Source organism: Camellia sinensis, chromosome 6, assembly GCF_055761805.1.
Source record: "Camellia sinensis isolate YWXY chromosome 6, ASM5576180v1, whole genome shotgun sequence".
Lineage (NCBI taxonomy): Eukaryota > Viridiplantae > Streptophyta > Magnoliopsida > Ericales > Theaceae > Camellia > Camellia sinensis.
In genome coordinates, this window is record NC_138966.1 from 63521479 (window position 1) to 63665657 (window position 144179).

Here is a 144179-nt window from a genome sequence, read left to right on the forward strand (position 1 = left end):
TTTGACTATTTAAGAGATGAAAAAAGTTGTATTTGAGATAATTTGTGATTTTATTTTTTATTTATTTTTAATAGTTGAACAGATGGCTGTGAGAGAAAAAATAATTAATTGATATATAAATATGACATTTTGTCCTATTAACTATAGTAAATTTTTTTTATTATTTATCTTTATCAACTATTTTAGCTAATTTAGCTCATCCCAAACACCACCTAAAAAGTTATGCTATGGTACACACCCTTCAAAATATGTGTACAATATGCATATTGTTATGTATTTTTGTGATAAATATTACATATATTTTTTTGTAGGAATTACGATAATTTGTGGTTCAAAAATGAAGTTACACATTTTGTGGCCCAAACATTTTCTAACTGCAAAATGTGTAACAATATCACAAAATATGTAATATTATCACAAAAATACGTAACTTTATTTATAAACCGCAAATTATCATAACTTTTATTAGAAAAATATATAAAATTTTACTACAAAATTACGTAATATACATTACAAAAATACGTAAGAAAGTGCATATAGTATACACTCTTGAATATGGGTGAGCGTGGTCCGATTTGGATCGGTTTGAAATGAAATCAGGATTAATCCATTGTCTACGGTTCTAAAAAAATTGGAACTTAACCAAACCATTAAAATCATACAAACCAATTCGAACCAAACCATTTAAACACGGTTCAGTTTGATTTGCAATCACAGTTTCATATAATTTGTTCACAAGAAAAATCATATAAATTTTTTAAAAAAATTCATCCTATCATAAATTATAAAAAATAATAATAACATGACCATCAAACAAACTACTCATAATATTCACTAGTTAAACAAAAGCATAATATTAAGCAAATATTGTTCAACATTAATCTTTCATAATTTTTTGAAACATAAACATTTAGATCGTTCCACCATTAACTTAAATAAATATAATATGTAGCAAGTAAATATATATGATTTAAGTTATACAGTTTGATTCAGATCAAATCCAAACCCATGGACATAAATCCAGAATCGATCTATAGAGACCCTTTCTCCAATTTTTTAAATCAGAACCAAATCATGAATTAAAAAAGCCATCGGCTGGCGAAGGGTTGTTTAAAAGCATGGATAGAACTTTTTGTCTCAATCACCGGGGGTGGTGACACACTAGCCTTCCACACGGAAGAGCAGGGCTTGAATTTTTGGAGATATAAATTTCACAAAATAAATATATTATATTCTGATCGTGACTCTGTCTCTTGTTGCGGGGTAAGTGAAGTCCATTGTTATCTTAGTAGCGGGTCATTTCCTATGAGTTAAGTTAAATTTGATTGTCAATCAATTATTCTAGAACAAGAGCCTATGAATGTTATGATAACTCACGGAATGTCTTTTTTATAGTTAAAAAAAAATTTGTCTCCACCTAATAAAAGCCATTCCACCTAACTCATTCAACCCGAGTTTTTTTTTTTGTTTTACAAATATTCTAAAAAATCAAATTATCAAATTATTTATTAAAGTAACTTACTTTTCAAATTATTTATCAAAATAATTTACTTTTCAAACAATTTATTAAACTAGCCTATCTTTTTAAAAAATATTTTAACTATATACAAATTCAAAATGAGAGTATATCATGAAATTACACATTCTTCCTATTGCCTTTTCCCAGAATACAAACGCCAGACCAGTTGTTGCTCTCTCTCTGCCCTCGTCCATAATAGACTGAGAAAACTGTTAGCCGTTTGTTTACAAAGCTGACTTTCTTCTCCTCGGGTCAGTCTCCTTTTCCCAAACCCTCCTGATTACGTTGGCGATTCTTTCATCTAAAGTGTATGTATATACAATACAATAAGATGTTTATATAAAAGGGGTAATATACATGGTCATGTTCTTTGGAGTGTCTTGCTGATTAGATATTTGCCCCATCCGATTAATAATATAGAAGCGAATATGTTGTTCAACGTTCGAGAACGTTTTTTCAGTTTTTTCTCATATGGGTTGGCTTTAAATTTGTACTATCAAATATCTTTTGAGCTGGGTTTGGTGTACTGTTAAAGACTTGTTCGTCGTTTTTCTCTGTTATTTGAAGTTGGGTCTTATGCAAATTCATGAATTTTTTATGGAGTTATAAGCTTCGCTGTTTTGGTGGGACAATCAATTGGGTTATTGAGCTGTGATATTCTATTGAGGTTTTTATGATCTTACTCTCGGAATTCCAACATGATCTAGCAGAGAGTAATGGTAGATAAGTTATGAGCTAAAAGTCTCGTTCCCAATTTTTCCGGGTGATTGATTGATTCATGGATGGTTAATGTATGGTGAGGTTTTGAAATTTTTATTTATTTTATTTTTTTGCTATCTGGGTGGTCGGAGAAATTTGGATTTCTTGGAGAATGTATGCAGTGGGGAGGCTTGGCAACTACATCTCCCGAGGAGTTCATACTGTGTCTGGGCCCTTTCATCGATTTAGTGGTGCTGTAGATATAATTGTGGTGGAACAGCAAGATGGGACCTTCAAATCATCACCTTGGTATGTTCGGTTTGGGAAATTTCAAGGGGTTGCCAAGACAAAAAATGAAGTGGTCAACATAAGTGTCAATGGAGTCCAAGCAGATTTCCATATGTATTTGGATCACAAAGGGGAAACCTACTTTCTCAGTGAGGTGGATGTTGAAGAGGGGAATTTTGTATTTTATCCTCCATTTTCGGATGAGCAGTCCCGGAGTAGTACTAGTCCATTGAAGTCCAAAAGTTTCCACTATGATGCTAATCAGTCTGATTTGGTTACTCATATTGATGTCACTAATGTGAAGATTTTGACAAGGAAAAGTTCATGCAGGTCTCGTATTTTTGGTCTTGTTTTTGGAAGGAAGTCAATGAAAGAGGATACTAGTCAAGAGCAAGAGACTGGCCCTGGTGTTGTACGAGCAGATTCATTGGAGCGGGCTAAACTTGTAGCTGACCTCTTGGAAGTGAACTGGTCTACAAATCTTGCATGTACTAAGCGGAGGAAAACTAACGTGTCACGGCTTTCTGCTCCCGATATTCCAGGTGGCGAAGCAAACAATGATTTGCCAATTAAGGTTAGACAGGGTGAGACGGATTCTCCATTGCAGGACAACATGGTACATAGTTTAGACTATCATGTGTTGCATGAAGGAATTAGTTCATATGACAGCAAAATGGGCAATAGTTATCAGAAACTGGGGAGTTCTGATAAGGATTTTGGTGTGGAAATCTCACATTTAAACACTAAGCACATTGTTGAAACATCCTCTTTTGGTGAAAGTGGTTTGCATGAAAATTATAGTTTGAATTCTCAAACAGTAAGGAAGATTGATCAATTAGGTGGAATGAATGTAGATCATGATGAGAATGCTAGGGGTTTCATCTCTAAGACCATAAGTCCTGATCCAGATCCTGCTCAGCTCAGTGCATGTCCCAGCACGAAGCTTGATGAACAGGTTTTTAAGGAGAAGGACATTGTTTTACCAGGCGATGGGGTCTCCAAGGAGGAGAGGGGAGAAGATAGACTCGAAGCTTTTGTTTACTGTGAAACTTTAGAGAACTCAAAGGTAGGAGGATTGGAGGATTTATATGCCAAAACACTTCATCAGACAGCTGAGCTAATATCTGAGGTATCCTCTCTACAAGAAACTAGTTTATTAGTAGCAAATGGGGGACGACCTTTAGATGTTCCAGATTTGTTAGCAGATGGCATATGTGACAATGAGGCACAGATTCTTGGTAGTGAGGGAACTTCTTTGAACACAATTGCAAATAGAATTGTAAGTGAAACCTGTACTCCATTGGTGACTGTTGACCCAATATATGGTTCCGTAAAAAAAGATGAGTTATGCAGCATTTGCACTATTTCTGATTTCAACAAGTCAATTTATGAAGTACAAGATGAGCAAAATATTAGGGATGGAGATAACATAAGCAATTTCCAGTATTCTTCAAAGCCAATTAGTGAATCTCAAGCATTTAGGGGTGACAGTTTCACAACAAAGGTAATGACTGTTTCACCATCAGACATCTCAGAGGAAGAACAGCTCCTTTTTGGTGATCTTGATGATTTCAATCATGGGGAAGTTAAATGCATAGAGTCAATTTCTTCAGTTCATGTTGAGCAAGAAGATCGCCCCTCAGTTGCTCCAAATGTTAGTGAAGCAGTGATTGAGTCACTCAACCCAAATGATGAGTTACATTCATCTCCAGACAAGTTTGTTCAAGAGAATATGCCAAATGATGTTGAAGACTTCAGACAAAAGTCAAGGATAGTTTCAACTTTCATTAATATTCCACGAAGTAATAAAGTTGCTGGTGAGGATGTTGAGAGGATGGCTGAATCTTTACCTAGTAGGTGGTCTCACATGGATGTATTAGATGTAGATGACCCTCTCTGTTCTTTAGGCCATTCTCTAGATTCAAATTCTGAATCCTTGAAGTGGATGCTACTGAGGGGAGACATTTCAAGCTGTATAAAGTCAGATGAAGACAAAGATCTTGTATCCCAGGCACAACCAACAGTCAAGGATGCTCAAATTTCGCAGGAGCCTAAAGAAGTACCTGCCAGCCCTGCAGTCGGTAAGAGAACTACTTGCTTATATGCCATATATAGGTCAAAACTTACATATTTGCTGGTTGATTGGGAACTGAATTGAAAGGATGGCTATATTGCCAGGACATTTTTCTTGTGGATTGACAAAATTTTTTTTCTTTTTCAGCATCACCCCTTGTGGGAGAATACCTGTTTACCCATCCAGTTGCATCCCTCAGTCTGTCCATGCATGGAGAAGAAGGTCCCTCATCCTCACATGTTTGAACTGAAATTCATGATAGTTATTTTGATCATATTGAGAAACTTTTTCAGGCAATCCATCTAAAGCCATTGATACCTCCCAGCCAACTCATAGTTCTACAAGTTCTGATGGTGAAAATACTTTGGAGAGCTCTATTGGTTTGGATGGGGAAAGAGATGTGCTTGTCAAGAAGAAGAAAGTGAGGGCAGTCACTCCAACTTCTGAACAGCTGGCATCCTTGAATCTGAATAAAGGGAAGAACACAGTAACCTTCACATTCTCAACTGCGATGCTGGGGCCACAGCAGGTTGTTTGTTATGCATTGTTTGATTGCAATTCTCTCTCTCTCTCTCTCTCTCTCTCTCTCTCTCTCTCACTCGAAGTATTGACTTAACAGGTTGATGCTAGAATCTTTTCTTGGAAATGGGACACTCGTGTAGTCATTTCCGATATTGATGGGACGATTACCAAGTAAGATTATCCTTACTTTTTTTTTTGGGTTTTTTCCCGTCAGTTCAAGAGTTTACCAATAGTGATATATATCTTAATGTAGTTAATACTAGAAGTCACGTTTGTACAGTTGGGTTCTGTTTCTTGCATCAGACTATTAAGAATATAAGAGCTTGATATACATTGTTGGGCTCTTACAAGCTTAAGCTTTTGTGATAATTGGTCTCCTAACATGATATCTGAGATCTGATTCAAGGAGGTGTTGTGTTCAATTCTTGTTAAAACCATTCGTTCCTCCATATTAATGTGCACTATTTCATGATGGGTTTATGCACCATTTTCATTTTGTGTTATTTTGTCTCTCAACGTGCGAGAGGGGCTGCAGGTAACTAACAGTTTGATACAATTTTTGGCCAGTGTTGCTTTACAAGATAGAATGTTGGGCAATTAGAAGCAACACATTCATAAAATCAGTGTAGCAGATGATATGATCACTTTAAATGGATATGTTAGGGGAGTAGAAGACCTAAATTGACATGGGATGTCATAGTAGAAAATGATATGAATTTATTTAATTTAATTGAGCATATAGCCCTTAAATAGTACGGAATGGTGCGGAATGGTGAAAAATGATTCATGTAGTCGACCCACTTGAGTGGGACATAAGGCGTTGTTTTGTTTGGTTTGGTTTGTGAGCCTTCATAGTAATGTGCCCTAATATTTCTGATTGGTGAAGCTGCTGCTGAAGAAGATTGAAGAGAGGTGAAAATGGTTGTTCATGTTTATGACTTTGGAAGTGACTATTGTAATTTTGTGCATTCTCATCTGTTCGTTAGTTAGTTTTGGATGTTTTGTCAAAAAATTTAGGGTGTTTGAATTCATTATGTTAATTGAATGATGGGATAATATATACATATTTTTTTTGGGTAGCATTTCAAAAGTATATATTTGTTTTCATGAGCATTTTATGAGTCATTCTTTTCCTCATAAAGAAATGATTAGACATGTTACCCGAAAAGCAACCTAGGAGAGGGGGAGGGGGTGAATTGGGTTTTTACAAGTTAAAACTAACAATTATCCAAATAAAATTAAGTTCTAGTGCAGCAGCTATAACAGATGAAAATCAAGTATATCAGATGAATACCACAGTAAATATGAATATGAAGTTAAAGAGATAAGGAAAGAGAATGCAAACAGATTTATAGTGGTTTGGCTTCATCCAAGCCTATGTCCATTCCTCAAACTTCAACTTGAGATTTTCCACTATTCTTCAACCTTCTAGCTTCACAGGGGTGCTAGCAACCTCTTACACATGGAGCAATCCTCCACAGATTTTCATAGACTATTCAAGCCTTCAAACCCTTGAAGACCTTAGGTGATTTCACTATCACTCTAAAAGAATCAAGAAAAATGAGTGTTCTACACTCTTACAGGATTTGTGATGAATATTTTTGCTCTCAAAGAAAGCTACAATGAAAACCTCTCGAAGGTAGATACAAAATATGAAAGCTCAATTTTTTAGTAAAACCTCTCAAAGGCAGATGAACAAATATCTACGCTCAGTGTTTAACTTCTGAAGAAGATGAATGAATCAGAGATGAATGCTTTAGATATCTCTCAGAGTGAGTTTGAGATTGATGATTGAGTCAAAGAAATTTTTTTGGCTCAAACGTGTTTTTCTACAGCTGAAGTTGTATTTAAATGAAGTACACATCCAGTAATTTGACTGTTGCTCATTGAAGAGATGCGTGACATTTTTGGTTAAATTTACGTTGCCCAACTTGAGTAGTTTTCATTTCCCATATTTTGTTTAAATCGTGGAATGACGGGTTTAATCAAATAGCCGTTGACAATCATTACAATAAGAAGAGTCATTGCAACAAAAAGATCGTTGCAGTAAAGATTACACAAGGCGGTCGTCCACCTGGATGTCCGGACTGATGTCCTCTTGTGTTGTTCGATCATCTAGTCTTGGTTATAGCTAGCCGGTCATTAGGCCCGATTGACAAGGGTGATAGCTGTGGTTGACAAGTTCTCTGGAATTTGCAAAACTGAACAATTCTTCCAACCGGTTGTCCCACCGGTCATCTGGCCGATCGTCCAACCGGTCATCTGGCCAAGGGCGGTTGTCCGGCCTCGGGTTGGTTGTTTGGTCCTATTGGTTTGGTGGCCTGAATCTTACATGCTTTCTCAGGAAATGACCGTTGCATCAATATTACACAAGGTAGTCGTCCTGGGGGATGTCCACAATAGTGCCCACATTAAATAATTTTATAGAAATTTAAGAGATAAAAATTATTATAAAGATAAAATAAATAATTTTTGTTTAATATTTAACAACTAAAAAATAAATCAAAACAAAAACCATTAATCATAAAAATTCATTTTGTCTAATATTTAACAACTAAAAATAAATCAAACCAAAAACCGTTAATCATCAAAATTCATATTATTTTTAACAAAACATTAAAAAAAAAAAAAACTAAATTCTTGATCTAATGAGCTCCTCAAACATGCCAGATAATGATCTTGTTAATTATGTTATATAATGATCTTGGAGATTATAATCATGACTCCATTTTGGGGTGTTTTGGGAAAAATTGGTTTTTTTTGGGGCTAAAATCCACAAAAAGACAAAATAGGCTAAAATAGTCAATAAGACAAAATGTCACATCAAATCCATAATCATTTCACTTTTTCTCTCATAAATATCACATTCAACTACAAAAAAATCCAACTCTCTTCTTAAGCACAAATATTTTAGCCTATGAAGCATGGACACGCAAAAATGGAAGTTGTGGCGGTGTCGGATACGGGGATACGCCAGGGACACGGGGACACGCTAGGGACACGACATCTGGTGTGTCCCCATAATTTAATTTGTTTTTTTGCAAGGGACACGGCGGAGACAGGGTGGGAACACTCGTGTCCAAATCTGGACATGCCATCGAACACGGCGAGAAGAGTAAACGAAAGAGAAAAGGAGTACAAACCTGGTTGGTGACTTCTTAGAGCCCTTCGACTTCGACGATCCAGAGCCCCCTTCGACTTCTTAGATCTCTCTCTCTCGCCTTCCCTGTCTCCCTCGTGATCGCTCTCACTTCTGTCTCCCTCTCTCGCTTCGGTCTCTTTCTCTCTCGCTTCTATCTCCCGTCTTTATCTCTTGAATCTTGATTCATATATAATATATGTAACTATTATTATTATATAATAACTATTATTATTATATATTATATAATAGTTATATATAACATAAATATACTTATAAGATAATATATAATACATAATATAAGATAATATATACTTATACATATTAATAAATAAAAAAATAAACACATGTATGTAAAATAAAATAAAAAAAAAATTAATTGAAACACATTATTTACAAAATATAATAAACCAAACCAAACCAAGCCTTAAGTCCCATCAAATGGGGTCGGCTACATGAATCCTTCTTCTCCACGCGGCCCTATCAAAGGCCATTTCATTAGTCAAATTAAGTAGATTCATATCTCTATTTATAACGCTAGTCAACGTTAATCTAGGCCTACCCCGTCCCCTAACACTTCCATCTATCATTACAGTATCGCATCTCTTCACTACTGCCTCTGTTGGTCTCCGTTGAATATGACCAAACCATCTCAAACGATTCTCTCTCAACTTATCTTCTATCGGTGCTACTCCTACCCATTCCCGAATACACTCATTCCTAATCCTGTCCTGTCTAGTCTTACCACACATCCACCTTAGCATTCTCATCTCAGCCACACTCATCTTATCTACATGTTGTTTCTTGGTTGCCCAACACTCCGTCCCATACAACATAGCTGGTCTAATAGCCGTTCTATAGAACTTACCTTTTAGTCTAGTGGGTATTCGTTTATCGCACAATACCCCAGACGCACTTCTCCACTTACACCATCCTGCCTTAATCCTATGGGCCACATCTGCATCAATCTCTCCCGCTGTTGTGATAATCGACCCTAAATAACGAAAATGTTCACTCTTAGGCAGTTCTTGGTTCTCAATCTTCACTTCTCCTCTGCTTTCATTGTTACTGTTACTAAATTTACACTCCATGTACTCTGTCTTAGTTCTGCTTATCCGAAATCCTTTAGATTCAAGAGTTTTTCTCCAAATCTCCAACTTTGTGTTAACTCCTTCTCTAGTCTCATCCACTAACACAATATCGTCTGCAAACAGCATACACCATGGCACGTCATCCTGAATATTTATCGTCAACTCGTCCATAACTAAAGCAAAAAGATAAGGACTTAAGGTAGATCCTTGGTGTAACCCTACAGTGATAGGAAATTCATTTGTTTCTCCAGCTGGCGATCTAATAGTGGTCACCACCCCTTCATACATGTCTCTAATCACGTCAATGTAGCCTTTTGTCACCCATTTCTTCTCTAACGCCCACCATATTATATCTCGGGGCACTCTGTCATATGCTTTCTCAAGGTCGATAAACACCATATGAATGTCTCTTTTCTTTTCTTTATATTTTTCTATAACTCTCCTCAAAAGATAGATCGCTTCCATTGTTGACCTACCAGGCATAAACCCAAATTGATTCTCTGACACCTCTGTTATGTCTCGCAATCGGTGTTCCATCACCCTCTCCCACACTTTCATTATGTGACACATTAGCTTAATTCCTCTATAGTTGTTACAATTCTGGACATCACCTTTATTCTTATAAATTGGCACTAAAATACTCTTCCTCCACTCATTTGGCATGTTTCTAGTCAACAAAATTTTGCTAAACAACCTAGTCAACCAAGCAACTCCCTTTTTACCCAAACACTTCCAAGCTTCAATAGGGATATCATCAGGTCCTAAAGCCTTATTTGATTTCATCTTCTTAAGTGCAATCTCTACTTCAAAGTTCCTAATCCTGCGATAGAATCTATAGTCCTGGTTTATCGTATTACTGATTATTTCTTCCCCTATTGTCGTACTTCCATGTTCCTCATTTAACAATTTCTCAAAATACTTCTTCCATCTTTCCTTAATCTCATCATCCTTCACCAATACCTTAGAATCCTCACTCTTGATGCACTTTACTTGATTAAAATCTCTTGTTTTCCTCTCCCGTATCTTAGCAAGTTTGTATACCCTCTTCTCTCCCTCCTTACTATCTAGTCTAGTGTATAGGTCATCATACACTTTCAACTTAGTCTCTCTCACTACTTTCTTGATCTCCTTATTAGCCAATCTATAGCTCGTAAGGTTTTCCTCAGTTCTATCCTTCTGCCACTTTACAAAATATAATAAAAAAATAAAATAATTAATATGTATTAAAATAAAAATATTTATAAAAAAAAATTAAAAAAAATTTGCCGTGTCTGTGTCCCCATTTTTTAGAAATTGCCGTGTCCTGTGTCCGTGTCTGTATCCATATCCGTATGCGTGTCCGTGTCTGTGTCCGTGCTTCATAGATTTTAGCCTACTAAATAGCCAAAAGCTAAAATAGCCAGCTAAAATAGCCTACTAAAATAGCGAACTTCCCAAACGAGATGTGATCAACCTTGTTATGTTAAACACAATTTATTGATTCATTATAAGTTGTTTAAGTTGCTCCTATAATTGTCAAGAAGATAGTGTTGAGTAGTAAAATCCAGTTGCTATGTATCAATGAGGCCTAGAATTGTGGTGATAATATTGTTATATTCACTAAGACCATCTCCAACGGTTCACCAAAGTTGACATCAAATTCAAATTTTGATGAAAAAGTTACTGTTTACTACTCCAACGGTTGCACCAAATTGATATCAGATTGAGATTTTATCAAACAATTCATCAAACTGAGGACAAGATACTGATTTTACCAAAACACTGTTTGTGACCGTTGGAGGGAGGACCCGGTCGACCAACTGGTTGCCCGGCCGGTTGACCAACCGGTCGACCGAATTCCTTTCAAATAGGTAGGTTCAAACTGGTCAAAAAAGGTTCAAACAGGTAAAAAAAAAATTATATTTTGCCTTACCGGTTGACCGGCCGGTCAACCAACTGGTCAACCCACCAGCACTAATCTGAAATTGTTGAAACTTGATGAATCTGCAATTGTGAACTGAGAGCAAACATGCAAAATTCCAACCCACCAACCGATCATTATGGCAAGTCTTGTCAATTAGATGCTTAAATTCCAACAGAGGAAAATCTTCATCGATCTAGGGAGAAAACATGCAAAATTCAGTAGGCTGAGAGCAAAAATTTGGTGGGTGAGAAGGTGGAGGTTTTAGTTTACAGGGAAATGAAAAAAGGTGGAGGTTTTGGTTTTGGTGAGAAGGTAGAGGTTTTGGTTTCATTTTCTTGGAAGGAAGGGAAATGAAAAACACGGTTATTAGGGTATTCACATAGCGTTTAAAGTTGCAAAAAAAAAAAAAAAAAAATATTTACGCTTACCAGTCGACCCACCGGTCGACCAACGGGTTGACCCACGGGATTTGATACGGGATTTGATGAACCGTTGGAGCTAGTGATATCAGATTTGGTGAAACGAGTCATTTTTTATTCAGATTTGGTGAAAAAAGAAGTTCACCGTTGGAGATGCTCTAAGGATGTGTTAAATACAATATTTCAAGGCAGTGAAGACCATGGAACCTTGAGAAGGGCTTCTCTTGGTTTCAAGTTGCAAGTTGACTAAAAATATTATTTCATCTTTTATCTATACTCCTTAAAGTGATATGCATCTTTGGGGCTTATCATACCTAATTTACAATATATCATGATTCTGAAAGGCTAAAAGTATTGACTAGGACTGAGGAATGAAATCCTCTGTGGCTAGAGATTGTGGAGTAGAGAAACGTGAAATCTTTCAACACATTTCGAAATTCATGTTGCAAACATCCACTATTTAGTTTTTGGACTAAACGGTATTGATTATTTGATAGCATGTTCCTATTTCGGATCTAGATTCCAGATCGTGAATTACACACTTTAAAACAGGTGAGATCTTTGATTCATGAAGAACATAAATTTAACAAAGTAATATTCAAACAAGATAATTATTTTATTGAAATTATGGGTATTTAGAACCCTTGGATACACGTAATACAACTATTGGGTTTGGAACCCTTTACCTATAGCCTGCCATTGTATTACATGCCGGTGCGTTAAGTGTTGAGTACTGAAGTTTGTTGCTCTTGACAACAACTTTTGAATTCTCTTGGTCTCTCTTCTTCTTTTTGATTGCTTTTGTTTCTCTCATCTTTTCTTCTTGCTTCTAGTTTTCGATCTCTCGATTTTTGATCCCCCTATTTTGTGTGATGGTCCTTGTATTTATAGAGAGTCATTGTGTGATAGATAAGAGAATCTTATCTCTATTTTGAATTTCAAATTGTATGATAGCATTGTTTGAATTCAAATGTAATGTTATCATAACAAATTTGGTTGATCATGTTTATCCCTTGTAGTTTCCTTTATGTAGACTCTATAGGTGTCATCCTTTGGTTTGGTGTATTGTCTTTCGAGTCTTGTAGGTTTCAAGTGTCATTTGAAGATCTTGAGTAACATCATTTAAATATGACGTTATGGTACCTTATTGTGTACTTCAACAAATCATATTGATCATTTTTAGAGTTGGCATCCTACAACTCCTCCACTATAGGCGCTGTATGTGTTGTCGCTTGATTGATTATGTCATTATCCATGTGTCACTTGGCTTATATGGGTTCAAAGACTCTGAGTTTCAGCGGTCTCATTATCCCGTTGAATTTGAAATCTTATCATAAATTTGGTTGAAATTTATGTGCCAGCCAACAAATTCCCCCTCATGATTCATACATGTGAATTTTAATTGTATGAGTCACAACTATTTGGCACTGTGTTTAGACCCTCTTTAGATTATGGATGAGAATATTTCTTGGCCTTGGTCTGTTTAAGCTCCTTTGTTAAGACTATTTTTTGGATGACGGGTTTTTATGTTGAGCCCTTTTTGTCAGGCTTTGTATACTTTTGGATGCCACTACTAGATTCATCGCAACATGGAACATTCATTCATTCATATAAAATAAGATTTCAGAAAACATCGTTCTCAAAGCATTTCCAAAATATATTTTCAAACATAACTTTACAAAGATATTACTCATAGATGGCTCGTGCTCGATAGAACTCCTTAACGACCTTGACATACACAGTAAAATACAAACACTGTTGTAACAAGCGTTTAACAATCGAACTAACTTAGTTTTATTTTTTCTTTCTTAACTTAACTTGCAAGTTCTCAAGTCAGTTCAAGCGTTTTGCTTTAGCTTAGCATTTTCTAAAGAATCAGCTCTATCTCAAGTCTCTTATAAATGTTAATCATGTACTAAATGTGCATATACCCTACAACAATTTCATATGCTTTACATTGGGAAATATCATATTTACATATTTAAGGTTTAAGGAAATAGCAAGAAGTGGAAGGAAACTAAGTTAGGAGAGGAATCAGCATGAAACGGTTAGGAAGAAAGTGAGCAGCCTTCGCTTATTTAGGCATATCTATTTGTATACTTTGAATTTGGATGTGAGACCATCACCATTGGAAACTAGACTTCTGGGGCTTGAATTTAGACTTAAGAATCACATAAAACCAACTTCAGATGAAAGAGATATGCTTATTTGAAGTTGCAAGGTATAAGCTGAACAGGGCTGGCCGCACGTGCGTCCATGTTGGCCGCTTAAGCGGTGGGTCAGGACACGCAAAATGCATTCTGCACGCTCGTGCGCCTGATGAAGGCGGCTCGAGTGGACAGCAAGCTCAGGTTGGGGCTGGGACTGTTCTACATGTTCTTAAACCTTCCAATTTGGTTTTCTTTGCTTCTAAACCTTAAAACATGGTATATAATGACCAAAAACATGTAAATATGGAGCTAGATACATAGAAACTCCTTTATTTGCAAGGATTTGAAGATCAAACTACATGAAAAGCATACTTTAATTCATGTTTCCTAACTTTTCTTTTCTTCTTTTTATTCCTACGTTTTCAATCCTTCAAACCAAGTTCTAAGGTTTCCTAATCACAAGTAAATGGTCTAGGTTTGTAGCATATCAATTGTATAGCTCAAATCTAACTTAAAACCAATTCAAAACTTGATTTTCAATGAATTCTTCAAACCTTTTTCTTTTTTTCAAACTTTCCTATTTTCTTTTCATTTCAATCATCCAAAACTTGTTTCTAATCAATTTTTAGCTAGGTTTTGATATGAAATTATGGAAGGGGATTGAGTTTCCTACCTTGTGATGATTTTCTTGGGATTTCTAGGCTTGAATTCTTGGATTTCTTGGGTTTTCCCCCTTTTTCTCTTCTTTTTCTCTTGTTCTTCCTTCTCTGAGTTCAAGAACGCCAATTTTTCTACCTTTCTCCAACTCTCTCAATTCTTCTAAATTTGTAGGATATAATTATATTAATTTGCTAATTACTCCGTTAGGCTAATTAACTAGGCTTAGTTCTAATTAATCTCAGTTAAGTCTTAATCTTGGTTAGCCTAATTAACCTTGCTTAGGCTTTAAGCTAATCTTGATTAGTTTTTTTGCTAATCCTACTTAATTTTTGATTTGGCACTCATTAGGCTCTACTTATTAAACTAAGTTCTTTAAGCTCCTCACTTAAGGTTTTCTAAGTTATCTAGTCCTTCAAAAATTCAATTCAAGCAAGTTCCCTAACCCTACATTGTTGCCTAGTTTCCATGTTCAAGTTCTTCAAATTTCTAAGGTTTCCTACTTAAGCACTTCAAAACCCTATTCCTAACATAACAAGCATATAATATGCATTAGGCCAATGAATGAAGATATTTTCTATCATAATTAGATGAATGAATGCTGTGCATGCTTTGGTTCTCACAGTTCCACCCATGGAAGGAACAAATCCCTTGGTTTGTAAGTGCCCATTTCACGAGATCAAGAACAATTTCAATCTTTCCCTCAATTGTGCCTCGCCTTCTATGAAATCATGTTTGAACAGACGTTCCTTCATCTTCCAAAGGTTCCAACATTTCAATTTCCACTGGCCTTGGTCATAAAACCTCCTATAAAATTGATCAGACATGGTGTCCCAATTAGGGATTGAATTGGGTGGTAGGCTACATTGCCAATCTGTTGCTCATCTGTTGATAGAGAGGACAAACTGCCGTAAGAGCATTGCTTGGGTTTTCACTATGTTGTACATTGTGCAAGGAAATGAACTAAATGGCACCTTGGACAACCAACCCCATTATACAAGGGAAAATGAGGTACTGTGTATCCTTGTGGGAACTGGACCCATTTAACCCAATTGGGAAAAGGGTGTCCAAAAATTTGATTCGTTTCAATAGTCTGATTTTGATGGTCTCCAAACCCCTCCTCTTTTAAAGAAATCGTTACTTTTGCTGGATTTTTTGATTCCCTTTTGGCTTCAATCCTTGCTTTCTTGTCATCAACCGGATTGCTATTGATATGTACTTCTCCTTCTTCAAAATTCATATCCACGGTAGTGACATTGCATGGAAAATCAAAGTGGCCAGTTGACACACTTTCTCCATCATATGTTCTAGTTCTAGCTATTGATGTGTATGGTGAGCTCATAGGAGAAAAATCAAGTTCCCATTCTTCATCGATGTCTTTAATTTGAGATGACTTTGCTTGTTTGTTCGAGTGCTTCCACGCTTCATCATCTGACTTACATATGCAATTCACCTCATCATGCTCAAAATGCAACCTTTTTGTTGCCTTTCTCATAAGCTCAGTGTTAGCAATGTTAGACCCATACCCAAGACCTCTTTGTTTTGTACCCCTTACATATTCTGGAGTATTTTGATAGTACATTGGTGGTACTTGAGAATATTTTGGAGGAATCTCTTTGCTCCTTGGAGATTTACACCATAAGGAGGTCAAAGTATGCTTCAAGGCCTCTGGTGTATACCTTGGCGAAGCTGGTGTATACTCTGGCGAAGCCGGCTTATGTTCTAGAGAATCAGGTATATACAAATAGGAGATGTGATGCAATCTCCTTCCTTAACCTCTAAACAAACTCCATCTTCATCATCATCCCTTGACACAATGTTGGTTAGGCAAGGGGCCAAAGTAGCTTTCTCTTCCTTCCTCTTATCGAAGTATGCCTGCAACTCCAAAGATTGAAGTTCTGGAGGCAAGAATTCTTCAAGTTTAACTAGGTCTGGGGAATTTGTTCTAATTGTTCATCAAGAACAAATTTCTCCCCTTTTTTCTTCTTTCGACATTTCTTTTTTCCCTTCCTCTTGCTTACTTTAGCCTTTTTTTGCTTCATGGAATCTTTCGATTTCTGATGTCTTGTAGAAGCAATAGCATTTCTAGCTTTCACTGCGACATTTTTTCTTTTCTTCATGCCTTTTGATTGGTAAACGATGCATTATCCTTTTTCACCATTATCAATAGTGACTGGGTTAGCAGATGCCTTCTCTTGAGAAGGGAGTTCAATGATCTCAAAATCAAGAAGTTCTTGAATCTTATCCTTCAGAACAAGTACTCCTTTAGTGGATGGCTAGTCAAACGATGATAGGGGCAATACGTTCGATCATTTGTTTTCCCTACGTAGTGTGGTCTTTTCAATTCTGGGAGAGCAATCAACTTTTGTTCTAATAGATCTTTGAATAAGTTCTACACTAGATCATTTGCAAAAGAATACTTCTTTTGCAACCTTTATTTCATAGTCACCTTTTTTTTTTTTTTCTGTAGGCTTCTTAGCCCCAACTCTAATCTATAGGGATGGTCACGGGTCAGGTTTGGGGCGGGTTTGTAGTAACCCACCCCCACCCTGTATCATATAGGGGACGGGGAAAATCAGGGGGTGGTAGGGGCAGGGCGGGAGACAGATTGATTTTGTAAATTGAGAATGATAATATTAATAAAAATTATATATAGGGTATATTAGAAATAATGATTTATACTTATGAGAATTATAAGATATAAGATGAAAAATAAATGAGTAAAAATTAATATTAAGTATAATATTTTAGTGTTTTAATTTTGTTATATTTAATAAATATAATTAGGTAGTGGTTAGATAGAACGGGGCGCGCAAGCAATAATTTAGTGTTTCAACCAAATTTATGATAAGATTTCAAATTCAATGGGATGATGAGACCATTGAAACTCAAAGTCTTTGAACCCATACAAAATGACACGGTCGATCAGATGACAACACATACAAAGCCTATAGTGGAGGAGCTGTAGGATGCCAACTCTAAAAATGATCAATATGAGATTTGTTGAAGTACATGATAAGGTACCATAATGTCGTATTTAAATGATGTTAATCAAGATCTTCAAATGACATGTGGAGCCTACAATACTCCAAGGACAATACGCTCAATCAAAGGATGATATATGTAGAGCCTATAGCAAGGAAACTACAGGGGGATAAAGTCTAGGAGATCAACATGACCAACCAAATTTGTTATGATAACATTGCATTTGAATTCAAACAACTTTATCATAAAATTTTAGATTGAAAATGGAGATAAGATTCTCTTGTCACATAGATGGCCCTCTTTAAATATGAGGACCATCACACAAAGAAGAGAATCATAAATCGAGAGATTGAAAACTAGAAGCAAGAAGAAAAGGCAAGAGAAACAAAAGCAATCAAAAAGAAGAAAAGAGACCCACAGAATTTCAGAGGCAATAAGTGAAGAGCAACAAATTTCAATACTAAACAAACACTCAACACACAAGCACATAATACAGTGGTAGGTAAAGGGTTCCAAACCCAACAGTTATATTTCATGCATCCACCTAAATCCCCAGAATTTCAATAGGATAATTCTTCTGTTTGAATCTCCCATTGTTAAATTTTCTGTTCTTCATGAATCAGAGGTTTCGCTTGTTTATAAAGTGTGTAATTAACGATCTGGAATCCAGATTGGAAATAGGAACCTGCTATCACATAATCAACACTGTTTAGTAAATAGTGGATGTTTGTGACATGAATTTTGAAATATGTCGAACCTTTTTACGTATTGAAATTTGTCTCTACAGTGGATAAAGAGTACAATGATGTGTTGTTTTGGATTTTATAGCAGAATAGATAATTTTGTTAGACAGAACGGTTGTTAAAGATTGTGGAACTTACAAGAAATATTTAGCCATGTGCTTCTTTAGGAATGGTTGGTGATGGTTTTTTTCCGGGCATTCTTGGTTCTCAAGGACAAGTTGAAAAAGAGATGAATAATTAGAATGGAGTAGAGCATATATGGAGCCCTCATTGGTGTTTGAGTTAATTGTAGTTCAATTTTTAAATGAGAAGAATGAGGATGGCAGGAAACCTTATTTATCAATTTCTACTCTTAGTTGTGGTGGATGTAGCATACTTCTAGAGGCAGAAATCTTGGTGTGAGAATTTAGGAATTCTCAATTCTACGAAAGCATTGAATAGGGGGAACACTTTTCATGTTGATTGAAGAAGACCATCTTGTCAGTGTGGTGGAAAAATGAACACTTTTCATGTTGATTGAAGGGGACCATCTTGTCAATGTGGTGTAAAATTTTTGACAAAGTTATGTATTTGCAAAAAAGTTTGAAAGTTGTGAAGGAAACTAGAAAACTTTAAAAGATGGACTAAACTTGCTTTTGCATCCTTGGGGAAAAGAGAAAATGTTGGGGTTGAGAATTTGGGGAAGAAGACAGGTTGGGCTAAAGGCACTATAGTATGGATTAAGGGTAAGAAACAAGGGAGGAGAAACGTTATGGCGAGTGGGGCAATTGCTCCCATTGAGTTCTGGGGAAAAAAAATAATGTAGCCACTTGCAATGGCATTAAAAAATAGCTTGTGTGAGACAATATGTCCCCACTTTACATTGGATTTTGCCCCAACTATGTTATGAACCCCATTGAAGTCTCACTCTGTCACGATCCCATCCCGCCCTAAACAAGATAGTGTAGTAATCGGCTAGTAGTCGTGGACTACCAAAGGCCTAACTTTCAAAACAAGTTGGACTCCAATGATAGTTGGGGCAAAATTTTCATTTTCAATTGCAGATGCCATTGGTTTCTTATATTGAGTCCATTTAAAACAGTTATTTAGAGCAGTGCATAACTATATGAAATGAAAACATACATTCCTTTTAGAATATTATCTTGCATTATTAGAAGGTTGAGACAACAAAAGCAAAGTACATCACTTGCAACAAAACCTTGCAAAGCTAACAAGGCATAAAAAACCGACTTCTAATCAAGCTTCTCTTCATAATCAAGCTCTTCATCACCTACATGTATATAAGAGAGAGGGGCGAGTCATTGTCCAGTGAATAGTAATATAGTAAAGTGGTAAATGAATGAATATCGACATGCTTTATAAAACATATTACAAGAATCATAGCTTGAGCATAGCTTAGCATGTGCATAATTCTTCAAGACTTGAATTTCAAACATGATATATATAGATGAACATTCCAAGGATTACAAGATCATCAAGACCCACACGAAGGTGGCAAGGTGTGCTCGGCCATGAAGACGTTATTGGTATAATCCCCCCAATAACTAGGACATGATCCAAGGGTGTCATCTTTATGCATGATACAAGAGTATATGATGTTCATTCATGATAAAACATTAGCATATTTTTTATAAACATGGCATAGGTTTTGCATTTCAAATCATAGCTTAACAAACATAACTTTACTACATTACTACTCACAAATGGCTCTTGAACATGGGTTTCCCCTCCAACATGCTTGACCTACACAGAGCATAAACAAGGCATCAAAAACATATAGACTTGCAAGTTCTTAGACTAACTCAAGGGTTCTAAGTTAGCTAAACATTTTCTAAACGATTCCTAGTTCCAACTCAAGTCTTATCTAAATGTTAATCAAGTGCAAAGTGTGTGCCAAAGACGCACTTTGAAGGACCCTAAGTACCCTACAACAATTTCATTTGTTTTGTATTGAAAAATATCATTTTTAGATTCTTAAAGGAAATAGGAAGAAATGAAAGAAAACTACGTTAGGAAAGGTATTAGCATGAAATGGTCAAGAAGAAAGCGAGCAACCTTTACTATTTTAAATATATCTTTTTGTATGCTTGGAATTTGGATGTAAGACCACCACCATTAAAAACTACACTTCCGGGGCTTGAATTTAGACTCAGGAATCTCTTAAAACCGAGTCTGGATGAGAGAGACATGCCCATTTGAAATTGGGCTGAACAGGGGGTGCCGCACGTGCGGGGCTCAGAGCCGCACGTGCGGTTTTGTGCAGCCCCAACATTGGTGTTTTGAAGGTCTAGCCACACGTGCGGAAGTGGCTGTTTCAGTGCTGTACGACATTCAACACTTGTTCTTGCTTGGCTCTTTTCATTTTCATGACTTGGGGCTTTGAAAACTCACTGAAAAACATGATAAACTTAATGGAAAACATGCAAAAAAGGTCACTTTTAAAGCTCCAAGATCAAAACATACTTTGTTCTCAAGATTTAAGAATCAAAACACAAGATTTCTTCAAGAATTCATGAACTCTAGATTTTACTCAAACCCTTTCATTTTAAGCATTCAAAACATGAAATTAAACTTACAAAACTTCTTAGAAACCAAATGAAGATGAGACTTCTAATGCATCAAGAATGTCAAAATCAAGATTGAAATGGTGAAAACCTAAGCCACCTATCTTGTTCTTCATCCTATTCTTATCTTTTCCATTCTTTTCCTCATTCCTTCATTAACAACTCAACTAAATCTTAGTTTCTTCTCAATCTTAGATGGTAGATAAGTTTACTACAAGAATTAGGGCTCAAACTTACCTTAGAATGATCAAAAGATGAATTATTGATGATTCTTCAAGTTCTCTTTTTCTTCGTCTCTCTCTTTTGCTCTTTCTTTTTCCAGCAGAATTTCTCTTCTTTGATTTGGTTTTATGTAGTCAAGGTAAGACAAAAGGGTGGTAAGGACAAGAGACTGGGTGGGTGGGACAAAAAGGGAGGTGTGTGTTTGCTTCCTCATTTTCCTTAATCTTCACCATTAGTTTAATTAATCAATCATAGTTATAATTAATCAAGGTAAGTATCTAATTCATCAAGGTTAAACTTAATCTTGCTTACTTAATTAATCTTGTTTAAGGCTCTCTAATCTTACTTAATTAATACTAATCTTGATTAGCAAAATAACATTTAGTATTAAAATAACCAGCACATTAGCCTAAGATCTTTAAGCTCTTCAATTAGTGCTTAGGCACATCCTAGCATTCACAAATTCTAAACTTGAAGTGTCCCCTAACTCTTAGTAATCTTCAAGTATTTCACTTCTCTAGTTTGTTTAATCAAGGCATGTCTTTCATTTCTAAGTTTCTTGCCAATTGTATTCATCTTCTAAGGTTTCATCTTATCAATTCGTATTTCTATCTTTAGAGTGTGTAAGGTCATTAAATTAAGGTAAGTGTTCGGTCATTTGATGTAGAAATACTTTTGATGTAATACATGCTTGCTATGTTCAAGAGGTGGCTAGTTCTTAAGTCTTAATAGTTGATAGTGAAATTCACATGTTCCAAGCTTCCTAATCACTCATTTCTAAGCTTTAGCTTAAGTATTTGTGTAATGAGATAGTTAATTTGACGTAGGATATTCAATGATGGATAATAATATAGTTATAGCACATGGCATTCTTTGGGGTGTGACACACTTTCATTGCTTTGTTAAAAAATATTAAGTCTCTCATTGACCCAAATATTGGTTATGAATTTATTGATGGGTATTAGTAATTTTGATTTTTAAGTGAATTCAAAGGTGTTGGAAAGTTTGGATTTGAGGATAAATTTAGTGAGGTGAGCAGATAGTTTGAGTTTTGAGGTGAATTTGTTGGTGGGTATGACGATATTTGTTTGCATGTTATTTAAATCTTGCTATCCATGTAATCTTTTTTATTTTTTATTTTTAGAGTGAATTGATCTGAGGAAATTTGTTTACATGTAATTAAAATCTTGCAAGTCATGCAATATATAATAAGAATTGATTGAGACATTTATGAAAAATTTCATAACTGTCATTCAAGACATTGATATAGATGGATTTGGGGCTTAGATTACAAAAAACTTTGACACTCTAAAATATTTATTTGTTTTTATTGTCAACTACGATAAAAATTTAAAGTATAGTTTTAGGAAAGGTTTTGCCCCTACTGGACAAAAATTCTGGCTCCCTGCTAAGAAATAAAATCAGTTCGTCCTGCTATGGATCTATAATCTGGATCGTCGTAGAGAAATTTTTTGCTTTGGATCTATAATCATTGTAGAGCAATATTTTGAAGAAAATGAAAGAACTTAAGTGAAATACAACGAACAAATGGTGAGGAAAAGAAGAAATCTATCAAGAGAATAGAGATAGAAGAAAATATAGAATATAACAAGAAGAATAGTAGATACTTGTAATTAGGGGTGGAAATTGGGCACGTAAAACACGACTCGAATCGTACAAATAACTGAGGGTGAGGGTTAATCATTTTTTGATTCAAACTTGAATATGACAAGACCCAAAAACACGAATATTAAATAGGTCATGTTTGGGTTGAACACGCCAAACCCAAAATGGACACATTTGACCGCGTAAATATTCATGTCGACACATTAACCTGTGTTAGAATTTACCATCACCTACCACCACTACCACCTCACCTACTCCACTAAACCTAACCCACTACACCACTATCACCATCCACTACACACCATCCACTACACCTACATCTATATAAGGAACCATTTGTAATAGACAGAAATGTAATCAATTCATCAATCAATATTAGATATCAATCAATAATAAAATCATCAGATACATTTATTCTCTCTGTATTTTTCTCTTTATACATTGATTTTTTACATGGTATCAGAGCGAGGTTAACAACCTAGTCATTCTGCTTCACCGGCGGGCGGCAGCCTCGCCTTGGCCGCCCGCCGGACCTCTACACATACCTTCCATCCGCTGCCACGAATCCCATAACTGAATCATCGGAATAGTCGCCGTCGTCCACGGCTTCACCGGCGAGTCGAGCTGGCTCATTCAGCTCACCTCCATCCTCTTCGCCAAGTCCGGCTTCGCCACTTGCGCCATCTTCTTCTTCCATGCACACAGCCTGTTTGCCTGCCCTTTGTTGATGAGTTCAAGGATGCAAGGACACCCAATACACAAGAAAATGGAAGAGATATGGCAACCGCGCTGGTACCCATTTTTTTCCAACCAGAAGCTGCTCAAGAAAACAAAAGTAGGCAAGCATGCTGACAATGACGAGAACAGGCACTTCCTGCCAAACCCTGTATCCATTAATTTCCATCTGCGGGGTTCTATTTACTCCAGTACTTGGATTTCGAACACTTCGAATCCGTAAAAGTGTGACTGACGGCCACACACCGACATCCCTTCTCTACTCTGCCGCCGGTCTCTTCTTCTTGCCTCCGTCCTGGGCGGCCCTTGCCGGTGTTGCCTCCGTGTTTCCCACTCCACTGGGCACGATCACTACTCCCTGCTCCTCCACTGCAGCATATGGCGGCCCTCCAAATCGGAACATCACGGTGGCCTTCCGCTTCAGCTCCTTGTTTTCTGTCTTTAGCACACTTATCTCTGCTCGCGCATCCTTATACATGCGTTGGAGCAGAGCCAGCTGGGAGTTTAACTGTTGCACCTCATTTGTCCTGCTCTGCAGCCGGTGCGACAAGTTTGTGACCGCAGTCATGGTTTCCACACATGACTTCAGAGTATACTGATTGGCCTCAATATCAGTTTGCACCGCCATTTTTTGCTCCACCGACCGCATCGGAAAGTTCAATGGAGTAAAACCAGAGGTGTTTGGTTGAGGTTCACTGGCCACCGCACCAGTTATTTCTCTTGTGGCCTCGTTCAGTTCTGGAAAGAGCGTAAGCAGACCACGGGAAGAGGAGGCCATGTTCTGGGTCGCTGGACGGGACGACGAGGCCATGTTGCTGAGTGTTTCAGAGACGGGTTGGTTACAGAGTATTACCGAGTTTCTCTCTCAGACAACGAAGAATTTTTTCAGAGTTTTTTAGCAGGTTTTCTGCCTCAGCCTCGGCCTCCGTATTGCTTTATATAGAACATGACGAAGAGGCCGACACGCGCACTGTCGATCACGTGCATCGCCGCGTGTCTGGCGCGCCTTTTGGTGGCTCGTCTTTTGATGAATTGGGCACGCCTTTTGATGGCACGCCTTTTGACAAAATTGGGCACACCTTTTGAGGGTGCAACTTTTACATCGGTCCGACATGACCCCATAAACTGTCCCGACATTAATTCCGGTTAGTTTCTACAAGGGTCCGACAAGACTCTATAAACTGTCCCGACATTGATTCCGGTTAGCTCCTTTATGGGTCCGACAAGACTCTGTAAACTGTCCCGACATAGATTCCGGTTAGTTTCTACAAGGGTCCGACAAGACTCTGTAAACTGTCCCGACATTGATTCCGGTTAGTTTCTACAAGGGTCCAGCAAGACTCCGTAAACTGTCACAACATTGTCTGCTACAACGGTCCGACATGACCCCATAAACTGTCTTCTACAACGGTCCGACATGACCCCATAAACTGTCTTCTACAACGGTCCGACATGACCCCATAAACTGTCTTCTACATCGGTCTGACACCACCATACAGTGTCCTCTACCACGTTATGACACCCCCATACAGTGTTATCTACAACGTTATGACACCACCATACAGTGTCCTCTACAACGTTATGACACGACCATACAGTGTCTTCACCAACGGTCTGACACGACCATACAGTGTCTCCTATCCTTTTTTTTATGTATTTTCTTGTTTTGTTCCTCTCTTCAAACTCAAGTTGGTTAGTTTCTATCCTCCTTGAGTTTGCGGGGGGCTGTTAGAATTTACCATCACCTACCACCACTACCACCTCACCTACTCCACTAAACCTAACCCACTACACCACTACCACCTCACCTAATCCACTAAACCTAACCCACTACACCACTATCACCATCCACTACACACCATCCACTACACCTACATCTATATAAGGAACCATTTGTAATAGACAGAAATGTAATCAATTCATCAATCAATATTAGATATCAATCAATAATAAGATCATCAGATACATTTATTCTCTCTGTATTTTTCTCTTTATACATTGATTTTTTACAACCTGAACCCGCTGTCGACTTGCATTAGTAACCATAAAATCTTGAGTAATTCGTTCTCATCTGTTAGATTTAAACTTAAATCTCTATATAATATATATACCTAATGAAGTGCAACCGTAAATTAATGATAAATCGGCAGAAGTCAAGATCGGTAGACAAAAGAGTTTTTGAATGTATGGTAGTACTGTTTTTGTGGCAGAAGTCAATGTGAAAGAATCACAACAATGTTATTTTGGAAGTGGCATAGCTGCAAGATTATTATTATTAGTTTGGTATTTGATGAAAACTTGTTTTGCTTTTAAAAATTATTAGATATTTAAATATTAATGAGTGACAATAATTTGTGTAATGGATTAGTGATGAATATTTGTAATTATTTTCTGTGATATTGTCATATATATATATACATATATATTATCATTATGCGTCAATGTTTAAACAAGTTATTCTTATGCATAAGATGTGAAACGGTTATTTTTATTTTATTTTTAAATAGGCTGTACAATTTGCTTATAATGTTAAATATGAACTTTTGCTAATTGTATTCGGTGTGTCTTGTTAGGGTTAACACAATTATCTATAAGTTAGGTTAGTGTCAAGATAATTAACACATTTTATCAAATGGGTTGTGTTAGTGTTGGATTGTTTTGAACATGAACCCAATGTGACACGACACGGTACGATTCCCACCCCTACTAGTAATGCCTCTACATACATTTTGTCTGAAATATCTATATATCCAAGTGCTATTCGTCATTATTGTTCATGTCTTAGAAATCGTTTTACTAACTATATATACATATATATATATTTTTTCTTTTTTCTTTTGTTCTTTTTTGGCTAAATGGCTAAACCGTTCTTAAACTACTTCTTCAGCCTTTTACCAGTTCTTTTTTTTTTTTTTCTTGACATGCTAAGACTATCCAGGCGCTCAAGTTGACAGCTATGGTTAACATAAGTGTCTGCATGCGTGTTGTGTAGTGACTTTATGTGACATTGGTCAATGGTTTTAAGATGAGCTCCCACAGTCTAAGAAGTTTTTTGTTTTCCAATTTCTTAAGATGGATGGTAAATTTTTAATGGTGGCAATGGCTTTCTACATTTAACTCCAGTTTGTGGTACATTTTGGTTTCAGTTAGTGAATTTGCCTCTGTAAAGCATGATTCTAGATTGGCTATCTAGCTAGTTGCAACATGCTTCTTTGATCGCATGTTCCTTTTTGTGAAGTATTCCTGTTACGAGAGACTGAAGTTTCCTCTTGGGCTTGCCTGTCCCTTACTTTTTTCTTTGGCTTCCTGTGTTACAGATCTGACGTTCTAGGACAATTTATGCCCTGGGTTGGAGTAGATTGGTCACAGACTGGTGTTGCTCATCTATTTTCTGATATTAAGGTTTCTTGAATCTCTCTTACGTGTTTATTTATTTGTCATTTTTAATCTTCAAGCTAATGATTCATTTGCAAATCATGACTGCTTTACATTAAAAAACATGTACACAATCATGTATCCCTCCATTGATATCATTACTCATAGCCTAACTGTATTGACAAGATTGTTAGAAATTTTTTTAAACCCATTTTGCTCTTTCAAATTGCAGGAAAATGGGTATCAATTACTTTTTCTAAGTGCACGTGCTATTTCTCAGGCCTATCACACTAGACAATTCCTCTTTAACCTTAAGCAGGTGATTAAGCAAGTGCTGAGAAATCAAAGTCAAAAGTGTGTTTGATTTGTTCTGTCTACTTTCTATTTCCTCTAACAGAATTTATTTATTTCCTTCGCAGGATGGAAAGGCTATACCAGATGGGCCTGTTGTTATTTCACCTGATGGACTCTTTCCCTCTTTGTTTCGAGAAGGTACTTGGTCAAGTGTTCTGTTTCTTGAAACTCATTGCCTGATATTTGCAAAGTGTGTAACTTTATTTATGTGCAAGTGTTAACATTTTCCCATTTGGAATTTTGGCGATGTGCTCCTGAGTGACCTCTGACTTCTCATTATGTCCTGCCTTGAGAAGTAACATGAAATTAGGTTTTTCTCCACGAATCAGTGACCAAACTGTGGTAGATGTCTTGAGTTGACAACAAACGCATATTTTTCTCCAAGTGAAACTTCTATGCTTGAGTACCTTATGCATACATACTTTTCATCATTACCACCACAAATGTTAAAATCCTGATCTTAAGTTGATCTTTCTAAAGTTAACTGTAAAAAATTAATGTATTATTGATTGATCATATATGTTGTTGTATATTACAAATATGAGGGGCTCCTTATATAGGAGATGTAGATGAAGTGGGTGGAGTAGGTGAAGTGGAGTAGGTGAAGTGGGTGGAGTAGGTGTAGTAGGTGGTAGTGGTAGTGGTAGGTTTTGGTAGGTTTTAACAGCCCCCCGCAAACTCAAGGGGGATAGGAACTAACCAACTTGAGTTTGGAGAGAGTAACAAAACAAGAAAATACATAAAAATAAAAGAGGATAGGAGACACTGTATGGTCGTGTCAGACCATTGGTGAAGACACTGGATGGTGGTGTCATAACGTTGTAGAGGACACTGTATGGTAGTGTCATAACGTTGTAGAGGACACTGTATGGGGGTGTCATAACGTTGTAGAGGACACTGTATGGTGGTGTCATAACGGTGTAGAGGACACTGGATGGCGGTGTCAGACCGATGTAGAAGACAGTTTATGGGGTCATGTCGAACCGTTGTAGCAGACAATGTTGTGACAGTTTACAGAGTCTTGCTGGACCCTTGTAGAAACTAACCAGAATCAATGTCGGGACAGTTTACTGAGTCTTGTCGGACCCATGAAGGAGCTAACCGGAATCAATGTCGGGACAGTTTACAGAGTCTTGTCGGACCCTTAAAAAGTCGCACCCTCAAAAGCTGTGCCCAATCTTTCAAAAGGCGTGCCATCAAAAGGCGTGCCCAATCCATAAAAAGGCGTGCCATCAAAAGGCGAGCCCAAGTCATAAAAAGATGTGCCGGACATGATGGCGAGGCGCGTCACCACATTGGCTTGCGCGCCCGTTTTGTCGTCTGGCGTCAAGTGGCGCGCGATGCGCGTGTCTGCCTTGGCTATTTAACCAAGACGGAGGCTGAGGCGAAGGCAGAGGCTGAGACAAAAAACCTGCGAAAATCCTTTGAAAAACCTCTTCCGTTTCTGAGAAAGAGATTCTGGAACACTCTGTTGCCCAGAAAATGGCCTCGTCTTCCCGTTCAGCTACCCAGAATATGGCCTCTTCGTCCCGTGGTCTGCTCACTCTCTTTCCCGACCTCAACGAGTCAACAAGAGAGATAACTGGTGCGGTGGCCAGTGAACCGCAACCAAGCGCCTCTGGTTTTGCTCCGTTGAACTTTCCGATGCGGTCGGTGGAGCAAAAAATGGCGGTGCAAACTGATATTGAGGCCAATCAGTATACTTTGAAGTCATGTGTGGAGACTATGACGGCGGTCACGAACCTGTCGCACCGGCTGCAGAGTAGGACAAATGAGGTGCAGCAGTTAAACGCCCAACTGGCTCTGCTCCAGCGCATGTATAAGGATGCGCGAGCAGAGTTAAGTGTGCTAAAGGCGGAAAATAAGGAGCTGAAGCGGAAGGCCACCGTAATGTTCCGATTTGGAGGTCCGCCATATGCTGTAGTGGAGGAGCAGGGTGGAGTGATCGTGCCCAGTGGAGTGGGAAACACGGAGGCAACACCGTCAAGGACCGCCCAGGACGGAGGCAAGAAGAAAAGACCGGCGGAATAGGCGAAGAAGTGAGGTCGGTGGGTGGCCGTCGGCAGAAAAGAAAACAAATCTTTGGGTGTTTGTGTTTTGTTTTTTTTTTTTTTTTTGTTTTTTTTTTTTTTTTTGTGTAAAATTGTAATCGGGGTTGATCTCTGAGATGAATAAAATATGGTTTGGCGTGCAAAGCTATATTATTATTTTTTTTTTTGTGTTTTGTTTTGTTTTTTTTTTTTTTTATTGTGAAAAATGGAACACAAAAAAAGATAAGATAAATAAATAAAAATTCTATTTTGTGGTGAGGGAGTCGGTGAGGGAGGTGCAAAAGGTGATTAAAAGAAATAAATAAAGAAAGAGTGTGATGATGGATATGGGTATAGATGTAATAAAGGAATGAAAAGAAAGAAATAAATAAAGAAAGAAAAGAAGAAAAGAAAATGGGTTTGTGAATCTGTGCAATATGTTATAATAAACATATATATATATAGATATATATTAAAATAAAAGAAAGTTGAGTAGGTTGATTTAAAAAAAGGATTGTGGGTTTGAAAGTGGAAAATAAAGAAAAGAAAAGAAAGGGGATCATGTGGTGAAAGAAAAAGGAGCTGTGGGTTTGAAAAAGTAAAGTGAGAGAGAGGAATTTCGATGCAAGTTTTCTGACTCTTCTCAAAAACAACACAGCAGTGTTGACATCCTTGGGCACCACATCAAAGATGAGAGAGAGAGATGAGATGAATCTGTTTGGAACAGCCACAGCCATGTACTTCCCATGGCGATGGAACAGCCACAGCAGCGTTAAACTCCACAAATGCCTTCTCTGGATCTTGATTCCTCAGAAAATTCTTTCCAGATTTCAAATGGGAAATCAATTCATGCTTCCTTGGATCAACAATTACTTCATTTTCTTGTATTCTACCACTAACAGGAGCATAACTCAGAGTGGGGGCATAAGACTCGATCTTTGCTTGCCTTCTTAGTGCTGCATTGATCTGGCGCAACTGCTCATTCAGCCGTTCCAATTCTCCTCTCCTGTGTCTTGCAAGCAGTCCTCTAACTGTGGCCCCTACAAGGGCTACAAATAGCAGTAAGGGCATGTCGAAAACAGATCTATCAGCCTCACATGTTTCTGCCAGAGCTTCAAAAGGCATACGCAACATCAAGGCATTAGTGACAATAAGTGCCACGGCTGGGGATCTTACAGGAACCATCACCTGAGCAACTAAGTCTTCCAGAGTGGTGTCATAATCTACTTGTGTATGGACAGTATCACAAGTTCCTTCTGATACAGAGGTGTTGACATCATTTACTCCTGTAAGCATAGACCGACTGCCTAGCAGTGGCAAAGACATGGAGTTTGAGAGGAATTTGGCCGGAGGAAGATGAGCGGCGGTGAAATACGGCGGCGGAGTGAGGGCGTGTAGAAAACTTTAGCGGAATTTGGTTGAGGTCCGGCGGACGGCTAAGGTGAGGTTGCCGCCCGCCGGTGAAGCGAAAATATTAGGTTCTAAACCTGCTCTGATACCATGTAAAAAATTAATGTATTATTGATTGATCATATATGTTGTTGTATATTACAAATATGAGGGGCTCCTTATATAGGAGATGTAGATGAAGTGGGTGGAGTAGGCGAAGTGGATAGGTGAAGTGAGTGGAGTAGGTGTAGTAGGTGGTAGTGGTAGTGGTAGGTTTTGGTAGGTTTTAACATTAACCATGTTTATCCTATTTGCTTTCCCCAGTGGCATCCTCTATTAGCTCGTGGACTTCAGAATCTTTATCTCACTTCATCTATGTTTCATTCGGTTTTCCTTTGTCCTAATGCATGGATTATTGCATTTAATCATGGAAAAGGTTTCCCCATAATAGTAATTGGTAGCTTGTCTTCACAATTCTTATTGCTTTATCCAATGTTAGAAAAAAGAACAGGAATCATTATTTGCAATCTCTCCAAATAACTGGTCTTAGAGATTTTGCAATCTATGAAAGGGTTAGTTTCCCCTGTGATTCATGTCTTCCAGGTTCTGGACATGATTGTTTGGATTACAATGAATTAAGTACTTTAGAATTTGGAATTAGAGAACGGTTGTTTTTGGTGAATTTTGCAACAAGGCAATAAGGTTGAATATGGAGAGATAATAGAGCCAGGAAAGAAGAAAGCAAGAACACAAAGGTTTAATGTGATTCGATTCGGCCAATATTGGCCTACATTCACACACACAGCCCTAGGGCTACATCTTTCATTCAGTCAACTCCATACTATTGTTTACATAATGCACCATATATATCGAGTGGAAGATACAATCAAATCCCTTCAGTTAAGGAATTGAAATAAATCAAAGATACAAAAAATCATAACAAGCACAAATCATGGGATCTCCACATATTTTAATATCTTCTACATCTTTTGATATCTTTGACAATATAATCTTGTCTCCAATACTTCCCCTCAAGTTGGAACACGGAATGGTTGAAGTGAAGTATTTAACTTGAACTCGAAAATAGGATGATCATTACAAACAACTGCAATGAAGTTGCCGGAAGACAACAATAATTGTAATAACTCCCGTTAATGACAACTTTAATGAACATAGGCAAGGAATTAACATCTTGCAACATAGAAATGTGCATTGAATCAATCATGATGGCAGTGAGAGAAAGCAACCAAGAAAGAAAGCAACAATGCCGAAGTAACGGCAAATCACCACAAACAGAAAGGTTGAAAAAATGGCATCCCACAAATAAAGCTACCGAACACACCGGTAGCCCAAGAACAAAAAAGAACCAAATATGTGCTTACCACATCTGCACAGGGACCCTAAAAGGGTAGAGAACTAGCCGGAAAACTTAGCGTATCATAGGATAATGCTACTGAACACATTGGCAGCCCCGAAACAAGTAAAAATCACAAAGTTTGCTTATCACATCAACAAACTAGTGATTAAGAAGGAAAAAAACCTTAATAACAAAAAAATGTAGAGTGAGAAAGCACTCCATAGAGCAACATGCCTAGGGTTTAGTTTATGTTACATGGACTCAGGTATAGGTGTAGGTATGTATCTAGAGGTCGGATTCATCAAATTATAAATTTAAGGATATACGGACTCGGCAAAAAAATGTCAAATTTAAATAGTTTTAATCAAGTATGTGAGATAGGATGGTGCTATACGTAATTTACAGTGTCAAAAAGGTATTTATGAAAATTATACAACAGTATGTACATATATTAGTATTGTTAAATACAATTATATAAGAAGTGTCCAATGAAAAGTATCTGACACATATCCCATACTCTTGTCTATGTGTCAGGTGTCCGACACTGGTATTTGATTTATTGTGAAGAGTCTGTGTAATATAAGGTTTAGTAGGCTCTAATATCAAGTTGAATTTTGTAACAAGGCAATAAAGTTGAATGTGGAGAGATAATAGAGATAGGAAAGAAGAAAGCAAGAACACAAAGGATTAACATGGTTCAACCAATATTGGCCTACATCCATACACACAAATCCCTAGGGAGCTACGCCTTTCATTCACTCTACTTTATACTCTTGTTTACATGATGCTGTGAGCATATTCGGCTTTATGTATATATGATAGTATATATATTTTGTATATATTAGGGATTCTTTTTTCCTTTTTTAGTCATAGGTTAGATTGTTATATAAACTGAAGTACTCTTGTATTACATGCACAATTGAATATACAAAAATTATTCAGAAAACTTACATGGTATCAGAGCTTGGTTTGAAACTCTAACAACCATTGTGTATTCCTGGTGTGAACCTCAGAATCAATTGAGTTCTCTAGTTCGTGTCTGGCTCAAGAAGATCCAGTTGATTCTTCTTCTTCCCTTCGTTTGGTTCAAAGTTGGTCGCCTCATAATTGACCCCGTTGAGTTCTCTGTTGCATCTCCTTCGCACAACCCATCTAGTTCGAAAGCTGTCGACCCATCTGGTCTGAAATCACAAATCGATTTTAGCTGAGATCAAAGGTTTCTGGTTCGACACTGAACTCACAATCTCTCTTTGGTTCAGTTCTCTGGCTCAGTTCACCATCTACTTCACTTAGCTTGTGTGACTCCTTGGGTTTTCGTCGTGGTTATTCCCGCTCTAGTTCAACTTCGTCTATTGAAGTTGCGACATCAGTTCTTCGACTTCGTCTTCGTCAGTTGTTGGAATTGTGACATCAGTTGCACCTGTCAGAGTCGTGACCTATTGCATCGCGACATCTCTCTCCCTTTTTCTAAGTCTCGGGTGTTCCTCTTTGGCTAACCACAGTTCTCTCTTATTCTTGTTTGGACCAATATTACAATTTGATCCATCAGTTTTCTATTTATTATAGTTTACCCAATTGGTTCTCTAGTTTTGGTTCATTATGATGTTGGATACCCATCAGCTTCAGCCTTTTGCAAATCCCAAGAAAGGGCCACTAACTTCAAATGAGTGTGCCTTTTGCTATCAAAGGGGCCATTGGAAGTACCATTGTCCCAAGAAGGGACATCTTCCTACCTTGTCTTTTCAGCAGTCTTAGGCCTCGTTTGGGAACAGGTTAATTTAGTAACTTTTTGACTATTTGGCTAAAAAGGTAGGTAAAAAAATTTGTATGTTTGGGATGACTTTTTGGCTAATTACGAAAAGATGTGCAAAAAGTAGAGAGAAAAGAGAATCTCTGACTTTTTGGTATGAGTTGTTGGCTTTTTGGCTAATTTAGTAACTTTTTGGCTAATTGGCTAAAAAAGTAAGTCCCCAAACGGGGCCTTAGAACCAATTCCGGGCTTCTCCCACTGCTTATATTGCATTTGGTCTGGCTTCTGATCCTGAGTTGCCTTCCTTGAGTGCTCAAATCAGTCAGCTTCAACATATACTGTCTACCTCCCAACTATTCCCATCTGCCTCCATTGTTTCCCCTCTTCATTCAGGTTTACTTGGGCCTTCTTCAGGTATCTCTTCGTTTGTCTGGATTTTTGACTCTGGTGCCTCTCATCATATGACTCTCCATTTCTCCTTTAAAATTATACTCCTCCCTTTCCTATTACTGTTAATGCTGCTAATAGGTATGGTATGCCTATTATATCTGTTGTGCTTGTCTTACCGTTAGCTATGTCTGCTATTTCTATTCCAGCTTATCTGTCAGTTTATCATCTATCAGCCAGCTTGATGCCTCCGATTTTGATGTTATTTTTTCTTCTTCTATTTGTTTTGTGTAGGATCGGATGTCCAAGCAGCAGATTGTGATTGGTCGTAGAGTTGGAGACCTCTATGTGATGGAGAGCCTACATCTGTCTATGAATACCTCTCCAACTGTTTTTTCCTTTTTTCAGTTAGATTCTTTGTCAAGTCCTTTCTGTTAGCATATTATATGATTATCTGAGTGTTAGCATATTAGTTTGTAATTATTTTGCATATTAGTTTGTAATTATTTTTTGCCTCAGGGCTCCCTTGTAATTTTTACGAACTTTAATCTACATTTATATAAATAGGGGATGATATCCTATCAAACCCTAAGCTGGTTACTCTCTAAAAGCTTCATGGTATCAAAGCAGAACCTCTAGGGTTTCGGCTCACCCTTGTTGGTCGACCTTTGCACCAACGATCACTCTAGGGTTCGAAACTTACCTGGGTTGGTCATTTGCTGGAGTCGACTTCTCCTATGCTATCGAGCAGCTTCAGTTGTCATTCATCTCCTCTGCTTCGTCACTCAGTCGATCTCCTTTGCTCATCTTCAGTTTGTCCTTCGTCAATCTTCAGTCGACCGATCTCCTCAGTCGTCTTCATCACTCAGTCGCCTTCGTCACTCAGTCGCCTTCGTCACTCAGTCGATCTCCTCTGTCGATCGATCGATCTCCTCTGTCGATCGATCGATCTCCTTTGGTATACCCTCTGTTTGATCTTACCTTGATATGTTGTGTATAGGCTTTTGATCTTCAACACAGGTTCTCAAAAATTTAAAAAAAAAAAAAAAAAAAAAAAAAAGGAAAAAAAAAACTCTCAAAAAAAAAAAAATATGTTTTCTTAATTTTGTTATGCCTTTATAGTGGTCATTGTGCCTGTTCTTTCACTACCACCTTCCAGGTTTGTGATTGCCACTAGTTTTGTTGTGGGTTCGGTAGTATTGTATCCATGGCAGATTCTACCAGTGTGTCCCCTACCTCTCAAACACCTAGGGGTGAGAGTCCCATTATACCGACTACCATGCCTGATAACCCCAACCCTAGTTTGAAAATCACCATCTCTCTATTTAATGGTCAGAACTATCTAGTATGGTCTCAGAGTTTGACTATATTTTTGAAGAGCAGAGGGAAGATGGGGTATGTTGATGGCAGGATACAGACACCTGGCACCACTGACCCGGGTTATGACCAATAGGTGATTACTAACTCTTTGATTATGGGTTGGCTTATTCATTCGATGGTTCCAGAAATTGGTGAGGGCTACTTGTCTATGGAGACTGCCCAGGATGTTTGGGATGTTGTGGCTGCCACCTATTCCCGCAAAGGGAATTTCTCATAGGCTTTTGAGTTGCGCCGCTCTATTGAGAGCTGTCTTCAGGGGGAGCAGACTATTCTTCAGTATTTCACCTTTCTCACCAACGGCTGGAAACGCCTTGATCACCTGCAAGACTATAAGCCTGTTTGCCCTGCTGATTCTGTCGGGTACAAGAAGTTCATCGCACAGGAACGGGTCTTTAAATTTCTGGCAGGCCTAAATGTGGAGTATGATCCAGTTAGGGGTCGAGTTCTAGGTATGGATACTCTTTTTTCACTTAAGGAGGCATTTGCCTATGTACAGAATGAGGAGAGTCGCTGGTTTGCTATGATGTCCCCGGTCTCTACTGACCGCTCAGCATTACTGTCTACCCCTCGAGATGGCCTCAGCCTGACTCCCATCCCTCCGTGTGCTGCTAAGGAGTTTGTATTCTGTGATTATTGTAAGAAGCCGCGGCATACTCGTGAGACGTGTTGGAAGCTTCATGGGACTCCATCCGAGGGTCGCGGTGATCGGCTTGGTTCTAGAGGAGGTCGGTCAGGCCAGTCTAGAGGACGTGGCTCCTATTCCCGGGCTCATCAGGCCAGTGCCGTTGACACACTTGATTCTAATTCTGTTTCCGCGAGCCAAGCTTCTGATGCTGAGCTTGAGGATGCTCCGCGTCAATTGCTGGACCGCCGGTCTTCTACTGCTCTCAGTACATCTTCCTTGTCCTTTGCCCGCTTAGGTAACTGAGCCTCTTCTCCTTGTGTTTTCCTGTGTCTTAAGTCTTTGCCTTGGATTATTGATTCTGGTGCCTCAGATCATATGTCTGGCTCCTCTGATCTTTTCTCTGCCTATAAGCCCTCTTCAGGTCAGGACAAAGTTAGGATTGCTAATGGTACTGTTTCTTCCATTTCTGGGAAAGGTTTAGTCCAAGTCACTCCTACCATACCTCTATCTTCTGTTCTCCATGTTTCCAATTTTTTTGTTAATCTGTTATCCTTGAGTTGTCTTACCCAGGACTTGAATTGTAGTGTGACTTTTTTTTCCTGATTATTGTCTTTTTTAGGACCTTGTCACGAGGAGGACGATTGGCAGTGGTAGTGCAGAAAATGGTCTCTACTTCTTGGATCAACCGGACAAGCTTGGTTATTCTTCCACCACGTCTTCTACTACCCCTGTTGAGTTATGGCTGTGGCATCGGCGTCTTGGGCATCCTTCCTTCTATTTACTTAAGCATTTATTTCCATCTGGTTTTGCAAATCATCACGTGTCTGAATTTCTTTGTGAGTCTTGTCAACTTAGAAAACAACACCGAGCTTCTTTTGCTTCCAGTTTTAATAAAAGTTTAGTTCCTTTTTCATTAATACATTCTGATGTTTGGGGTCCCTCTCGTGTTATGTCTGTGAAAGGTCATCGATGGTTTGTTACATTTATTGATGATTTTTCTCGTACTACTTAGGTGTATCTCATGAAAGATAAGAGTGAGGTTTTCTTTGTGTTTCGCAATTTTCATAAGATGATTTGTACTTAGTTTGGGGCCACTGTCAAACTATTTCGTTCTGATAATGGCGGGGAATACATAGATTCTAGGTTAGGACAATATTTTTTTACTCATGGCATTATCCATCAGACCTCTTGCACCAATACCCCTCAATAAAATGGGGTGGCGGAACGCAAGAATTGGCATCTTTTTGACATGGCTCGGTGCATGTGTTTTTCTATGAGTGTGCCTCGGCCCTATTGGGGTGACGCTGTTCTCACCTCTGCACATCTTATTAATCGTCTTCCTACCCAGGTCTTGCAAAAACAAGCTCCTCTTCACGTCCTTCTAAGTTCCCAGTCCTTGTTTTCTATTCCTTCCAAAATATTTGGTTGTGTCTGTTTTGTTCATAATCACTCTCCTATTCGTGGTAAATTGGACCCTCGTTCCCTCAAATGTGTGTTCCTTGGTTACTCTCCTACTCAAAAGGGGTATAAGTGTTACCACCCTCCTTCTCGTAAGTGGTTTGTGTCCATGGATGTTACTTTCTGTGAGTCCCAGTCCTATTTCTTGTCCTCTTCGGTGTCCCCATTCTCATTTCCGGGGGAGCCTTGGTGTGAAGTGAGTCCTGTGATTCCTAGTCTTGTGATTCCTATAGTGGAAGCAGTTGTTCTTGCACCACCCTCTTCTACTGGGACTATAGAACCCAATGTCATCAAGGATAGGGATAGACAGACAGAAAGTTAACTGGATACAAGGGACCACTTCTGCTCCTCCACTGCCATCTCCTACTTCTGATGAGAGTCTAGGTAACTTTGAATCTCTTGAGTCCATTGATCTTGATGTTCTTATTGCCAAGAGGAAGGGTGTGAGATCTTGTATTCAACATGCTATCTCACATTTTGTGTCCTACTCTCATTTGTCATCCTCATATAGAGCGTTTGTGTCAAATATTTCCTCTGTTAGCATTCCTAACCATTTTCTGGATGCTCTTGCTACCTCTGAGTGGAAACTAGCCATGATTGAGGAAATGAAAGCACTTAGGAAGAATGGCACTTGGGAGTTGACTGAGTTACCCATTGGCAAACGACCTGTGGGATGTAAATGGGTGTATACTGTGAAACACAAAGCAGATGCTTCTATTGAGCGTTACAAGAAAGACTTGTGGCAAAAGGGTTCACTCAGACATATGGCATTGATTATCCGGAGACCATCGCACCCGTGGTTAAGATGAATTCAGTCAGAGTACTTCTCTCTCTAGCAGCTAATCTAGATTGGCCGCTTTATCAATTTGATGTCAAGAATGCCTTTCTCCATGGTGACGTCGAAGAAGAGGTATATATGGACATTCTTCCTGGTTTTGAGGATCATCAGACAAAAGGCAAAGTATGCAAGCTTCGGAAGTCATTATATGGTCTTAAACAGTCTCCAAGGGCTTGGTTTGAGAGATTCACTCAGGCTATGCTTAAATATGACTTCAAACAGAGTCAGGCAGATCACACCTTGTTTGTGAAACATTCCTCACGTGGTAAGACTACAACACTTATTGTTTATGTAGATGACATAGTTCTTACGAGCAATGATAGTGGGGAAATACTTCTGTTGAAGAAATATTTAGCTAGTGAGTTTGAAATCAAAGACTTGGGAAGCTTGAAGTATTTTCTGGGAATTGAAGTTGCTCGCTCCAAGGATGAGATATTTATCTCACAGAGAAAATATGTGCTTGACCTATTGAAGGAAACTGGGATGCTTGGTTGCAAAGCATGTTACACTCCACTGGAACCCAATCAGAAATTGGGGGATGATGAAGGTGGAGAAGCTGTTGATAGGGGGAGCTATCAGTGATTAGTGGGTAAGCTCATTTACCTATCTCACTCCCGTCCTGATATTGCTGTTGCTGTCAGTGTGGTTAGTCAGTTTATGCATGCTCCTCATCAGATTCACTTTGAGGCTGTCATGAGAGTCTTGAGGTACTTGAAGTCTGCTCCTGGTAAGGGTCTTTATTTTTCAAAATATGATCATCTTCGTGTGGAAGCCTATACAGATGCTGACTGGGCTAGATCAGTAACTGATAGGAGATCAACTTCAGGGTATTGCACCTTTGTTGAAGGCAACCTAGTTACTTGGAGGAGTAAGAAACAGAATGTGGTTGCCAGGTCAAGTGCAGAAGCTGAGTTTAGAGCTATGGCACAAGGGGTGTGTGAACTTTTATGGATCAAGTTATTGTTGAGTGATCTAGGTATTGATCAGACGGACTCCATGCGGTTATACTGTGATAATAAGGCCGCCATCAACATTGCTCACAATCCAATTCAACATGACAGGACAAAACATGTTGAGATTGAGCGTCACTTCATTAAGGAGAAACTCACTAGTGGTGCCATTTGTGCTCCTTTTGTCCAGTTTGGTGAACAACTTGCTGACATTCTCACCAAGGGGGTTGGGAATAAGCCATTTTATGACATCTTAGGCAAACTGGGCATGAGATATATCTTTGCACCAGCTTGAGGGGGAGTGTTAGCATATTATATGATTATCTGAGTGTTAGCATATTAGTTTGTAATTATTTTGCATATTAGTTTGTAATTATTCTATGCCTCAGGGATCCCTTGTAATTTTTACAAACTTTAATCTACATTTATATAAATAAGGGATGATATCCTATCAAACCCTAAGCTGGTTACTTTCTAAAAGCTTCACTTTCTATTTGTGGCATTCCTGATTAGGGCATTTGTCTGCTAATCGCTTACGGCTTTTAGCTCCGTCAGGTATATTGGATAAAATTTCTCCTAGTCAACTTACAGAGTGTCGGCAGTGTAAGCTTGCCAAAATGACAGCCTTACCTTTCCATAAAAGTCTATATTTAATATACCGTTTTCTTTAGTTCATACTGATGTCTGGGGTCCTTCTCCTGTTCTCACTAAAAGGGGTTCTGCATACTATGTTGATGACTGAACCCATTACACTTAGGTTTATCTTATGACTCATAAATCTGACTTCTACCAGATATACTGTACTTTTCAGTCTATGGTCACTACACACTTTGGGTCTACTATTAAATTGTTGCAGTTTGACTTGGGCGGGGAATACTTTAAAATTGAGTTATGTGAATAGTTGGCCAATATGGGTATCTCCTTGAGACAGCTAGGTCTCTCCTTCTCTCTGCCTCCGTTCCGGCTCTGTTTTGGGGTGAGATAGTTCTTACTGCTGCTTTTGTTCTCAACCGTATGCCTATCCCCTTTCTTTTTGGATGGTCTCCTTATGGGGCTTTGTTTTCTCAACTTCCTAATTACTTCCTCCTCGTGTGTTTGGGTCTGCTTGTTTTGTCCTTTTACCCCGTAAAGATAGGACCAAACTTAGTGCCTGGTTTGCCCTACCTTATTTTCAGCTTCCTTCTCTCATAGCGCCGGTTTTCAAAGAGGATTTGGTTCATATTGATCTATTTCCTTCCAAAGTCTCTCCTGATGAGTACATCTCTGCTGTTCCCCATGAGCTTATTCTCTCTTCTCCTTGTACCACCCCTCCTAATGAGTCCCTCTCTACTGACCCCCACGAGTCTGTTCCCTCCTCTTTTCCTTCTTTCTCGCCTACTCCTGCTCCTGCTCCTTCTCTTTCTCCTACTCCTCCTCCGGTGCTAGTCTATTCTCATCGTAGGGCTCTCCTTCCACCAGTTGTCTCTGCCACTGCTGTTGATCCTCCTGCTTTTGATGACTCTGATCTTGCTAACCGTAATTATCCCCTTCGCATCCATAAACAGGTAGTCAAACTTGGTTTTGCTAAAACATGTTTTTCGCCTTCATACTGTACATTTTTTTCCTGTTATTCAATCATTTTCAGAACCTCAGTCTTACAAGGAGGCCTGTTAAGATCCTCATTAGATTCAAGCTATAGAGGATGGGAGTTAGTTCATTTGCCTGCTGGTAAGAATCTGGTTGGTTGCAAATGGGTCTACAAAGTCAAGACTCATTCTGATGATTCTCTTGAGCGCTGTAAGACTCACCTAGTTGCCAAGGGTTTTTCACAGGAGTATGGTATTGATTATGAGGAGACCTTTGCCCTTGTTGCCAAGATGACTACTGTTTGTACTTTGATATCTGTCGCTGCTGTTTGTCATTGGCCTCTTTATCGGATGGATGTTAAGAATGCTTTTCTTAATGGTCATATCACTAAGGAGGCTTGCATGCGTCCTCCCCCTGGCCTTCACCATTCCTCTGGATAGGTTTGTCGTCTTCGGCGTGCTCTGTATGGTCTGAAGTAATCTTCTCGTGCTTGGTGTGATTGCTTTTAGACTGCTATCACTAAGCTTGGGTTTCATCCTTCTGCGCAGGACTCTGCTTTGCTTTTCCTCTACACCTCTGCTAGTTTTGTTGCCTTATTACTGTATGTGGATGATATGATTATTACTGACTCTGATTTTTTTGCTATCTCTGAGGTCAAGTAGCATCTCTTCCATACCTTCGAAATAAAGGATTTTGGCCCATTGCGGTACTTTCTTGGTATTGAGGTGGCTTATTCTCCCAATGGCTACTTTCTGTCTCAGGCCAAGTATGCTAATGAAGTTATTCACCGTGCTAGTCTTACTGACACTAAGATTATTGATATCCCTATTGAGCTTAATGTGAAACTTAACACTACTGATGGTGTTCTTTTGCCCGATCCTACTTTATATCGAGAGCTCGTTGGTTGCTTACTGATCTTGCCTGTGCTGTTTATGTGGTTAGTCAGTTCGTTTCTGCTCCTCGTTTTACATATTGGATTACTTTGGTTCGGATTCTTCACTATCTCTGGGGTACTATATTTCAGGATTTACTATTGTCCTCCACTTCCTCTTTGGACTTGATGACCTATGCTGATTCTGATTGGGCTGATGATGTGACTGGTTACAAGTCGACGTCTGGTTTCTATATGTTTCTTGTTGATTTCTTGATTTCTTAAAAAAACAAGAAACAATCTGTTATTTCTCGCTCTACTGTCGAAGCTGAGTATCGTGCTATGGCTCATGCTACTGCTGAGATTGTTTGGCTTTGTTGTCTTTTGTCTGATTTAGGTGTCTTGCAATCTTTTCTGACCTCTCTCTACTGTTACAACCGCAGTGCTATTTAGATTGCCCACAACGTTGTCTTCCATGAGCGGATGAAGCACATTGAGATTGATTATCAATTTGTCCGCCAGCATTTGCAATCTGGCTCTATCTCGCTTCTTTTTGTCTCTTTGGTTCTATAACTTGCTGACTTCTTTACTAAGACTCATACCACTGCTCGGTTTCAATTTCTTCTTGGCAAACTCTCGGTGCTTTCTGCTAAAACACCTTGAGTTTGAGTGGGGGTGTGAGTATATTTGGCTTTATGTATATATGGTAGTATATATATATTTTGTATATATAAGGGATTCTTCTTTCCTTTTTCAGTCTTAAGTCAGATTGTAATATAAACTGAGGTACTCTTGTATTACATACACAATTGAATATATATAAATTATTCAGAAAACTTACAGATTCACCATATATATGGAGTGGGAGATATAATCAAATCCCTTCAATTAATGAATTGAAATAAATCAAAAATACAAAAAATCATAATAAGCACAAGGATAAATTATACTGACACCCCCTGAGGTTTGGTTCGATTACATCTCACCCCCTGATGTTATAGAAATTACATTCCCACCCCTGTGGTTAATAGTCTCATTTCACAAACCCCCATACTTATATAAAAGGCAACAACTCCTAGTAGAAAAACATATGAAATTACATTGAAAAAAAGAAAAAGAAAAAAAGAAGAAGTAAAGCAAAGCAGGAAAAGAGAGTGTATGAATTTAATGTCTTTTTGATATCAACGTTAATCCCGTCTAAATAATTACAATGACAGGGAAGTCAGTGTAATTTCCCAAACGTTAGGGAGTGATATATATTAAACTCAAACCTCAGGAGGTGTAAGTGTAATTTACCCTATGCACAAGTCATGGGATCTCCATATATTCTAATACTTTCTAAATCTTTTGATATCCTTGATAATATAATCTTATCGCCAACAGTTTTTGCATTGGCTATGATATTATCTCATAGATCAGAAATATCTGATGCTTAAAGAAGTCTCGTTAGGGTTCTGAGCTCCAGAATTTTTCTAGTAGATTGCTTTTTTCATATTTAATGCATCGAGAGATTATCCATTTTTTTGCAGTTATTAGAAGAGCTCCTCACGAATTCAAAATTGCTTGCTTAGAGGTTGGTTCCTGGTCATCACTACCACTCTATATCTTGATATCTCTGGAGGAAAGCAGGCTCTCTTAATTGTTTTAGTTCACCAATTTTCCAGGATATCAGGGCATTATTCCCTCCTGATTGCAATCCATTCTATGCTGGTTTTGGAAATAGAGACACTGATGAGATTAGCTACCTTAAGGTTGGAATCCCAAAAGGGAAAATCTTCATCATTAATTCTAAGGTAATTGTGAAACATCACCATCATTAATTGTACAAGGTCCTGTCTTCGTCTGTCTAATCTGAAGTGTGAAAACTTCTGTCATGGCTTTGAGTTTGCAGGGGCAGGTGGTTGTGAACCACTGTGTTGATTCAAAATCATATACTTCACTTCATACTCTTGTGCATTACATGTTTCCTCCCATGTCCTCATCTGAGCAGGTATTTTTTTTTAAAAAAATATTTATATAAATTTTCTGCATTAAATCATTAAAAGGGGCTCAATTCGTGGTTAGTTTGTCCAGCTTACACCCTCCCCACCCTTTCTCTTTAAATGTGGGAGTTTGAACTTAAGAAAAACAGAGGGCTCTCAGTTTTAAATCATAATTGCTGAGGAGCTCTTTTGTGAAGTGGCAGCTGACACAAGTTTAAACTCAGTACTACGAGTTTCTCCTTCTTTACCCCTTTCTGCTTTCTCTCTTTTGCATGTAGATATTTCAGTTTGAGCACATCATTTGAATTCTATCAATATCCTCATTAAGAAGATTGTGACACTAATCACTATGCTTGGTTACCAGTTTTCAAAAACACTTTTCCGAAAATTCTACTTTCTTATTTTTCGTGTTTTTTTGTTTTTATTGATTTTTTTAATATTTTGAGCAATTTTTTTTTAATTTTTAGACATATCTAACATAAATATACCTCAAAAGTAAAAAAAATTGAAAAAAACCTTTTAAATATTCACTAAATACCAAAAATACAAAAAAAATATGAGAATTCAATACATTTTTTGTATTTTTATGTATTTATTAATTTTTAAAAATATTTTTTCACAATTTTTTTACTTTTTAGATACATCTAAGTGAGGTGCATTTAAAAAAGTAAAAAAAATGTTTAAAATTTTAAAAATCTTCACTAAAAACAAAAAAACACAAAAACCAAAAAACTCAGTTTTCAAAAAACTTAACTTAAAAAACTCAAACCAAACACACTGAATGTTTTTTACTTTCATGTGACAATAATTTATTTTCTCCAAAATAAGAAATGTTTGTAGAACTGACTCAATATTCCACCCAATTTCCGTCGGTCTCAGGAGGATTTCAATTCATGGAACTACTGGAAACTGCCTCCTGCTATTGATGCTTGAAGGTCTCAACAAGAAATCATTTATTTGGAGACAGGTGGATGCTGGTTGGCTTGTCGGCTCTTATTCAGGTACCTTCATATATTACCTTCAGGTACTATATAGTACATAAATCAGTACAAGGAATTTAAAATGTGCTATCCAGTTGACACAATTCAAAATATCAAGTTAATTTTCTCAATTGGAGTTTTCATATGGGAAACAATTGAGAATTTTAGCTATGAAATTATTGGAAAAACTAAACCTGTGTAAGCTAAGCTGTGGGATCTGTTTATTTTGAGTGCGAAATGATCAAGTCAGATTTTGGACTTAGAAAGCCTGTTTACAAATTAAAATATAATTGAGGGAGGTTTTAAGACAACCATTTTGAATGTAAATGACAGTAAGTTAATGAAAGCTTAGTGCACTTCCATTCTTTCCATTTTGACCATACACACTGTTCAGAATATGAGTAGTACATGTTTTTTTTTTTTTTTTTTTTTTTTTGGGGGGGGGGGTTCACACCCTCAAAATGGTGTGTACTATATGCAAGTTACGACATTTATGCTGTGTTTGGTTCATAGATTTGGGTAGGGATTTAGAAAGGGTAAAGGAAAATGAGTGAAATGTGAATCAAATATAGTTAAATTTCACACATTGCACACTTTCGTTTTCCATTTCCAAATCCATGATCAAACACAACATTATAGTGTTGATTACCACAGATGTTATAACTAAATCACTTTTAGTCATAACTAAAAAATACATAGTCAGTCATAACCAAACTCTACATAAGGTATAACCAAAATCTTTTGAATCATAACTAACAATCACAATAGGTTACTAATATCACAATGAGTCATAACTAAATCATAATTAACACCACATTGAATTATAATCAAAGACCACAAACATTATGTATTGTCGAATTTCCCTCTTTGTTCAAGTTTTGAGTGGTAAAAACAGGGGCACATTTGGCCAAGGAACTGACTGAAGGAAGAATTTCCACTCTAAAGATTACTTTTTGAATCTGTGGACGATTTTCAAATGCTGAGACAGACATGACCTGCGTTTCACTGCTTTTGTGCTGGAATGGGTGATTATATTAGCGATGGATTTATTTCACCTGAATCTTGCTTCAGAGAGAAAAACCTATGGATTTGCGTAGTGTACATTCAAGGGATCCCATGAACACTGCAATGTTCTCGTGTAAATATTTATTGTAAAATTTATGATAGAATATTAGGGTATGGCGAATGTATATTTGGTTTCCACACTAAACTACTGTTGGTATTTTTTCATAATAATACAAGAAAAATATATAAAATAAATTAAATAGAAATGACAAAATATTTTTTTTTATTTATTTAAAGAATGAAATACAGAATAAAATACACAACTAAAAATATAGAAATGTATTAGATTATATTACTAATAGAACAAATTATCAACATGGATAATTAAATATTAGAACTCATCTTTGTAAATTAAATTTTTGAAAAAATAAGAACAAATCATAAGAAAAAAAGCAAACCGAAGTTTGCATTAGATAGTTTCCTTAAAACAGAGTCACCGCCTCCCGATGGATGCTAGAGGTACGCCGGCAGCTGTCTTTCAGGATATGATGGTTGAAACCAGCAAATACAGAAGCAACTTCTAAATAGTTTCGGCGAACTTGACAATGGTTGCACTCTCTCTAACAAAAACCAAAGAAGGGGCTACTAAAAGAAGATAGGAAAAATTTACTTTGGTAAAAAAAAAAAAAAATCTCAAACTCTTTATCTCAAAATACCATCTCCATTTACTATAAAAAATCTTTGCAAAAATTATCCTTTTAAGTTGGTGGGAAAAGGCCTCTATTTATATAAGTAGGGGAATCCATAGCCATGAAGGCACATCAATAGGGCCATAAAATGTCATTTACTAAGGCCATCAACTCTAGCCATTAGGGCTAGAGTTTTAAAGGTTGAAAACCTGTGGCCACTAATATGATCACCCACTCCATCATCAAATATGAGAGTTAACAAAATTTACGTTTCTCATGTGCTTAATATATACAAATAAATATGTATATAATGATGTTTGAATAAACCAACTAGATGGGTTACAAAATGGATACTAATGTTGGGTCACAACCCGATCCAAGCCCAATTTTCAAACACATGCACAAGTTAAGCCCAACAAGATTAAGTCCAAGTCCAAGTCCAAGACCAAGCCCAGCACATGCACATGCACAAGCCCAAGCCTAGACCCAGTCCAAACCAAGATTAAGTCTAAATCTAAGCCCAACTTTATTGATGCCCCATTTATGAGACAATTCTCATTCATAACTCAATGGTTTTGGCTCATTATTTTTGTATTGCAATTTTCTCTCGTAAGAGAATACAAAACTACTTTGACCCACCTCAACTGTTGGTTAGGTCCTACTTTAATTTAAAATTAAAGTTGTCGAAAAACCCTTATCTCCAACAATCCCCCACATGAATTAAATTGACCGAATAAAGAAAAAGGACAACACTTAGGTGCCGTTTGGTAACACTTACGATTTCAGTTTTCTGTTTATATTTACAAAAATTTAAAAAACTCAAATAAAAACTTGTTTGGTAAAATTTTTGATTTATAAATAAGTGGTCTCAGTTTATAAATTTGGCCAAAAAATGAAAACACAAAAAATGTGTTTCCGTTTTGAGTTTTGAGTTTTTTTTTTTTTTTACCACCAAACACTAGCCACCATCCGCCACCACAATCCACCACCCACCCCTCACCACCACCTGCCACCACCCCCCACCACCCACCTACCACCCACTCGCCACCACCACCCACCCCTCGCCGCCGCCACCGCCACCACCACCACCACCACCCACCACTACCACCACCCACCACCCACCTACCATCCACCCGCCACCACCTACCACTCGCAACTACCATCCACTCGCCCGCCACCACCACCTGCCACCTACTTGCCACCACCACTCACCACCCACCTGCCACCACCAGCCACCACCTACCACCCACCATCACCAGCCACCTGCCACCCACCCGCCGTCACCACCCACCACTACCACCACCACCAACAACTACCCACTCGCCACTCACATGCCACCACCACCCACTCGCTACCACCTACCACTCGCCACCGTCACCCACCAACCACCACCACCACCCACCGCCACCCGCCATCCGCCACCCACCTGCTACCACCACCCACCACCTACTCACTATCACCCACCACCCGCCACCGCCACCCACCCACCCACCCACCCCTCATCACCACCCACCCGCCACCACCCGCCACCCACCTGCCACCACCACCTACCACCCGCCACACGCCACCACCACCACCACTACCCACTCGCTACCTCCCACTACCCGCCACCGTCACCCACCCACCCACCACCACTACCCGTCACCTACCTGCCACCACCACCCACCACCCGCCACCGTCACCCACTCACCCACCCACCACCACCACCACCCATCCGCCACCACCCACCACCCACCACCCACCATCACCACTTTCCACCACCATCTTCCGCCGTCATTTGCCACCACTTTCCATTTCTCACTCTTTTTTATATTTTTAAATTTTTTAAAACATTTTGTTAATTACCAAACGCGTTTGTAGTTTATGTTTTTCAAAAAATAAACAAAAACCAATTTATAAAAATTTTGTAAATATAAACTGAAAATGTAAACGTTACCAAACATATCCTTAACAATAAAGACTCGAAGAGAGAGCACATAGAATAATCCTACATCAAAAAATGTAGTTGTTGGCCTTGAACCTTTCGTAGTGAAGGCATATCATATTTATTGGCTAACCAGTGAACGTGATGTTTTAAACTGTTCTGCCGTTTGTGTAAACCGAGACAATAGACCTCACACAGGAGTTACTCCAACCATTATTCTTATTCTCACTGGTGTGTCCGGTTTGGCCCTGAAACATTAGCCTAGTTCAGTGAGTGTTTTTAAAGAATTCAACCTTGTCAATTCTTAAAGAAGCGGCACCACTTCGCATTCACATAGGTGGCTTACATAAGGTATCTCGCTATACCACGATTGACTATTTACAACAATTAGGTCATTGAAAATATTAACTTAACCTCCCACCTCACAAGGTATCACTATATAAAGGAATGGCAAGGAGGATTTACCTTCACAGTGACTCATCCATTACATGCAATTAGGTTGCCCTTTTGAACCTAGATCTTGGGATTTACAGTCAACTAGGTTGGGTTTTCCGTTCCAGCAACATTCGCTAAAGGCCTTAATCCCATTCCTTTTGACCACTTTCTTACTAACTCTCGATTTAACTCTTTGGTTAATGGATCCGTAATATCGTCCTTAGACTGTATATAATTTATAGTGACAACACATGAGCAAAGTCATCGTATGGAACTATGTGTTCGACAAAAATGTCTAGGCCTTCCATCTATGCCCTACCAATATTTGATTGGTTGTTGCAAAGTATACAAAATTGCTAGCACAAGTTTTGATCAACATGGAATATCCTCAAGAAAATTGCAAAGCCATTCAGTTACTTTAGTAGCTTTATCTAAAGCAATGAATTTTGATTCCTTCATTGATCTCATGATATACATTTGCTTGGAAGACCTCCAAGACACGGTTGCAACTCCAATTAGAGAAAACATATCCACTAATGGATTCGTAGTCTTTATATCAGATATCCAATAGGTGCCTTTGTATCCTTTTAGTACAACTGGATATCAAGTGTTATGTAATCCATAATCCCGGGTGTAGTGTAAATAATCCAACACCCGTATAATGCCCTTCCAATGAGTAGCATTAGGATTACTCGTGTATCTACTAAGCCTGCTATCTGAGTATGCTATACCTGGCCTTACTTTAAACTTCCAATGACTTGAGAATATTCTTGTTGAAATATACTTTCACCATTATTCTCGGCCAAATGTAGACTCAAGTCTATTGATGTCCTCGACATAATTGTATCTGATTTACTAAATTTCTCAAGTATCTTATCAACATAATGAGACTGAGAAAGTACAATACTACTAAATGTTCTGGTAATCTTAATCCCCAGAATCACATCTGCAAGGCCCATATCTTTCATATCAAACTTAGAATACAACATCCACTTGGTAGTATTGAATATCTTCTCATAACTACCAACAATGAGCATGTCACCTACACAGACACAACACAACATATACTGTTGTCATTATCTTTGACATAAACACATTTGTCCATACCCACTTGACAACATAGTGTAATCAAATTTCCCATGTCATTGTTTCGATGCTTATTTCAAATCATAAAATGATTCTCAAGCTTACAGTTTTTCCTCGTCCTGGAACCAACAAACCCTTCGGGTTGTTCCATAAAGATTTTATTCAACTTAATCTTCATATAGGAAAGCTATCTAAACATCCATCTTGATGTATCTCCAGACTTCATACAATTACGATCACATTCACCATAACTGGTGATCACGTATCAAAGTAATCCAGGCATTCTCTTCGCTGGTATCCTTTGATAAAAAGCTTGTCTCATCGGTTTTCATTCACTTGCATCCCAAGGATTACTACCTCTGCAAGATCTAGTTAATTTTAATTACTTTCTAGAGAAATCACAACTTCAAAGAAGCTTTTGACCTCACTAGCTACCATATAGGTTTAAGAAGATTAGATAGAAGAACTTTAAAGTCCTAGTCTGTTAACATCTTCTAGGCTTATCTTTTTCCTCATGAAAATCGCTTTCTCAATTCCATAATTGTATTCTTGTGTAAATTTGAATATCAGATTCGTCCACAAGAAAATCGATATGCATTACTATATTATGCATAACCGTTGAACACAAAGTCGACGGATTTTTAGGTCTATCCTACCCGCTTGGTTTAGGTATTACCACCTTTTGCATGACACCCCCCACATTTGTAAAATTTATACGAAGGCTCCCGATCTCTCAAAAAATTCATACAGAGTTTTTAAACAATTCCTTGTGTCATAATGATTATGAAACTCTCAAAATCATATCACAGAAAACACATTCCCATACCGTCATCAACCAAATTAGGTATTTTCTGAATTCAAGGCACAAACAAGTTTGGTCCAACAAGTCACTTTGAAGTCAATAGCCTTACTATTAGTGAACACAGATCAAGTGTTCAATAGTCTACTATTCGAAACTTCATAACATGGTGCAGACGTCCCCGAACGCCCCGGGAGGGTGAGTCCCGTTCTGTACAATATTGGGTTCATTACAGTTCGGACTCTCGAATTGTCACGGTTCTTAATCTGAACCAAAGAGTCCAAATCTGGCAAATTGTTTTGAGAAAAAACAGATTTTTAGAAAAGAAGTGCCAAACATGGACTGCTTTGCTAGATACAGAAGGTCAGCTATGAGCACCCCCTCTCGCCCGATCAAAGATCGGCCTCTACTAACCGTGATATCTTGTTTTGAAAGCATTATGTGTTCCTATTCCGGTTATTAGCCTAGAATTACTACGTTATGCGCACAGCAAACAAGTATAGACCAAATCGCCTAAATTGGAACAAAACATTGTATGTTTGTTTTGAAAATGGTTTGCTACTCGCGAGTAGGATAAAATGCAGATTTTGCCACCCTCAAGTGGGCTTTAGAAAAGATGATTTTGCCACTATCTAGTGTGCTTAAAACTCACAGTTTTAGTGCATTATTCCAATTTAGGTAATTCAACCTCCATCCACAAGCACTCAAGCGGTTATATCATATAAGCAAATAGCCTCATGGTAAGCATGCTGTCATGTTAACATTTACACTCATGCGAGATGCTAAAGCATAAATGCTCACCTAGTACTCCGTGCCAAAACAATGAACTAGTTGGTAATCATATGCATGATCCTAATTCATGTTAAGTGCCTAATGCGACTCATACAGAATGCAATTAGGATAGACTCGGCTAATTCTAGGATGGCATCTGAAATGCAACCATTTGATGCACGTATTTAAGTTAGATTTGAAATACTTATGCAGTTAGCATGATGCGCCGAGCCCGGTGCATGCAATACTGATGAATGATGCACGCATGCATAGCATAAGGTGTGTTAAATCAAATACGTCCTAATACTAACCATCAAAGCAGGTAGGTCAAAGGGAGAAAAAGTGGGGATTGGAAAACATGCACACACGCACCCACACTTATTACAAGTTCGCCCTCGCTCGGAGGGACCAAAAGAATAATACAATTAATTAACCTACAAGCTAATTGATTATTACAGAAAAATTAAACTATTTAAGCAAATTAACTAATCTAATAAGACAGTAAAAGTAGTCTCGGGAAGAGGGCCCAATGCATGCGCGCTCGGTTCAGCTCGAAACCCACCACCATGCACAAGTTGCCTCTGTTTCCACTGTTTTTCTCCTCTGAAAATGGCACAATTCTCAAGGAACACTCTCTGGACATTGTGGATCACCACCGGCTAAGATAAATCATCACCGGCCATAGCAGGATGGTCATCGACAATTTGTTGGGCTCTCGGCCATGCATATTTAGTCGGTCGGCAGTATAGATGGCCGGCCGGCCAAAGATTCCTGCAGAATCCTGTTTCGACAGCCGCAGAGGGCAGAACAGGGCATGACAATGCATTTCAAGCAAATGTGTGCACCAACACATCGCCTATCATGTTTATGACTCAAAGGGACATGGTTCTCGATTCTTGGACCACCAATCGCGCATTTCAATGTGTGATGGCCCAGGAAACCAAGTATGCACTTTGATATCAAATAAAATGCAATGCACATAAACAAACAAAGAGGCCCAACCTCTATCACTTGATCAAGAGGCAAGGCATGCATGCCAATGCAATGCAACCTAGATATGTGGACTAAGTATGCAACATGAGCATATGTAAGCAAGCATGCAAGGTATGAGGCATCAATGCTAATCAACAAGCATACAAGATATAATGTGGATGTTCAAGCATGCAAGTAAGCATGTGACTTCATTCAATCATGCAACCACACACAAGCATGCAACAACACACAAGGTGAGCATGCATCAACATGCAAGGGGTGGTCTTAAATTGATTTGGACAGCCTTATACTAGGCCCAAAACAGTGGCCAAATGCTAAGAGAATGATGACCAAATAACATGCCAGCATGCATGCACACAAGGACCAACACTTAGGCATTGAAGAGCAACTCTCAAACACACTTAAGAGGATGCAAACATGGACATATAGCATGCACATTAAGCTTTGAAAATCATGTTAAGAATGGCGCCAAACCAAGTAAACGCGATAGACATGGCATGCAAATAAAACCCAAAATCCAAGACAAGTCAAAGGGCTTAAATCATGATCATGTGACACATGAAGCAAATGATCAAAATGAATCAAATCAGTCCCAAATCATGTTAAGGCAAGCCCCAAAAACCACTTAGATGGCATCTAAATAATCTACACATGGAGGCATGCACAAGTGCTTAAAGATTGAGTGTACAACACAACCTCTTAAAGCATCAAAGGAGCATTAAATGCAAGCATGCGAGCATGTTAAGCGGACTGAAATGACATGATAAGTGGTGCTAAACCACTAAAATTGATGCAAGTAATGCATGCTCATGGTTCATACACTTAAAGCCAACAAGCTAAAATGCAAAGGGGCTATACGAAGCATGGCAAGCATGGCTAAGACAACCTACATCAGACCTTAAGCATGGAAAAACAAGCCTAAAAGCTTCACAAAGCTTGGCCAAAACAAGCAAGCATGGTAATCTACATGCTAAGTACATGTTAAGGCAAAATGATGGCATTACAAGACATGTATGCAAGGCATGCTAGGTGTGTCCAAACCAACATGAAACAGAGGTAGTATATGGCGAAATATTACCAAATAATAGTTAAGGCATGGCCAACATAGACCTAAACTAGGTGCTCACACATGAGGCAAGAATGACCCTTTTCTAGGACAACAATGAGAGGGGGTGACCCTCTCCTTCTTAGGACCCTAAACCACCATCCTCACTACTGGTGAGAAGGGCCAAACAAGGTGGTCCTGGAGCTCACCAAAATGGCATAAAAATAGAGCCTAACAAGGCTTAAGAGGGGTCAAATAACCCCAAAGCTTAAAACACCCTTAAACAACTATTTAGAGCAGGCAAAAATAAGGCTTTTATATGTTATACATAAAGTCTAAAAACAGTCGCAAGAGAGGCAAAAATACTATGCAAATATGGGGTAAAAAGGGGTAAGTTCTTACCCTTGTTGACCTTCTTCAAGAATGATGCTCCAGCTGGTCCTCAAAGCTCAAAACCAGTCAAGAACACCAAGAACAACCCTCTGGCCCCTTAGCAACCAAGAGAAGGTGTAGAACTAGGTGTTTGTGCACAAAAGTAAGACAAAACACACACAAGGCAAAAGAGAGAGAGAAATATAGAGATATGATAGAGACACTATGACCTAACCCTAATATCAGAACTCTTCTGGGTTTTTTTGTAACCCTAATGGAGGGAGAAGAGGCCTCCTCTTATAGAGCTTCCCTCTTGCAAAGCTTCTCTCTTGCAAAGCTTCTCAAGTAAGCTAGTCAAGAGGGAGATCCCTCCATACACGTGTATGGAGGGGAACAAAGTGTATGCCAGCTAGCACAGCTGGCATAAAAATATCTGCAAAAGAAGATGAACAGTGGTCGGCCGGTCAAAAATGCAATTTGACCAAAATAGATGGCCGGTCGTCCATCTATAGTGCCGGTCGGCCAAACATTTGGCCGATGGCAACAAAACACAGCTGGTGGCCTCAAGCCATGGCCTGTGGAGTGTGGGGATGGCCAATAAGCCTTTCCATGCCCTCCAAAGCAAAAACACAAGTGTTTGGTGCAAAACCAAACACAAAACAGTCGAGTCGAGAGATCCTGAGGCAAGGCACGTAGCCGAGACCTCCGGGAACTCAAGATGAACACAAATAAGGATGATCACCGAGTGTTCAAACGGTGACGTCCAAGTCTTGAGGACGGTCAAAAATGGGGTGTCTACAGAGTTGCCCCTCTTTGACAAAACTTGAAAGTCATAAAAATGACGGGAGTGAATGTCAAAGCCCAGAGACGACCCATTTTTTACAAGGTCGAAGACTTAGACAAACATACAAGACAATAAAGATATGCGCCCGAAGGCAGGGGCGAAATGCAACTGAAAATGCAAGAAGCCGAACATAACTTATGATCATGCAAAGAAAGCTGTAACGAAGCATAACATGCGACAGTTTTAAGCAATCAAACACAAATCCGACTACATTACAATGCAGAAAGGATGTAAGAGAATTATGCAATTCTCATTACGTCTCGCTCGGAGAATACAATACCTGCCCGATTTGTCTGGTTGCACCAGCCTCAAATGAACCGTACATACAATATCGTGCCTGAAAGAGAAAGAGAACTCAACAGGTGCAATATTGTTAGCAATCATGCATGACAATGCGAAATGAATGCAAAATGCTGATGTAATATATACAAAACTATGTATAAACAATGCAAATGATATGCAATGTATTCGAAACAATGCAAATGATATGCAATGTATTTGAAACATGATCAAATCATAAGCAGTTCAAAACCACACAAATGTCATAGAGATGATGGAGATGCAAAGTCCGTCTACCATAGAAAAGGTGCCGCAATCCTCAAATCACAATACCAGCAGTGGAATAGGCGCGTACACATGCAGAACTATGAGTAATGTAGACGGACACAGGAACAAGTGATTGGGTGGAATGACATAAGTGAGGCATGCTCTGCTCAGAAAAGATTATGATCCTAAATGCTGGACGCAACAAATTACATTACAATGTAATATACACAATGGATATGGCGCACGGGCCAAACCAAATCTTGCCTAGGAAAGGCATGTACACAAACAAACCGCATTTAACACAGAAAAGGTGCTGCAACCCTCAAACCACAATAACAGCAGTGGAATAGGCGCGTACACGTGCAGAACTATGCTTCAACGCGAAAAGTATGGGCACATACCAGACCAAGCTCAACATGGAAAGGCGCAAGCCATAGATGGATGTGATGCAGTGGATGCATGCAAGCTACAATGCAACATATACAAATATGCAATGGAATGAAATATTTACAATGGATAAGGCCTGCGGCCCAAATCGTATCTTGCCTAGGAAAGGCATGTACACAAACAAACCGCGTCTAACACAGAAAAGGTGCCGCAACCCTCAAACCACAATACCAGCAGTGGAATAGGCGCGTACACATGCAGACATGTGCTTTGACGTGAAAATATGGGCACATACCAGACCAAGCTCAACATGGAAAGGCGCAAGCCATAGATGGGGGTGATGCAGTGAATGTATGCAAGCTACAATGCAATATTTACAAATATGCAATGGAATGTAATATATACAGTAAAATGCATGACATATGCAATATTTACAGTGATGCATGACATATGCACTATTTACAGTGAAATGCATGACATATGCATATATTTTTTTGTTTTTTGAAATGCAAATGATGCATGTTGTTTTTTTTTTCTTTCGAACTGCAAATGATGCATGTTTTTTTTGTTTTTGAAATGCATGTTGTTTTGAATGCGCGACAACGCAAGTTGCTTGAAATGCATGTGAATTTGAAATGCGCGACAACGCGCAGCTTGAAATGCATGACAATGCAAATGAGGAAGATGCATAACAACGCATGTAAGGTGTGTATGGCAACGCGTGACGAGGATCATGCATGACAATGCAGACCGACGTATTTAAGGTCTCCTAGACCGAGCGTATTTAAGGTCTCGCCAGACCGGGCGTATTTAAGGTGCAAAACAATGCAAGTAAGGTATGCAAATGCAAGACAATGCATGTGGGGGCAACTTTCGAATCTTGAAAGAGGCAAAAGGGTACAAAAAGGATACATCGCATCCGTATTCAGGCGCCAAGCACAGAAGACATGGTCTGAGGTCGAAACGGAGATCAGCTGAGCTTCAGAAATGCACTCTCTTGCACTGTGTTGAGCAATGAAGGCCCAAAACTACACTTATGACCCAAAAAAGGTTGTAGGAGGCTCACCAGCCATCATGGGAGGTCACCGGCTGTCTACCGGCCATCTGAAAAGTCTACCGGCCAAATATTTGGCCGACTGGCCAACAGTGTGGCCGATCGGCCAAACATGCCTGAATCGGGGCAGTTTGGTCTTTTGGCCTCGGGTCTTTAAATATAGGGCCTCTAGCCCTATATTTTCCACTTTTCCTTGGTCGAAATTTCTTCCTCTCTCTCTCTAGAGTATTTTTCTTCCTTCGTTCTCCCATCTTCTTATGTTTTCGGCCCCATTTCGTTGTTTGATTCGCGTATACCTTCGCGCTTCGAACGTTTTGAACCGATTGAAACTTCGTCTCGGTGTCTCTTTTGCGATTTCCACCACTCGGGGCTTGTTTCCCTCGAGTTTTTCTTGATTTTCGTGTCTTTTTCCACACTTTGGCTTTTCCAGCCGTTTCCCACCCTCTCGGGGTTGACTTTCCGTTGACTTTTCACATTCTCGCCCGGTTTTCCCTCTCCCGGCCATTTTCACACTTTCTTTGCGATGGCTGAAGATATTCCACGGGGTAGGACTCCCCCGGATCATGAGATGGATCCCGAGGCCGAGCTCCTGCCCTTGAGCGTTCGCCCGTTCGACCCGACGACCTACCGACTAATGATTCACATACTGCCTCTGGACGGACTTTGCCAGTTCTGGAGTTTTGATAGGGCGGTGCCTCCAGAGCTTCTCCTGCGCGAGCCGGAGTCACATTTATCGCATGGCGCTTCCGAGGTATACTCTCTCCCGTTTCATTTTCCGCAATGTAGAACACTTAACTACCATAGTTGATTCTGCTCTTCAATTGCTTAGCCCGGATAAACCGATACACTATATGTTGTAGTTGACTGTGAATACACTTGCACTCGATATCTGTTTAAATCTGGACACGTGCACACACACTGCATTTGCCCTGAACCACTCAAACGCACTAGCACATCACATGTTGTAGTTCACTGCGAGCACACCGGCACTCGGTACCTATTTGAATCTGAAAACGTGCACACACGCTATATCTGTACTGAACCATTCAAACGCACTGAGACATCATATGCTGTAGTTCCCTGCTAGCACACCGGCACCCGATGTTTGTTTGAACTTGAAAACGTGCACACACGCTATATTGCCACCAATTCTGAATACTCTTCAAAACTATACATTTTATATTGCTTCGCAACTATTTGCTTCTGAACAGGGAGATTCCCATACTGTCTGCGGGTATGGGAATGTGGCCGCCAGGGATTGGTACATGGAGTTACCGGACGCAGTCCGTCACATCGTCGATCAAGCGGGCTTCGGCGCCTTCTGCAGAGGACTTTCTCGGCTTACTGCGAGCAGACCTCTCCTTGCTGCTCTAGCGGAGAGGTGGTGGGACACCACCGATTCATTCTACCTCTCTGTCGCGGGAGACATGACGATGACTCCCTATGATTTCTCGATGCTCACTGGCATCAGGGTAGAGGGTGATCCGATCCCCTTCGACACAGACATGGATGAGTGGTACGCTGCCCAGATACACTTGCTTGGCACTCAGCCGCCACTCGCTCGGGCAGGATATGTGCGATATTCGGGGTTCGAGAGCCACTTCTGGGATCAGGCGCCGACCACTCGGGTAGGAGAGGAGCAGTACGCACGCGGCTTCCTTATGTTTCTGCGGGGGACGACCATTTTCGCCGATTGGGCGAACACCGTGCCTCTCTGTCTACTCAATGCTCTTGTTGATGTCACCTGGATCCTACGCTACGACTGGGGTGGCGCCGCCTTGGCCACTCTGTACGGATACATGAGCTCAGCCTCCCGTTGCAGCGGACAGCTGCTCGGAGGCTACTGGCGAGCTTGGGAGGTACACCTATTTCTCTGTTTTACATTTCTGCCTTTCATTTTTTGTACTCTGTACACTGCACACACTGTGGTTTACTTCACGCTAACTGTATACTACACACACGGCACACACATATTCTGCTTTACACTGACTGTACACTGCACACACTGTACACTCTGCACAATACACTGCACAATACACGATTCTGCGATTTCTGCTTTTATCTGATATTTGCTCTGCAGTTATGGGTCTACGCCTACTTTCTGAGGCTTGCTCTAGTGCCTGACGAGGAGACCCCACTCATCGTTCCATTCTCCCGATGTTTCGACGTGAGATGCGTGCGGAGACCGCGGGAGACATTCATCTTCTTCCGCCGCTACTTTGACACCATCACCCCCGCAGAGGTATGTTTAGAACCTGCAGTTCATTTAAGCCTTACTTTGCACTGTATTTTTCCATAACAGTAAATAACTGACCGTATATCATCTTCAGATCACCTGGCAGCCTTGGGCTCCATTGCCAGCCGAGATTCGGGATCGATTTGCCGGTGCGGAGGAGACTGCTCGCTTCAGGCTTCTGCTGGAGGGCCCGGTCTGTCGGGCTTGGTACTTGGGTGAGCGTTTCCTACGCCAGACCCTGGGTTTACTGGAGCAGATAGTCCCGGTTCACCCTCCTGAGCATATGAGGGATACCGAGAGGTTCATTCCTGAGCAGATGGCCGACTATACGATTGGCTGGGACGCGACACGCTTCAGAGGCATAGGCGACTACTCAGAGTACGTCAGGACGTATATCATGTGGCCTTTGAGTAGTGGCCGCCGAGCTGAGAGGGGGGGACCTGTGGCGCCGGTAGCTGGAGCTGGAGCAGGAGCAGGAGTGGGGGCAGGAGCGCCGATGGTGGCTCGGGGCGGCGGCAGGAGTGGAGCTCGGAGGGGACAGGGGGCTAGTTGGCCAGCACTGCTCGTGATGATGACATACCGAGGGCGTGGTGGGGTGACTTACCAGATCCCCATTGCTCCCCCTCTGGCTGATCATGAGCTAGTCGGGTTCCACAGCTTGCCTCCGGTATATACTACTATATTTTGCATTCTGCACAGTCATTTCATTTCATTTCGTTTGATATTTTGCGGAATGCTGATGCTTCTAACACTTTTGCAGGCCTCTTCTAAGTACACTCGCCAGTCTCTAGAGCTGACTGCCTCCGTGATGGGGATGCTCCAGTAGAGCCTCGACCTTCTGGCGATTTACAATATTCAGGTATGTTTCTCTGACCACGGTCTCAAACCATACATAAACTGTTTCACATATCTGATGCACAACACAACATTGGATATACTGCCCTCACGGCATCTGATACACTATAGCACACAGACTGTTCACAGCATCACTCACAATGTTCATACACTGCACTCAGTTACTGCCTTCTGCACTGATTACACTACTCACAGCGTTTATACCCTGTACTTATACACTGCATTCTGCACTCGTACCCTGCTCACAGTATTTCACACATTGTATTCATATATTGCATTCTGTAGCATACTGATGCGTTTGCCATTTGTACTTTTCAGCATCCCTTCCAGATTCCTACTGTAGGAGGTGCTCCAGCTGGACCATCCGTTCCTGTTCGAGGGGGAGATGGAGAGGGCAGAGTATACCCCCGCACCAAGGCGGGGCACACTCATGTTGGGAGTAGCTCACGGGCACCAGTCCCCGATGGCAACGAGTCCGAGGCGGAGGCGGAGGCGGAGTCATCTGAGGAGGAGACCGGAGACGGCACTGACTCAGGTTCAGATGACGGCGCTAATGATGATGCTCCTGGACCTTCGTCCAGGAAGAGGACGAGGACAGACCCCTAGGCCTGAGGCCGCTTGACATTGATCCAAATTTTGCTGCTTTTCTTTTTCTTTTGTACTTTTTTTTTTTTGGTAGCTAGAGTACTTTGTACTGCCGCGGGCAGGTTTTCTTTTGTTTTTTCCAAAACTTTGTACTTGAAAAATATGATGAAATGAAACAAAGCTTTTTGTCTGAAAAATTGTTACATCTGTACATTTCATACTCTGCATCGCATTGCATCATATTACGCCTAAATGTGAATGAGATTGATCCGTTGTCTAAAAATCAAACACTTGTATTGCAATAACCAGGTAATGGGTTGGCCAATAGCAAAACAACTCAAACAACCATTGCTCACTCGGAACACTCGGCTCATACTCTGTCGGGGATTAATCTGCATACAGCGAATCCTGAACAAATAGTCCAACCCGAAAAGACGGAATACGAAGGTGGGATCAGTTGAAGTTGAAGCACACTCAGATGCAACCTGAAACCCAAAAGCTTCAGAGAGGCCCCGATTTTTCTGTTCACACTTATCGGGGGTGGACCCTGCAGTTGCATGAAAGAACCAAATCACGTTTTTGTACAAATGTGGAGAATGGCACAGCACTCTGAGCACAAAATGATTTGGGAAAAGGGTTTTCAACCGGGTATTGAGCTTACGACTGAACACAGTGAAAAAGACTCAATAAAGAAAACAAAAGGCACACAGCCTAAACATATCGAGACACGCTCGGAACCGACTTATAACAAGAGTTGAGACAGGCAAAACAAAAGACACGATACATAGACGCGTTTAACGGAGACGGGAGACCTCAGATCTCGAGGAGCTAGTTTCTCTGGGTAATGTCTCCCACCCTTTCTCATTTGTGTGATTCTCACATCACTCGGCCCTCAGGCTCATTTTTTTTTTTCTCAAAACCCTTTCGCTCACTTTTCTCTCGACTTGCACCTCTCTATTTTTCACTCTCTCGTTGTTATTTTTATCCCTCTCCAGATATGGTCGGTGGATAAACAAGAGGTAGTGGGTTCACGCCCAACGCTGTTAGCTCATGGCTATTTCTTCTGGTGACATTTAGTCGATGTTCCGGATGAAGGAGTGGGGCATCTTAATCCACCCCAATTCGTGCTTCGCACTTGGTTTGATACCTCGTTGCTCGGAGGATGTTGGGAGCTTTCAGCCCTTTATAGACAGTTCTAGTTGTGCTCTTCTGGCAAGTATGTTGATGACCGGGGAAAGACAGAACACCTGACTCAACTGTGCCCCTAGTTCATCATTTTGACCATTTTTTGTTTTGGTTTTCTACTAAAACAATTTTGACCAAAATGAGAGTCAGATTAACATACTTGTTCAATTTTCTGATTTAAAATCATGCAAGTTAGGCTGTGAGCACTGAAAATTTTCCCTTTTTGGGTCTAAGAAATGGTCTAGTTTTGGAAAAATGAAATAGTTTTCGAGAAAATAGTCAACCTCAGTAAAAATTTTCAAAAACTATTTTTGCAAACAGTCAATGCTCAAAGAGCACAGAACTTACTCTCGAGATGCACAACCTCGGATCGGAGGCAATGAAAAATTGCCCCTTGCTTGAAGGACGCTGCATGGCAACGGAAAGTTGCCCCTGGTTTGAACGGCGACTCATGGCAACGGAAAGTTGCCCCTTGTCTGGATAACGCCGCAGCATTTTGTAAACAGTCCTCATTAGTGATAATCACGACCGAACTCTCGGACACGGAAAAGACGAAGATGGTCAAAACCAATATATGGACACAGTCACTTTGAAAGTGCGTGGTACAGGACTTCAGGACGAAGCTGTCTACGTATCCCAAACATGGGAATCAAGGATGATTAAAACCATTACATGGACTTAGTCGCTATGAAAGCGTTGGGGGCTAGACTTCAATATGAAGTTGCCTACGTATCCCAAACATGGGAATCAAGCCTTATGTAGTTCCGATTAAGGTACACTCGGGTATTAACCTTCACTTTTAGGCTCTAACTTTTGCCAAGGCGCCCGTTGCGGGTTTTCGACCTTGCGAGCTTTGTTCTTCTTTCCTTTTCAATTCTTTTTTTTCTTTTTTTTTTCTTTTATTTTTCTCATTTCATTTCTTTTGCATTTTTTTCGTATTTTTCTTTCTTTCTTTTTTTTCTTTTTTTTCTCTTGCTCTAACTTTTGCTTGGGTCGCCCTTCCGGGTTTTCGGCCCAACGAGCCTCTCAAAGGGTAAAGTGTAACAAGTCCATGCCAAATAGTTTTGAGATCCTGAAGTCATCTGAATCCAGGAAAATGACTGTTGTATTGATTTGCTGAAGGACCCATCTTCGGCTCTTCGAGCACATCAGACATTTTTGCCCCTAGTTGGAGGGGTGCTTCTGTTCTAGCTTCACAAGCTTCTTCTGATGGGATCTGATCTTCTTGATCTGATTTTGGTGCCACTTGTTCGAGAGCTGCTTCCGATCTGGTCATACAGGCCCCTCTTGATGGTCGATCGTTGAACACTCCGAATTGTGGTTCAAGGTTTTAAAGCAGGGGCTCGAGTCTTGAGGCTGAGAGCGATCCTAAGCTGCACAATCTCAAGAACGATTCCACACAAGTCTTCGCAGGACCGCGTAAAACATTTTGTTTTTGAAAGTTTTTAAAGAAGCGCCAAATCGCTCGCGCCGAAGATAGTGTGGAACTAGACTGGATCAAGCCAGGGTTCTTCTCAGTACTCATGCTGACAACACGATTTTAATCATTAAGGGCTTAGCACGCCTCTCTCTCTCTCTCAATTTGATCAAAGTTTTGCAAATCCCGAGGAATTGCTTCCTCTTTGTTTTCACCGCAGTGTTCAAAAAGGTTTTGAAAAACTTAGGTCAATGCAATGATTTTCAGGGCACAAGAGAGCAGGTGGAATGTACTGCTGTTCCATTCAAATCCTCTGGCACAACTAGCTCAAAATAGCAGTAAGCACGGAAACATGATAGCCGCAGCTGTTTCATTCAGATTCCCTGGTTGCAACTGGCTCCACGGCAGAGACAGACTCAAAAGAAAGCAAAAGGGTAATTACAAAACAAAAGGGTGTTCAAGGCAACAACTCTGGAATCACTCGACATTCTATACAATGGGACTAACTCGACGCGACAAGACAGACCCTTAATCAAAAAGACAGACTGAAAACAAAGAGACAGACTCAAAACAAGACCACCGAACAGACTCAATACCTAAGTCAGAAACCACAAAAATTGGCATTCGTAGATGCTCAAAAGTGCGTGCCAGACGCCACATCCAAAATGCACCGAGCGCTGCCCGTAGGTGGTCCAACCCCTGATCACAAACTCGCAGTATCCTCGAAGTCCAACAGCTCAGTGGTAACAGACTTTGCTGAGGTAGGCGGGAGGATGACCTCATTGTCGATCAAATCTTGCACTTCATGACGAAGGCGGAAACAACCATCGGTGTTGTGACTGAACTGTTGGTGGTACGCGCAGTACAAGGTAGCATCATGTGAGAGAGGGAGATTCTTCGGGAGAGGCCGAGGCTCGAGAGGTTTAAGATGCCCTTTTTTAGCCAAAATTTGAAATGCCCTAGACAAAGGCATGTAGAGGGCGTGAAAGACTCTGCGTCCTCGAGGCAGGTACTTCGAAGTCTGAGGGTTCTTGCTAGACGCACTAGCGAAAGGGTCGGCAGGCACTGCCTTGGCTTTCTGATCTTTTCCTGGTGCAGGGTTGGGAATGACAGGAACTGTCTTGGCATGACGGGGCCCACCCCGATTTTTCGCCTGGCTTGAATTGCCTTCGGTTAGAGTGGTGAAAGCATCATCCACAGCTTTAGTCATGACTACGAACACCTGCTGCTTCTTCATTCCCCCGGCTTTCAGAGCCTCGATTGCCCACAGCAGTTGTCCAACAGGATCAGCATCTATTCCCACTTTATTCTTACCTCTAGCCTTAGCCTGATCGAGGGTTTGGGTTGCTATATCAGAGCGGAACCCGGTTGTTGTTGACATGTCATTGCCATAGCTGGAGGCAACCTCTAGTTGGCTGAGCTCGATCACAATTTGCCCCAGTAGCGGGGGCTCCTGTGGTACAAAATTCCCGGCATATGATGTGGCTGGTGGCGAAGTCGACATTCCATAGGCCAGATCGGCCACGGATCTTTGGAGGTCGCCGATCATTCCCATTAATTCAAACGTGGTGGGCTCACGAGCCTAATACAACTGGGGAGTCCAGATCGGGTGTGCAGCAGGCGACCTGGGTGGATGTGGTACATCAACATTGGTCTCATCCTGCAAGATGATCCCTTGGTCTAACGCGGCTGCCATAACCACAATTCCCTCTGAGCTTTGGGTCGTCATAAGTCCGCTGATCTTGAACGGTGACTAACGGATCAGATATCTGCCTTGCCTCAGCGAGGGAGAACACTGGCTATTCTGTACTTGAATCTCTGAACCCCTAAAGAGAAAACATACAGCATTTCAGCCCAAACGGAACAAACACAGGCGTAGCTGAACATCTGTACTCTAATACTGATCACTATTTCCCAAAATCACTGCCCCAAAACACTGAATCGGATACCCGCAGATATAACTGTTTCTCAAAAACACTAATACTGATGCCCGCAGGCCTGATGCTCAAACTCATAGACTGATAGGTATGTTCCTGTAGAGATACACTCTAAAAGCACATAGCAAGTAAAAGAGAGCAAAAACACCCCTATGTTGGGGTATGGTTTCCCTGTCCTATTTTGCCAAGAGCTAGGGTTTCACTACGCACGCAGCGGTTTCAAACAACCTATCATCGGGTAAGCAACCTGTCCTAGTTTGGAATGGTCACTATGGATTCTGAATATGCACTAGGTCGAATGGTCAAAAGGGTGCCCCGGTAAAAACCGGGGTTTGTGTTCCCATACTGGTAGAGCCCGTAACCGGTCAGCCTTATGGCATGCTTTGACAAAGCAAGCCTCCGACAAACCGTTTAGGAATAGCAGATGGCAAACACGGTGTCCTAAGCGCACCAATGCACATGCAATGCAAAGAAACACATAAGTGTAGTCAAAACAAGATATCATGAGTTCGAGTCAAGTTCTCTAACTCCCCAGCAGAGTCGCTAGAAACTGTAGACGTCCCCGAACGCCCCGAGAGGGTGAGTCCCGTTTTGTTCAATATTGGGCTCACTATAGTTCGGACTCTCGAATTGTCACGGTTCTTAATCTGAACCAAAGAGTCCAAATCTGGCAAATCGTTTTGAGAAAAAATAGATTTTTAGAAAAGAAGTGCCAAACATGGACTGCTTTGCAAGATACAGAGTTGCCACCTAAATATTTTATTTTGAGAAATTTAGGAAACCCTGACTCGGTGCCAAACGCCACGTGTTCGTCATCACCAAAGTTGCCTCGGCTCGGGAACTTGGGTACGATTGGGGAAGGTCAGCTATGAGCACCCCCTCTCGCCCGATCAAAGATCGGCCTCTACTAACCGTGACATCTTGTTTTGAAAACATTATGTGTTCCTATTCCGGTTATTAGCCTAGAATTACTACGTTATGCGCACAGCAAACAAGTATAGACCAAACCGCCTAAATTGGAACAAAACATTGCATGTTTGTTTTGAAAATGGTTTGCTACTCGCGAGTAGGCTAAAATGCAGATTTTGCCACCCTCAAGTGGGCTTTAGAAAAGATGGTTTTGCCACTATCTAGCGGGCTTAAAACTCACAGTTTTAGTGCATTATTCCAATTTAGGTAATTCAACCTCCATCCACAGGCACTCAAGCGGTTATATCATATAAGCAAATAGCCTCATGGAAAACATGCTGTCATGTTAACATTCACACTCATGCGAGATGCTAAAGCATAAATGCTCACCTAGTACTCCGTGCCAAAACAATGAACTAGTTAGTAATCATATGCATGATCCTAGTTCATGTTAAGTGCCTAATGCGACGCATACAGAATGCAATTAGGATAGGCTCGGCTAATCCTAGGATGGCATGTGAAATGCAACCATTTGATGCACGTATTCAAGTTAGATTTGAAATACTTATGCAGTTAGCATGATGCGCCAAGCCCGGTGCATGCAATACTGATGAATGATGCACGCATGCATAGCATAAGGTGTGTTAAATCAAATACGTCCTAATACTAACCATCAAAGCAGGTAAGTAAAAGGGAGAAAAAGTGGGGATTGGAAAACATGCACACACGGAGGGACCAAAAGAATAATACAATTAATTAACCTACAAGCTAATTGATTATTACAGACAAATTAAACTATTTAAGCAAATTAACTAATCTAATAAGACAGTAAAAGTAGCCTCGGGAAGAGGGCCCAATGCATGCGCGCTCGGTTCCGCTTGGAAACCCACCACCATGCACAAGTTGCCTCTGTTTCCACTGTTTTTCTCCTCTGAAAATGGCACAATTCTCAAGGAACACTCTCTGGACATTATGGATCACCACCGGCTAAGATAAATCATCACCGGCCATAGCAGGATGGTCATCGACCATTTGCTGGGCTCTCGACCATCCATATTTGGTCAGTCGGCAGTATAGATGGCCGGCCGGCCAAAGCTTCCTGCAGAATCCTGTTTCGACAGCCGCAGAGGGCAGCATAGGGCATGACAATGCATTTCAAGCAAATGTGTGCACTAACACATCCCCTATCATGTTTATGACTCAAAGGGACATGGTTCTCGATTCTCGGACCACCAATCGTGCATTTCAATGCGTGATGGCCTAGGAAACCAAGTATGCACTTTGATATCAAATGAACTGTAATGCACATAAACAAACAAAGAGGCCCAACCTCTATCACTTGATCAAGAGGCAAGGCATGCATGCCAATGCAATGCAACCTAGATATGTGGACTAAGTATGCAACATGAGCATAGGCACTAGCAATGCACAATGCATGTTAGGCATGCAACCTATGCAAGCAAGCATGCAAGGTATGAGGCATGAATGCTGATCAACAAGCATACAAGATATAATGTGGATGTTCAAGCATGCAAGTAAGCATGTGACTTCATTCAATCATGCAACCACACACAAGTATGCAACAACACACAAGGTGAGCATGCATCAACATGCAATGGGTGGTCTTAAATTGATTTGGACAGCCTTATACTAGGCCCAAAACAGTGGCCAAATGCTAAGGGAATGATGACCAAATAACATGCCAGCATGCATGCACACAAGGACCAACACTTAGGCATTGAAGAGCAACTCTCAAGCACACTTAAGAGGATGCAAACATGGACATATAGCATGCACATTAAGCTTTGAAAATCATGTTAAGAATGACGCCAAACCAAGTAAACAAGATAGACATGGCATGCAAATAAAACCCAAAATCCAAGACAAGCCAAAGGGCTTAAATCATGATCATGTGACACATGAAGCAAATGATCAAAATGAATCAAATCAGTCCCAAATCATGTTGAGGCAAGCCCCAAAAACCACTTAGATGGCATCTAAATGATCTATACATGGAGGCATGCACAAGTGCTTAAAGATGGAGTGTACAACACAACCTCTTAAAGCATCAAAGGAGCATTAAATGCAAGCATGCGAGCATGTTAAGCGGACTGAAATGACATGATAAGTGGTGCTAAACCACTAAAAATGATGCAAGTAATGCATGCTCATGGCTCATACACTTAAAGCCAACAAGCTAAAATGCAAAGGGGCTATACGAAGCATGGCAAGCATGGCTAAGAAAACCTACATCAGACCTTAAGCATGGAAAAACAAGCCTAAAAGCTTCACAAAGCTTGGCCAAAACAAGCAAGCATGATAATCTACATGCTAAGTACATGTTAAGGCAAAATGATGGCATTACAAGACATGTATGCAAGGCATGCAAGGTGTGTCTAAACCAACATGAAACAGAGGTAGTATATGGCGAAATATTACCAAATAACAGTTAAGGCATGGCCAACATGGACCTAAACTAGGTGCTCACACATGAGGCAAGAATGGACCTTTTCTAGGACAACAAGGAGAGGGGGTGACCCTCTCCTTCTTAGGACCCTAAACCACCATCCTCACCACTAAAATCCCTCAAGATTTCAGTGGTGGGAAGGGCCAAACAAGGTGGTCCCGGAGCTTACCAAAATGGCACAAAAATAGAGCCTAACAAGGCTTAAGAGGGGTCAAACAACCCCAAAGCTTAAAACACCCTTAAACAACTATTTAGAGCAGGCAAAAACAAGGATTTTATATGTTATACACAAAGTCTAAAAACAATCGTAAGATAGGCAAAAATACTATGCAAATATGGGGTAAAAAGTGGTAAGTTCTTACCCTTGTTGACCTTCTTCAAGAATGATGCTCCAGCTGGTCCTCAAAGCTCAAAACTAGTCAAGAACACCAAGAACAACCCTCTGGCCCCTCAGCAACCAAGAGAAGGTGTAGAACTAGGTGTTTGTGCACAAAAGTAAGACAAAACACACACAAGGCAAAAGAGAGAGAGAAATATAGAGATAGAATAGAGACACTATGACCTAACCCTAATATTAGAACTCCTCTGGCTTTTTTTTTTAACCCTAATGAAGGGAGAAGAGGCCTCCTCTTATAGAGCTTCCCTCTTGCAAAGCTTCTCAAGTAAGCTAGTCAAGAGGGAGATCCCTCCATACACGTGTATGGAGGGGAACAAAGTGTATGCTAGCTAGCACAGCTGGCATAAAAATATCTGCAAAAGCAGATGAACAGTGGTCGGCCGGTCAAAAATGCAATTTGACCAAAATAGATGGCCGGTCGACCATCTATAGTGCCGGTCGGCCAAACATTTGGCCGATGGCAACAAAACACAGCCGGTGGCCTCAAGCCATGGCTGGTGGAGTGTGGGGATGGCCAATAAGCCATTCCCTGCCCTCCAAAGCAAAAACACAAGTGTTTGGTGCAAAACCAAACACAAAACAGTCGAGTCGAGAGATCTTGAGGCAAGGTGCGTAGCCGAGACCTCCGTGAACTCAAGATGAACACAAACAAGGATGATCACCGAGTGTTCAAACGGTGACGTCCAAGTCTTGAGGACGATCAAAAATGGAGTGTCTACACATGGCCAGTAGTCTTATTATTAGGAATCACTAATTTCTCAGCATGTGGTCAATAGATTTTTCACTACTAGGAATCACAATATCTTGACATATAATTAATTGTCACTCCACTACTAGGAATCATGTCTTGACATAGGATCAGTAGACTCTTTTATTACTAGGAATCATCATGTCTTGACATATGATCAGTAATCTATTCACTACTAAGAACCACAATCTCATAACTGAGTAGCTAGTGGTTTAACAACCCCTAGGAACCACCAGTTTTCTATCTCAGTGATCAGTGATCTTGCACTCACTAAGAGCCACCAATTCAAGAATATATTTAGAATTATAAAATTCAAAAAATGCATTCACCCACCCAAACGGGTTATCTCATCTTTGCTCTTAAAGAAAGTCACATAACAATCATACATGCTATGATTGACACAAGGATAACATACTAATTGCTTATGATTAATTCAGAGATATTATCATGCAACCTTATGATTTTCTTAATCACATTTGATCTCTCTAGATCTTTCTTTAAGAACCTCACAAGGCTTAAGGTTGTCAGGTGGAACAACATTTTCTATTGTCTCATCTTGAAGCCATTTTTGAAAAATCACAATAGAGTTTCACTATTTTGTTTTTCCAAAAACTTTTAACACTAGAAAATCCAAAGTCTGAAATTTTATTCAAAACTGATCTCACCACTTACCCTAGAATCGAACATGGCCAGGAAAGTTTCTAAGAAGACTGGAAGGGTCACAGCGGTCCCACTTAAGACTTAGTTAATCTTAGACAAAATTTTCAAGAGTGTGTTGACTCCTAGTCTATGAGAAACAAATTTAGAAATAAGTTTTTCAGTGGATAAACCAAGTTTAAAAAAAAAAAAAACAATTCCCAAGCAAATAAAAATTGCTACCAGAATTACACCACTCATAAAAGTTAACCAGTACTCCTGGAACCGAGGCCATTATTTCTAAATAAAAATCAAAAATATTTTAGCTAATGCTAAAATCTTGTTTCTTCTCCCAAAACCAAAACACTTTGGAAATAATCAAATTATAACTAATGACTTTTTCCAAATTTGGGTTTCCAACACTTTGAGAATAAAAGAATTAAACCCAAAGACTTTCTCAAACCCCAAAGGTTTGAAACCAAATCCGTTTCAGTTGCCATTTCTAAATATAAATCATAAATACACTTTAGACAGGGCTAAACACTTTGGTTTTTATTACAGAAAACCAAACCACCTTGGAAATAATATAATTAATCCCAAGGATTTTCTCTAAACTCGAAGGTTTATAAACATCTTTCCTTTCCCCTTTCCTTTTACTATGGTGAAACTATTACAAATTACAAATTAAAACTACTGCAAATTAAAATGCAACTGTTACAATTACAAATTATCTAAATCTGCAAAATCGGAGTTCATGGTTGCATCCTGAATAGTTTGTTTAGCCAAGAACATGCTTCTGCACTTGTAATGCTTATCTTTGTATGAAACACATTACAAAACTCTATTCTCGTTGCTGTTAAATCTCCATGCTGACTATTTATATACACATTTAGATACAAGACGAGTTAATGAATTAATAAAGTGAATATTACACAAGTAATTTCAGCTATAACTTGCAATGTGTAATTCAAAGGCTATAGATGCATTGCAGTTACAAGAATGTCATGAGTTGTATGACTATAAATCAATTATACATATAAGAATATTATAGTCAAAATGTTGGCAATCCAACCATGCAACTATGAGCAAATATATATAACAATAGAGTTAAATTCCCACTTATCACTCCATGAATACAAAAATATTTTAAAGTAATTTCCTTGATTACAAATCAAAACATAAAAGAACTCACAATTCACACAAAATATATATATATATATATATAGAATGAATAAGATTAATGCCATTACAATGCCAAACTATACCATCATGCGATAATGCAACATCATCATAAGCAAGCATAGTAATAAGACTATTATTTGTGAAAAATCAATACTGTTTTATTAAATTTTCTCCCAAAACAAACCTACTTGGAAATATTTTATACTGTTGGAAACGTCTCGACGAGATGAATCTCCTGAAATTCTCAAAACATTAAATCCAACGCTTCATTTTTTTTTTCCAGAATTTAATTAATCGAATTAAATCGAAATAGTTAACAAACTTTCAAAGCAATACACGGAATAAATCTATAATAAAACTCAACACTAAAGTGAATATTTCAATTCACAGATATGTTCAAAAAAAATTGAAAGTCCAACCTTATTTATTGTTCCACGCAAAGGTAATCCAGTTCAAATCACAAATTAGTAGTCCAATATATTTTTTTCAATTTGTTTTGGTCATTTGTGTCCTTCTTTCGCGCTTAGGTAAACCTATACAAAAAGCTAGCTACAAAACAAAATAAAAAACAAACAAATCAAATAAATTAGTACGAACTTTAAGAAATAAAAGTTTTATTTTATTTTTATAAAATTTCTATCAACTTAAGCTCTAACAATCAAATAACGCATGTAATAACAACTAATTACCATAAAATAAATTGTATGACAATTACTAGAAATAAACAACTCAAAATAATCCAATAACTCTAGGCAATTAAATTAATTTTAATTCCAAGAGTCACTAGAATAAAACTAAATTGTTTTATCAAAACCTATTTAAAAGAATTTATTTTAAGATTGTTGGTATTTTTCCATAATAATAGAAGAAAAATATATAAAATAAATTAAATAGAAATGGAATTTTTATTTATTTATTTAAAGAATGAAATACATAATAAAATGCACAACTAAAAATATAGAAATGAATTAGATTACATTACTAATAGAATAAATTATTAACATGGATAACTAAAAATTAGAACTCATATTTGTAAACTAAATTTTTGAAAAAATAAGAACAAATGATAAGAAAAGAATCAAACTGAAGCCTGCACTAGAAAGTTTCCTTAAAACATATTCATTGCCTCCCAATGGATGTTGGAGGTACACTGGCGTCTGTGTCCCAAGATACAACAGTCGGAACCAGCTAATGCAGAAGCAGCTTCTGAATAGTTTCAGTGAACTTGACAATGATTAACAAGAACCAAAGAAGGGGCTAGCAAAAAAAGATAGAAAAAAAAAATTGGTGGAAAAAAAAAAAAAATCTCCAACTTTTTATTTCAAAACACTATCTCCATTTTCCATAAAAAAATCTCTCCAAAAATTATCCTCCCAAGTTGGTGGGGAAAGGCCTCTATTTATACAAGTAGGGAAATCCCTAGCTGTGAAGGCTATACATCAATAGGGCCATAAAATGCCATTAACCAATGCCATCAACTCTAGCCATTAGGGCTAGAGTTTCAAAGGTTGAAAATCTATGGCCACTAATATGGTCATCAACTCCATCATCAAAAGATGAGAGTTACAAAAATTTACATTTCTCATGTGCTTAAAATATACAAATAAATGTATATAATGATATTTGAATAAACCAACTAGATGGGTCACAAAGTGGATACTAATATTGGGTCACAACCTGATCCAAGTCCAATTCTCAAACACATGCACAAGCTAAACCCAACACAACATAGTTTAGCCCAAGCTCAAGATTAAGTCCAAGTCTAACTCCATGACCAAACCCAGCACAAGCACATGCACAAGTACAAGTACAAGCCCAAGCCTAGACCCAGTCCAAACCAAGATTAAGTCTATATCTAAGCCCAACTTTATTGATGCCACTTTATGAGACAATTCTCATTCACAACTCAACGGTTTCGGCTCATTATTTTTGTATTGCAATATTCTCACATAAGAGAATACAAAACCACCCAGACCCACCTCAACCGACGGTTAGGTCCCACTTTAATTTTAAATTAAAGTTGTCGAAAAACTATTATCTCCAACAACTACTTTTCATCATAACCATGGCTTTTGGCCTAGTGGTTGTGTTCTCCTCTTTATGATGCAAGGTTGTGGGTTCAACTCCTATAACGAAGAGTTTGACATCTTTTGTAATGTTCATTTTTCACTCATTATGGGAGAAAGTTGGCTTTCTAACTATTGTTGGACTTTAATTGTTTAGTTTAACAAACAAAAAAATAAATAAATAAACCTTTCTCATAATTGATTAACAGATACAGAATTTTTGTCATTTGCATGTTTGGGATATCATGTATACATTTAGTGGTAGAGATTTGCATATTTTAGTTGTAGATATTTATTGGTGAGCCAGTTTGTTGCTCACCACCTCCTACATGACAGGTAGTGACGAGAGGCAGCACCCTTGAGTTGCGTGCCACGCACATTGTTGGGCATATCAGAGAGCTTAGGTTAATTGGATATGTGTTTATTTTGTTGTTTTAATTGTAATTAAACTCGAGTTTAGTTTAACTTTTACTTTTTGTTTTTAAATTTGGCATTTGAATATTGTTTGACACTTCTTGTCATTTGGGCACTTAGCGAGAGAGTGCCATTGTATGAGTGACTTTCGGTATGTTTCAATTAAAATTGGGTGATAGTGACTAGACTCGGTGTTTTTTAAAATTTAAGAAAAAGTAATTTTATAAGTAAATTATTTTTTTCACACAAACAGAGAAATTGGTCACATTTCGTATCTGTTTTTGTTGGACCATTTTATTTGAAAATGTAACTTTTTTTGTTTTGTTTTGTTTTTTTTATGGATAAGTCATAAATTAAATGTAAAGAATATACAAATTTAAAAGGGGCATATCTGAGATAATACAATAAATCTAACTCTGTACCCCCAAAGAGGATAAGAAGAGAAAATGTAACTCTTTTGGCATTTGACTCTTATTAATTGCATTTAAAAGAGTCACTGAAAGGTTTTTCTTGGTAAATAACGGTAAAATTGCTAAATGGCATGCTTTATGAGACGAACCTGTTAACATTGCAAATGATAAAAGAAATGACTCTGGAAATGTTGAAGTTAATAAAAGAGGTTTTGAAGTAATCATGCTTAGGTTAGTTAAATTTTGCTTAATTAATCTTTTCAAAACTGAAGTTTGACAACCAGGTTCCCTAATGCTGTGTTTGTGTTTGGTCTGTGTTTGGTTGAGGGATTTAGAGAGGGATTTGGAAAGGGAAAGGGAAAAGATGTATGAAACTAGGTGAAATGTAAGTATATTTTATTTACATTTCACCTAACTTTTTCTTTTCCCTTTCCAAATCACTCCTCAAATCCCCCAACCAAACATAGCGTAAAGGCTCTGTCAATAAATTGCATGAGAATAGTACAGGGAGACTGGAAGTTACTTTTGACTATGAAGAAATTTCTAGTGTTTTAAGTAAGGGAAGGGGGAAAGCAATAGTGAATACAGGGAAGCCGTTGAACCTAATGGGTTGAACTTTAGCTTTATCAAGAAGTTTGGGTATGTTTTGAAGGAGAATGTGGTAAAATTCTTTAATGAATTCTATGCCAATGGTTGTTCGGTTAATGCCTCCTTCATAACTCTTGTAGCGAAGGTTGATTGCCTTGAAGTATTGAATGAATTTAAGCTTATCAGTCATTCAATTACTTGCAAACGAAATTAAAAGAGTCATTCATAAGGGATTGATGAAGTGCAGTCAGTGCTTGTCCAAGGAAAGCAAATTATGGATGGAATTCTCATTGCTAACGAACTTCTTTAATAATGGAAGAAGAATAAGATGAAGAGGGTTATTATAAAATTGGATTTTGAAAAAGCTTTTGATTCTGTAAATTGGGATTACCTGCTGCACATGATGAAGTTAATGGGTTTGGAGAAAAATGGCCCAAATGTATCAGAGAATGCAAGGAGACCCTTCAACCTCGCTGCCGAGGGATTGAATGCAATGCTTGGAATTAAAGTTAATTAATGTAGTGCAGGTTGGTTCTAATTGGTTGATGTTCTCACATCTCCAATTTGCTGACAACATTATCGTTTTTGCAAAGCTGATTTAGAAGAGTTGAAAAATATTGAGAGAACTTTGAGGTGCTTTGAGATAGTTTCCAGGTTGAAGGTAAATTTCCAGAAAAGCATGTTACGTGGAATTGGGGTTGATGACTCCACGTTGCAGCCCATGGTAGCCTTTGAAGTATTTAGGTCTGCCAATTATTGGAATGAACCTTAGATTTTTGAAATGTTGGGAGTCCAGTTCTTGAGAAGATTAAAACTAAGCTTTCTGCATGGAAAAGAAAGTATCTGTCAATAGGAGGAAGACCAACTCCGATCAAGGCAACATTGGCCTTTTTTGGAAAGAGAGTTGGGCTAAAATAGCCCACTAAAAGACAAAATATGCTGAAATAATTAATAAAACAAAATATTACATTCAAATCATAATTATTTTATTTTTTCTCTCACAACTATCAAATCAACTACAAAAAATAAAAATAAATAAAAAGGCTAACCAACTTTTCAAACACAACTTTTTTTAGTCAGGTTCTAATAGCCAAAAAGTCAAATAGCAAACTAAATAACCAACATCCCAAAATGATTTAAAGGAGAATTGAAAGAATGTGAAGAACGTTTCTAACCTGGTCAATTGGAAAAAGGCATCAACCAGCAAGGCTTATTGGGTGGGTGTCTGGAAATCAGGACAAATAGAACCTTTGAATATGAATCTACTTTCTAAATGGTGGTGGAGATTTGTAAAAGAAATGAACGTTCTGAGGAGAAAAATGATAGCGTATAAATACAATAGAGGTTGGTCAGAATGGATGGTGTTGAATAATCTATTTGTTAAATTTGGGAAACAGACTGAGCCTCGGTTTGGTTTTCCTTTTGGGCTAAAAAATTACAAAAAGACAAATGAAAAATCAAAAAGTCAAAAATCACAGAAGGACAAATTTTTTTTGCTATTTTAAAGCCAAAAAGTCAAACAAGAAAACCAAACAAACAAAAAAGTCCTAGGTTAAAAAAGGTAAAAAAGTCAAAAAATCAACTAAAAAAATATCGCCAAACGATCCCTGAATATCAAGTTTTGAATCTTGGCAAGTTCTGTGTACCATCCACAACTAAAAAATGGAAAAAGAAAAAAATAAAGTGCATGAATCTTGGCAAGTTGGGAAGATTATGAAAATATTATGGTGCACAATCTTAAAATGAAAAAATTATTAGATAAATCTCATGTATTAGCATGTCTCAGCTCCATTTTTTTTTTTTTGGTTACGTGATTGGTTTGAAATACAACCATGTAAGTTGTACCACATGGTATTGTATGCTATTTTGTAAATGACTAATTTGTAAGATTATGGTTATTTTTTTTTAGTTTTGTTGGTTATAAGGATCTACGCATAGCACTTCCTGGTTTATGAGTCTAAACATGTAGTGGAAGGACAACTGTTGACATTCTTTTGTGCTAAATTTTTTTAAAACCTCATAACTTGAGTTCTACATTTCTGTTTTTAACAAATTACATACGTGGATATGTCTTGTCAAGATCTTTGAAACAAGATCAATAATATTGAATATGAAATTTTAAAATAAATAAATAAATTGTGAAAGTGAGCTCTTGAAACCACCTAAGGCAATTTTGGATGGATAGATTAAAAAATATATATATACAATGAAATAAAAAAAAATAAAAAAATAAGGGACTACCGAGCATAGAGTTACGACATATTGAAGTTATAATACCATAACCATATATATATATATATATATATATTTTACACCTTATAGCTAACTATTCAAATTCTTTTAATTTATCTGACTAAATTGTTTTAACCTATCTATGCCAATATTTTTATCTACCTATGCAAATTTTTTGAACCTATTTCTCCCCATACTTGAACTTGTTTATCCAAATTATTTTAAGAGTCCCAATAATTTTAACTATTTGTTCAATTTATTTGTCCCTAAATTTTTAATCTATTTGTCCAAATTATTTTAACCTGGGTATGCCTAAGGAATTCTATTTACACTACAATTTTACTTCTTTACACCTATTTTCTCATTACACCATTAAGAAAAAATTGAAATTTTCATTAAATCCTTTATAATACCAAAACTAACCCTAAATTAAATGTTTTTCAAAACCCCTTCAGATTTTTCTCATTACAAATTCTTTTTGAATTACTTCAGTATTATGTTATCGAATAAACTATATTTGTACAGCCATTTGTTACTGCACGCTTACAAATTCACAAGTTTCATCCTACAACAAGAAAAAATGGTACAAATGTACAATAAATCTAGTCATTGTTAACTTAAGGTTTTGTTGTCATGTATTTTTTGTTTTTGTTTTTCTTCCCTTCCTAAATCATTACCATCTTACATATTTCATTTATTTGGAATGAGAAAGAATTTTCAGTTCAGATTCTCTCATGACCCTTTATCTCAAATTTTGATTGCCTCCTATTATTAAATAAACACATGATTGCATGCTACGCATTGCAGTAAAGTATTAGCTACATGCATTTTCAAAGGCACACATAAAAAAGGCAGCAAGATTAGCCTTTATTTTCTTTCCATCTTTCTTTGGGAAGAGCGTGGGGAAGGAGAAGATAATTCAAGAGACAAAAATACTTCTTATCAGATGATCATGAAACATTCCAGTAATCAAAAGCAAACACCACAAAGTAAACACTATCTATAATGAGTGCGGATGCTAAATTGTGGATGATCTACTAGAGCATCTTTAATATGGTATAGTAAAATATTTGTAAAGTAAAAAATTGGGCAAGACCTTTCTAAAAACCATCACCAATGGTTAAAGTAAAAAATTTAATCAGACCTTTCTAAAAACCATCTCAAATGGTTTGTCATTTTTCTTGCCAAATTATAGAATTGTCAAATTTTAGCAAAGCTATTTCTCTTTACTTTTTTTATGCACTACAACAGATAAGACTTTTAAAGACCAAATGTTTTGGTCTTTCAAAGTGAAAATTTTGTTGTAAAAGACATTTATGGACTAATTTTTATCGTCACGAGGATAGTTGCTAAAAAGTCGTCCCGAAAAGTCAAAAACAAGGCTTTTAGTGACAAAATTTTGAAAATGTCACTAATAAATAGATTTTTACGGACAAAATAATTTGGTCTCAAAATGGTTTATTTTTTGAGACAAAAAATTTGGTCCCAAAAGGATAATAATTCATCACTAATGTCTAATTTTTGTTGCTACAAATATAATAACGACACTTTTCACGACGAAAAAATTTGGTCCCTAAAAAATAATTTTATCCCTAAATTTCGGTCTCTAAAACCTTAATTTTTTGTATTGATGATAGGTGCTTACAAATTATATTTCATTTGCATTTTATGAAGAAAAAAATAAAAGAAATAAGATTTGTACCATTAGAGCATGATTGCCAAATTAAAACATTGCTAATGTTGAATTACCAAAATGATATGCCAAAGGCAAATTTTGGCATGTCATATTATGAAAATGTCAAAATTTGACAATCCTCTTCTAAAGGGAAAATGTTGTTTCTTTGATTATTTTTTTCCAAAAAAAAAAAAATGCCAATGCCAAATCTTGTTAAATGATATATATGTTGTTAGGGAAAATCGATAATTTCCCACAAGTAAATCAATCAATGGGAATAAAAACTAATGTGAAAAAATTAAATCAATAGCAACACAAGAATTTTTACATGATTCCCTCAATGTGAGGTACGTTCACGAGATCGAAACTGATTTTACTATCAACCAAAGAGTTTTCAAACGATTATAAACGAGACACAAATGGTCTCACCAAACCACCCTTAGGTGAATTCCAAATAATCACAAATAAATAAGAGGAAAGAATCTCACCAAATAGATGAATAAAAGTCTTCGAAACAAAATTGAAGAAGATCACAAATCTGAACCAAACCAGCACCAAATTTGCACACAAACAGCCGCTGAAAAGCAGCAATGTTTAACCCTTGAATATATCCCAACTTGATTACACTGCAAGCCTTTTATATTCACCAAATTGAAATTACCCACTATAGACACAAATTTTGAAACATGAAGTGTTTCAACACATTTCAAAATTTTATGTTACAAATGTCCACTGTTTAGTTTTTGGATTAAGCAGTGCTAATTATTTGAATAGCAGGTTCTTATTTCTGATCTATATTCTAGATCGTTAATTACACATTTTATATAAATGAAACCTCCGATTAATTAAGAACAAAATAAATAACAGAAGACAATTTAAGAAAAATAAATATTTTATTGAAATTGTTATGGGTTTTGAACCCTCGAATACAAAGTACAATTCCTGGGTTTGGAACCCTTTACCTATTCATCGCCATTCTGCATTTGTAGCGTAGGCTCTTGAGTTCTCTGAACTTCTCTTCTTCTTTCTTGTAACGACTTCTTTAGCTCTTGATTTCTTTCTCTCTCTCTCTCTGATCTTCTCACTTCTGATTTTCTGATCCCTGATCTTGTGTGATGGTCCTCATATTTATAGAGGCCATCTAGGTGATAAGAATGCCTCATCCTCAATTTGAATTTCAAATTGAATCATAGCGCTATTTGAATTTTGAATGATAGCGCTATATGATTAATTGTATATCTGATCAACCGGATTAATCTTTGGGGTTTCATCCTGTGTGGTGTCCTTGCTGTAGGCTTTACAAGTGCCATCTTTCGTAAGCTCCACGTGTCACTTGAGTATCTTGAATAATGTCGCTGAGATACGACGTTGTTTTATTTATGCACTTCAACGGATCATATTGATCCTTTTTAGGAAGTGATTATCTACAACATTCCTATCATAGGCTCTGTGTGTGTCATTGACTGTATTTGAAATTTAAACATAAATTTGGTTGAAATTTATGTGCCAACAAATGCCCCCTCATGACTTGCACAAGTGAATTTTCTTAGTTGTGCGAGTCTCGACAAATTGGCACTTTTATCTAGATCCTCTTTAGGTCTTGGATGGGATTACTTCTTGGCCTTCGTCCCTTTCTGCCACTTTCGCGCTTTGTATTTTATTTTTTAATGCGTTGATTGCTCTTTATAGTCCATGGGCCTTTTATTATTTTTGTTGCATGGGCCCCTTTTTTTATGGACTTCGGCCTCTTCATGGGCCTTTTTGTTTTTTGTTGCATGGCCCCCTTTTTTTTTTGCATGGGTCTCTTTTCAGGGACTTTTTTTTTTTTTTATAAGAGTCATGGGTAAGGTCCAAAAATTTAATTGGACCTTTTCTTTTGTAGGCCTTCAACTTGCCACCATTTTTTTTTACAACAAATTTTTTTCTAGGCCATCATGGATTTTTCTAAGCCATCATGGACCTTTCCTTTTCTAGGCCACCATTTTTTAGTTGGGCCTTTTCTTTTGTAGGCCTCCAACTTGCCACCATTTTTTTTACAGTAGATTTTTTTCTAGGCCATCATGGATTTTCTAGGCCATCATGGACCTTTCCTTTTCTAGGCCACCATTTTCAATTGGGCTTTTTTTTTTTTTGTGGGCCTCTAACTTACCACCATTTTTTTACAGCAGATTTTTTCCTAGGCCATCATGGATTTTTCTATGCCATCACGGACCTTTCCTTTTCTAAGCCATCATTTTTTAACTGGGCCTTTTCTTTTGTGGGCCTCCAACTTGCCACTTTTTTTATTTTTTATTTTTATTTTCTAGGATCAGATTTTTTTTACAGCAAATATATATATATATATATATTTTAGGAGTTTGTCTAAATGGAATAGGATGGATTGGCATTGGTAGGATTTCTAATCCTTCACAACCTCTTGTTTCTTTGAAGTGTTTCAAATCCTACCTAAACTCTTGCTTCTTTGAAGTATTTTAGGAGACCATTACCTCCTTTCTTAAGCAAGAATCTTTTTGCTTTATATGACACCTATCCATGTATGTGGACAATAGATATTTTTTCCTTCTGCAACTTTGTTCCCCCAGCAGAATTTTTTGTTTCCAGCAATTTTTTAGCAGCCTCTTTTTTTTCTCTACTTTTTTTTTCCTTCTGCAAATTTTGTAGTGCATAATAGGTCTTCAGCCTTCCAATTTATTTCCATCAGAAGTTGTCTGGCCATTGTCTTTCTTCTTTTCCCAGCAGAAGCTGTTCTTACACTTTAAATAAGACACAAAAGAATTCCTTCAAATTCCTTTTAATCAGGTATGCTTTCCTCGTACCTTCATCATAATATGAACCTATCTGTTGCTTTCTTTTCACCTTTTTTTTTTTTTTTTGGTTGCTGCTAGTCATGAGGCCAAACAAACTTTTTTTATATGATGGCAAAAAACTATCACCTTCTTTGTTTAGAACAAAGACAGCTCATTTTGTTAGACCATAAACCCAAATAGTCTAACAAACAAAGGCCTTTCTTGAAATCGAGACAACCATGTAAAAAAAACTGCAACCCCTTTTTCGCTGCTGCCCCATTTTTTTTTTTTGTTTTTTTTAGCCTGTTTGTCACAGTAAATATCTGTTTGCTGCCCTGCTTGTTTAAAACAAATACAACCCATTTTGCTAGACCATAAATCCAAATAGTCTAACAAACAAAAACCCTTCTAGAAATCGAGACAACCATGTAAAAAAAACTGCAGCCCCTTTTTAGCTGCTGCCCTCATTTTTTTAAGTCTGTCTATCACAGTAAAGATCTGTCTACTGCCTTACATATATATATATATATTTGAAGTCCTGCAAGAATATTTGTTGCTAGATCATGAGCCCAAGTAATGTCCTTGTTGATACAAACAAAAAGCCATTTTCTTTCTTCTTCTTCTTCTTATTTTATTTATTTATTTTTCTTTGCACAAGAATTGTTGACATGGTTGCCTTCTAGCAGATATTTTTTTAACCCCTAAGTCCTTGCTTGTAAACATGAAGAAAGACCCTTTTTTTTTTTTTTTTTCAACATCCATACCAACTTCATGGATTCATAAATTTTGCATGCAGTAGCATTCCTTGGCCTAACAAGACTTCTATCTCTGCATTTTTTTTAAGGCATAAAATATCATTTCTTCAAGAAAGAATAAGTTCCTTTATTGGAAATCAAGTATGCAATATGCCTTTTATCCATAGCACCTTTTTTTCAACACTACTGCGACCATAAAATTTCTTTTCTTCAAGAAAGAACAAGTTCCTTTATTGGCAATCAAGTATGCAATATGCCTTTTATCCATAGCACCTTTTTTTCAACACTGCTGCTACCATTTTTTTTTCTCAAATCTTTTTTTTTTTTAGACCAGAAATCTAAATAGGCCAATTAAAGTTCTTGTCACAGAGTCTTCTTTTATTCATAACAAAGTTCTACTCTTCCCTTATACTTTGTTGCTTTTTTTTCACGTTTTTTTTTTTTTTTTTTTTTTTTTTTTTTTTTTTTTTTTTTTTAGAGATGGGTAGGATGAAGATGATACCTGTACTTGGCACATCGTTTTTCCAAACATACAGCAACAACCCCCTTTTGTTTTAGAATTTGAAAGCAAATCTCTTTCTTTTTTTTTTTTTAACAGCCTATATACAAAGTCCTTGCTTGTGGATATGACCAAAGGATCTGCTGCTTGTATCCTTCAACAAATGACAGCAGGATCCCAAGCTACAAAAATCTACTTTCCCTTTGGGTTTTTTAGCTGAATCCTCACAAATTTTCAGCCTCTTTTGTAGAATTTTTTTTAATCTAATCTAATCAAGGCCTACCCCCTCATGATTTGTGCAAGTGAATTTTAACTGTACAAATTACGAAGTTTTTTTTTTTGGCAATTATTTCATGTCTTTTTCCCTCTTTTGCAGGCAACAACAAGGTGTCAGAGTTTGTTTGCAGGTATCATTGCCCCTTCCTGCCTAATGGCAATGAGTAGCTTGAATCCTTAGCAATGATTGTGTCCTTTCACCCCAATGGCTTGATTCCTTGGCAGTGATTGTGTCCCTTACGCCAACGGCTTGATTCCTTGGCAGTGATTGTGTCCGTCACCCCAACGGCTTGATTCCTTGGCAGTGAATGTGTACGTCAACCCAACGACTTGATTCCTTGGCAATGAATGTGTCCGTCACCCCAACGGTTTGATTCCTTGGCAGTGAATGTGTGCTTTACCCCAACGGCTTGATTCCTTGGCAAGGGGCTTTTGTCAATTTCTTTATATTATGACATTTTGCCTTTACTGACCCTTTTGCATGGAAAAGATACTTGAATATCTTCGACGTAACGAGAGGGACATATTGGATAAATCTGGTTTGAAAATAATTCGGCACAAACCTATCACTGCTTTATTGTCACCCACCTAGTTGGACCCCTACATCCCTTTACATATGGCTTCCGAAGACTTGGTCTATACAAGAATTCGAAACTGCTGTAAGATTCTCGAGAAAGGGCACTCCAAATCAATCGGTTCATTCCCTGTCTCAATCCTTCGTCCATTTTTCGAAGACTTTGACTGCTCTGAATTTAATACTCTTCTTAAGAGAATGAAACATGAAAAATTGAAGTGGGATAATTCTTTTAATGTTCGCGGCATCTCTACCCATTTGCAATCCCTTATATGGATTTTTTGGTTGAATGACATTCTTTCCACATTTGCCCCTATTTTGAAGAAGTATGGGATTTATGCTGCAATCTATGTATCCTAATTTGCTTATGCTAGGAACGTCGCCCTGCTCAAAGGATTCTTAGAGCAGTGTTCACTTGACACCAACACTTTCTACACCATTTACGGAGAACTTGGGATCTCTTTATGGGACCTTCATTGCATTAGTAGCCTCCCAATCTATGGCGAGTTTTATGAAGAGTTCACCCCCTCCAATGACGTTTTATATTCGTCCCAGACATACAAGGCGTGCCTTGGGCTTTTCAATATTTATGCCAGCTCTTTTCAATCCAAGAAGTTTAACCACTGGACTTTCAAATTTATTAGCGAATCCCCAACTTCGATTAGTGGTTTTTGACGAAAAGACAGAATCCCTGATGATGTGTATCTTTATAGTTTTTTGGTGAGTTGGCTTAGCGGATTTGTCTTCCTTCACTTTTCTAGGGAAATTCGTTCGACTACCTTTCATGCAGCCACCAAAATGGCCGGTGAAACCTTATTTAGCCTGGCCATCCTCGTCCTTGCATACCTTTATCATTCTCTTAGTAAAATGGCATCATCACCTTCACTTGGGAACGAAAATATTCAGGGTCCTTTACATTACCTTTTTGGATGGATTTCACTATATTTTATTAAGACTTACTCTCATGGGGATCCTCAGTTAATTTGTCTGATTCCTGATATTCATTTTATGCCATATCTTGGGTTTATTGGAATTCAATCAGCTGCCCAGTTTTTTACTGATAAATTTCCATTTGTGGACTCTCTCATAACCTATCATACGAAGTGTCAATTTAGGGCTCTTACCCATGAAGGTGAACCTTCAGGCATTCTAGTCGACTCTAAAAGGATATCACCTTTCCACCTTAGCTATCTTATATCTTTGAGGCCAGGGATTTTAACTTTTAAAATGGGATTTAATTTCATTTCTGAATCGTACTCCCCTAACCGATACGGTCGTCAATTTGGGTTTGCCCAAGTGTGCCCTACACCGCTTAATGTATCTTCTCGGCAGCCCTTTGAGTGGTCTAAATTTTATTACAATTGGCGCCAGATGCTACACTGCGATACAAAAGTCTCGTTGGAGTTACCAGGCTCTCGATCTACTTCTTATGTAACCATGCCTTGTGCTAATTGGTGGTTGGGAACTTCCTTTACCGTGCTCTAATATGTTACTCATACCCAGCCAAAATCTTCATGCAAGAGAAAACTGGATATGTCAATTAAAGACTGAAAAATGAAAAAGTCTTCTTACTCTAGAGCTAGGTCATCATCTTCACCTATTGCTCTGGAAGCATCATCACCTCAGAGAATGGATAATAGTCGGCCACCTATTGCTCCTTCTTGATCTAGTTACTCGGTTTCAGATCTCCTTTATCTTTTTGAGGATATGTGTAATTCTCAATTTAAAATGAGATTTAGCTTTGAGCAAGTAGATTCTGGCCTTCAATTTTCTAGTCTAGCAAAGCTTTTTCCATAGACTATGTCTATCAGTGATTGTACAGGAACTTCCCAACCAACAGTATCGACCAAAACCCTAATGGACCAATTTCGCACATACCTGTACTCTTTTCTTGAAGATAAAGATGAGAATGTGATTCAAGAACTCTTTGAGGGAGATGGGTATGAATTAACTGCCTTGGGTCGTATTTGCATTAAGAGTGTTGAAATTCCTTTTCCCATCAAATCTTTTAATCGTTCTCTCAATAGGAGTAGCGAGAGTGAAGATGAGTTTTATTACTACACCCCTCTTTTAGATGGCACGCCGACTAAGATGAGTAAATTGCCCCCAGCAAATGTAGGTTTTTCTTCTCTTTCTTCGAACAAGCCATCCAAGCTGTTACAAAAAGGTATAATTCCTTTTTATTTTATTTTAAATACCTTTCATTTTCTTAGCCACTGCACCTCGGACTTCCCCAGCTGCCTTGCATATGCCACTGGCTACCTTTAAGGGTATTCTTATTCATTCCTTGTACCTCATTTTATTTCATCATGTATACATACTCAAAGAACTCTTTTCTCTTTAGATCATGCCACATTGCAGAATCCGTGGTCCACTTGTGGAAATCACAACTTGTCTCCTCCCATACCTAAGTCTCTTCAAGCCGTACACCAAGGTATACTTCATTCATCTATATATATATATATATTGTTTTTACCTTCTATGTTTTTATTGAGTGTCTCCTTCTATTTTCACAGAAATTACTTCTGACACATTGGAAGAGGCAGACGAAATTACTTCTGATACCTCGGAAGAGGCCCAAATTCTTGCAGACTTACTTAAAGTAAATGGGGTTAACAAATTATTTGACCAACTTGAAGCACCCCTTGCTCCATCTAGCCTTCTTTTGGGAACTTCGTCTAACGAAGCAGCCACCCATATTCAGAAAGGTCTTACTATTTCTCTCCAATCAATGACGGATGTTAATGACATGATTGCTATGGCAAACAACGTTTTCATGATTTTGAAGAGTTTAGGTGTAGACTTCACCTCCTTTTACGAGAAGGTGAAGATATTCCTTGGGTACTTTGTTTTGAAAACCCAACTTGCAGATTCTTCAAACTTGTCTACTGTAGAATTTAAGGACCAATACTATGAGAAGAAGCTTCATTTCGAAAAAGTTTTTGGCGAACATGAATAGTTGTTTGCTTCAATTATCAAGTCGAATAAGCACATTGTGGGTCTTAATCAAAGAATTATTCAAACCAAAGAGTTACTCAAACAACTTGAAGAGGAATTGTCATCCATCCAAGTGGAACATGCATCCTTTATGTGTGATTTTGCACAAGCTTTCGAGAGTGTTTCTAAATTAGAAGAAGACGTGCAAACTGCTCTGAATGTTTTGAGCCAGCACAGGAAGAAGAATAGGCAACACAGTGTTATGGAACGTGCTTTTGAAAGGACTAAGGCTTCTCTTAATGAATGAATGCACTTTTATTTTGTTATTCATCCGAACATAAGGTATTTATGCAATTTCGTTCAGTGATAGATTTATTTATTATATGAAATTTCTCAATACAATACATTGATTTGTCTTATTTTAGTCATTCACAGTTTATACTCTTGCAAGCCAGGAGTATCCAATGTTTTATCACCTTAGATTTCGGTGAGCTATTTTAGCAATTTAACCACATACAATACCGTTGGTGGTCTTCGACTTATGTTTGGTTGTACACAGTTTATACTCTTGCAAGCCAGGAGTATCCAATGTTTTACCACCATAAATTTTGGTGGGGTATTTTAGCAGTTTAACCACATACAATACCGTTGGTGGGCTTGCTTTTTTTTTTTTTTTTGGTCGCCCTAACTTTTGCCTAGGCTGTATTTTCAGGTTTTCAACCTAGAAGGCTTTCTTAAGGGTAATATCTTTTCAAGAACCTTGCATTGGTTTGGGGAATGATTCTGTCACCATCCATCGTTATCAACAAATAGGCTCCATTAGAATAAACATTCTCAATCACATAAGGTCCTTCCCATTTGGGCTCAAGATTTCCTTTCGTTCTTCGTGAGACTACTATGGGTGTTCTAACCATTAGTACCAAGTCTTCTTTTTTAAAAGGAGCGAAGCCTCACTCTTTTATTGAATGCATTTGCCATCCTTCGTTGGTAGATCTCCACGTTCTGTTGAGCATGCAACCTTCTTTCATCTAGGGTCTGGAGCTCAACCAACCTCACTCTTGCACTTTCATCTTCTGTTAAGGACTTTTGTATTGCCACTCGCAATGATGGTATTTGAACCTCAAGTGGTAACACTACTTCTTCTCCAAAAACCAACGAATAAGGGGTTGCTTGAATAGGTGTTCTGTGTGAAGTTTGATAAGCCCACAAAGCTTCTTGTAACTTTTCGTGCCAAGTTCTTTTGTTCTTATCCACCATCTTCTTAAGAATTTTGCACAATGTCTTGTTGAAAGCTTCTGCCAAAACATTAGCAGGTGCATGATATTTTAATGAATGGTTGTTTTTGATTTTGTACTTGGCAAATAACTTGTTCAAAGCATCACTCCTGAATGGTTGTCCATTATCAATGATGACACTTTCTGGAATTTCGAACCTGTAAATGATATGGTTTCGGATGAACTCGGAGACAACTGTGCTTTTTATATCCTTTAAAGCCACGACCTCTGCCCATTTTGAGAAATGGTCAGTAGCAGTTAGGATGTATCGATATCCTACTGAAGATGGAGGTACAAAAGGACCAATAATGTCCATACCCCATGTTGTAAATAGCCAAGAACAAGTTGTTAATGTAAAGGTTCTGGGGGTTGGTGGAGAAAGTTCTCATGGAATTGGCAGACTTAGCATCTTCGAGCATAATCTATGCAATCTGTAATCATAGTCGGCCAATAGTATCCCAACCGTTTTAGCTGCATATGTAATTTAGGACCACTTTGGTGTACCCCACATACACCTGCATGTACTTCTGCCATTACCTCTTGAATACGCTCCTTGGCTATACACCATATGTACATTCCATCCAAAGACCTTTTGTATAACCCATCTTTTCACAAGACAAATTTGGTAGCCTTGCGTCTCACTTCAATTCTTTTTACTTTATCTTCAGGTAGCCTACTATGTTGAAGGTAAGCTATGAATGGTTCCCGCTAATCCTCCTCGTTTTCTCCTTTTGTGGTGACGACCAAGATTGGAACTGAGTCAGAAACTTCTTTTAAAGGTTGTAACACCCTTCTTTCACCTACTGTGATCGTAATTGTTTTGCTATCTGGTCGGGTGAGTGATGCAGCTAAACTTGCAAGTGAATCAGCTCGAGCATTTGTTCTTCTCTTTACGGTAAAAAGATGTGTTTTCTTGAATTACGAAAGCAATTGAACAGCCCTTTCATGATGCAGATGAGACTTGTTTTCTTAACAATGTATTCTCCACAGAGTTGCTTTACCACTAGTTTTGAATCTCCATAAATTGAGAGTTCTTCAATAAGAATTTGTAATGCCAATTCTAATCCAGCAATTACAGCTTCATATTCTACCTCATTATTGGAGCATCTTTCACTTAAGGCAAAACAATGGGTGATTATAGCATTGTCTGGAGTCAAAAACAGAATTCCAATTCCAGCTTTATTGTTTTTAGGATTTTCTTGCTTCTTGCCATCTGGACTCCTTGAAGCTCCATCAAAATACATCTCCTATCCTTTTTGGATTTCTACTTGCATAACCTCTTCATTTGGTAAATCAGTTACTAGAGGTGTACGTAGAGGTGGTGATGACACTAGTGATGTTAATCCTAGTTCGTCGATATCGGAGGTTGGTGTTAGCAAAGAGGAAGTTGATCGTAGAGGATCAGTTGTTATGGTCCCCGCAGAATTTTCTAATGTTTTACGAAATGTAATCATCAGTGTAAAAAATAGTGATGTGACTCAAGATGTAATAGTTGATGATAAGGGAAATGTAGTAAGTAAATAAAACTTTGAGTGGTTTCATAAATAAAATTAATAAAATTTTTCATTAATCATGACAGTGGTTGCATTAACATCAAACCATCCTCTCATTTTTGGGGACATTGCATCTAACCAACTACTGTCCCCATTAGTTAATATAATTCAAGGAATTCCTCCTCTAATAGTGAGATCTGGTTGGAATTTAACAAATACATGGAAATCTCTCTGGCACCCTACTAAATTTTTCATTAGTTCGGTAGGGATTGTCGAGTATTTGATGTCGTCCATGATGTTGTAGACGGCGTCTTAGTCGTAGTCCTTGAAGCTTATTCTGCTGGAAAAGTAATTGTGTCGTCCGAAACTTCTGGCCCATGCGGTTTTACCTGTTCTTGAGGGTCCTTTGAGGTAGAAGGAGATTGGGCGGATGGGCCGCTGTTCTGGTTCCTGTTATTAGAGGAGGAGGAGAGTTCTTCATCAGTATGCAAATTGTTGATATTATTTTTGTGTATCTCTAATCTAGGGAAGTCGTCTTTCCTCCAAATGGAGAGACAACAATTTTGACATAACTCGTATTGTACAAAATTTTGACTTACAAACAAAATATTATTTTATGCCCATTTTTTTACTTCTTCATTTAAGAAAGGAAATGAATTAAAGGGGCTAGTATATGTAGGTCTCTCTCTTTTGTAATGATCCCTCGAAAATGTTTTTAATTGGGGGTATTTTGTGACGTAATCGGTGAGATATCTTTCTTTGTAGAGTGCAAAGAATTGTTCCTCCGTTTCTACTTCTGCAAGTATTCCCTACAAAGTTTGTCTCTATTTTTCGAAGGACTTTTCCCCTTAGATGAAAATTCTCCCCATTCGACGAACTCATCCCCTTTCTGTATGTATTGTCGACTTGCTGTTGGCGAGTGGAGTTTTTCTATATTTGGATGATAGATCCTCCCGTTGGTTCTAGTGAGATAAAAAAATCTCGGGTTTGAGGTTTGGATCTTCTTTGTGCATTGAACCATGGCATGAAGGTGAGGGTTTCCATTTTCATGGAGCTCCCTTGCAACAAGTATGTAGTATGGCTGACAGGCTAGTTGGAGAAGGGATTGGAGGAGTTCTAAGAGTTGTTCTTTTGGGCATGGGCATTGTGGGTAGGTGAAGAAAACATTCTTGGCATAGAAATGGAAAGAGGGTTGGCGAGGCATTTTGTAATGGAGAATAATGAACTCACACCAGCCGTACACTCACACTAGCCGTACAAGGCCTCTCTATTAGTTAAAAAACCCGGTGTGAATGGTGTGAGTGGTGTGACTTGGGGAGGGAGGGGTGCTGTATTAATATTACCAGCACCCCCTCCCGCTAATCTGGGCCATCCATTGTTGTACTTATGGACAGGTGTATGGATGTGGTTAAAAAGAAGTCACACCTGGGCCTAGGTGTGAGTGGTGTGAGTACTTTTGATTTCTTTGCCAGATAGTGCTATACACGTGTCACTTTTCTGGTGGTTTGCGTGGTTGTAAAGCAAATATTCTTGCAGAATGATAGACATAAAGCAACATTGGGAAAATAAATGTGTTTGAATTATTTTGAATTGGGTAACTTCATCCTTACACGTGGGCCACTTTGGCTATATATTTGGTACCATAATACATTTTATGGCAGAGTGGAATATGCTTTTGTAGTGGGATAGCTATTGTGGTGAAGTTATTTTCTGGTACATTGTTTCATCCCTTCTTTTCAGTCTTTTTTTGTTGTTGATTATTTTGGTATACAATGTTGTACTCCTTAGAAGAGTACCCCGAGAATTATGGCAGTTCACTCAAATGTGTGTAGATCATTTTTTGACGTGGCAAATAGGAATGTGGAAAGAGAGGCGGCGGTCAGCTCCAACGAAGTTTGTTCGTGGGTACAAGGAGCAGAGGTAAAAAGTATCAAAGCTAAGGTGTCTGAATAGAAGGGTTAACAGAGGTACCAAAATCTGCAGAATTTGTAGGATAAAAGATTTGGAGTGTTTTATAAAAAATGGAATGAGGTATGAGTAGCCAGTATCAGACTCCCCTTGCATACCGTTGGTCAAGGACACCGGCAGCCAGTGGATATAAGCGTAGTTACCGTGGTCGTGCACCTGTTAAGGCGGTGTACATTCGCATACAGTATGTTCAGAATATTCCCCGATATATTAAGAAGGCTAAGAGGGGAGTAAGGAAGTTATAGCTATATGATGAACAATTAAGGGATGCTAAATTTGATAATAAAGGTGTGGCAAGATTGCTGAATGGTATTGAGCTGGGTAGTAAGAGATGTGACCATCAATCAGACAAGATCGTGGTTAAGGGTATCATATTAATTGGAAATGTTCAATTGGGACAAGATGCTAAAGACGAAGCTGTGGTCCACCACATATTGTTTTTCGTCATAAGTGATAACAGTCTGTCAAATTTTGTTCCCACACCTGACAAGATATTTATTGGAGTTGGTGAGGGTAATTCTGAGACCTGGATTGTTGATCCTAACCAGTCTGACCGGTTTCGGATGCTAAAGAAAATGAGATTCAAGCTCGTTTGTGGCAAGGGCAAAGAGTACATTCGTCATGGGATAGAAGTTATGGACCGGTTCTTCCCAGTTGATGTTGGACGGACTACAAAGATACGCTGTTGGGAAATATTGGAAGTATTCAAAAGGGTGCCATATATCTAGTGGCTGCAATTGTTAGTGGAAAAGAATGTAAAATTATTTTAAGGAGTCAAATGTACTTTAAGACTGTTTAGAATTATAATTTTATGTATTTTTATTTGTAATGTTCAGGTTAATGGAGGTGGATGATATAAAAATGGGTGTTGTTGAAAGTGTTTCAACAAATGATTTCAATTGTATTGAACTTGCTTTGCCTAATTTATTTTCTCAATTGAGGTTAAGATACAAACAAAAGAGTATTAAGGTTGATAAAATATTGATAAAATATTCCCCACTTTGCGCACCCAATGCCAGTGGGTTGGTCAGAGTAAATGTTTATGATCGGAGGTTAGATGGTAATGACAGTCTGCAGGCATGGTTTCTTTTCCTTGTGGATTGTCAATGCGAGTTAGTCTATTATAGGAATGGTTATTGTTCAGTTAACGACAAACAAGTGCCATGGATGGTGAAGTATCGATTTGAAAAGTCATCAGGTATAGGATGTGCTGCCAAAAAATTTGCCCCTTTATAGCTCTTTAGGAACATATTCAATTGCGATAGGAGAATAATTGACTTCTGCCCCAACCAAAGTACACCCAAGCAATACAAGGCATTTTCTTTCCCATGCTCATTATGTTGTGCCAATAGTGCCCCTAACGAACCATCCAGGGCTGTTATGTTCAACAAGAGTGGTTTCCCTTTTATTGGGCTCATGAGTATTAGAGGCTTCAAAAGATACTCCTTAATACTATTAAAAACATTTTGGCACTACTGATCCCATTCAAATGGAACACCCTTTTTCATCAATCTTGAGAATGACAAGCATCGACTAGCCAAGTTAGAAATAAATCTTCTGATAGGCCAATCTCCCTTGTAGCCCCTTCAATTCCCTTAAATTTCACGGAGGAGGCATTTCAGCAATGGCTTTAATCTTTGTAGGGTCAATTTCAATCCCTTTGTTTCGAATCACAAACCCTAGAAATTTTCCTGTGGAAACTTCAAATGCACATTTTAGTGGGTTCATCTTGAGTTTGTATCTCCTTAAACGTTCGAAGATTCTTCTCAAATCTTCCACATGGTTTTCCGTTTCCTTTGTCTTGATGACAAGATCATCAACATAGCATTCGATGGTGTCATGGAGCATATCACCAAAAATTACAGTCATCGCCCTTTGATATCACCAAAAGTTACAGTCATTACCTTATAGCAAAAGACTCCTCTCGGAGTCCTGAATGCAGTCATTTCCTCATCTTCAGGTGCCATTCGGATTTGATTGTATCGTAAGTATCCATCCATAAAAGACAAGGTTTCATACCTAGTAGTTGCATCTAGAAGAAGTTCAGTGATGGGCAAGGGAAAGTCATCTTTAGGACAAGCCTTATTGAGATCATGGAAATCAATACAAACCCTGATTTGACCATTCTTTTTCTTGACTAGCACTATGTTTTCTAGCCAGGTTGGATATTTTACTTCCCTGATGAATCCTGCATTGATAAGCTTGTTAACTTCAACTTCAATTTGGGCTGTAAGCCCTAGTCGAGTTCGCCTCTGAGGCTGTTTAACTGGCCATTTCTCAGGGTGAATTGCAAGCTTATGGACTGCAATCCATGGATTAAGACCACACATCTCACTGTAGTTCCATGCGAATATGTTGCGATACTTCCTTAAGAAGGAAATGTATTGCTGAGCTTCTTCTTCCTTTAAATTTGCACTAATGAAGGTTGGCTTGTTTTGTCCTTCATTACCCAGATTTACCTCATGAAGGTCATCCACAGTGGCTTGGCATCCTGCTTCAAATTATGTTGGTGCAAGTTGGGCTTCATCTTCGTCAACATCTTCCAATACATCTTGAATGATAGTCATATTTACTGGAAATTGTAACGCCCTCAAAATAATACATAATTCCATCGTCTAACAGTTCTATATACATGATAGAGAAGTCACATTTCCATACATACATCAGAGTTAATATTACAAAAGAGTATTTCATATAAGTTACAAATGTTTACAAAAAATAATAAAATGCCCTGCGAGCTTACATCTTTCCAAGTTGTGACTTGGTTACACAAAGAAGAGTTCTAACTCTTTTACAAGTAAAGCCCTCAGCTTAGGTTTACATTTAAATACAAAACAGACAAACAACAAAATGAAGCCTTTAGCTCCAAACCTCCCGAACTATACCCTTGGAGGTAGCGTATCACCTGTACCTGAAAATGGTGTCCCAAGTAGGGTGAGCCAAAGCCCAATAGAGATATGCTAAACCAAATATGAGAAATAACTAAAACATTAGCATTCGACAAATGATCAACACTTGTAAAACCAATTTCCACCCGTTCCAAAACCAAACGACACTTACATCCATATTTCAATCTTCTTTCATTTATTTATCCAAATAAGTTCATAGATATGGCTCATCATTTACCCAAACAGTTTGAAATGAGACTACAACTCATATTATCAATACTTCAATCATTAACAATTCAAAATAAGACTAAAACTCATATTATCAACACTTCAATCATTAGCTTCATTCATACACTTCCATTTCTAAGATTTTGGGACTTTTACCCTGGACACTCCGGCCAACTTAATTATCAATGGAGTCCATTCCCTATCTTCTTCCAAAAAATGGAGTACATCCCCTATCTCCTCCCAAGCAAGATACATGTATAATGTATTAAAGCATATAATCACATATGGAGTACATCCCCTATCTCCTCCCAAACAAAGGTACATATACAATGTATTTAAGCATATAATCACATATATGGAGTACATCCCCTATCTCCTCCCAAACAAAGATAAATATACAATGTATTTAAACTCTCTATCACATACAATGATCAATTAAGGCACATGTTCAATGTGTTAATCCAACCGTCATATTCAATGACATATTCCAATTGATTAGTTTCAATTTGCCTAATCATCATGCAGTTCTGCAACAATCATGACTATCCTCCACCGATAGCCCAAAACAGTTATTTCTAAATAAATAAATAAATTTATCAAACAGATAATTTATCAACTTTTCCACAGGTGAGTGATTTACTAATCCCACTACACCATTACATCACTAACCTTCCCAATTTCATAATTATCAAACCAATTTCACATTTCCACTAAATCACTTATTTAATTCCAATTAGGGCAAAACTTCCCATTTTTCTCAAATTTTGCAATCAAGACCAAATTTCACCCATAATATACTATTAACCCATCATCAAGGTCTCAAAGACACATGTGAAGCCCAAATAAGAAAAACCACTATTTTATTATTTCAAATCAAACCCTAACTTTACCCAAAACTCTCAAAGACCACCATCTATGCAAAATAACCAACATTTATGTCAAAACTCATAAGAAGGAGTAGATTATCCCTACCTTGAAGTTAAGAGCCCAAAGGAGAAGAAGAGTGAAACCTAAGATGCTCTAAATCCACAATTTTTCGGATCAAAGGGAAGCCTAGGCCAAGCTCTAACTTTCTTACAAAGGGATTAGGGTAGAAAACTCCTAAAACATGGAGTATTTGTAGAGAGAGAGTGTGTTGAGAGAGAGAGGCTGCCGGATCTAGGGTTTGGATGAAAAAGATGATGAAAAAGTGATGTATAACACGCTACTGCCAACTGATATATTCGAACCTCGCTCGAGCGAAGAAGTGGTCGCTCGAGCGACCAGACACAAAAGGACCTCGCTCGAGCTCAGGAAGCGTCGCTCGAGCGAACAATGCAAAGCTTCAGGTCTGCAACACAGAAGTACGCTCGAGCGCAAATGTTCTCGCTCGAGCGACGAAAACCTCGCTCAAGCGAATAATACTAACCTTCAAGTTTTTCAGAGACGCAGACGCACGCTCGAGCGCAAGAGTTCTCGCTCGAGCCACGAGACACATCAAAGAAAGCTCGCTCGAGCGCAAGAACCTTTGCTTGAGCGAAGAAGCACAAACCCAAGGCTCTCTCGAGCGCAAAAAGCCTCGCTCGAGCAAAGATGCCAAATTCTAGACAACAACCATTTGTTCCAACTCACCACCAACCTGTTCCAATCTTACCCAACACATCCCAAAACTCAAATACAAGGAATTAAATGATGGAAACAAGAATGAGACAACAACAACAACCACAACCACTAGACCCGAGTCTGAAATACAATATATGACGGGGAAAACTGGGATCGCTATAGAAATTTTTCCTCATCTCCCAGATAGACTAACCCTTCTGTCCTAGCGGTGATAATGCCACATTGCTGGATAGCATGCCACATTGCTGGATAGCTTGCCTTTGCGAAAGTGTTAATGCAAAGTCAAAGGGTGTCATTGTTGTTGGTATTTTTTCAAGATCTAAACCAACTTTTACCAACATCTGTGTAATTTCTGCACTGAAGGTAGGCTTCTCAAAACTCGAGATGTTTTCTTCTGGCAGTTGTTCAACCTTCACTTTCTGTTCAACATCTCCAAATGAGTAGAATATGATGGGTTTCGACCCTTTTCCTTTAGGAGGGGCCACAATCTTATTATATTTCTCCACATAGGTGCATTCTGTCCTCCTTAATAACAACATGAACTCACCATTGAGATCCAAAATTGGATTTATTAGGGCTAGAGCCTTTGCCCCGGTTTCCTTTCAGACTTACACATATATCGAAAAGTTCTTTTTGTTGAAACTGGAGTAGACTCTAGAGCGTCTTTGACATTCGGAGTATCTTCAGACTTTTTCACATCTTTTCCCTTTCTTTGTGAAGTCTTTGTCTAGAAGTGAGCATCAGCATAATAGGCCTCTACTTCTCCAAATGGATCATTGTCAACCACAATTGTCCCCTCTTTTTTGGGTGAAGGCAACGGGTACTTGATACATTGGTGATAAGTTGATGGTACTACATGATGATTATGCATCCATGGTCTCCTAAGCAAAGCATTGTAGGAGGTGTCTATATCAATGACCAAAAATTCAGTGCTTTTTTCAATATCCCCAAACTTGGTTCGCAATTCAATTTTCCCAATTGGACGTTGTTCATTTTGATTAAATCCTTGAATGACCAGACGACTTGGGCACAATTGTGAAATTTGAATCCCTAATAGGTTTAAGGCCCTTCAAGGCAGGAGGTTTACCGCAAATCCTCTATCAACCAAAATTCGAGAAATTTTCACATCACGAATAAGCCCAGTGATAAACAAAGGCCGATTATGGTCTACCATTTCAGCACACATATCATTGTCACCAAAGGTTACTATAGCCATGCATGTAGTTGTCTTATGTTGATTTCTACCCACGATTTCTTTGTGGAAATCCTCTGGCTTGGACAGGGCATATATTAAAGACTTCCGAAGCTCTGGAGACATTTTAAGTGCATCATATATGCTCAACAATGCTAGAATTTTCTTTAGATGAGCTAGTACATCATAATTCACTTGCTCTTCCTCCTGCAAAACCTGTGGAACTTTTGACGCTTGAGGGTCCTGAGGATTTCGTAATTTCCTCCGGTAGGTCAAGTAAGTCTGGCATACTTCAGCATCCATCTTTTTATTGACCTCAACTTTTTTTGTTCCATCACTTATTTGAACCATATTAACTGGTCCAGCTGCAGAGTGATCATCATCATCAGTCACTTCTCCATCTTTCTGGAGCTGCACTCTTCTCCCATTTCTTAGGTATTGGGAGTCATGCCTATAAAGCATTGGGATTCTACAAAACCCTTCTTCATGGCCTTCCAACTAGGCACCACGACCCCATCGAGGGAGCAATACCAGTCAAAGGCGGTCCCTTCTAAAGAAATAGGGAATTATTTTAGGCAAAGTGCTTGATTCTGAGCTGTTTCCCCGCACTATTTCAAAAAAATGCCTAATATGTTTTTAAGGATCTCCAAAAAATGCCTAATATAGGACAAAATTCGGAAGTTTGTATCCTTCAGGAAATGGTGTTTGCTCCACGCATGAAGGGAACAAATCCCTTGGGTGACAAGTGCCCATCTCTCGAAGATTAAGGGTAGTTTCAATCTTCTCCTCAATTGTGCCTTCTATGAAATCATAAGTTTGAGAAGATGTACCCTTGTCCTCCAAATGTTCTAACATCTTGATTTCTATTGGCTATGGTTTATAAAATGTCCTATAGAATCGATCAGCCATGGTGTCCCAATCTGGGATTGAATTAGGTGGCAAGCTGAAGTACCAATCTACTACCCACCCCTTCAAAGAAAGAACAAATTGCCGTAGAAGTAATGCCTAGCCTTTTACTGTGTTTCCACATCGTGCAAGGAAATGAACCAAATGATGCCTTGGATAACCTGTCCCATTATATAAAGGAAAATAAAGTACTGTATATCCTCGTGGAAACTAAACCCATTCGACCCAATTAGGGAAAGGGTGTCCAGAAATTTAATTTCTTTCAATAATCAAATTTTGATAGGCTTCAAAACCCTCATCTTTCAAAGAGACTGTTACTTTTGCCTGATGTTCCGCTTCCCTTCTAGCTTTAATTTTTTCTTTCTCATCATCACCTGGATTGTGAATGATATGTATTTTTTGCTCTTCAAAATTTACATCCATAGTGATGACATTACAAGGAAAGTCAAAATGGTCACTTGATACACTTTGTCCATCGTATGTCTTGGCTGGAGATGTGTATGGTGAACTATCAGGAGAAAAGTCAAGTTCCCAATCTTCATTAGGATCCTCAATTTGAGATGACTTTGCTTGTTTATTTGAATGCTTCCATACTTTATCATCTGACTTACACCTGCCATTCATCTCATCATCTTTGAAATGTAGTCATTTTTTTTTCCTTTTTCACAAGCTCAGAGTCGGACCTACACCCAGTGTCTCCTTGTTCTGTTCCCCTTTCATATTCTGGAGTGCTTTGATAGTACATTAGTGGTACTGGCAAATATTGTGGAGAAAAGGCTTCTGGTGTGTACTCTAGGAAAGCTATTGTATACTCTAGAGAGTCAGGTATAGAAATAGGAGATGTAATGCAATATCATTCCCTAACTTTTGAACCAACTTCACCTTCATCTTCCTCGTCATCACTCAAAACAATGATGGTTAGGTAAGGGGCCAAAATAAACTTTTCCTCCCTCATTTTATCAAAGTATGTCTACAACTCCACAGATTGAAATTTTGAAGGCAGAAATTCCTCCAATGTGACTGGGACAAGGGGACATTGCTCTAACTACTCATTAGGGACCAATTTATCCCTTTTTCCTTCTTTAGGTTCTTTTTTCCCTTTCTCTTACTTACTTTGGCTTTTTTTCTGTTTCTTGAAAACTTTTGGTTTTTGCTTTTTGGAAACTTTTGGCCCTTGTGTTGTTGAAGCAACCACAGTTCTAGTTTTCACCGTAGCATTTTGTTTTTTCTTCATGCTTTTTGACTGATAAACAACCTATTCACCTTCATTATCATTGTCGATAGTAATTGGGTTAGCAGATGCCTTCTCTTGAGGAGGGAACTCGATAATCTTAGAGTCCAAAAGTTTCTGAATTTTATCTTTCAAAACAAAGCACTCTTTTATCGGATGGCTAATCAAACGATAGTAGGGACAATACTTTGGATCGTTCATTTTTCCTACCTCATGTGGTCTTTTCACCTCAGGGAGAGCAATTAACTTTTGCTCCAACAGATCTTTAAATAAGTCCTCGACTAGATCATCCGTGAAAGAATATTTCTTCTCCAACCTCTCTTTCATAGTCACCTTTTTAAATTCCTTCGACTTTTTAGCCCCTACTGCAATGGGACCCTTCTTTTTGGTTTTAATTATAGCTGCAGTTGAGGACTCAACCCTTTCAACAGCCCTAGGCCTTCTTCGTTTAGCTTGATGTAGCTCCATATCATGAGCTTTAGTGCATAGATTGTTGAATCCTTCAAAAGTTTGAGCCATAAGAGCCGTGGGGAGCTTACGTCAGAAGTTGTTAAGGCACATCCGAATTAACTCTAATTGCGTAAACTTTTGAGGATAGGCAAATGTCAAAGCTTGCCATCTTGCAATAAAATCTGTAATAGACTCATTGTCACATTGCTTGATCTCAATCAGTTCTGGTACTCCAACTTGCCTTTGTGTGTTGCAGAACTATTTAAGGAACTCCTTCACCATGGAATCCCAATTTGGGATTGATCCCTCAGGAAGGTTAGCATACCAAGTAAATGTAGAACTTTCAAGTGATTGGACAAATAGCTGTAGGCACAGGGCCTCATTCTGGGCAATTGGCCCGCATCTTGAAAGAAAATGAGCCACATGTTGTCTTGGATCTCCTGTTCCATCAAACATTTTGAAATCTGGCTGAATTATGTCTGAACTATCTATGGAAGGAATAAGAAAATGGCCTCTAACAAGGGCCTCTTTTGCCTGAATTACAAAGCTCTTCATTTGGGTTGTAGTCCTCACAGTTGCGTACTGCTTTGATGCTTTCACATAATCTTCAGTAATCGTTCTCAAACTTTCAGCTTTTTGAAGAAGTGTGACCTTCTTCGTCAAACCTATTACCTTCGGGACAGCCAAGAGCTTTCGCTCCGGAGCCCCTTGGGCGATAGGGGAAAGAAGTGCCTCTTTCCAGGATTTTGTTGGTTCTATCTCTGGGACAACCAAGAGCATTCTCTCCGGAGACCCTTGGTTGACGGGTGCTATCTCCACCCTTGGTGATTTCAGAACCACTGGAGTGTAGGTTTTTCTCTTGATAGTTGCTTCGCCATTCCTATAACAAAAGAGTACGTCAGTAAGTTTCAAATATACATATTTTTTTTTTGTTCTTCAAAAGATAGGAGGAGAAATAGGTCCCACTGGGCATGCCAGAATTTGTAAACACAAATTTTGAAACATGAAGTGTTTCAACACATTTCAAAATTCTATGTTACAAATGTCCACTGTTTAGTTTTTGGACTAAGCAGTGTTAATTATTTGAATAGTAGGTTCCTATTTCTGATCTGTATTCTAGATCGTTAATTACACATTTTATATAAATGAAACCTCTGATTAATGAAGAATAAAATAAATAACAGAAGACAATTTAAGAAAAATAAATATTTTATTAAAATTGTTATGGGTTTTTGGAACTTTTTACCTATTCATCGCCATTCTGCGTTTGTAGCATAGGCTATTGAGTTCTCTGGGCTTCTTTTCTTCTTTCTTGTAACGACTTCTTTAGCTCTTGATTTCTTTCTCTCTCTCTCTCTCTCTCTCTCTCTCTCTCTCTCTCTCTCTAATCTTCTCACTTCTGATTTTTTGATGCCTGATCTTGTGTATGGTCCTCATATTTATAGAGGGCCATCCAGGTGATAAGAATGCCTCATCCTCAATTTCAATTTCAAATTGAATGATAGCGCTATTTGAATTTTGAATGATGGCGCTATATGAATAATTGTATATCTGATCAACCGGATTGATCTTTGGGGTTTCATCCTGTGTGGTGTTCTTGCTATAGGCTCTACAGGTGCCATCTTTCGTAGGCTCCACGTGTCACTTGAGAATCTTGAATAACGTTGTTGAGATACGACTTTGTTTTATTTATGCACTTTAACGGATCGTATTGATCCTTTTTAGGAAGTGATTACCTATAACATTCCTATCATAGGCTCTATGTGTGTCATTGATTGTATTTGAAATTTAAACATAAATTTGGTTGAAATTTATGTGCCAACACCCACCACGTATAGTCACTGAGCTAGTAGCCGCAGCACCCTTCTTCGGGAAAAACTAAAAAAATCTCCAAAAAATATAATTTATTCTTAGGTTTTATGTCAAAACCCTTGTTACCACCAAATAGATTTTAAATATCTATTAGGCCTCCAAAAGTTAGGCATAACATATTAAAAATATATTATAACCAATACCAAACCAAATTAAATACTTTAATAAACCAATTGGGTCCTATACTCCAATAAGGAGGTATACCCAACAATTCTCCCCCTACCAACTTAGGTGGAGACATCAACCATACCCGCCAAAGTTTGACACTTTAAATGTTTGTCCCTCGACAAAGTCTTAGTCAACATATCCGAAATATTATCATCCGTGTGAACCTTTTCGAGCTACAACAATTTCGAACCTAACACATCACGAATCCAATAGTATCTCATATCAATGTGTTTCGATCTCGAATGAAAAGTAAAATTTTTACTCAAATGAATAGCACTTTGACTATTACAACAAAGCACATACCTCTCTTGCTTCAAACCCAACTCTTGCAAAAATTTCTTCAACCATATCTCTTCTTTGCAAGCTTCTGTAATGGCAATAAATTTAGCTTCGGAAGTTGAGAGAGCAACATATTTTTATAATTTAGATTGCCATGCCACAGCTTCCCCTGCAAATGTCATCAAATACCCTGAAATAGATTTCCTAGAATCAACATAACCGGCCATGTCAGAATCCGTGAATCCATCAAGCATCAGCTTACCATCCCAAAAACACAAACACACTTTCAAAGTCCCTCGAAGATATCTTAGAATCCATTTTACCACTGCCTAATGTTCTTTACCCGGATTAGAGAGAAAACGACTCACCACACCAACGAAGTGAGCAATATTCGGCCTTGTACAAACCATGGCGTACATTAAAGAACCAACAGCTAAAGCATAAGGAATTTTCAACATCTTTTCCTTGCCTTTCTCACTTGTAGGACATTGATTCGAACTAAGCTTGAAGTGACCCGTAAGTGGACAACCAACCGGCTTTGCTTTATCCATGTTGAACCTCTCAAAAACTTTCTCAATGTAGCTTTCTTGAGACAACCAAATCAGCCCCTCTTTGCGATCACGAACAATTTTCATACCAAGTATTTGCTTTGCCGATCCCAAATCTTTCGTAGCAAAAGACTAGCTCAACTCCAATTTCAACCTATTAATCATGGTAGAATCTTGGCCCACAATTAACATGCCATCAACATAAAACAAAAGAACAATAAATTTGCCATCCGGAAAATTTTTCACAAACACACAATGGTTCGAAGTGGTTTTAGAAAAATCATTATTCATCATGAAAGAGCCAATTTTTTTGTACCATTGCCGCAGGGCTTGCTTGAGGCCATACAAACTTTTCTTCAATTTGCAAACAAATTTCTCGTTCCCTTTCTTTACAAAATCTTTCGGTTGCTCCATGTAAATTTCTTCTTCAAGATCACCATGAAGAAATGTGGTCTTCACATCAAGTTGCTCAACTTCAAGGTTCAAACTTGCGGCTATGCCAAGTACAACCCGAATAGAAGACATTTTCACAGCCAGCGAAAAAATCTCATCAAAGTCAATACCTTTCTTTTGCCCAAAGCCTTTCACAACAAGGCGTGCTTTGTACCTCAGATTCTTGCCATCATTCTTCAATTTCAAAACCCATTTATTTTTCAAAATTTTCCTACTAAATCATAAGTGTGATTTTCAAGCAAGGAATTTATCTCATTTTCCATGGCATTTTTCCAATCATCTTTCTTTGCATGCTCAATTGCCTCTTGGTAGCTCTCGGGCTCCCCTTGATTGGAAATCAACACAAATTCATTGGGAGGATACTTTTTTGAAGGTTGTCGGTCCCTTGTAGATTTCCTCAACTCAAGTTGTGGTGATGGTTCTTGAGTTGGATGCTCTTCCTCAATTTCTGGCTCAAGTTCATTAAAATTAGTATCATCCTCCACATCTTCAATAGGTGGTTGCATATGTCCCCTATTTTCATCATCAACTGAAGATGAAGGAGATGGATCCATGTCAATAAGATCACTACTTTTTGGCTACGGTTGATCACCTTTGCCAAAGTCTTCAATTGTTTGGTCTTCAAGAAACACAACATCACAGCTTCGAATGACATTCTTGTCGACCGGATCCCACAATTTATAACCAAATTCATCATGCCCATAGCCAAGAAAAATACATTGTCTTGACTTGCTATCAAGCTTGGATCTCTTATCTTTTGGAATGTGAACAAAGGCTTGGCAACCAAACACTCTCAAATGCTCATAAGACACATATTTGCCGATCAAAACTCTTTATGGAACATCACCATTCAGAGGATAGGAAGGAGATAAATTAATCACGTTAATCGCTATCCTCATTGCCTCACCCCAAAAGGATCTTGGCAATTTAGTATGTGAAAAAAGACATCTTGTTCTTTCCACAATGGTGCGGTTCATCCTCTTGGCAACACCATTTTGTTAAGGAGTTTTCTTAACTATCTTTTGGTGCCAAATACCTTAGCCGCAACAATACTTATCAAATGGCCTAATATATTTACCACCATTGTTTGTTCGGATGCTCTTTAATTTCTGCCCTTTTTCTCTTTCAACCATGGCCTGAAAATGTTTAAATATATCCAGAACTTGATCTTTAGTTTTTAGTATAAAAGCCCAAACTTTCCTTGAATAATCATTAATGAAAGTAACAAAATAAAGTGCACCACTATGTGTTCTAACTTTCAAAGAACCACAAACATCCGAATGAATCAACTCCAAAACATTTTTTTTTTCTAGAAGTAAAATTTTTATGAAAAGAAACTTTTTGTTGTTTACTCGCCAAACAATGAACACAAGTTTTAAGATGTGTACCTTTCAAACCGGAAAGAAGCTTTTTCTTGAACAAAACTTGCAGCCCCTTTTCACTCATGTGCCCAAGTTGCTTGTGCCACAATTCGATAGAAGTATCATCTTCAAGTGCATTGACAATGCCTTTACAAATTTTTCCTTGCATCGAATAAAGTGTATGAGTCTTCTTGCACTTAGCCACCACCAAAGAATCCTTTGTGAGCTTCCATATTTCATCACCAAATTTGTTATTGAAGCCTTCATCATCTAGCTTCCTAGTAGAGATCAAATTGAGGCAAATGTCGGGAACATGCCTCACATCATTAAGTAACAACTTGCAGCCCAAATTTGTTTCCAAGCAAACATCACCCATGCCAACAATCTTAGACAAACCTTCATTACCTATTCGAACACACCCATAATCTCCTTTGGTGTAAGTATTTAAGAAATCAACTCGAAAAGTCACATGAAAAGAAACACCAGAATCAATCACCCAATTGCTCTCTTGGCCCACAAAATTGATACAATCATCTTCACAAACGACCATGAGATCATCGATAGTAACCACCGTTGTGTCTTCTTACTTCTTATCCACACTTTTGTTACACATTTTCTCATTGTTCTTGAGCTTTCAGCATTCTCGATTCATGTGCTTTTTCTCATGGCAATAATAGCACTCAACGTCTTTCTTTGAAAAAGAACAATTTCTTGATTTGTCACGGCTTTGATTACGACCATGAGGAATCTCACTCCTCCCCCTTGTTTTGCTTTGGCCTCTCACAGCAAACGCTTCCGAATGAGAGGAACCTACTGATTTTCTTCTAGTTTCTTCATTCAACAAGCTATTAGTGACTTGGCTTATTGTGACAACTCCATTGGGCGCCGAATTACTAACCGTCACAACCAAACTCTCCAACTTTCGGGTAAAGAACTAAGTAGCATCGAAGCCTGCAACTCATCATCAAAACTAATTTTCATAGAAGCAAGTTGGTTAACGATACTCTTTATTTCATTCAAATGTTCCAGAATAGGGCTGCCATCTTTATATTTTAAATTAACCAACTTACGAAACAGAAAAACTTTATTTGTGGCTGATTTTCCGTCATAAAGGCCTTCTAATTTTTTCCATAAATTATGTGTTGAAGTTTTAGTAGCAACATGATGAAACACACTATCATCAATCCATTGACGGATAAAACCAACAACTTTTCAATTGAGACTCTTCTATTCATCATCTTGAATACCCTCGAGTTTGCCACTGTCACCCTCCATAGGCCCATACAAATCTTTACAAAATAATAGGTCTTCCATTTTGGTTTTCCAAGTTACCCAATTGCATTGAAGCTAGACATACGGCCCACATTCCCCTCCATTGATTTACACAAATAAATAAACTCAAATAAACCGTAAGTTCTGATACCAGTTGTTAGGGAAAATCAATAATTTCTCACAAGTAAATCAATCAATCAATGGCAATAAAAACTAATGTGGAAAAATTAAATCAACAGCAACACAAGAATTTTTATACGGTTCCCTCAATGGGAGGTACGTCCATGGGATCGAAAACCGACTTCACTATCAACTAAAGAGCTTCCAAATGATTACAAACGAGACACGAATGGTCTCACAAAACGACCCTTAGGTGAATTTCAAATAATCATAAATAAACAAGAGAAAAAAACCTCACCAAATAAATGAATAAAAGTCTTTGAAACAAAGTTGAAAAAAATCACAAATTTGAACAAAACCAACACCAAATATGCACACAAATAGCTGCCGAAAAGCAGCACTGTTTAACCCTTGAATATGTCCCAACTTGATTACATAGCAAGCCTTTTATATTCACCAAATTGTACATAAATTAACGATTAGATTCTACCCATCATATAAGAGGATTTAATAATGGAGATGCCAATAGCTTGGAGCATCCACCAATCAATGTCCTCTTTGAATGTACTTTTTCAAAGATGCTTCCTACCTAGCTTTGATGGACACTTTTTTGCTAATCTATATTTCCCTAGCTAGTTTGTATAAGGGATTTCAATAAATGACATACATGATTATACTATTTGGTTGGGAGATTTGGTGAGGGATTTAGAAAGGAAAATGAAAAAAGTATGTGAAATTAGGTAAAATATAAGTATATTTTATTCATATTTCACCTACCTTTTTCATTTTATTTTTTAAATCTCTCCTCAAATCTCCCAACTAAATACAACATTAAAGAATAAAGCATCATAGAAAAGAGAGATCATATTTCTTTTAGTTCTCTTGACCCATGCTTTGTGTTATTTATCCATTTGTTGGACGAAACTTTTACTCATTTTCATCTCTATAATATATATTACTAGAGAGAACACAATTTTCTGATCCTTGCACTCGATTACGATTGTGGGTTGAATAATTATATACATACTAACAATCTTACTAAAATTTTTACTAAAAATGCAAGTGGACAAATGTGAATGGTTATCAAAAAAGCAACGATATTTAAACACCACTGATGTTTGGACATGTATTGTTTTAGTAAAATTCTTAGTGAGAGTTTAAGTAGATGTAATATTACTCTTTTTACTCAGGATAAAATTGTCAAAAAGTCAAATAACAAATTGAACTTTTGAATATGAATCTACTTTGGAGATTTGTAAAAGAAATGAACGTTCTTAGGAAACAAATGATAGCGTGTAAATACAATGGAGGAGGTCGGTCAGAATGGATGGTGTTGAATAATCTATTTGTTAAATTTGGGAAACAGATTGGATATCAAGTTTTGAATCTTGGCAAGTTTTGTGTACCATAAAAACACTAGTCTACGTCCACATCTAAAAAAGGAAAAAGGCAAAAAAATGAAGTGCATGAATCTTCGCAAGTTGGGAAGATTATGCAAATATTATGGTTACACAATCTTAAAATGAAAAAATTATTAGATTAATCTCAAGTATTAGCATGTCTCAGCTTGAATTTTTTTAAAATTTTTTTTATTAACTGGTTTGAAATACCACCATGTAATGCTATTTCGTAAATGACTAATTTGTAAGATTATGCTTCTTTTTTTTCTTTTTTTTTTTTTGTTTGTTTCTTTCTTATGGCTTTGTTGGTTATAAGGATATATGCATAGCACTTCCAAGTTGATAAGTCTAAACATGTAGCGGCAAAGACAACTCTTGACATTTTTTTGTGTTAAAAAATTTTAAAATCACATAACTTGAGTTCTACACTTCCTTTTTTTAAACAAATTACATCTGTGGATATGTCTTGTCAAGATCTTTCAAACAATATCGATAATATTGAATATGAAATTTTAAAATAAATAAATAAATTGCGAAAGTGAGCTCTTGAAACCACCTGTGGCAATTTTGGATGGATAATTTTTTTTAAAGGAAATAAATACAATGGAATAATAAAAAAATAAAAAATAAATAAAAAAGGGGGACTACCGAGCACAGAGTTATGACATATTGAAGTTATAATACCATAAACAATATTTTTTTTTTTTTACACCTTATAGATAACTATGCAAATTGTTTTAATTTATCTGACTAAATTGTTTTAACTTATCTATGCCAATATTTTTATCTCTCTGTGCAAATTTTTTGAACCTATTTCTCTCCATACTTGAACTTGTTTATCCAAATTATTTAAAGAGTCCCAATAATTTTAACTATTTGTTCAATTTATTTGTCCCTATATTTTTAAGGGGGATTTGGTCAAGTGTAATGCTAGAGATCCCAAATATTTTACCAAAAGTTTTACCTAATGTTTCGTATGGGTGTGGGACCCACACAATGTGGGTTCCATGTGGCTCCCACACCCATATGAGACATTTGGTAAAACTTTTGGTAAAATTTTTGAGACCTCTAGCATTTTTGTTTGGTCAAAATCCCTTCATAATAAAAATTTTAATGCATTAAAGACAAGTACAAAAAAAATTTCTTGAAAAGTCCAACACACACTACTATTACCAAAATATTAACTTTTAAAAGAATATAACTTTTGATGTAGATGTTGATTTTTAGAAAAATTAGTATTTTTAGAATTCTCTCATTAAGATCTATCAAATAAGATCCATATTGACTATAAAATTCCTTTTTTTTTTAAAAAAAAAATTTATTATAGTCAAAATTAATATAAACAATAATGTTACTTTGTCTCACAGTAACATCTTATTCTAGCAACATTGTCCAAGAAAAAAAAAAGATATTTTACTTTGTCTTTACTCAATTATGTATTTTCTCCTTAGAGGGTTTACGAAGCAAAATAAATTGGGCTATCTTTTTCACCAATCAAGGGTTCAATGGAGAGGTTTTGGCTAAATTTTCCTAATCTATCTGTCCAAATTATTTTAACCTGGGTATGCCTAAGGAAATTCTATTTACACTATAATTTTACCTCTTTACACCCATTTTCTCATTACACAATTAAGAACAAATTGAAATTCTCATTACAACCCTTATAATACCAAAACTAACCCTGAATTAATCATTTTTCAAAACCCCTACAGATTTTTTTCATTACACATATTCTTTTTGAATTACTCCAGTGTTATCTTACTGAACAAAATATATTTGTACAGCCATCTGTTGTTGCACGTTTACAAATTCGCTTTCCTTAAAATATCATTTTTTTTCTAAATTTATGATGGGTCTATTGGATTATACATTGCCAAACAATTTGGATTATTCTGGTGTCATGTTGTCAAACAAACTATATTTGTCCAGCCATTTGTTACTGCACGTTTACAGATTCACTTTTCATAAAACATCAAGCATTCATAAAAACATGAAATGTATAAATATCTATATAAACAAACTGAGATGTTATCGCAATCCATCTATATTGATAGTTTTTGTAGTTACTACATTATGGCTAACAAGCGTACGGAATTGATCAATACGGGTAGTATATGCTTTCTCATTTCCATTAACACACAGGTGATAAAAACGAATCCTATTACTTACTTTCGGATGTACCAGATGACCAGGAAGCAAATAAATCTAATGAATCATTAACAATGCACTATTAACCTTATTGCAATGAGTAGAAGCATAATCCATCAAAACACCACACACACACACATACACAAACATACACAAAAACAAAAACAAAAAAAGATAAAGAAAAGCAAAAAAAAAAAAAAAAAAAAAAAAAACAAAAACAAAAATGTCAAAAAAATGAAACAGAAAATTGTTCATCAGTGGTTACCGGACATATACTTTTTGTTTGGTAGTAGGTTAATAAAAACGAAATGAAAGTATAAAAAATAAAGAAAAAAACTCACAATTTAATTTTTTTACTAGTCCTTCACCACCATTTCTTCGTTCATTGCCTTTTTTTTGTGATTAAAACACTATGATTCTCAGTTTTTTAAAGTAAATGTATAATAGAGAAGAAGAAATGAGAAATGAAGAAAAGAAGGATTGAAGTATAATGGGTGTACAATGATAATCAAATTTATTTAATTTTTATTTTTTGTCCTCAAAGGTAATTTCATACATGGATAAAATTAGAAGAAAAAAAAATCTCAAAAATGGAAGATGTAAAGAGATAAATATGTTGTGTAAGTAGAATTTCCCGTATGCCTATGTATGACAATATTTTTAAGGATTTTTTAGCCAAAACCCTTTTGTTAAGCCCATTTTTAGTGAAAATGGCAGCCCTAACTATTTTATTTTGTAAACCTTCTCAATAAGTTGTGTTTCCTTCCTCAAGGACAGAAAAAATTGTTTCCATCTTTTTATGGACGATCTTGCCCACCAATATTATTCACTATTTTCTCTTTATCTATAACAACTTGTTATTCGTTTCTTGATGATTCCATGCTATATGTAAAATCTATGTGTTGTTTCTAGATTTTCATCAATTTTTTTAGAACTATTTTAGAACAATAATAACTGCAGCTTCTTTTTATTTATTTATATATATCTTTTATAAACTTCTTTCAAATGTTAAATACACATACATATACATCTTATACATGCATATGTATGTCTGCACATATATTCATAAACTAAATTTGTTAGATTGTTTTAAATTCGATAGTTGTTCGAGGTAGAGTTGGAGTTTCATTTGATTATTGTTTGAGATATAATTTATTATTGTTTGTTATGGTTGCTCTTGTAATAAGTACTCTTTCTTGTTTTTTGTTTTTTTTTGTTTGTTTGTTTTGTTTTGTTTATTTTTTTATTTTTTTATTTTTTGGGATTTCCTATTCAAATAATGATAGTAAAATTTTACTCGAATAATGTGCTTTTGGGTAATTTGTTTAGGAACTCATAGTGAAGACATATTTTTCTAATTGATTATTGAATTTGTAGCAATGATTATGGTATTTTACTAAATAAATGTTAAAATTTGAAAGTAAAATTTATTGTAAAACAGAATAAAATTTTACTATTGATGTTAATTTTAACGATAAAAATTTTATTATTTTTTTAATGAATTTTATAGCCAACATGAATTTTATTTGATAGATCTTGACTATAGATTCCAAAAATACTAATTTTATTAAAAAAATGATATTTAGATTAAAAGTTGTATCATTTTAAAGTTTAAAATATTAAACTAAGGATATTTTGGTATTAGTGGTGTGTGCTGGATATTTCATGATTTTTTTTTTTTTTTTTTATTTTTTTTCCTTGTTAATATATATATGGTATATATTCCTATATATATTAGGCATTGATTTCCTAGATATATTATGTATTGCTATAGTTAGGTCTCTTATAAGATATTCTTTCTCATAATTAGATTTCTAGTAGGATATTCTTTCTCAGCCTACATATACAGGCCTTCTATTGTATAGGACAATATTATTCAATACAATACATATTATTCCTCTCTCTCTCTCTCGCTCGCTCTCTACTATTCTAACATGGTATTCGAGCTAGGTTAAAAACTTAGTAATTTTGCTTCACCGACGGGTGACAACCTTGCCTTGGCCACCCACCGGACCTCAACCTATTCTGCTGTCATGTTTTCCTTTCAGTATCGCTTCGTAGTGATCTCTTCCTCTATCTACTGGTTTATTCCTATCCCAAATATCTTTATCATATTTTTTTTTTGTTTTTTACTCATAATACATTTTTTTTCCTCCACTTTATCTTTCCATCTGCTTCAACCTCAAATTGGATTTTATTTTCCAACCTATTTGAGTTTGAGGAGGGTATTATACCTATATTATGGTGAACATGGTTATACACCATGCAAACCACCTAGCCGCCTCCTTTGACACACAATCCAAGCCACACTCTCTGGAGCACAACCCAAACTGTCCCTCTCTGGTGCACAATCCAAACTGCTTCCTCTGACACACCACCAAACTTGCCCCTTGGCATACCATCCAAGCTGACTCTTAGCATACTCAGTCATCTGTTCCCATCATCATTCAGCACCACATCATAAGTTATGTGTGTGCCACGCTTGCTGGTTCAATATTTAGTCTCTACAATAGTCCGGCATGACCTCGTAAACTGTCCCGACATTGATTCCGGTTAGCTAGTTTCTATATTGGTCCGGCACGACCTTAAATTGTCGTGGCATTAGTTTCAGCCAGTTCCTACAATGGTCTGACATGACCATAAACTGTCTCCTGACTTTAGTTCCGACCTCTGATCTATTTCAAGTGCTCTTGTGCCTCCGTCCGAATTTTGCAATCTATTTGCCTTTTATTTATTTATTTTTTGATCAGCAAAGAAAAAGAAAACTTTATTGATGAGAAGAGCAAAAACAAGCAACAACATACATCAATAAATGAGGGAAGTGCAAAAAGCATCATAACTAACACTCCACAATCCCAACTAGGTTGGCATTAAGGAGGAAGCATAATCATCTGCTAGCACCAAACCCACAGATTGGCGAGAAACCAATCCAAAACAGAGAAACAAAACGAAAAACAGAAAAAAGACCACCCAACCACACAGCAAGGGGCAATCTTTCAAATCTGCCAACTCCTCCCCCAACAAACTCGAGCAATTTATAACCAAAACACCAGCCAACTCCATACCCTTCCAGCCAAAACACTATCACAGGCCTTACATCAACAACAGACAGTAGCAGTAGCATTTTGCACGCAACATACAACAACAAATCAAAAGAATAGCATGCAGGTTTGCGACGATAAACCAGTATACAGCAGCAACAAACAACACTGAGTAATTCATTCTTATAATATTTGGCTTAACCCAAGAGCAATTCTAACTTACACACCACAAAACACAAAAACACAGTAGAGCACCCACATCCAATTGTCTAGATTCTAGTGAAGGTAGCAAGACAGGGCAATACTCATCTCCCTTGCCTGATACAATATTGAATCTTCCTTGGCACCTATTCACTCTACCTAGCTAACAGCAACTTACCAACATTTTATTTCATGTTTTAGTTTCTCATTCCAAACTCAAGATGTTTACCCTCATTGCGTTTGAGGGGGGATGTTAATATATATGGTATATATTCCTACATCTATTAGGCATTGACTTTCTAGATATATTAGGTATTTCCATAGTTAGGTCTCTTATAGGATACTCTTTCTCATAATTAGATTTCTAGTAGGATATTCTTTCTCAACCTATATATACAGGCCTTCTATTGTATAAGACAATATTATTGAATACAATACATTCAATACAATACATATTATTTCTCTCTCTCTCTCTCTCTCTCTCTCTCTCTCTCTCTCTCTACTATTCTAACAGTTCTTAATGGTGCACCAACTGAGGAATTTCAACCATAAAAGGGGCTTAGGCAGGGTGACCCTCTTTCACCTTTCTTGTTCATTATAGCAACTGAAGCACTTAATTTGCTACTGGGGAGGGCTACTGAGAAAGGCTTATTCCAAGGTGCTATTGTTGGTTCTCAAGAGTTGAGTGTATCTCACCTCCAATTTGCAGATAATACCATAATTTTTTGTGAAGTGGATTTGGAGAAGGTGAAGAATTTAAAAAGAGTGTTGAGGTGATTTGAGGTGATGTCTGGGCTGAAAATTAACTACCACAAGAGTGTTGTTTGTGGGGTGGGCTTTCAAGAGGAACAAATTAAAGAGTTTGCACAGGCCTTGAATTCTCTGACTAAAAGGCTGCCTTTTAACTTCTTAGGTCTGCCTTGAGGGGCCAACCCAAGTAGGAAGAGCACTTAGGTCCCAGTAGTGGAAAAAGTTAAGAAGAAGCTGTCCTCCTGGAAAAGGAAGTTGCTATCTTTTGCAGGTAGATTGTCTTTGATTAAATCTATTCTATCTAATTTTCCCATCTATTTCCTCTCATTGTTCAGGATGCCTAAGGGGGTTGTAAGGTCTGAAGTGAAGCTGTAATCCTCCTTTCTGTGGGGAGGGTCAGAGAATAAGAAGAAGGTGCACTTGGTTCAATGGAGGGAGGTCACCAAAAGTAAATGGCAAGGAGGCTTAGGAGTGAGAGATGTAAGAGAGGAGAATGATTGCTTGCCTTTAAAATAGTGGTGAAGGTATGGGAAAGAAGACAAAGCTTTGTGGAAATCTATGTTATGCTCTAGGTATGGCAGAGTTGGTGGGGGTTGGATGCCACCAGTGTCTCACACAGGTGGGATGTCTAATATTTGGCAGGACATTGTGAAGCTACCTGCTGTTAACTAGTATCTGGGTGAATTTTATGAGGACCACTTTAAAGTATCTGTTGGTAATGGGAGGAGAATTATTTTCTGGACTGATGACTGGGTATGTAGAGGAGGGTTGAAGGTTAAGTTCCCCAAATTACATCAATTATCTGCTGAGAAAGAGGAAACTCTACATCAAATTAGTGCTAAGAAGAGCAGTGCAGGGGTATGGCAGCTGCAGTTCAGAAGAAGGCTGTTTGCTTGGGAAGAAGAGGAGCTGTAGAGGTTATTAAGCTTGTTGGCTTCATCCCCTGCAATCAGATATGAAATTGAAGATTCTTGCTCATGGTTAGCTAACAACTCAGGTCAGTTTTCAATGATCTCTGTGTTGCAGTGGTGGATGGCATCAAATGGTCCTGGTTTGAATATTCTTGTAGGATTATGGGTTAAGTCTGCTTCCCCAAAAATGCAATTTTTCTGCTGGCTGGCTTGGAGGAGGAGGGTGAAGACTTCATCTTTTCTTAAAAGGATTGAGGTCTTAGCTACAACTGTTAGTTCCTCTTGTGTTTTCTGCAATGTTGTGGAGGAAACCTTGAATCATGTGTTACTCTTTTGTCCATTGATCTGGGAGTGCTGGTCTGTAATGGTAAGGTGGTGGGATCTGGTATGGGCTATACCTGGTTCAGTTCAGGGGCTGCTTCATTGGTGGTCTGGAGGTAAGTTCAAGTCAAAGGAATCCAGAATTTGGCAGGTAATTACATCTGTGGTGTTCTGGTATGTGTGGAAATTAAAAAATGATTGCAAATTCAAGGGAGCTCCACCTGATATTGAAGACTTAACTGAAAGAATTAAGTTGCATATTGCTCTGTGGGCCAAATGGTTATTGAAGGTTGATTACTCTACTCATGATTTTGTTTCTAACTTGCACCAGGTTAGGCTATCTGTGCGAGGTGCTTGAGGTGTTATTGTGGAAGCTTTGGCTGATCTGTCTTGCCTCTATGTTTTCTGTGTTGTGTTGATTTCTGTTGTTGTTTTTGCTCTGTTGGTCTCTCACCAACTGGAGCTTGGAGCTTTGTTAGCTCCAAGCTCCTCTTTATTGATGTAATCTTCTTTTTATCAATATAGATCTCTTTTGCCGATCAAAAAAAAAAAAAAAATGCATTAAAATTTTATTGTAGGGATAGGTTTGGCCAAATTTCCGTATTTTTACCTATATGTTCAAACATATATGTCCTTATATTTGAACATATCTATTCAAATTATTTTAATAAATCTCTCCCAATATTTCTAATCTATTAGTTCGAATTATTTTAATATTTTCAACCTATCTATCCAAAATTTATCTATCTTAGAATTATTACTTATTATCTGTTCACATTATTTTAATCTATTTGCCCCCATAATTTGGACAGAAACTTACTCAATTTGGACAAACAGGTACCATAAGCTTCAATATATATATATATATATATATCATTTATGATGTTAAAACTTGAGCATATCATAATTTCACTGTGATATCCCAAAATAAATAGATATACTACTCCATCATAATATCCTTTAAACATGCAAAATCATAACTTCTTGTGTAATTATCTGACATGCACACATGCGGTTCGTTTTACTTAAACAGAGTTTAACTACTTGTTTCATTACATTTCTTGAGTTTACAACATGAAACTAATTAACATAATCGAGTCAAATCTTTTTTTCTTCTTCTTCTTCTTCTTTTTTTTTTTTTCCAAAAAAAGACAGAAATTACATAAACAAAAACATGAGTTACTTATAATTAACAACAAAGCTAGGTAGTTCAAAATTTTGTGGCTCAAATCACTCAAAACGACGTCGTTTTGACAGATTTTGAGTATAAAACGACGTCGTTTTGACAGATTTGAGCCATTTGAACCACAAAATTTTGAGCTACCAAACATTTTCCTATAATTAATATGTTTATATTCATTAACAAGGTAACAGCTTTACAACCACAGTGGTCTAATGTAGACTACGTGTAGCATGATGATGATTAGATTAGGTGGTAAATTGAAACACATATATCACCCGCGTACGCGGTAACCTAGAAAGCCCATCACATGATGACGCTACTACGCCAAAAATAAAAAAAGAAAAGAAAAAGAAGAGTCTAATAAATAGTGAATCCCCATCTGGAGGCATATTTGATGACGTTGCTCATCTCCTCCTCAGTAATGAATCCGTCACCATTTCCATCAGCATAGTGAACAGTGCATCGAACTGATTAGATAAAGACTTGTATAAGCATGGACGATCGTGGGTGGAGGCCGGTGTTGCGCAAGCATGGAGGTCAAGGAAGTAGGAATCAAGAACTGGAAAATGAGGTATACACGATATTTGTGGATGACCTACCCGAATCCATGGATCCAAAAGGGTTATATAAAGTTTTTACAAACTTTGGAGTTGTAAAGGATGTGTTTATACCTAACAAGAGAAGAAAGATGACTCGTTCACGGTTTGGCTTTGTACGATATACATGTTCAGTGGCAGCAAATATGGCAGTTCAAAAAGCACATGAATGTGGTGTGACAACAGGGCGTTGAAAGTAAAAATAGCAGACTTTGTACAAGGGAAGGGGAATAAACAGAGGCCCTTAACTGCACCAGTTGGAAGAAGGCATATTGGTGGTTCCAGCAGAGTCTCAAATATGGTCCAAGGGGGAAAGTCTTATGCACAAGCATTAAGAGGCGAAGGGTTAGCGCACAATGCTAGTATGAATATAAATGTTTCGGAGGAAGGAAATGGCTGGCTTTACGACAGTGTGATTGTGAGACTCAAGCCTCTAAACTGTGTGACTGCGTTTAAAGAGGAATTGAAGAACAAAGGAATGGGAGACATCCAGATTCAAGAGGGAGGTGGCAGAGACATAGTGCTGACTTTTGAATCAGTAGATACCATGAAAGAGAATATCAAACTAATGGAGGGGTGGATCTCCGAATGGAGTGAGTCAACTAAGGAGTGGTCACTGGGGATGAGATTTGAACAGGAAAGGCTTGCTTGGCTTACTTGTTATGGTGTGCCATTAAACCTATGGAGCAGCAAAATCTTCAGTAGCATTGGAAGGTTGTGGGGGGAAGTCATAGGCATCGATGATGACACAACCAGAATGAATTCTTTCCACAATGGAAAGTAAGGATTGCCACAAAATGTATGGAGTCCATAAATACAACAATCACACTGAGCTGCAAGGGGATAACCTACCCAGTCAAAGTGTGTGAAGAACAAGTGGTTATTTCGAAGGTAGTGTGCCAGCAGTGTAAATGTTACACTGAGACGAAAATCAAACTTCCAATGGCGATGATCAAGAGAAGAGATCTGAAGTAGGGAGCAAGAAGGTTGATGATGAAGCTGATGTGGAGGGCCATGCTAGAGGTGAGTTGGCCATAGATGGTGCTGAGGTGGTAGGAGGGACGTGGGTAAGATAAGAAATGATGATTATACTGATTGTGATGGACATGTTAGGTGGCTAAGCATGGCTAGAGTGGAAGAGTCTGTCATGAACATAGGGCAGTCAGTCAGTGTGCAGCTGCAAAATGGAGTCAGTGGGGGAGCGTGCGGGGGAAAGATAATCAAATCAGTGCTAAAACCTATACAGATTCAAAATGAAAGTAACCAGATAGTTGAGAATGGAGTGGCTACTTCAGGTTTCATGAGGAGTTTAAATGGGCCTAAGAAAATTGGGCCTGGGCTCAACATTGAGGTAGTGTTAAGTAAGGCCAATGCAATAGAGAGTGACAAGATTCTGGGCCATGGTTCATCTAAGGTTAGTGAATTAGAGGACCTGACTTTAAAGGATAGTCGTGATCTTCACAGTGGGGGGTCAACAGCCCATGCAAGAGTTGTAGAGGTGAATACCTATGTGCAAAAAAGCAAGTCTGCTATGGTAGCTCAAAAAAGGAAAACAAGTAAGCAGGAGAAAGCCAAAGGGCTTGCGAAATTTCAGGGGAAGAGAAAAGGAATTTCGCAAATTGGGGTTGGAACTTCTATGAATATCAAGAAATGTGCTACTTTTAGATCGGCAGCTGCAGTACTTTCTCTGTCTTTGGCAAGCAAATCTGGTAGTGATCAACTCTTACTTAATGAGGCAGAAGCATCTCTCCAAATTGGTCAAATACTTAGGATGAATTGTAAAGGTAATGAGGAGGAAGTGTTAAGTAAATTGATAGAGCTAGAAGCAAAAGACAAGGAAGTGCTGGGTCTAAGGGGCAATAAGGCAGCTTAATATGCCCATCCAGGTGATTTGGTGAGTGAATTTTGTGTCAATGAAGGTTTTATCGTGGAATATCAGAGGCTTAGTAAAGTCTATAAAAAGAAAAAAACTCAAAAAATTACTTTATGAGAGGAAGGTGGATATGGCATTAATTCAAGAAACAAAGAGATCCAGTATTAACGAAAATTTTGTCCGTTCATGTTGGCCTGGTGATCAGATGGAATTTATGGCAATAGATTCAGTGGGAGCAGCTGGTGGTCTACTTTGTATCTGGAATCCAGCAGTATTCCAACTCTTGACCTGCTGCAGTAATAGGAATTTCATCATCCTCTCAGGTACTCTTTATTGTAGTTTTGACTGTGTTATTGTTAATGTCTACGGTCCAAATGATAGTGCTAGTCGTAGAAAGGTTTGGGAAACATTAAAGAATTTAAAGCAAATCTATGAAAATCCTTGGTGGTTGGGGGGGTGATTTCAATGAAGTCAGGTCACTATCTGAGAGGTTGGGTTGCTCTCAAAGAAGTAGAGGTTTGAATGACTTTAATGAACTAATTGATGAATTGGAAGTGTGTGACATCCAAATGTTGGGAAGAAAATTTACTTGGTGTAACTCACAAGAAGGAGTCAAGTGGAGTAGGTTAGATAGGTTCTTACTTAGTCCAGAATGGATGCAGAAATTCAATTTCAAACTGTGGGGTTTACCAAGAAGGTTCTCAAATCATTGCCCTATACTTCTCATGGAAGATGAGAGGGATTGGGGTCCCAAGCCATTTAGATTTCTAAATGCCTGGTCATTACATCCGAATTTCAAATCTTTTGTGAAATCAATATGGCCTAAAACTAATGTTGATGGTTGGGTTGGCTTTAAGTGTCTAAGGAAACTGAAAATTCTTAGATTAGCATTAAAAAAATGGAATCTTGAAATTTTTGGTAATGTGGAGTTTAAACTTAAGCAGCTGAAGGGAGAATTGCATGCGTTGGACTTGGCAGCTGAAGTCAGGTTACTAAATGAATCAGAGCTATGTAGGAGAAGGGAGGCAAAAGGGGAAGCATGGAAATTGAGTAAAATGGTGGAATGGTTATTGTTACAGAAGTCTAGAGTTAACTGGGTATTAAAAGGTGACCGAAATACAAAATTCTTTCATGTGATGGCCTCCTCAAGAATGAATAGGAATGCACTGGGTTCAATTGATGTCAATGGGGTTCTGAAGGTTGACCCCGTTGAAATTAGAGATGAAGTCCTGACCCATTTCCAGAAGCAGTTTACAGAATCATGGTCTAACAGGCCAAGCTTATCGAGCCCTTTTGAATCAATTGGGGGAGATGAGGCCCGAGTTGCTTTGGAAGCTGAGTTCACAGAATCTGAAGTTATTGCAGCAATTAAAGAGTGTGATGGGAACAAGGCTCCTGGACCTGATGGCTTCAATTTATTGATGTTTCAGAAGTGTTGGCAAACCATCAAAGGGGATGTGATGCAATTCATGAAAGAGTTTCACATAAATTCGAAGTTGGTTCTTGGTATTAATAGCTCATTTGTAGCTTTGCTTCCAAAGAATGATAATCCTTCTAGTCTCGGAGAATACAGGCCTATTAGTCTCATAGGTTCACTGTACAAAGTGCTTTCAAAAGTTTTATCTAGTAGGATTAAATCAGTCCTACCCAGGATTATTAGTGAATCTCAATCAGCTTTCATAAGGGGTAGACGTATTTTGGACGGTGTTTTGGTTGCCAATGAGATTGTTGATGAGTAGAAGAAGAAGCAAAAGAAATGTATTGTTTTAAAACTTGATTTTGAAAAAGCATACGATTTAATAATTGGGAGTTTCTCTTCTCTATGCTCTCAAATTTTGGGCTTGGCTCAAAATGGATCGACTGGATGAAGGAATGTGTTACAATAGCCAGAATCTTCATCTTGGTGAATGGATCACCTACACCTGAATTCAGTCCTCAAAGGGGCCTTAGACAAGGTGACCCATTATCACATTTTCTTTTTAATATAGTAGCTGAGGGTCTAAACATTCTGCTGAACAGAGCTGTCCAGTTAGGGTTGATTAAGGGTGCAACAGTTGGTTCAAATAATATTATCATTACTCACTTACAGTTCGTAGATGACACCATATTGTTTTCTGAGGCAAAAAGAGAGGAGGTGATCAATATCAAAAGGATATTGAGGTGTTTTGAAATATTATCTGGGTTGAAGATTAACTATCACAAAAGTGTGATTTGTGGAGTTGGAATTAATGAAGAACTCATCAAAGATTTCGCGGCCATCTTGTACTGTCAGCAACACAGTTTACCAATGAAATATTTGGGTATGCCCTTGGGAGCTAATCCAAGGAGGAAAAGGACTTGGCAACCTATTATCGACAAATTCAAATTGAAGTTGGCTTCTTGGAAAAGAAGATTTTTATCCTTTGCTGGTAGGTTGTCAATGATCAAGTCTGTGCTCTCATCCTTACCAGTTTTCTACTTATCCCTATTTAAAATGCCTGTAGGGATTGCAAAGGAGATTGACAAAATACAATCTAGATTCCTTTGGGGAGGTGATGAATTAAGAAGGAAAATTCATTTGGTTAAATGGGGGGAAATTACTCAAAGTAAATGTAATGGGGGTCTAGGCATTAGAAAGGTGAAACTCATGAATGAGTGCCTCCTTTTGAAGTGGTGGTGGAGATTTGGGAGTGAAAATGGCAATCTCGGGAAACAAGTAATCTGCAGCAAGTACCCACAGAATGGAGGGAGTTGGTGGCCTGCCCCTGTTGAAAATACAATGGTATCCATGTTTTGGAGAGATATACTGGAATTCGATGGAAATAGTCCTGAGCTACTGGAGTTTTTTAAGGTCAATGCAAAGCTTATCATTGGCGATGGGAGGGATACAAAATTCTGGTTTGACAATTGGGTTGGTGTTGGGAGCTTAAAAGATGCATTCCCTAGATTATTTTATGTGTCTCTTTATCAATGTGAATCAGTGGCAGTGGTTAATAGCAGGAGAAATGGGAATGAAGAGTGGGATTTGGCTTTTAGACGAACCTTGTTTTAGTGGGAACTTGATGAGCGGAGGAGGTTGAAGGTGATGTTACAATCTGCCCCTGCCCTCAGGGAAGGAGTGCTGGATGGATTGAGATGGAATGCAGATAAGTCAGGAGTGTTTACTCTAGCATCTGCTTACAAGTGGAATGAAGTTTCATCTGGTGTTTTTGCAAAATTAGGGGCTTTCATTTGGAAGAATGTGGCTCCACCGAAGATGCAATTTTTTGGGTGGTTAGCATCGAAAGGGAGGATCAAGACATCATGCTATCTTTAAAGCATTGGTGTACTCAGTGATGTTTTAGATGTTAGTTGTATTTTCTGTAGAACTGAATTGGAAACCGTTAATCATTTGCTATTGTGTTGTCCTTTTAGTTGGAGGATTTGGTCCAATGTTATTAATTGGTGGGGAGTATCTTGGATGTTGTCGGGGTCAGTGTCACGTCTTTTGCAGTGGTGGGATGGGTATAGTTTCAACAAAAAGGAAAAGGTCATCTGGAAGATTATTCCATTGGCGGTGCTCTGGTCCATATGGAGGCAGAGAAATGAACTGATTTTTAGTGGCACCCATGTGGATTTGGAAAGGTTGCGTGAACTTATCAAAATTAGGATTGCTTTGTGGTTTAGAGCCTCAAACCCTTCTTTCTGTTACTCAGTCACTGATATTGTGCACAAGTTGTAGCAGGTGAAGTTCTACCTTATGTCCTGATGGGGCTGGGATGGGCTCTTATCTGTCTGCTAAGGATGTGTTCATGTCTGTAAGCTGGTTAGTTATTTTGTGGTTGGCTCAATAGGCATCAGTGGTTCAAGTTAGCTCAATTGGCAGCAGTAGCTGGTATAAAAGCTTCTTTCTGTCATTGTTCTGGTTTTATCTGCATTATTCTGGTGTAGTGGCAGCATCTGGTTTATGGTTTATCTGGGCTGTTTTGGCATTGTTAGAGTTCACTTCCCTTTCTTTATGAGTTACTAGCTGCTGTGATCTGTGTTTTGCACTGGTCTGAATGGTGACTTCTCCAACCTCCCCTGGTTTGCTGTCAAATAGAATCAGTGGATGGGTTTCTTGTTTTTAGCTGCTGCTGTATGAATTGGTTGGTGGTCTGGCACTGGGTCTGCAGTTGGTTGGTGGTTTGGTATTTTGGTTGTTTGAATTGGTTGGTGGTCTGAATTGGCTGCTGCTGTTATGTGACCTGATCCTGGTGCTGGTCTGTAGGTGGTGATTAGGGCTGCTCTGTAAGATTGGAGGTGGTAGGATTAGGTTCAAGGCAAGCAACTTGGTAACTTGGTCAAGTTAAACCTTAAAGCTCACCAACCCAAACATTTTGGTTCGGTATGCTCTGATTGAGAGGAACATATCAGAATGGGATCTTCTTTTTGGTTTGCTAATGCATTGGTGTTGAGATGCTACTTGGTGTGATGCTGCTATAGACTAGTTTTGGTGTCCATCATCAGAAGCTATTGGTGGTAGTATTGCTGCTATTGCTGCTGCAGAGTGGTAGTTTTGTTGCTGATTTGTTTTGTTACTAATGCCAGCTTCATGAATCTATTTATGTGCTCTGCTAAAATAGCAGCTTTGTTGTAGATGAATGGTCTTTAAGGGGTGTGTTATGTTAGGCTGGGCTGCTGTGAATTTTCGTTTTTGGATGTCTGATCTGTTTGTTTTGTTTTCGTTTTTGCTCTACATGTTGGTTACTCACCAACTTGGAGCCTGGAGTTTGTGCTAGCAGATGATTTGGTGTGCATCTAGGTGCCAACCTACTTGGGATCTGAATGTTTCACTATGATGCTTTTTGCACTCTCCGCTTTATTGATGTATGTTATCATACTCTGTATGTTTTTCCATCAATGAAGTTTCCTCTTTTTTTTGCTGATAAAAAAATTGGTAAATAGCGCAACGAGCTCTCAAGCCGCTGAAACGCAAACCCAGGCTTCGGAAGGCTACCTTTGGCTCTTTCCTGCTGAGCTTCCCATCTCCATTGGCATCATACCTCTTTAGGATAGCCTTCAGCTACTCCTCAGTCAGGGGAAGACTGGTACCTTTTGGGTCATAGATAGGCATTTTCTTAGTTACTAGTTTCAGTGTTTGTGGATGGAGAGGTTGGTTTTGTTGTGTTGTGCAACTAGGAACCAAGAAAGAGTTGCCTTCTTATAGTGAGACAAAGTAGTGGGTGTCGGACAGATTGAAGCCAAAATCATTTTTACTTAAAAAATAAAAGTAAAATGAAGGGGGTTTTACCCATAAATCTTATTTCATGTAGTTGTATTCCAGGAATATGGTGTCGTGATATTTCTGAGAGTATCTAATAATTTTTCCTTACCTATATGATAGATATTGTTTTATAAGTTTCAAACTTTAAAATTTTATAACTTTCGATGTACACATTTGTTTTTGATAAAAATTATATTTTTAAACATTACCAGACGATATCTATCAAATAAGATTTCAATTGAATATAAAATTATGCAAAGTGAAAAATATATATCAAAGCGTCACACTTTTTTGAATTTGAAAATCTGACTTTTGAAATTTCACATTTTCAAAAATGTTTTTAAAATTACACATAGTTTATGATTTGAAAAAAAAATTAAATTTAAATTTCTAATGTCAAATTTCACATATTTGAAATGTAAAGAAATAAAAATAAATTTCATAGTTCGATATTAAATCCTAAAGATATTTCATATATATAAAAAATCCTTAAATTATCTGAATTTTCACTGTTGTTAGGAATAAAAATAATGTGATTTTCACACTTGTTATGAATAAAATTACTGTGATTTTTTTTTGAAGTGTGAAAATTTATATCTTCAATGAAAAAAAAATTAGAATATTTGAAAAATATGAATATTTTGAAAAGTGTGAATATTCAGACCAATTTTTATACTTTTTTAAAAATTCACAATATTTAATTTATTGAGAATATTCATATTCATATTCATATTCATAATAATTATATATTTTCAAAATTTCACACTAAAGAGATTCCAATTATAATCTAACTATAGTGATTTATTTATTTTTTATTTTTTTGAAAATGTAGATTTTGATATAATATTATATATAATAAAAATAAATAAATCATATTGTGGAAGATAAATTAAATTAGATATTCTAAAGAAATCTTCTCCTATAATTAAGTTGCATGATGAATTGGAATTCTATTGCCAAATTTAGATATACATTAAAAAAGGACTTCTTTTTTTTTTTTGGTCCTTTTGAAAGCTATGAGACTAAATGGAATTATAAATTATGAAGTAGATCAAATGGAATACAACTTTAGTTATGAAATTTATATATAAAAATTCCAAGAAAAAAATGTGAAATAGAAAAGTAATTGGTTGGAGATAAGAGGAACAAACTTTGTTCGTTCTTTTTGGTGGACAAGTGCTCAATAGAACCACCTCTCCCTACTCTAGTGTGAGCATCTTATGCAACTTTGTGCTTAAGAGCATTGCTATTAAAATTTAAAATTTAAACTTACTTTTCAAATTTAATAATATGGTAATCAATTAAAATATTTAAGATAATACTCTCTATCATATCTTTCTTAATCATCAACTGATCATATTATTTAAATATCATTAAATCTAAAAAATGAGTTCAGAAAACGAGCTTACATGCCATTTTCTTTATGGTTAAGCTAAAGGAAAAAGCTAAAAAAAAGATAAACTTGATTGAAAAAGTTGAAAGCTAATCTATTTAACAAATAATATCTTGAAGCATATAATCCGGTCAAAAGATGCAAATAAAAAGATGATACTTTGGTAGGGATAATTATTTAATAGTGTCGAAGCGCCTTGTGGTTTTATACTTTGTGCTCATCATTTCTCAAAAATGGATCTCAACAATTCATAATTTCACAAAATCCTAACTTTTCTCCAAATTTCCAAAATCTAAGGCTCCGTTTGATTCGAAAGGAAAAAAATTTCAAAACACTTTTCAAAATTCATAACTAAACACACAATTCAAAATTACACAAAACTCAATTTAAAAATTAATTTCAGAACTCATAACTGAACACACAACTGAAAACTCTGTTGATGATGTAGTGTTGAAGATGGTTAGTGATGAGATTATTAAATTATTTTTTATAAAAAGTCTAAAAAAAATAATTTCTATATTTAAAAAATATCTAAAACAAAAATAATTTTTTTTTTATTTAATTTTTTTTTTTTGCAAATAATAGGTTGCAATTGAAAAAAAAAATCACTGTTTCGGTCAACCGACCGGACGTTCGGGCAGACGACCAGGTAGACCCAATTTGCCCTTTTCAAAATTCAAAATTCAAAAACATATTTCAAAACATTTTTCAAAACTCATAACCGAATAATTTTTTTTTTCATTTCAAAACTCAACTTACAATTCCATACTCAAATCACAACTTCAAAACGTGAATCACAATTCCAAAACTAAACCAAACGCAACCTAAGTTTTTACAAAAGAAAAATTGAGTTTTTCTTTTTGAAATTTTTTATATAATTAGAAACTCCAACAATCACGCAACTCATATTTTTCATCGATACAACTTTTTCCTCAAAATTCCTCAAGCCAAGGGTTTTCACAAAATTAAGACTTCCTCATTTAAAAAAGTTTTTGCTCATGAAACCCCCAAAACATTCTCATAGTTCATAAATTAAATGATTTGAAGAAAGATTTGAGAAAACCCCTCTTTGAGCAAAACACAATCTCATAAAAATCAAATCCTAATTCCATACACTCCAAATAATATCAAAATGGATAAGATCTGCCTCCATTTTTATTTGTATTGGTATTTGTATTTTTAGAGTTAGAGGGTGAAAATCGCAATAAGATAAGTTATGAGTGTCCTGTATTTCTATTTCTATTTTTACTCCCACATTATTTTGGTTCTAATTTTTTGAATTTAATTTTTTTTAAATTAATTTTTTTGATATATATTTTTTATTTTTAGTGAATTTTTAAAATATTTTAAGTAAATTTTTTGCTTTTTAAATGTACCTAACATAGGTATACTTAAAAAGTAAAGTAGTTGTAAAAAAAAAAAAAAAATTAAAAAATCAATAAATACACAAGAATACAAAAATATACTAAACTTTCGTATTTTTTTTTAATATTTAATAAAATTTTCAAATATTGTATTTTTAATTATATATAAATTAAAAGTGCATCTAAAAATTTGCTTAAAATGTTTTTTTTAAAAAAATCACTAAAAAAAAAAAAAGAAAGGAAAAAAAATCAATTTTTTTAAAATTCAATTTAAAAAATTGGAACCAAACAAGGGGTTAACGCCAAAAAAAAGACAGAAATTACATAACGGTGGTGCTACATGCACTAATTAGTATACACACAAATGTACTAACTAGTATTATGATATCATTAATAACCCTATTTATTATATAAATTACAAATACTAAAAATCTCTAAAATTATATAATATCATCTATTAGTACACTAATATATATACTAATTAATGCGTATAGTATTATTCATTACATAAACAAAAACAGGAGTTACTTATAATTAATATGTATATGTTCAAAAACAGGAGTTACTTATAATTAATATGTATATATTCATTAACGAGGTAACAGCTTTACAACCACAGTGATCTAATGTAGACTACATGTAACATGATGATGATTAGATTAGGTGGTAAATTGAAACACAAATCAGTAGGGATTGGTATCACTAATTTGGTACCACTAATTAATGAGGTAAAAAATTAAAAAAAAAAAAAAAAAAAACATAGCAACACTGTGACAATGGATAAAACCCACTGCAAAACCACTAATGCCACCTCTAATAAATAGTGAATCCCCATCTGGAGGCATATTTGACGAGGTTGCTCATCTCCTCCTCAGTAATGAATCCGTCACCATTGCCATCAGCATGGTGAACAGCGCATCGAGCTCTCAAGCCGCTGAAACAAAAACCCAGGCTTCGGAAGGCTACCTTCAGCTCTTTCCTGCTGAGCTTGCCATCTCCGTTGGTGTCATATCTCTTTAGGATACCCTTCAGCTGCTCCTCAGTCAGGGGAAAACTGGCACCTCTTGGTTGATAGGATGGCATTTTCTTACTTACTAGTTTCAGTGTTTGTGGATGGAGAGGTGGGTTTTGTATTGTTGTGTTGTGTTGTGCAACTAGGAACCAAGAAAGAGTTGTCTTCTTATAGTGAAACAAAGTAGCGGGTGTGGGACAGATTGAAGCCAAAATCGTTTTTACTTAAAAAATAAAAGTAAAATGAAGGGAGTTTTACCCATAAATCTTTTTTCATCTAGTTGTATTATGGGAATATGGTGTCATGATATTGTGGGAGTATCAAATAATTTTTCCTTACGTATATAGTAGAATTTATATGCTTCAAACTTTAAAATTTTATAACTTTCGATGTATACATTTGTTTTTGATAAAAATTATATTTTTAAAAATTACACGACGATGTCTATCAAATAAGATTTTAATTGAATATAAAATTGTGCAAAATGAAAAATATATATCAAAACATCAAACTTTTTTGAATTTGAAAATGTGACTTTTGAAATTTCACATTTTTAGAAATGTTTTTAAAATTACACATAGTTTATGATTTGAAAAAAAATTAAATTTAAATTTCTAATGTCAAACTTCACATATTTGAAATGTAAAGAAATAAAAATAAATTTCACAATTCCATATTAAATCCTAAAGATATTTCATAAATATAAAAAAATCCTTAAATTATTTGAATTTTCACACTTACTATGAATAAAACTAATGCGATTTTCACACTTGTTATGAATAAAATTAATGTGATTTTTTTTTGAAGCGTGAAAATTTATATCTTCAATGTATCAAAAAATTAGAATATTTGAAAACTATGAATATTTTGAAAAGTGTGAATATTCATACCAATTTTTATACTTTTTTTAAAAATTCACAATATTTAATTTATTGAGAATATTCATATTCATATTCATATTCATATTCATATTCATAATAATTATATATTTTCAAAATTTCACACTAAAGAGATTCCAATTATAATCTAACTATAGTGATTTATTTATTTTTTATTTTTTTGAAAATGTAGATTTTGATATAATATTATATATAATAAAAATAAATAAATCATATTGTGGAAGATAAATTAATTTAGATATTCTAAAGAAATCTTCTCCTATAATTAAGTTGCATGATGAATTGGAATTCTATTGCCAAATTTAGATATACATTAAAAAAGGACTTCTTTTTTTTTTTTTTGGTCCTTTTGAAAGCTATGAGACTAAATGGAATTATAAATTATGAAGTAGATCAAATGGAATACAACTTTAGTTATGAAATTTATATATAAAAATTCCAAGAAAAAAATGTGAAATAGAAAAGTAATTGGTTGGAGATAAGAGGAACTAACTTTGTTCGTTCTTTTTGGTGGACAAGTGCTCAATAGAACCACCTCTCCCTACTCTAGTGTGAGCATCTTATGCAACTTTGTGCTTAAGAGCATTGCTATTAAAATTTAAAATTTAAACTTACTTTTCAAATTTAATAATATGGTAATCAATTAAAATATTTAAGATAATACTCTCTATCATATCTTTCTTAATCATCAACTGATCATATTATTTAAATATCATTAAATCTAAAAAATGAGTTCAGAAAACGAGCTTACATGCCATTTTCTTTATGGTTAAGCTAAAGGAAAAAGCTAAAAAAAAGATAAACTTAGATTGAAGAAGTTGAAAGCTAATCTATTTAACAAACAATATCTTGAAGCATATAATCCGGTCAAAAGATGCAAATATAAAGATGATACTTTGGTAGGGATAATTATTTAATAGTGTCGAAGCGCCTTGTGGTTTTATACTTTGTGCTCATCATTTCTCAAAAATGGATCTCAACAATTCATAATTTCACAAAATCCTAACTTTTCTCCAAATTTCCAAAATCTAAGGCTCCGTTTGATTCCACAGGAAAAAAATTTCAAAACACTTTTCAAAATTCATAACTAAACACACAATTCAAAATTACACAAAACTCAATTCAAAAATAAATTTCAGAACTCATAACTGAACACACAACTGAAAACTCTGTTGATGATGTAGTGTTGAAGATGGTTAGTGATGAGATTGTTAAATTATTTTTTATAAAAAATCTAAAAAAAATAATTTCTATATTTAAAAAATATCTAAAACAAATATAATTTTTTTTTATTTAATTTATTTTTTTTTTTTGCAAATAATAGGTTGCAATTGAAAGAAAAAAAAAATCACTGTTTCGGTCAACCGACCGGACGTCCGGGCAGACGACCAGGTAGACCCAATTTGCCTTTTTCAAAATTCAAAATTCAAAATTCAAAAACATATTTCAAAACATTTTTCAAAACTCATAACCGAATAAATTTTTTTCATTTCAAAACTCAACTTACAATTCCATACTCAAATCACAACTACAAAACGTGAATCACAATTTCAAAACTAAACCAAACGCAACCTAAGTTTTTACAAAAGAAAATTTGAGTTTTTCTTTTTGAAATTTTTTATATAATTAAAAACTCCAACAATCACGCAACTCATATTTTTCATCGATACAACTTTTTTCTCAAAATTCCTCAAGCCAAGGGTTTTCACAAAATTAAGACTTCCTCATTTAAAAAAGTTTTTGCTCATGAAACCCCCAAAACATTCTCATAGTTCATAAATTAAATGATTTGAAGAAAGATTTGAGAAAACCCCTCTTTGAGCAAAACACAATCTCATAAAAATCAAATCCTAATTCCATACACTCCAAATAATATCAAAATGGATAAGATCTGCCTCCATTTTTATTTGTATTGGTATTTGTATTTTTAGAGTTAGAGGGTGAAAATCACAATAAGATAAGTTATGAGTGTCCTGTATTTCTATTTCTATTTTTACTCCCACATTATTTTGGTTCTAATTTTTTGAATTTAATTTTTTTTACATTAATTTTTTTATATATATTTTTTATTTTTAGTGAATTTTTAAAATATTTTAAGTAAATTTTTTGCTTTTTAAATGTACCTAACATAGGTATACTTAAAAAGTAAAGTAGTTGTAAAAAAAAAAATTTAAAAAATCAATAAATACACAAAAATACAAAAATATACTAAACTTTCGTATATTTTTTTAATATTTAATAAAATTTTCAAATATTGTATTTTTAATTATATATAAATTAAAAGTGCATCTAAAAATTTGCTTAAAATGTTTTTTTAAAAAAAATCACTAAAAAAAAAAAGAAAGGAAAAAAAATCAATTTTTTAAAAATTCAATTTAAAAAATTGGAACCAAACAAGGGGTTAACGCCAAAAAAAAGACAGAAATTACATAACGGTGGTGCTACATGCACTAATTAGTATACACACAAATGTACTAACTAGTATTATGATATTGTAACGCCCTCAAAATAACAACATTAAACCCATCAAATAAGACATTCATTGACATGAGAAACAACCACATTCTTCCATTCATCAGAGCTCCATTACAAAAGTATTACATGTTAACAACAAAAGCAAATGCCTTATGGACTTACAGCTTTCCAAGTTAACACTTTGTTACAACAAAAGAGTACTAACTCATTTACACATTAAGCCCTTGGCTTGAATTTACATGTAATACATCAAAAAAACAAAACGACCAGAAGTATGTCCGCCTCTAGGCTCCCAAGCTATATCCTTGGAGGTGGCATGCTACCTGTACCTGAAAATGATATTCCCATATAGGGTGAGCCACAGCCCAGTAGAAATACACTAAACCAACCATGAACAATGACTAAAAGATTAGCAATTGATAGATGGTCAACACTGATACATTCACATAAATCACATATTTATGTCATACGACTTATAAGTCCAAGTTACTTCTCATTTTCCCTTTTTCAACAGATAAGCATGTTAGCTCTATCATCATTTCAACAGATATGTATAAAAACTATATCCCACATTCACAGATAAGCATATAAGCTATATCCACGTTCTCAACAGATATGTATAACAACAATATCCCACATTCACAGATAAGCATATAAGCTGTATCCACACTTCACAAAGATAAGCATATAAGCTCTATCTTCACTTCTCTAGACAAGCATATGAGCTGTATCTACGGAGTTCATCCCCTATCTTCTCCCAACAATATCCGGTTTAGAGGTACATCCCCTATCTTTCCCTAGACCGCGGAGTACATCCCCCATCTCCTCCTCTACACATAACGTATACAAACACATTGGTTCTATATACCATCATTCAATACATACAGTTAATGTATCCAATCATCCGTCAAATTCCATGACACATTCCATTGATTAGTTTTTGTTTGCCTAATCATCATGCATTGTCTACAACAATCACGACTATCCTCCACCGATAACCCAAAGCAGATATTTCTAAACAGAAAATAAATGCACAAATGGATAATTATCAACATTTCAATTCGGTGAGTGATGAATAATTCAACTACACCCTTTAACCCCATACGTTTCCAATCTCAACATTTCCATTTCATAACTTCTTTCTCACGATTAATTAACCAAATTAATCAAACAATGTAATTAGGTTATTTACCATAATTAACATTTTGACCCTTAAGGTCCCGTTTTCATCAATGATTCAACATTTATACCTTTCCTCTATGCCAAACATGCATTTAGGTTTATTACGAATAAAACCCCAACTTTGGTAAAATTACACAAAAGCCCCAAACTCTCACAAAATTACCAAACCAACCCCAATATCTCAAAATACCAAAATTTAAAGACAAAATTCATAGAGAGGAGTAGGATATCCCTACCTCAAATTCGGAGTCCCAAAGGAGAAGACGACAAAACCCAACGTGCTCCAAAACTTGAGATTTTTAGATTAAAAAGTAGCCCTCGAGGATCAACAACTTTTTTGTAAAGGCCAAAGGTGAGCAAATCACTCCTACTAGATCAAAACCTAGAGAGAAGGTAGAGTTCTAGAGTAAGAGGCTCAACAATGGTGTTTTTGGTAAAGTAGGAGAGAGAAGAAAAAGTGAAAAAGTGATTTGAAAAGTCACAATTTCGGGACTTAAACCCAGTCTCCCGCTCGAGCGTAAAACACCCCGCTCGAGCGTCACTCACAGACTCCCGCTCGAGCGTCCAAACTTCCGCTCGAGTGTCGGATGCACTCTCCCAGCATTTATACAGAACCAGGCCTCCGCTCGAGCTTCCAACTCTACGCTCGAGCGGCACTCAGACAACCCCGCTCGAGAAGCCAATCCCACGCTCGAGCGTACAACGCTGCACAGGAAAATACTGAATGGGTGTAATCTCCGCTCGAGCGCCAAAACCCCCCGCTCGAGCGTACAGTCCAAAATCTGGGCAACTAGTTTTGGTTTCTAAACTCAACCAACCTGTAACAAACCCGCCCAACACATCCTATAACTCAATTACGAAGTAAAAAAGGATGTAAACAAGATAATAAACAACTACCAACATCCACGGACACATGTCCGGATCACTGTACAACAAGGGTAAACCCGGGATCGCTATAACCTCCCCCCCTTAAAGAATTTCGTCCCCGAAATTAAGCACAAGTTTTCAAAAACAGGTTTTCCTCCATTTTAAACAATGTTACACTTTAACATTCAACAATTCGACCCATTACCGGTCATCCCATCCCTTTAACAAGAGACATTTCACAATATGTAAACAACATATGTACTTCCAACATGCATCAACATTATGCACTAACTTTCCAATTTCAACAATATATTCAACATATACAATGTTACATTCAACTTCCATATGAGGCAAGTTTCAAAACATACTTTCAATAAACCAAAACATTTTCAATGCTTCACAACTTAAGACATATATAAAAGCTCTTAAGTTCAACAATAGTTCAAAATCTAAATACAAGATTACATATCAACAAACAAGTCCGGATATTTCTCGCGGACTTCCAACTCACGTTCCCAAGTGGCCTCCTCCACTCCGTGATGTTTCCACAAGACTTTCACCAAAGGAATGGTCTTGCCACGCAGGACCTGATTCCGCCTATCCAAGACCCGAACCGGTCTCTCCTCATACGAGGCATCCTCATCTACCTCTAAATCGGTCCAATCCAACACATGTGATGGATCTGGCTCATACTTCCGAAGCATACTCACATGAAACACGTCATGCACTCCGGACAACTGCGGCGGTAAGGCTAACCGATAAGCAACCTCGCCAATCCTCTCAAGGATCTCAAAAGGACCAATAAACCGAGGGGATAACTTCCCACTCTTCCCAAACCTCATCAAGCCTCGCCTAGGTGATATCTTCAGAAAGACATGATCACCTACCTCAAACGCCAAAGGCCTCCTCCTACGGTCGGCATAACTCTTTTGTCGACTCTGGGCTGTAACAAGCCTCCTATGGATAAGCTCAACTTTCTCCGTCGTCTCCCTAACCAACTCCGGACCCAACAAAGGTGTATCACCCACCTCGGCCCAACAAACTGGAGACCTACACGGTCGGCCATACAAGGCCTCAAACGGTGCCATACCGATACTAGACTGAAAGCTGTTGTTGTAGGCGAACTCTACCAAGGGTAAGTGCCTCTCCCACGTCCCGTTAAAATCCAGGACACAACCCCGAAGCATATCCTCGAGGATCTGAATAGTACGCTCGGACTGCCCGTCAGTCTAAGGATGATAGGCCGTACTAAAGGTCAACTTAGTGCCCAAGGCACTCTGCAAACTCTGCCACAACCTAGCAGTAAAACGAGGATCTCTATCTGAGACGATCGTCACTGGGACCCCGTGCAATCTCACTATGTCCCGAATATACAAGTCGGCAAGATGATCTACCGAATCTCTCACGCGCATAGGAATAAAGTGCGCCGACTTAGTCAACCGGTCTACAACCACCCAAATAGCATCACTACCCCGCTGAGTCCTTGGAAGACCCACGACGAAGTCCATAGTGACATGCTCCCATTTCCACTCGGCAATAGGCAAGGGTTGCAACAAACCCGCTGGCCTCTGATGCTCGGCCTTCACTTGCTGGCAAGTAAGGCACTTCGATACGAAAACAGCCACATCGCTCTTCATACCCCGCCACCAAAACTGGCGACTCAAATCCTGATACATTTTAGTACCTCCCGGATGCACCGCAAGGCGCGAATGGTGAAACTCTCGAAGTACTTCCTCTCGGCAAGACTCCGGCACAAACAAACGGTCTCGGTATCTCACACTCAGGTCGGGATACACCGTCAAACCCTTCTCAACTTTCTCACTAGGGATCTTCTCTCGGAGGGATTCTACCTCAAGGTCACCTCTCTGTGCCTCTATCACTCTAGTCACAAGTGTAGGCTGCGCAACGACAGAAAACAAGGTCGCAGCCTCAACAGATTCGCCCAGTAGCAAATCAAACTCGCCAAGTGCTCCCAACATCTCCCATTCCCGGATGGCTACACTAGCTACATCACTAATGGATTTCCTACTAAGGGCATCGGCCACCACATTGGCCTTTCCCGGATGATAATGCAACTCAAAATCATAATCCTCGATGAACTCCATCCATCTCCTCTGCCTCAAATTCAAGTCTCTCTGTGTAAACAGATACTTCAAACTCTTGTGGTCCGAGAACACCTCGAACTTTTCACCATAAAGGTAGTGCCTCCAGATTTTCAAGGCAAAGATCACTGCTGCTAACTCTAGGTCGTGTGTGGGGTAATTCTTCTCGTGTATTTTCAACTGACGTGAGTCATAAGCTACCACTTTCCCCTCTTGCATCAACACACAACCCAAACCCTCTCGTGAGGCATCACAATAAACCGCATAACCCAACCCTCTCTCCGGAATAATCAACACCGGAGCGGTGGTCAATCTAACTTTCAGCTCTTGGAACGACTTTTCACAAGTCTCACTCCACACAAACATGACTCCCTTCCGAGTCAGTCTAGTCAACGGTGACGCTAACCTGGAGAAATCTTTCACAAACCGACGGTAATACCCAGCTAATCCCAGAAAACTGCGGATCTCAAACACACTCTTAGGCTGTGCCCAATCTTGCACTGCCTCAACCTTGGATGTATCAACAGACACCCCTTCCCTGGATACTACGTGGCCTAGGAATTGAACTTCTCCTAGCTAGAACTCACATTTCCCAAACTTGGCATACAGCCTATGGGCTTTAAGTAACTCAAGCACCACTCTCAAGTGTTCCTCGTGCTCCTCCTCAGAAGGCGAATAGATAAGGATGTCGTCCACGAAAACGACTACAAATCGATCTAAGAACTCCCGGAAAATCCGGTTCATCAAGTCCATAAAGACTGCCGGTGCATTGGTAAGCCCAAATGGCATCACCAGAAACTCATAATGGCCATACCGCGTACGGAATGCCATCTTAGGAATATCCTCCTCCCTGACCCTCAACTGGTGGTAACCCGATCTCAAGTCTATCTTAGAGAAACAACGGGAACCCTTCAACTGGTCAAACAAATCATCTATACGGGGCATAGGGTACTTATTCTTGACCGTAGCCCGATTCAACTTCCGGTAGTCTATACACAATCTCAAGGCACCATCTTTCTTCTTAGCAAAGAGGGCCGGTGCTCCCCACGGCGAAACACTAGGGCGGACAAAACCCTTATCTAGCAATTCCTGGAGCTGAACTTTCAACTCAACCAACTCTGCTGGAACAAAACGGTAAGGTGCCATAGAAATCGGCGCCGTGCCGGGCACTAGATCAATAGAGAACTCTATCTCTCGGTGAGGTGGCAAACTAACAAGGTCTTCAGGAAAGACATCCGAATACTCACAAACCACCCTCGGAAATACAATCTGGGTCTCATCACACTCACCACTCTCAAAGCTAGCAAGTAAACCACTAAGCTCAGTTCGCCCTCACGAATCATACCCCGGTGGCAAAACACTACCAACCCGGTCTCCCAAGAAATGGAACCACTCCCCGCTCAAGGTACATAACGTGACCCTCTGGCGGTAGCAATCGATAACAGCCCGGTATGACGATAGCCAGTCCATACCCAAAATAACATCAAAACCCTTCATGGGCATGACAACAAACGGAAAAGGAAGCCTATAATCGGCGACCTCTATATCACAACCTCTAACACCTTGTTTCAGGATTAACTCACCACCCAAAGGCGATACCACATAAATAGGAGATGCTAACTGTGCTAACTCCAATTCCAAAACAGATGCAAATGCAGCAGATACAAAAGAATGAGATGCACCCGTGTCTATCAACACATTAGCAACCGAGTTGCAAAACAGAAAAGTACCTTTCACCACCGATGGAGCTGGTACTAAATCCTGCGCGGTAACAGCATACACGCGCCCCGTAGGCCCCTGGTCTACCTGCTCACCTCTAGGAGCAAAAGACTGCTGCACAGACTGAGACAACGAAGCCCCCGGATTGGCCCTCGAGGCCTGCACAGACTGAGCTGGCTGAAAACCCTGCGTCTGCCTGGAACCAGACGCTCCCGACGTGGCACTCAACTGCGGGCAAAACCTCTTCAGGTGCCCAGGCTGCCCACACTGATAACACGACAAGGGCTGCCCCCTGCCCGAACTCTGACTCTGCGGTCTAGCTGAAGAAGAAGCAGCTCTCTGACCCCCACCCTTCTGCCGGCAAACAGAAACCTTGTGACCCAACTGGCCACACTTATAACAAGCAAACTCTCCCTGATTGCCTCTCCCCGAGCCTGCACTCGGCACTGGAAAGGTCGATCTAGAAACTGCTCCCTGAGACTGCTGAGGGTTATAACCCCTCTGCTTCTTGCCATCACCCTGGCCATCTTGGCTCCTCTTGGAGCCCCTCTGTTCTTCCTCCTCTTCCTGCATCATAATTTCCATATGAGCGGCAGCATCTACCAGGTGTCTATACTCTCGGATGTAAGACCCACCAACCCTCAACTTGAGGCCCTGCCTCAACTTCCGCTCAAACTCATAACAACGGCGTTCCTCGGACGCCATCAGTTCAGGTGCAAACCTGGACAGACTGGTAAAAGTAGCCTCAAACTCGGCCACTGACAAGCCCTGCTATTTAAGCCGGCTAAACTGGTCCCTCAGCTTCTCCCTCGCTGCTGCAGACAAAAACCTCTCCTGAAAAGCATTTACAAACGCCTCCCAAGTACCACCAACACGAGCTTTCTCGTACTTCCACCATTGACCCGCATCTCCCTTCAGTTGGAAGGATGCCAAGGTCACTTTCAGTGCTCCGTCCTCGATGCCAAGCATCTCGAACGTCTTACTCATTTGCTCTAGCCACTCATCAGCCTTCAGTGGTTCCTTCGGATCCCCGATAAACTCATCCGGATTTGACCGGAAAAACTCCCTCTTCAAGAAAGAAGGCCCTGCCTCAGCTGCCTGATTCCCAGCTCTAAGAATACCCAAAGCCCCTGCTATCTCTCTGGCCAAGGCACCCATGGCCTGCTGACCCACTGGCTCGGCCACATTGGCCTGGCCAACTCCCTCCTGTACTGCCGGAACCTCCTCCGGTAATGGTGCTTCCTGCCTTGCAGGTCTACCACGCCTAGCACCTCTTCCTCGCCCTGACATCCTAATAAAGGTAACACAGAACGTTAGCACATTCACAAATGTGCCGAAACTAAACACTCACGTCCTAATGCATGGACAACTGTAATTCACTCCACATAAGCACATAAACACATAAGCATTTACGAATTTCATTTCCGGATAATGATAGTACCGAGGCGTTACTAGAGTTCCGGTTAGAAACAGCATTGATCAAGTGCTTTTCCAACAAGACTCCCAGAAACCCAAGGATCCAATCAACATCCTAGAAATTAAATCCCATACCCACATAGTCACATAAGCATGTTATCAATTAAGCACGTAGCATGTAACACTTTATCTAAGTCTCTTATCAAGCGAGACAAACCCATTGTGATCCTAATCACTTCCCACGTACCCAAAGTATTCGAACCCGGTACGCTCTGATATCAAGTTGTAACGCCCTCAAAATAACAACATTAAACCCATCAAATAAGACATTCATTGACATGAGAAACAACCACATTCTTCCATTCATCAGAGCTCCATTACAAAAGTATTACATGTTAACAACAAAAGCAAATGCCTTATGGACTTACAGCTTTCCAAGTTAACACTTGGTTACAACAAAAGAGTACTAACTCATTTACACATTAAGCCCTTGGCTTGAATTTACATGTAATACATCAAAAAAAACAAAACGACCAGAAGTATGTCCGCCTCTAGGCTCCCAAGCTATGTCCTTGGAGGTGGCATGCTACCTGTACTTGAAAATGATATTCCCATATAGGGTGAGCCACAGCCCAGTAGAAATACACTAAACCAACCATGAACAATGACTAAAAGATTAGCAATTGATAGATGGTCAACACTGATACATTCACATAAATCACATATTTATGTCATACGACTTATAAGTCCAAGTTACTTCTCATTTTCCCTTTTTCAACAGATAAACATGTTAGCTCTATCATCATTTCAACAGATATGTATAAAAACTATATCCCACATTCACAGATAAGCATATAAGCTATATCCACATTCTCAACAGATATGTATAACAACAATATCCCACATTCACAGATAAGCATATAAGCTGTATCCACACTTCACAAAGATAAGCATATAAGCTCTATCTTCACTTCTCTAGACAAGTATATGAGCTGTATCTACGGAGCTCATCCCCTATCTTCTCCTAACAATATCCGATTTAGAGGTACATCCCCTATCTTCCCCTAGACCGCGGAGTACATCCCCCATCTCTTCCTCTACACATAACGTATACAAACACATTGGTTCTATATACCATCATTCAATACATACAGTTAATGTATCCAATCATCCGTCAAATTCCATGACACATTCCATTGATTAGTTTTTGTTTGCCTAATCATCATGCATTGTCTACAACAATCACGACTATCCTCCACCGATAGCCCAAAGCAGATATTTCTAAACAGAAAATAAATGCACAAATGGATAATTATCAACATTTCAATTCGGTGAGTGATGAATAATTCAACTACACCCTTTAACCCCATACGTTTCCAATCTCAACATTTCCATTTCATAACTTCTTTCTCACGATTAATTAACCCAATTAATCAAACAATGTAATTAGGTTATTTACCATAATTAACATTTTGACCCTTAAGGTCCCGTTTTCATCAATGATTCAACATTTATACCTTTCCTCTATGCCAAACATGCATTTAGGTTTATTACGAATAAAACCCCAACTTTGGTAAAATTACACAAAAGCCCCAAACTCTCACAAAATTACCAAACCAACCCCAACATCTCAAAATACCAAAATTTAAAGACAAAATTCATAGAGAGGAGTAGGATATCCCTACCTCAAATTCGGAGTCCCAAAGGAGAAGACGACAAAACCCAACGTGCTCCAAAACCCGAGATTTTTAGATTAAAAAGTAGCCCTCGACGATCAACAACTTTTTTGTAAAGGTAAAAGGTGAGCAAATCACTCCTACTAGATCAAAACCTAGAGAGAAGGTAGAGTTCTAGAGTGAGAGGCTCAACAATGGTGTTTTTGGTAAAGTAGGAGAGAGAAGAGAAAGTGAAAAAGTGATTTGAAAAGTCACAATTTCGAGACTTAAACCCAGTCTCCCGCTCGAGCGTAAAACACCCGCTCGAGCGTCACTCACAGACTCCCGCTCGAGCGTCCAAACTTCCGCTCGAGTGTCGGATGCACTCTCCCAGCATTTATACAGAACCAGGCCTCCGCTCGAGCTTCCAACTCTACGCTCGAGCGGCACTCAGACAACCCCGCTCGAGCGGCCAATCCCACGCTCGAGCGTACAACGCTGCACAGGAAAATACTGAATGGGTGTAATCTCCGCTCGAGCGCCAAAACCCCCCGCTCGAGCGTACAGGCCAAAATCTGGGCAACTAGTTTTGGTTTCTAAACTCAACCAACCTGTAACAAACCCGCCCAACACATCCTATAACTCAATTACGAAGTAAAAAAGGATGTAAACAAGATAATAAACAACTACCAACATCCACGGACACATGTCCGGATCACTGTACAACAAGGGTAGACCCGGGATCGCTATAGATATCATTAATAACCCTATTTATTATATAAATTACAAATACTAAAAATCTCTAAAATTATATCATATCATCTATTAGTACACTAATATATATACTAATTAATGCGTATAGTATTATTCATTTACATAAACAAAAACAGGAGTTACTTATGATTAATATGTATATGTTCAAAAACAGGAGTTACTTATAATTAATATGTATATATTCATTAACGAGGTAACAGCTTTACAACCAGAGTGATCTAATGTAGACTACATGTAACATGATGATGATTAGATTAGGTGGTAAATTGAAACACAAATCAGTAGTGATTGGTATCACTAATTTGGTACCACTAATTAATGAGATAAAAAATTAAAAATATATATATATATATATAGCAACACTGTGACAATGGATGAAACCCACTGCAACATCATTAGTGCCACCTCTAATTAGTGTTCTCAACCAGTTTTGAACACATATATCACCCACGTACGCAGTAACTTAGAAAGCCCATCGCATGATGACGCTAGTACTACACCAAAAAGAAACAAACAGAAAAGGAAAGGAAGAGTCTAATAAATAGTGAATCCCCATTTGGAGGCATATTTGACGAGGTTGCTCATCTCCTCCTCAGTAATGAATCCGTCACCATTGCCATCAGCATGGTGAACAGCGCATCGAGCTCTCAAGCCGCTGAAACAAAAACCCAGGCTTCGGAAGGCTACCTTCAGCTCTTTCCTGCTGAGCTTGCCATCTCCGTTGGTATCATATCTCTTTAGGATACCCTTCAGCTGCTCCTCAGTCAAGCGAAAACTGGCACCTTTTGGTTGATAGGAAGGCATTTTCTTACTTACTAGTTTCAGTGTTTGTGGATGGAGAGGTGGGTTTTGTATTGTTGTGTTGTGTTGTGCTACTAGGAACCAAGAAAGAGTTGTCTTCTTATAGTGAAACAAAGTAGCGGGTGTGGGACAGATTGAAGCCAAAATCGTTTTTACTTAAAAAATAAAAGTAAAATGAAGGGAGTTTTACCCATAAATCTTATTTCATCTAGTTGTATTATGGGAATATGGTGTCATGATATTGTGGGAGTATCAAATAATTTTTCTTTACGTATATAGTAGAATTTATATGTTTCAAACTTTAAAATTTTATAACTTTCGATGTATACATTTGTTTTTGATAAAAATTATATTTTTAAAAATTACACGACGATGTCTATCAAATAAGATTTTAATTGAATATAAAATTGTGCAAAATAAAAAATATATATCAAAACGACAAACTTTTTTGAATTTGAAAACGTGACTTTTGAAATTTCACATTTTTAGAAATGTTTTTAAAATTACACATAGTTTATGATTTGAAAAAAAATTAAATTTAAATTTCTAATGTCAAACTTCACATATTTGAAATGTAAAGAAATAAAAATAAATTTCACAGTTCCATATTAAATCCTAAAGATATTTCATAAATATAAAAAAATCCTTAAATTATTTGAATTTTCACACTTATTATGAATAAAACTAATGCGATTTTCACACTTGTTATGAATAAAATTAATGTGATTTTTTTTTTTTTGAAGCGTGAAAATTTATATCTTCAATGTATCAAAAAATTAGAATATTTGAAAACTATGAATATTTTGAAAAGTGTGAATATTCATACCAATTTTTATACTTTTTTAAAAATTCACAATATTTAATTTATTGAGAATATTCATATTCATATTCATAATAATTATATATTTTCAAAATTTCACACTAAAGAGATTCCAATTATAATCTAACTATAGTGATTTATTTATTTTTTATTTTTTTGAAAATGTAGATTTTGATATAATATTATATATAATAAAAATAAATAAATCATATTGTGGAAGATAAATTAAATTAGATATTCTAAAGAAATCTTCTCCTATAATTAAGTTGCATGATGAATTGGAATTCTATTGCCTAATTTAGATATACATTAAAAAAGGACTTCTTTTTTTTTTTTTGGTCCTTTTGAAAGCTATGAGACTAAATGGAATTATAAATTATGAAGTAGATCAAATGGAATACAACTTTAGTTATGAAATTTATATATAAAAATTCCAAGAAAAAAATGTGAAATAGAAAAGTAATTGGTTGGAGATAAGAGGAACTAACTTTGTTCGTTCTTTTTGGTGGACAAGTGCTCAATAGAACCACCTCTCCCTACTCTAGTGTGAGCATCTTATGCAACTTTGTGCCTAAGAGCATTGCTATTAAAATTTAAAATTTAAAATTCAAAATTTAAACTTACTTTTCAAATTTAGTAATATGGTAATCAATTAAAATATTTAAAACAATACTTTCTATCATATCCTTCTTATTCATCAACTAATCATATTATTTAAATGTCATTGAATCTAAAAAATGAGTTCAAAAAATGATTTACATGCCATTTTCTTTATGGTTAAGCTAAAGGAAAAAGCTAAAAAGAGATAAACTTGATTGAAAGTTTGCGAAGGACTTCTCGAAGATTGTAGTACCATTGACACAATTGACTCAGAAAGTAGTGACTTATGAGTGGACCGAGAGTAGAGAATCAACCTTCCAGGAACTCAAGACAAGGTTAGTGACAACACCAGTTCTTGTACTACCATCAGATAATGAGGAATTTCAGATTTATAGTGATGCTTCACATAAGGGTTTGGGTTGTGTATTAATGCAAGGGGGTAAGGTTATAGTATATGCATCTCGCCAGTTAAAGCCCCATGAGAAGAATTATCCTACCCATGATTTAGAACTAGCAGCCGTAGTGTTTGCCTTGAAAATTTGGCGCCATTACTTGTATGGAGCTTCTTGCCAAGTTTTCACCGACCACAAGAGTCTAAAGTGCTTGTTCACTCAAAAAGAATTGAATATGAGGCAGAGAAGATGGCTTGCGTTATTGAAAGACTACGATATGCAAATTCAGTACCATCCAGGTAAAGCAAACTCGGTGGCCGACGCTTTGAGCAGGAAATTAGTTGGGAGTTTGGCATGTTTAGTAATGATCTCAATGGTGCCGACTATTATTGAGGAGGTAAAGACAAGACAGAGGGAGGATGAATTCTTCAAGAAGGTAATTGATGAGTTTGTCACCAAGCCGAGGTCAGGGTACACCATTGAGAATCAGGTACTTAAGTTTGAAGGAAGGTTGTGTGTGGCCGACGTCCTGGAGTTGAAAAGGAGAATTTTACAGGAACCCCATGGTTCCAGATTTTCCGTTCATCTAGGAAATACCAAGATGTACCAAGATGTGAAGCAAACTTTTTGGTGGTCAAATATGAAAAGAGAGATAGCCGAGTTCGTATCTCAGTGTCTATATTGCTAACAAGTGAAATCAGAGCATCAGAGGCCAACATGACTTCTTTGACCCTTGTCAATTCCTGAGTGGAAATGGGAACACATCTCCATGGAATTTGTGGTTGGATTGCCGAAGACACAAAAGGGTATGGATTCAATTTGGGTTATAGTTGATAGATTAACTAAGTCAACACACTTCTTGCCTGTTAAGACTGTCTTTAATGCCGATCGACTTGCTTTGTTGTATATGAATGAGATTGTTAGACTTCATGGAGTGCCGATGTCCATTGTGTCAGACTGAGATCCGAAGTTTGTTTCTAGATTTTAGCAGAGTCTACAAAGAGCCTTGGGAGCCAAGTTGAAGTTTAGCACAACTTTTCATTCCCAGATCGATGGGCAAACAGAGAGAACAATTCAGACACTTGAAGACATGCTTAGGCTATGTGTATTGGACTTCAAGAGAAGTTGGGAAGTGCATTTGCCATTAGTGGAATTTGCCTACAACAACAGTTATCAAACTAGCATTGGCATGGCGCCGTATGAAGCTTTGTATGGAAGGAAGTGCAGGTCACCGATATGTTGGACCGAGGTAGGAGACAAAGCGTTGATTGGTCCCGAACTGGTTCAAGTGACAACTGAGAAGATTAAACTCATTCAGCAAAGAATCAAAACCGCTCAGAGTCGACAGAAGAGTTATGCCGACCAGAGAAGAAGGGAGTTAGAATTCGGAGTCGGAGATCATGTATTCCTG

The 144179-nt window shown here is 37.8% G+C and overlaps 2 protein-coding genes and 1 pseudogene across 10 annotated transcripts; 2 read left to right on the plus strand and 1 right to left on the minus strand.

Moving 5' to 3' along the window:
* Positions 1 to 1593: 1593 nt before the first annotated feature.
* Positions 1594 to 73797, plus strand: LOC114258297 (phosphatidate phosphatase PAH2). 8 transcript variants are annotated; one of them, XM_082873908.1, is made up of 13 exons: positions 1594 to 4587; positions 4728 to 4802; positions 4874 to 5109; positions 5200 to 5273; positions 26654 to 26738; positions 26944 to 27030; positions 27131 to 27203; positions 34273 to 34385; positions 43196 to 43239; positions 43331 to 43459; positions 43558 to 43656; positions 44528 to 44649; positions 45524 to 45899. In XM_082873908.1, exons 1-8 carry the CDS (start codon positions 2391 to 2393, stop codon positions 34308 to 34310), a joined length of 2865 nt encoding a protein of 954 aa, XP_082730034.1. In that variant the 5' UTR covers positions 1594 to 2390; the 3' UTR covers positions 34311 to 34385; positions 43196 to 43239; positions 43331 to 43459; positions 43558 to 43656; positions 44528 to 44649; positions 45524 to 45899. The 8 variants fall into 8 exon arrangements, with proteins under 8 accessions (XP_082730034.1, XP_082730029.1, XP_082730028.1 ...); XM_082873903.1 differs by lacking the exons at positions 34273 to 34385; positions 45524 to 45899 and adding an exon at positions 73535 to 73797; XM_082873902.1 differs by lacking the exon at positions 34273 to 34385.
* On the minus strand, positions 29387 to 30599 carry LOC145792673 (protein FLUORESCENT IN BLUE LIGHT, chloroplastic pseudogene; annotated as a pseudogene). The gene has a single exon (XR_014332414.1). The product of XR_014332414.1 is annotated as a protein FLUORESCENT IN BLUE LIGHT, chloroplastic pseudogene (transcript).
* Positions 73798 to 114049: 40252 nt separating the features above from the next.
* On the plus strand, positions 114050 to 114779 carry LOC114258242 (uncharacterized). Its single transcript, XM_028198148.2, has 2 exons — positions 114050 to 114106; positions 114216 to 114779. The coding sequence occupies exons 1-2, from the start codon at positions 114050 to 114052 to the stop codon at positions 114777 to 114779; spliced, it is 621 nt and encodes a 206-aa protein (XP_028053949.2).
* The last annotated feature ends 29400 nt before the right edge of the window (positions 114780 to 144179 follow it).

Bases quoted from the DNA above. Each gene is read 5' to 3' on its own strand.
- LOC114258297 (XM_082873903.1), top strand. From the start codon at position 2,391: ATGTATGCAGTGGGGAGGCTTGGCAACTACATCTCCCGAGGAGTTCAT. The intron at 26,739-26,943 runs GTTTCTTGAATC...TTCAAATTGCAG, and splicing joins ATCTATTTTCTGATATTAAG to GAAAATGGGTATCAATTACT. The intron at 27,031-27,130 runs GTGATTAAGCAA...TTTCCTTCGCAG, and splicing joins TCCTCTTTAACCTTAAGCAG to GATGGAAAGGCTATACCAGA.
- LOC114258242 (XM_028198148.2), top strand. From the start codon at position 114,050: ATGGCAGCTGCAGTTCAGAAGAAGGCTGTTTGCTTGGGAAGAAGAGGA. The intron at 114,107-114,215 runs GTTATTAAGCTT...TCTGTGTTGCAG, and splicing joins GAAGAAGAGGAGCTGTAGAG to TGGTGGATGGCATCAAATGG.